We start from the raw sequence: 144,179 nt of genomic DNA on the forward strand, positions 1-144,179 counted from the left end.
TTGTTAGGAGACAATGCCCAAACCCCACTGTAAAACTGTATAAACTGTAAAATAGTTTTCATTCATTCCCAACACTCCCTGTGCAAGTGCCCAGAAGCCCCAAGGAAAGTTGTCTTTAAATGTCATTATGTTTCACCAGAGATTACTATTGCAGTGCGCTTTACACTGTTCGCATTGTCTCAGATTTCCTAAAGATTTCAAGGATAAAACATTTCTGTAACATTCTATCTAGTGCCAAGCAATGTTCCTGCTTTCTGTTCTTCGAAATGCACAATTTGTAGCCGATCTCACAAAATACTAATTGTAGTGTAGTGACACTTATAATAAACAAGCAATGGCAAAGCCAGTGTTTTTGGTGTTGCCTTTAATCCTTTTGGCTTTGCCAACACTTCTTTGTTTTGAAATGTTTATTGTGAAACATCATTACAAAATCCATTATTAAATGGCTGTCCATGTGCCCACAAGCAAGGGCACATAGAGGTATTTGAAATGTTTTTATTAATAAAGTTTTACAAAAGCCATTGAAGGATAACCACCATCAAGTGGACATGTGACAGGTCAGTAGCATTGCAGGAGACCATTTTCTGTATGTGTGGCTATATTTTGCTTTGGCAGAATGCTGTCACTCACAGAGAAGGAGACAAATTGCTGATGGAGCAGACCAATTGCATCTTGTTCAGTAGTGACCTGAAGAAAGGGTGAAAGGCAGTATAACAGTCCAATGAATCAATAGGACTGACTGAAAGATCCAGTAAGTAAGTATATATTGATAGATATGTTTTGATTAAAATGAAAAGGTTGGGACTTACACCAGATGTTAAAAGCAACACCAACATTATATCGCTGCTTTGAAATCTTGGAATATTCTGCTAATTTATACAGTTGCAATTGGCAGGGAACTGAATCTACACCCCCTTTTAATGTTGTTGATGCAATAGGTATATCTATAAAAAATACACTCCTACCTATGGTCCTGGTTCCGCACACAACTGAGAAAAGAGCACTCACAAATATATGGTTGCTGCAAACAGAGAAAAATAATTAGAGGGAACATTGGTTGTGAGTAGGTTTAAAGGGTTTTATTTTCTAATCAAAGTCTAGGAATTCTGAGTTTTTATTCATTAGTCAAATATCAATCAGGTTACATAATTGATAATAAAAATATGGTCAGAATAGATGATTTTAAAAATAATGCTTTAAGCTTGTTCCATAAAGGAATGAATATCTTGTTACTAGAAAAGGGAGCACAAATAGTGTCTGTCAGAACCCATGAAGGGTTAAAAAGTAAAGGCAAGAGTGTGATTAGCATGACGCCAAAATCGATCATTTATAATTGCAGAATTTTCCATAAAGAGAAATAAAGCACACAATAAATAAACATTGGCAAAAACCAATTAGGTAAAGCATAAAGCTTGGCTTTAATAAATGTCAACAGGACTCAGCCTGTCTCTATCTGCCTCCCATTTCCTCTGCTGTCCAGCTCTCATCTGCTCTGGGAACCAATCTGATCTTGTCTCAGCTGATCTCAACTCCTTTAAATCTCTTCTGCTGCACCTTCCCCTCACCTTCAGTCATCAGCTGCTTCTCCAAACCCATCTGAATCTCCACTACTGGACTGTGAAACACTGATATGAACTCCTAAACTAGGAACACACTTTTAAGGACAGTTTTTATGTTGCAAAAACCGGTTCTCATCTCCATCAAATAGAAATTCAACATTCTCTAAAAGGCACATTTCTCTTCCTAGGTTCCTATGATAGAGCGCGCAGGTCACCCGGGTCACTAGTTTACCAAATTTCCACGCACTGGACCCTGGCGTGCATACGAATGACAGTGTTTTGCGTGAAACGGGTGATTTTTCCACACGCTACTATGAGTAATTCGGGGGGTGACTCTCACACCACTTACTATTCATGTACCTGACTTACCACAGGCACATTACTCCTGATGGATCAGGAGCTAGCAGTGGACAGGCAACAAGATTCCTAAAAGGAGTAGAACTTTTATACACTCAGTACATTTATCCACACCTTATATTGAATAATGACCACAGACTAATTTGCATATAGCCAAGTTCTGAGCTGGGATGGTGCAGTGAGCTAAAAAAACGGTGATGGATCAAGCCCTGATCTTTGGACTGGGTAAGAGTGGTCTGCTTAATTCAGACACTCTGTTCATCACCACCCCCTTTTCTGAATCATTTTTGTCCACCATAAGCGTGGAAGGGTATACTCAGATGTGAGTCCCTAGCTCATTGCACCATCAGGATTCAAGCAAGCCGGGCCGAAGACGGCTGAAATGCCAGAAACCGGTCCCCGGTAGCTTGTTTCCTTCCCAGTATAAGAATTGGCTTGGTAGTTTGGTCTGCCCTGTTCCCATGATGCACTGGGCCAGGCTCAGACTAATTTGCATATAGCCAAGTTCTGAGCTGGGATGGTGCAGTGAGCTAAAAAACGGTGATGGATCAAGCCCTGATCTTTGGACTGGGTAAGAGTGGTCTGCTTAATTCAGACACTCTGTTCATCACCACCCCCTTTTCTGAATCATTTTTGTCCACCATAAGCGTGGAAGGGTATACTCAGATGTGAGTCCCTAGCTCATTGCACCATCAGGATTCAAGCAAGCCGGGCCGAAGACGGCTGAAATGCCAGAAACCGGTCCCCGGTAGCTTGTTTCCTTCCCAGTATAAGAATTGGCTTGGTAGTTTGGTCTGCCCTGTTCCCATGATGCACTGGGCCAGGGTCAGACTAATTTGCATATAGCCAAGTTCTGAGCTGGGATGGTGCAGTGAGCTAAAAAACGGTGATGGATCAAGCCCTGATCTTTGGACTGGGTAAGAGTGGTCTGCTTAATTCAGACACTCTGTTCATCACCACCCCCTTTTCTGAATCATTTTTGTCCACCATAAGCGTGGAAGGGTATACTCAGATGTGAGTCCCTAGCTCATTGCACCATCAGGATTCAAGCAAGCCGGGCCGAAGACGGCTGAAATGCCAGAAACTGGTCCCCGGTAGCTTGTTTCCTTCCCAGTATAAGAATTGGCTTGGTAGTTTGGTCTGCCCTGTTCCCATGATGCACTGGGCCAGGGTCAGACTAATTTGCATATAGCCAAGTTCTGAGCTGGGATGGTGCAGTGAGCTAAAAAACGGTGATGGATCAAGCCCTGATCTTTGGACTGGGTAAGAGTGGTCTGCTTAATTCAGACACTCTGTTCATCACCACCCCCTTTTCTGAATCATTTTTGTCCACCATAAGCGTGGAAGGGTATACTCAGATGTGAGTCCCTAGCTCATTGCACCATCAGGATTCAAGCAAGCCGGGCCGAAGACGGCTGAAATGCCAGAAACCGGTCCCCGGTAGCTTGTTTCCTTCACAGTATAAGAATTGGCTTGGTAGTTTGGTCTGCCCTGTTCCCATGATGCACTGGGCCAGGGTCAGACTAATTTGCATATAGCCAAGTTCTGAGCTGGGATGGTGCAGTGAGCTAAAAAACGGTGATGGATCAAGCCCTGATCTTTGGACTGGGTAAGAGTGGTCTGCTTAATTCAGACACTCTGTTCATCACCACCCCCTTTTCTGAATCATTTTTGTCCACCATAAGCGTGGAAGGGTATACTCAGATGTGAGTCCCTAGCTCATTGCACCATCAGGATTCAAGCAAGCCGGGCCGAAGACAGCTGAAATGCCAGAAACCGTTCCCGGGTAGCTTGTTTCCTTCCCAGTATAAGAATTGGCTTGGTAGTTTGGTCTGCCCTGTTCCCATGATGCACTGGGCCAGGGTCAGACTAATTTGCATATAGCCAAGTTCTGAGCTGGGATGGTGCAGTGAGCTAAAAAACGGTGATGGATCAAGCCCTGATCTTTGGACTGGGTAAGAGTGGTCTGCTTAATTCAGACACTCTGTTCATCACCACCCCCTTTTCTGAATCATTTTTGTCCACCATAAGTGTGGAAGGGTATACTCAGATGTGAGTCCCTAGCTCATTGCACCATCAGGATTCAAGCAAGCCGGGCCTAAGCATGGGCGAATTTTGCGAATCTCGCGTTCGCGAATTTTGCGGATTTGCGAACTCGCAATCCGCAAAATCCGCGAATTCTTGCGAATTTGCAGATTTTTTTTTTTTGTGTTCGCGCGGGTTTCTGCCAGTTCGCGAGGGTTTTGTACAATTTCCCAAATTGCGAACTTACCTGTCGGGTCGCAAGTTTCGCGAACTTGTTTCTACGTGTCCAGCCTGTTTGGGACACTCTTCTTCATCACTGCCACTCTCTGTCACCACTGCCACTCTCTGACTACTCATGCCACCCTCTGGCCCACCCATGCCACCCTCTGTTTCATCACAGCACCCTCTGGTTGTCCAGTCAGTGTACATTATTGTGGCAACGCAAGCACACCTTCCCTGCCTCAAGTGACCTTAATTAATTTGGGGCTGATTAATGTGTCACAGAATATTTTTGTAGCTGGCACCTGCTTCCTTAGTGCTTCCTGATTAGTGATCTTTTGCACTTGCTAAGTGCTTTCATTGTTGCAAAATTAGTTACAACACCTGCCCTGCCCCAACTGACAATAATGAATTAGGGGCTGATTAATGGATTTGAACTTCCAGCCTGGCTCCTGCTTGTCTCCCTTAGCTGTAATTCAGGACCTTTGTGGCATATGTGTAACTATTCTGAGGTTCAGAGCAGGGTCACATAATAGTTGCAACTGGCAACTGAACTCTGGAGGTGCCCCTCAGGAAGCACTACAGGAAATGGCTACTAATGATGAGCCTGAACTTTTGAACCTGGTAAGTAGTTTCAGTTTTGCTAAGATCGTATTTCTGCAATTTTGCACTTATTCGCGGGGCGCGAAGTTGTACTGGGAAGCCGCGAACTCACGCGAACAGTGCGAGCAGTGCGAGCAAAATCCGCTGCTCGCGGATTTGCGGATTTTGCGGGAGATTCGCGAATCTCGCGGATTGCGAATTTACCGAAAATCTGCAAAATCCGCGAGCGAAACGGATTTTCCGCCCATGCTTAGCCGGGCCGAAGACGGCTGAAATGCCAGAAACCGGTCCCCGGTAGCTTGTTTCCTTCCCAGTATAAGAATTGGCTTGGTAGTTTGGTCTGCCCTGTTCCCATGATGCACTGGGCCAGGGTCAGACTAATTTGCATATAGCCAAGTTCTGAGCTGGGATGGTGCAGTGAGCTAAAAACGGTGATGGATCAAGCCCTGATCTTTGGACTGGGTAAGAGTGGTCTGCTTAATTCAGATACTCTGTTCATCACCACCCCCTTTTCTGAATCATTTTTGTCCACCATAAGCGTGGAAGGGTATACTCAGATGTGAGTCCCTAGCTCATTGCACCATCAGGATTCAAGCAAGCCGGGCCGAAGACGGCTGAAATGCCAGAAACCGGTCCCCGGTAGCTTGTTTCCTTCCCAGTATAAGAATTGGCTTGGTAGTTTGGTCTGCCCTGTTCCCATGATGCACTGGGCCAGGGTCAGACTAATTTGCATATAGCCAAGTTCTGAGCTGGGATGGTGCAGTGAGCTAAAAAACGGTGATGGATCAAGCCCTGATCTTTGGACTGGGTAAGAGTGGTCTGCTTAATTCAGACACTCTGTTCATCACCACCCCCTTTTCTGAATCACAGACACCTGATGGGTTTTTAAAGTTTATATAAAGAATTTTAGAATGAATATGCCAGGATAATAAGGCAGATACAAATCAGTACATCAATAATTAGGATTAAAGCCACAATGTAACTATGGATTAGGGCAAGTACCATTAGAGTATTGGGAAACTCTACAGAGTATGAGTATTAGGGAACATGCTATTCAGCACAGGCTCAGACTAAGGCAAGGGATGTGAGAAGCACCTAACATGTGCACTAATATTCTTATTCTAAACTTTATGCTATTCTTACTAAGTTCACTGCAAACATACTAAAGGAAAGGGAAAAATGGAACACGCTAAAATAATATGACAATTTAATAATATCCTATAGGTAGGGAGAGACGTGGAACATCACTAATAAACAACTGCATATAAATCACTTTAAAGGTGGTAGGGCAATATCACAGGCAAGAGTGCTTTATTAAGAAGAGAAAAGGTAAGAGTATAGTCAGACGGACACCCACATAAAATATTTACCTAGGACGGGAATGAAGACTAACCCTGGCCACGGGTCAGTTGGGACAAGATCGGGGACAAGGACCCTCAAGGATTCAGGAATACCAGAAGGTGAGCAGGTACAGCTCACAGACAGTCAGGACAGGATACCCCTCAGGATTTGGGTCAGGACTGGGCTCACCAAAGGGCACGACCAACACCTGCAGCCTCGGATGCAACGCCTGCGTTACCCCCTCTCTGCACGGAATCCGCCAGTAACCCCGATTGGGTTTTCGAATCTCCCAGCAAAGTGCTTCGCCAGCACTTAGGACTATTTCCACCCCTTGGAGTTTGTGGAAAGTGTGGACAGAGTGCTCCGCAGCGCTCTGTATCAATCACCTATAGAGTTCGTAGGGTCAGTGACAGGTCTGCTACTCGGACAAGTCGGACAAATTTTCTAAGCTAAACTAGACTAGTTATACTCTTTTGGGACCCCTAGACCACCCACAAATGTTGCAAGTGACAAGTTCCCAACTTATGATTGGTCAGGAAAGGTGGTTATGTCATGGTTACCACCTATAATTCTTTGTTCCCACAATGAATATTTAATTTTTCATACCCGCCCCTTGCGTTCACGTTCCCAGGCATAGGAATATGGAAAACAATGAGAGTGTACAGCATATAGAAACATTGTAGCACAATTTAGGTAGATAGCAGCATCTTCTCCCATGACCTAGGTAGGTTCCCAGGCGCATCTTGCTTCAGGAGCCAGCTGGCTGAGGTTTGCTTTGCGCAGTTGGGTTTTTCCCTCATCACGTGTGCGGGGAGTTTACATGCTTCAAAATGGATTTAATCTCCCGACCCAGGCCCATGGATGTGTAATACATGAAAAGTAACAAATTTGAAACACAGAAAAAATGAATACACTGTATACCAGGTAATGCTTCACTGCACCCCTTATTTTATAATATCTATAACATTAAAGTTAGTGCGGAAAAGACAGATATGCAAAAAGCAGCAGGAGCTGGCAGAGAGCATGGTTAAATACAAGCGGCCATTTCCAGCGACAATGCGCATGAGCAACAATATCCCTCCAAAATGCGAGTGCGTCACATCACGTGGGTATGACCGACGCATGCGCAGACTGGATTTCTGCGAAGCGGCCATTCAGTAGTGCAAGCTTGTTATTATGGAAAAACACATAGGCAAGCCTCCTAGGGACACCCGCGTGTTGGGGAAAAAGGCGAAATAAATGACGGACAGGTTGAATTAATATTATTACAAGTTAGGCGAGGTTCTTGAGTAGGAGCAAGTCGCTTTACGTGCGAATCCTTGCTCCATCACCTATACCTCATCTATCATCAAAGCTGGCTATCTTCTTTGTTTGAGCGAAAATTCCCCATTTACTTAACTCAAGTCCTTATTATAAATGACTTCACTTCCATAACCTTCTAATGGTGCAAACATGTTTTTTAACTAAACAAATAATCTGTGTAAAATATTAAATTAGCTGCAAGAAAAGATTCTTAAGAAGGAAATTCATTCTTTATAAATAAAAATTGTTAAAAGATGCCTTTTGTTTAATACATTTGTTTTCTCAGAAAGTAGTCAATTGTGAATGGTGGTCTGTGTCAGCAAGCGAAAGGCAACAGTCGTATGTTACCTTGAAGGCTTAACTGAGGTCAGCTTTTCGAAACTTTCACATCCTTGCATTTTCTCTAGTCAAGCCATTATTTTAGTAAGCTGTCACTGTTTTTCTGCACTTTTTAAAATGTTGTATTGATTTTATGCAAATTATGGGGTCTATTAGGATGGCCACCCTAGCGGTTCAGGGACCGTCCGCCAGTGGTGCGGCGGTCCCGCTGTGCCTATTAGGATGCGACCGCCGCCATGGCGGTCGCATCTTGTATATTTAACATTGTGGCGGGCAGTGCTGTATTCAGCACCTGCCACAATGTTAAAAGAGCATGTTGTGCATTTGCATGCACAACGTGACAGACACCGAGTGGTGCCTGCCACCTTGTACATGCAAATGTCGGGGGGTACTATGGGTCCCCCATACTTGCAGTCACCCCCCCCCATCCAGCCTGGGGGCCCGCAACGGGCCCCAAAGGCATTCTCCGCATGCCTTTTCATGGCGGAGTCTCCGCCATGTAAAGGCATGAGACCGCCATCATCGTAACATGGATGGCGGTGCCTAGAAGGGGCGGATTGCCTACCGGCGGAAATCTGGCGGACAGTCTTTCCATCTACCTGGGTCCCAACCGCCATCGTAATAAGGTGAGGGGAAATGTTCGGCGGGTGGATCGCCACCGCGATACGGGCGGTGACGATCCTCCCGTCATCCTAATAGGCCCCTCGATGTTGATTCTGCATACATGTATTACTTTGTAAGTTTAATAAAAAGCACTTTCTTACAATTAGAACACAATCCTACGGCAGTACTATTTAATATATTTATGCATTGTTCAGTATTTCCTAAAGCATTTATTTATTAAAGGAAAAAAGTCTAGTTTAGGCCTGGCACTGAATCTGAAAGCCTTGTGTTTTTGGCACCAATTATCAGCGTGCCATTTTATAATGCATATTTCATGATTGAAGCCCAAGGCAGATTATCATTAGTAATGACTAATGTTTATAGGCAATTTTCAACTTGCTCAATAACATGATTTTTTTTTTGCTTTTGTTTCACTGACAAATGTCCACCGTCTAAACTAGGCCTTGTATATGACCAACATATCTCACTTGCTTTGCCAAACAGAGTGAATTACATTGTATGATCATGTAAATGTAGGTCACAAAACTCTTCTAAATATCTCGTTCATTCAACAACAGGAATCTAGATGTTATTCTATGTAAGTATATTTCAGTCTTAAAAATGTTCCAGTCCTAATATGCTTTCTGGAAACACTTGTCAAGATTATAGAGGCTTTTCCCATGCTTTCTCAGTTGTTCTTTATAGCTTATGTTTGAATGTCATGTGTTTACTGAACGCACATAACATTCTCAAATGGAAGGGGTTACGGTGTTAGGATTCCACCTATTTTGAATGACTAGTTTCCAGGATGGTAAAATGTTCTAAAATCTGCACCTCACCCTTTGAGAATCAGTATAAGGTCTCTCCTGTAGCTAAAACAATTTCCTATACTTTGAAAGATTGATTCAGCAAGTGTTACAAGTATTTTTCAAACTGGCTTGATTGAACACAGGAAGCTAATTGCGAACTTGAATGGCAACTAATTATAAAGTGTTGTTCTTTTGTGTAAATGTGTCACCAGGAGGAGATATTCCCCAGTGGTTAAATTGGATACCAGAGCTGGAAGCTTGGACTCAAATCCTGGTTTCCAAACAGTCCTGCAGGCAGGATTGTTTTTCCGCAGGAAGGCCCGCCTTGCTGCACAAAAGCAAGCCTTGTAGACAGGTTCATCTTTCCAAGTATGCTGCACAGTGCAGAACACCTAAAAAGGGAAGCAATGAGAAAAAATAAAGTTATTTCTCCTTGTTGTGCCTCTAGTAACCCTTTAAGTGCTGCCGTCGGCCAACGGTCATCGCGAGCACTACCTTGCCAGTGCTGCGCACGACCATTGCCGACGGGGCCGCACCCGTTATTCGAATGTTCAGTACTGAGCGCTGAACGTTCGACGCTGCTAAGGTGTTAAAAGAGCTTACATTTTTGATGCATTCCCAGGTTTACTAGTCTTGGTAAATCTGCGAATGCGCCAAAAAGCATGGATGGCTGCATGGGGACAACCCTGCTGCACCCATGCAACATCTTCCTGGAACAGAGTAACACAAGGCAAGAGTTGGAATGCCTTGCACGACTCTGGATTTACCCAGGCGCGACCAGCACAGCTAGCAGTGGTGCGGGGGCAGGGGCGGCGCGGGTGGCGGGGAAGTGGTAAGGTGACGAGATAGGGTAAGTAAAATAAAATAAAAATTAAACCACTTACCTTGTGCTCGCCACATAGGCCTGTCAGTGATGTGGCAAGCGCAAGGTAAGTGTTTTTTATTTTACTTTCCATATCCCGTAGTTTGTCCACTTCCCCCCTCCACCCGATCCACCCCACTGCTGTTACCTGTGCTGGCCGCGCCTGGATTCACCAAGCCACACTGGTCCATGCAAGTTGGTCTTAGTTGACTTGGCAAACCTGACTTAAGGGCTGTGTTCCCATTGCGTCACCCTGCATGATGCAAGGGCTATGCAAACCTTTGATAAATCCAGGCCTTTGTTTCCCTGTGCCTCACTCTTCCTGACTGGCAAATTTGGGAGCACTAACTAGTAAGTCTGTTCCGAGTGCAAACTAAACAAATGAAAATTGTCTCTTGTATGTAGTTAAGAGCACCATAACATTGCTCCACATAAAATAATAGCTTTAATTATTTGTATAGTGCAGATGACAAACATAGTCCAAATTTGCTGGGCATTTGTGTAGGTATTTGCATGATGCAAAGCAGTGCTACACAGTGCAAAGCTGAGCAACTGGCAACGTCATTAAGTTTCGAACCCCCCTCTCCGTGTGCTTCAGGATGAGGCCCTCTTGAATCACCACAAGGTGCATCTTCTACTTGGAGCCACCACACCTTCTATAGCAGATCCCTTTTCACTTGAGGCCATTGTTGCAAAGGAATGATTGACCAATAGAATCCGGCTGACACTCTCTGACCGACAGAGTTCACTGAAGTACCATAACAAAGTTAGAGTGGGTCACAGGCTCAAGGTGGGTCACATATAACTCTGGCTGTGTTCATTGGCGTGCTCTGTCTGGTATCATAGACAAGTCAAAGTGAGGTGACAAATGTCTACATAAAATCAGAAAGCTTTCAAACCAATGTTCTCAGATATCATACAAACTCATAATATTCCTAGTTGCTTTCTAATATTTCTAGTTGCTTTCTTTTCTAATAGGTTTTATTTGTTATTCGTTTCATAAAATGCTTCTCCAGCCTGGCCATCACCGGAGCAAATGGAGTTTTATTGCAAAAATGCCTGAAACTCTGCCCTTGTGACTGAACATTAGCTGCCTGCAGCTGTTGCTCATCCCAGGCGTACCATTAGAAAACAAAAAAAAACTCCTTTGAAACATCATTAATTTAACCTCATGTTGATAAAGATGTAGAATACAGAAACCCATTCTGCAAATGGTGTCAAACATGTTCTGTTTGTAAAGGATGGCGTGAATGCTGATTGTTTGATTTAATCCCAAAGTTATGAAATACAAATAGTCTTTCTAAAAAGGTCTTCCTAAAAAATAGTTTGATCCCGCCGCGGAGGCAAAGTACCAAGGCGTAAGCAACATTTGTGTCCTGAATGTTCGGCTAGATTAATTACCGACACTGTAGGAGCAGAACTTTTCTGAGTGCTTTTTTGTCCTCTGGATACATTTGTATTCCACTGCAAATGCAAATGGCAACATTATGTTTGTCGTCGAAATCACTTTCTAATGACATGGTTTTAAATCGTATTTGCTTTTATGATTGCATAAGAGATTAGCATTAATTTTAAATAGTGTATCATCATTTGCTCTCACAGTGGTTTGCCGAGTTTGAAAAAGTTATACACATATTTAATGTCTATGGTGATAATGTCTGATCATAATGCAATCATTTATTTTAGGCATTATATTCGAAAACGTTTCTTATTTTTGGAAGGAATACAAAACAAAAAAACAAAACAAGGATGCCTGTAGTTGTTACAGGGGTTTGGAAGTTTTTAGGGGGACCTGTACATTCCACACAAGTGGGCATTATTGAAGTGGGCCTGTCCTACCAGGGGCTTTATTACACAAAGTGCCCTGGAGGCACAACCACTGTTTGCGCCCACTTTACACCCTCCGTGATCCCCCCCCCCCCCCCCCCCCCCCCGGCACTTTGGTATTTCTGTAATACCAATAGTGTTTGCGCACATCGCTAGCTAATGGTATCTTCAAGGGGCGTTCACTTATTTGCATGGTGGCCTGCCCCATGCAAATGAGGGAATCCCTTTGTGTCTACGCCCGCACCGTATTAGCAAGGCACACCCAAGGAGCTGATGGACCGAGCCCTGAAACTTTACAGACACTCACCCCCAGTCACAGTTCTGGGTTGAATCCATCATCATTCTTTAGCTCACTTCGCCACCCCAGGTCAGACCCAGCTATATGCAAATCAGTCTTGACCCTGTGTTCATGAGATCAGTCCAGCCCAAACTGCCAAACCAGGCCTTTCCTGGAACGGAAACAAGCATCCCTGGATTAGTTTCTGGGTAACAACCCTCATCAGCCAGGCTAGCCTGAATCCTGTGACGAAGTGAGCAAGGGATCCACGTTTGGGCATACCCTGCCAACTTAGGGTGAACAAAACAAGCACAAGCAGATGATGGACGGAGCAATGAAACTTTTTAGACACTCACCCCAGTCACAGATCTGCTTTGAAACCATAATTACAAATGAGGGCACGTAGACAAAGAAGGTCTCGGGGCACACTGACAGTGTGCCACCTAAAAGTTGGTGCACTGTCAGTGCACCTCCTGAGATCAGCCCTCTAGAGGGGAGAAAAAGGGTCCTATGTACGCCCAAGACATCCCCTTGCACTGACTGCATCTGCCTGCAAGGGGATCTCCATTCCCCCTTAAAAGTGCAGGCGAGTGGCGGCTCGCACTGTGAAAGCACAGAGTGGCTTTAAAGCAGCGTCACCGTTTTTCACATGAATGCGTGCTCCCAAGGCAGTGCAAGTTCCCGGCTGCCCTTTTAGGATAGTGCATTCATCATAAAACGGCTCATTTTCCTTCATTGCGTTGGGCGCACTTTTTAAAAGGTGCGCCTAGCGCAGTGAAGAAAAATGTGCTGCTTGTATAATGCGGCCCCTGGTCCTCTCTTGAACTTCTTTTCTGCAATTGATTCAGGAAATGATTGAGGTGAAGTCAGTGGGATTTCTTCAGGGCCACCAAATGTTTGCAACATTTCTGGACGGCTGGCCTACAATCTTAGCTTGCCTCAAGACACTATTCAATGATTGCTTGGCGTCATGATAAATGCCCTATTTCTATTTGATATATATTGTAGCCAGATTCTACGTGGTTAAAGAGTTCTGACAGATAAGGAAAATAAAATCTAGGGTGATCCTTTTATTTGCCCACCATCGCAGAATCTGACCAAGTGGAGAAACTGGGACTTTAGGTTAAATGCTATAGATTAAGAACTAACAACTGAGGGGTGGATTCACAGAAACTAACCAGGACCATTCCTGAATCACCATACTCCTAGAATGTATGGTTTCTCTAATATTGTGATAGTTACAAAAGTAAAAGGCTCATGAGGGGTTATACCACGGTTTTCCAATGTTTCGCCTTGTGTGCTCTCTGTATCCCCAATTGATGACTGTGAATTGTCCTGCAGTTCGGTTAAAGGTAAAACATATGCTAAGCACAAAAGTGCAATTATTGTACAAAAGTTCTAGTTTTCGCTTTTGCTCTTTGCAGGTAATATTTTTGCTGCAGAAATAGGTTCTCTTTAACCCCTTAAAAAATGGCAGTGTGCTACACACTTAATTCCACTTCCACTTTGCAGTTTAAAAGCCTATGTGATGTTGATGAAAGCTTAGAAGGCCAACCTGGGTACAAAAACCAGCAAACACAACACTGGCTTTTTTTCTTGTCTTGGGATTTATTCAAAGTATTTCCATCATGTGCTATTGCAACCATCACACCTTAGGTCACATCAATCAATCAATCATGACATTTGTAAAGCGCGCTACTCACCCGGAGGGGTCTCAATGCGCTGGGGGAGAGGGGTACTTTACTGCTCGAAAAGCCAGGTCTTGAGTTGCTTCCTGAAGGAGAGATGGTCCTTGGTTAGCCGGAGGTGGATGGGGAGGGAGTTCCATGTCTTGGCTGCCAGGTAGGAGAAGGATCTTCCTCCGGTGGTGGCTCTGCGGATGCGTGGAACAGCGGCGAGGGCGAGGCTGGTTGATCGTAGCTGGCGGGTGGGAGTGTAGAAGGTCAGGCGGTTGTTAAGGTACTTGGGGCCCAGGTCGTGGAGGGCCTTGTGTGCGTGGGTGAGGAGTCTGATTGTGATCCTCTTGCTGACGGGGAGCCAGTGTAGGTCTCTCAGGTGGCCGGAGATGTGGCTGTGTCGGGGGATGTCCAGGATGATTTGTGCGGAGGCGTTCTGGATGCGTTGGAGTCTTTTCTGAAGTTTGGCTGTGGTTCTGGCGTAGAGGGTGTTTCCGTAGTCCAGTCGGCTGGTGACGAGTGCCTGGGTGACCGTCTTCCTGGTTTCGGTGGAGATCCACCGGAAGATCTTACGGAGCATGCGCAGGGTGTTGACGCACGATGATGAGACGGCGTTGACTTATCTGGTCATCGAGAGGGAGGAGTCCAGGATGAAGCCCAGGTTACGTGCGTGGTCCATTGGCTTGGGAGTGGTGCCCAGGGCAGGGGGCCACCAGGAGTCGTCCCAGGCGGTGGGCGATGATCCCAGGATGAGGACTTCCGTCTTGTCTGAGTTCAGTTTCAGGCGGCTGTTCTTCATCCACTCGGCGACATCTTTCATCCCTTCGTGTAGGCTGGTTCTGGTGGTGGTGGGTTGTTGGTGAGGGAGAGGATCAGCTGGGTGTCGTTGGCGTAGGAGATGATGTTGAGGTGGGTTGGCGTGCAATGGCTGCGAGGGGGCTCATGTAGACGTTGAAGAGGGTTGGGCTGAGTGATGATCCTTGTGGTATGCCGCAGATGACTTCGATGGCCTTGGATCTGAATGGGGGGAGGCGGACTCTCTGGGTTCTTCCGGTGAGGAATGAGATGATCCACTCCAGTGCCCTGTCTTGGATTCCGATGTTGCTGAGGCGCTGCACTAGGGTGCGGTGACAGACAGTGTTGAACGCTGCGGAGAGGTCCAGGAGGATGAGGGCCGCTGTTTCCCCGTTGTCGAGCAGGGATCTGATGTCGTCAGTGGCTGCGATGAGGGCGGTCTCGGTGCTGTGGTTGGCTCGGAAACCGGACTGTGAGTAGTTGAGGGATCCGTTCGTCTTGAGGAAGGCGGCAAGCTGTCTGTTGACGGTCTTCTTGATGACTTTGGCGGGAAAAGGGAGGAGCGAGATGGGGCGGAAGTTTTTGAGGTTGGTGGGGTCCGCTGTTGGTTTTTTCAGGAGGGCACTGAGCTCGGCGTGCTTCCAGCTCTCCGGGAAGGTGGCAGTGTTGAAGGAGGTGTTGATGATGTCCCGGATTTGGGGTGCGATGATAGAATCGGCCTTGTTGAAGATGTGGTGGGGGCAACAGTCGGTTGGTGATCCAGAGTGGATGGTGTTCATCATGCGGGTGGTGTCTTCGGTACTGACCGGGGTTGGGCGCGTGGTCTGTGTGCAGAAGCTGTTGTGTATGTTGGCAATCTTGCTGTGGAAGAACGAGGCGAGTGAGTCGCAGAGGTCTTGCGAGGGAGTGATGTGGTTGTTTCCGGCGCTGGGGTTGGAGAGCTCTTTGACGATGCTGAAGAGTTCCTTGCTGTTGTGGGCGTTGTTGTTCAGTCGTTCTTTGAGTGCTGTCTTCTTGGTGGTGCGGATCAGCTGGTGGTGTTTGCGGGTGGCATGCTTGAGGGCAGTCATGTTGTCTGTGGTCTGGTTGTTGCGCCAGGCTTTCTCGAGGGTGCGGTAGTTCTTCTTGGAGTTCTTTAGTTCGTCGGTGATCCAAGAGGCTTTCTTGCTGCCGGGTCTGCTGGGAGGGGTCTTCAGTGGTGCGAGGTCGTATGCGCAGTTGGTGATCCACTGTGTGAGGTTGCTGGCTGCTTTGTTGGGGCCCGTTGTGCTGGCAGGCGGGTTCTGGCTGAGGTAGGTAGTGAGCTGGTCGGCGGTGATCTTGTTCCAGCTCCTGCGAGGGGCCTGTTGCGGGTGGTGGTGGGTCTTGGTCCTTCTGAAGCTGAAGTGGACGCAGCTGTGGTCAGTCCAGTGAAGTCCGGTGGAGTGGCTGAAGGAGATGTATTTGCTGGAGGAGAAGACTGGGTCAAGCGTGTGGCCGGCGTAGTGAGTGGGGGAGTTCACCAGTTGCTTGAGTCTGAAGTTGGCGAGGTTGTCCAGCAGGGTAGTGGTGTTGCTGTCGTTGTTGTTCTCCAGGTGGAAGTTGAGGTGCCCTAGGAGGATGTAGTCAGGTGAGGCGAGGGCGTGCGGGCTGATGAAGTCTGCGATGTTTTCGCTGAATTGTGTGCGTGGTCCCGGGGGTCTGTAGATGAGGGTGCCTCTGAGGGTCGTCTTGGGGTCGGTGTGTATCTGGAAGTGGAGGTGTTCGGCTGCAGTGAGGGTGTCTTCGGAGTTGGTCGTGATGCGGATGGTGTTCTTGTGTACGATGGCGATGCCTCCTTCAGTCTGGTTGATGCGGTCCCTCCGGATGATCTTGTATCCGTCCGGGATGACGATGGCGATGTCGGGCGCTGAGGAGGCGTTCATCCAGGTTTCCGTGAGGAAGGCGATGTCTGGTGATGTTGTGTGGAGCAGGTTCCAGAGTTCCACGGCGTGTCTGTGGATGGAGCGGGTGTTGAGCATGATGCACTTGAGGTGGTTGCTGCTGGTGATCGGCTTGGCGAGTGTGGTGCAGGTCCGGAGGCGGTGAATTGTCAGGCTTGGCAGGCGAAGGGTCTGTGGGTGCATTTCGGACTGACTTGGTAGCAGGCGGGGTACCGGCCGTTGTTGAGTGCGTGGAGGTTGGCGGCATCGTAGCATCGTAGGTCCGCCGTGTTGTCTGGCGTCTGCGGGGGCCAGGGGTCCTGGCGCTGGGCGCGGTCCAGGCGCAGACGGGCTTGCTTTTGATGGACCTTCAGTGCACAATCGGCGCGCCCGCTGCGCGTGACCGCTGGGCGTCCGCCGGTCTCCATTTAAGGCGAAGTGGGAGGGAGGAGCAGCTGGGAGGCGGGAGCGGGGAGGACACAGAAAAAAAGGGGGTGGGCCGCGATATCACTGCGGCGGGAAGCGGGGAGCAAGCGAAAGCTACACCAGGGGAGGCAACAAACCTAGACACCGAGGTCACCTAGGTCACATGAGTATATCTAGAAGTCCACTGGGCTCCCAATAGCGTACATTGAATAACAGATGAAACATCATTTCAGTTAAGTGGAATATCATATGGTCCCACCAAAACCAATTCTTCACCAATCTCCAGTCTGTCTATATTCAATTGAGTGTTCATTGGAAAATATACTGCTCCCCATTAGGGATGTTCCATGATTTCCAGGAGTACAGAGCACACTGGGTTTTTAAAAGATACAAACATAGCTTCAAATATATTATCATGATTGGAGAAAGGAGTAGTTATTTTATTTTCTCGAAGAAATTATAGACAGAATTTTACCACAGGACCAGTGTAACTCTGACGAAAAAATAAAATCTAACAACAATAAGTTAAACGCTTTTAAGGGGTTCATCTTGTGAATTGAATGTTTTGCCATAATAGTAATAGTAGGCAATATAGTACTTTAATTCTAAATGTCCTACTTTAAATTGTTACTAGATGCAGGGGGAAAGACTTAATCTATGAATGCCAGTAGCTCTACTCTTAGTTTGTCAGTTGTTTCTCTTCTAAACCCACCTAATCCCCCTTTGCTTCGATCATTTGTGGGCTCTGACGCAATGAGATGTTCAGAGTGGCATTTCTGAAAGATGTGCACCACTGAAGGGTGCCCTTGATGACAGCTTGTGCTTACTAGTGTACTCTCACATGAGTCATTATAGGGAGACTAGCTGAGGTATTGCATACTACCTATAGGTTTTGGAGTTGTATTTTGGGGTAAAGCCTATTGTGCTGATCAGGAAAATGATTGAAGACCCTGTTTCCTACAGCATGGTGTGTGGATCCAGAAGCGGTGAGCTGGGTTTAGTTATTCAGCTCACCACTATAAAGAGGGCTCCTTTCACAGTGGATGGGGCCCAATGACCAGCTATTGTAGATTCCTGGGCAAGAAAAAACACAACCTGAGGCCTTGGTCCAGAAGGGGCATAGATCCATTTTCAGTCTCACATGCAAAAATATGTGGCTCATGGCAAGAAATCAAGAGAGAGCACTCAGCAATCATCGGTTCCTTGTGCCAGGTCATCGCCACATATAACCAGAATCCTCCAGAACATTTGACTGACGGGATAACTTCATGTAGTTGGCAAAGGCACCTTTGTTTGAAGACATCTACCTATCAATACTGGCAGTAGCTAAGGGTTGCTGGAACCCGTTAAGTTTTTCTCGGTGGAGTTATAGAAAAACTGCGGAAAATATGCAACTTGCGCTGCTCGCCCTACAATTTTGCACCTGTAGCGTGAGTACCACTGAAAATCAGCGTAAATGGCTCCTTGCGTTGCACAAGAGAGCGTGGTCATTCGAGAAACCAATCTACTCAAACTGCAGCAAATCTACTCAAACGGCGGCTGTGTTAGAAAATTACACTAGGGGATGCCAAATCTTTCCCGTGCTCGCATACTCCGGAGCCTCGCAGGATACAAATTTAGCCATGCGGCGAATGTTGGAATTTGTTTAGAACTCTGCGTTAAAGAGTAATGTGGAACGGCCAAAATTCCGCCAATTCCACAGACGGCACAGAACATTACGCCCACCCCTAGCAGTAACACAGTGGAAAAGGAAGGTGTTAAGAGGAGAGCCGTTGTACACGCTTTCTATTAGTGTGCATCAAAGGAAGAAGTGAATCTAAGTTGCTGAGATGTTCTCCTGTAGGCTTGGATGTCTACTTTGTGCTACCAATATAAAAGACAGAAAATTGCCATTGTAGGGCTGGATCTCTTTGAGACTGCTGAGGCATAACTTCCATTACAGCTGCTCCAGGTTGAGACACTATTTCCCCTTTTATATATTTAAAGTTTCCAAGAGAGAAAGTGAATTTTACTTCATTAAAAGGAGATGGATGCAATCTGAATATTATTATTCATAAGGACTTGATAATAGGGGTGGGCTAAACTGGTGCTATTCTCTCTAGAGTAATTACTCATACTTACCAAAAAATCACTTGTAGTTACATGCAAAATTTGTGAGGCACATAATCCAGGTTTTGTACTATTTTCTTCGTGAAAAAAATGCATCCTCACATATATATGGGCCAGAAGATGCATTCTGTGCTAAGAACAAGTCAGTAAATGATACAGGACGCCAACAGCGGTAGCCAGTATCCTCTCACTCTCTCTTAAGGGCATATTTACAAGGGAATGGCGGAGCGCTGTGCTGGGGCAAACTTCAAAGTGCCGGACTCTGCGTGTCAAGGGTGTGACTTCCTGATAGTAAGTCGAACTGGTATGTAAGAATGTTTTGCAACCGGTAGTAGGCACACCCGGTAGTAGGCACACACATGTACTGGTGGCAATCTGTATTTTGGATACATAAAGGTACATGCATGATGTGGCCATGCTGAGTGAACATAATTTTAGGGATCTAGCATCTGGTGAACAGAAGGTGGATTCTTCTACTTACCAAAATGCCTGCTTCTGTTTATTTTTATTAGTGATACTAGTTTCCGACAAAACTTGGGAAGGAGAATCATATTTTTAATTTCAGTTAGGGTTTCTCTCAATGCTGAGAGTTAATTAACCCACTTCAGTGCCGATGGGAGATGGGTCCCAGCGACCAAGAAAAGTCGCTGGTCATCAAGGGTTGATGCATAGCGCCACAGCACATTTCAGAGTATTGCTGTTCATTTTATAACATAAAACTCCATCCATTCTGATGCAGCTTTTCAGTTCCATTATTATCGCAAGAAAACAAGAAACTCTCAGAGCAGATTTACAATTTTTTCACGTAGCGCACTGCATCAGCCGCACATGCTGCGTTGCGCTACGTGACAAGGAAAGAGGAGGAGAGCGCCCTACTCACTAAATTAAGGCACTCTCCTTCCCTCTCATTAGTGCTGCCGCTGAAATCTGCTGCTGTGCACCACGGAGACACCTTTGTGCCATGGTGCAAGGGTATCTGTTTTGTACTGGAAGGAACCCTCACAGTGCAAAATACTATGCACAGACTCGCTTTAACCATTTTCCCCCTTTGCATGTGTGCTGTAGAGTGCAGCACACATGCAAAGTCAGAAAAGAAAGGAGAAATTAAAGCATTTCTCCTTCCTTGTGCATACTTGAAAAGGGTGCACTTTTCTCATGCTAAACCCAATCTACTTGATTTGTAAATTAGGTTTAGCGTGTGAAACCTTGGGCGGTTGCATGGGAACGCCTATGCACCACCCTTGGTATTCCCCCATGGTGCAAAGTACTGCAAAGCAGCGCCTATTGTTGCTTAACAGTACTTTTCCACTATTTCCTGTGCTAAACAAATTTAGCGCTGGAAAGTAAATTGGTAAAAAAAAGATTTTGTGCAGATTTGCGTCACTTTTGTGATGCAAACATGGCGCAAACTCCTAGTAAATTTCACCCTCAGTCTATACATCTCTAGCACACTTTCCAACTGTTCATTTATGACAAAATGGTTCAAGACTTGTTATCATGAAAGTGCGAGTAAGCACGTCTTCCCATAATGCTTCATATGTTTCATAGCATCTCTTTTATGGTGTAAATACCAGGGGGCCTTATTTATGAAGGACTTGCGCCGCCGGTGCGTCACTTTTAACATGGGAAAAAGTGAAGCATCGGCGGCGCAAGTCCTTCATAAATAAGGCCCCGGGTATTTCAATTTGTATACACCTTTTCAATGCATTTACCACAAGTGCTGCGTCATGCAGTGCTCCCCAGAAGCAAGAGGCACCCCTACATGCGACACTTGCAGCAGATTTATATCGCGTATGTGCCTTGGAGGAGCGAATGACGCTGTATTTTCAGTATGTGTTAGCTGACCTCAGATGGGTCATTTATCTTTCCTAAATACCCTGCTTCGATGCCATATTAATGGGTTTGTCGACTAAAAATCAATTCAAATGTAATTACAAATATTTTATTGGTGATATATATTTGAATTCTAAGTGGTGTGACATCTAAATATCTTGTTTCTCGGGAGAAGTCGGTCTTCCAAAAAACAGATTTGACATACGTTTAGCTAAAACATTTAGCTGTATCCTGTTGAACATTTTCAGTCAGCTGGGAACAGGAGCGCGAGCTGCTTAATCGCTCTGAAACCCAATGGAGTTCCAGGAAGAGGCACTAGACTAGACCTTTGCAATCTGGTGCTTTCCATTGCTTCAAATGTCGCTTTCACAGCTTACCAAATGTCAGACAAAGCTCTGAAGAATCCCTTTTTACCAGCGCGCTCGCTGAGAACTTCAGAGACACCATCAAATAATGTCACTAGTTTCTCTCTGGCACAATTCAACAAGCATAGGCAAAACCAATAGGTCTTGCATACGTGAGAGGTATTGGCTTTCTAAATGTATTTTAGCCATGTTGTACAGCAGCACAACTGAAAGTAAAGAAAAAATCTCTCTTATGCTCTCTCGTCCTCGTTTCCTCATATTCCTCCAGGCAGACTTTGGTCTCCCAAAATGGAGCACAGAGTCTTCCATTTATTGTGCCCTTCCCAGGCACACATACACCCAGCACATGCATATAGCATATGCACACTGCACAACACTACATTGCTTGTATTGTACCACACACAGGTACTCATGCACCCAGCACATGTGTACCACACACAAACACACACACTGCACAGCACTCCACCCCAAACTGATGCAGGTCACAGGGGAGTTAAGCACACAGCAGCAGAAGTTTAACTTAGTGAGCCTTTAAGCCTCACTCCAGTGACACAGGTAAAAAGGACCTGTTCATTCCTACAAATCCCTACACGATATGCCGTGTCCACTGCTCTCATTCAGTTTAACTCCTTGTAAAGGTAGTACCCTTCCACCACTATGAGGGTAGTGCTTTCGGCCCCCTTCTGGTCCAAAAAGACCACAATCCATGAGACAGGCCTATGTCATGGTGCACGCGCCTGATCCGTTTTCATCCATGACAACAAAAATCAGCATTAGGAATGCGGACATCATTACAGTTAAGGCACTCAGGGTAGCGGTGCGAGGGACTTTTCCGTCCCAACAGATGCTGTCCGCTCCGACTGCATCATAGCTATTCTTTTTCTTTACTTTCATCCATGTGGCACAGAAGCTGTACTAACTACATGGCTAAGCAAAACACTGACAAAGCCAATGGCTCTTTTGCATAAGTGAGACCTATTGGATTTGCCAATTATTGTTTTCCTCAAGAAGGGCAACTTGGTGAGGGCACGAATTTAATGGCCAGATCAGGACATTTATGAAAAAGTGACTTTCTTAAAGATACACTTAAGCAATGTAAACACAATCAGCATGGAACATTCACATACTGGTGTCTTGGAGTGCCTTGGTTGTTTTCATACAAGCATTGACAGGACACCTTGATCTGGCTTTTTGGGGCGTGCACCAGCACACTCAAAATTGCATACCATACAAACTTACTGGCACACATGCACATTGACATGTACATATTAGGTCAGACACACATATATATGCACACAAATGCATGAACAAGCACATGCACACACTGAAACATGTCCACAGACACACTTGCAATCACACGAAGACAGCAAAGTGAAACATATAGACACACACAAACATTGTTCGTGTTTGGACATATAGAAGATGACTTAGGTTATCATTCGGTTACATGTTGTTGCTGGGACGCCGTAGGCCCACACTGCAAGCCCATCTGCCATTCCTTCACTAAACTTAGAGTTCCCCTCTGTTCAGGTGGGACATTTTCTATAAAAGTCCTGACCATTAAAAACAGGATGACTTCTGTAGAAAATGCAATCCTGGCAGGGATACCTTTTTTCTTTTACAAAACAAACAAACCCTTAAAGCAGGGATTTGTTTTTGCAAAACATAAAAGCATTGGCCTTGCAACAGCTATTGGCTTTGGCAATGTGCTATAGCCATATTGTACCGCAGGGCAGCTGCTACGTAATATGGCTAAAACTTTTTTTTAAAGTGCTATGATGTAACCAGTGCTGGGCACATCATAGCACTTTTTTTGTGGTGGGAGAGGGACCGGGGACCGGAGGAGGGAGCAATGGGGAGCAAGCAACGACTGTGGGATGGTAAAGGAAGGGGTAAGCAAAAACAACGGGAGTTGGGCGGGTGCAAGCAACAATGCAGAAGGTGCAAGCAACAATGGGCAAGAAACAATGACAGGACAAACAACAACAGGGGAGGCAACAACAGTGAGAGTTGCAGCAACGAGGCAACAACAATGAAACAATAGTAATGGAGCAACAATGACAGAGCAACAACGGGGCAATAATGATTTGGAAAAAAAATTACATGAGCAGGTATGAGGGCCAGGGAAATTTCCTGCGAACACATGCACTCTTATAGAGTGCTGCAATTTAAAAAACAATTAAAGCACCTGAATGAAAGTGCAATCAGCAGGAGGACACCGGGCACTACCAGAAAGCAGAGCTTGGGCCTTGCTACAGGGAAGGGAAACACATGAAGAGGATGTGAAGCCAGCACATGTGGACCAAACAGGAGCCTGAATATACGGGTGACAATGAAGCCAACTAAAGGCAAGCAATGGATGAGTTACTTTTAAGCTAACAAAATGTCTTGCAAGGGACAGCACATGCATTGTCTCAGAGGAGACCTAAAAAGGGATGACTATTCCTCAAATGTTGACCTTTTTTCTGTGTGAATTTGGTTGGTTGGTTGATAGCTTTATTTCGATATGCAAATATCATAAAAGCATTACAAGAAGGTATATAAAATAGCACATTGTAAAAAACTGTACAAGTTAAAAACCAAGTCGAATAAAAGATTTCTAATTGTACAACAAATAAATTATTTAAAAAAGAATTAAATTGATGTAGACAGTCTTTTTAAGCGGACCAACCATGCCCGTTTTAAAAATTTAGACACGCCACAAACTATGGGGGAGGATGTGTCAGTTAATAAAATCCGTAAAGCCACCATGTACTGGCGAGTTCCCAATTGTCTACAGAGAGGTTTGAGCCAATTACTTCTTGGGCGGGTGTAATCAGGACACTCAAAAAAGAAATGAGCCACAGTTTCAGGCCTAGTAGTGCATAGTGCGCAGTGTGGTGATGCCTGCGCGGGCATATTCCATCTTGAGAGCAGGTCTCCTAGAGGTAAGGTGCCTACTCTAAATTTAATGTAGAGTGCCCGGTCAGCAGAAATTGTAATTAGGTCCAAGTAAGGCTCAAAGGCAACAATGTCTTTCATTTTCAGGTAGGCTGCGGTGGAGTTGCAGTGACGAAGGTTGCTGATGAGCTGGGCAGAGACCCACTCCCAATATAGTTTTTTCAGGGTCGCCTTCAGCGGGGCAGATTGTGTAGTCCAACAAGACCCCAGACCTAGGTCTCCCAGGAGATTTTTGATGTCCCTGAGCCAATTGATCTTATGCCAGCCACCCATTCCCATCACCTCTGACAGCCCGTCCGCATATGTTTTCAATTCGGGGACCCTCCACAGACGAGCCTATAAAAGAAGGGGCCGGAGGTGAGCCTGGTCCTTAATTGATATACAACCCGCATCCAAAAGCACCAGAACTGTTGGAGTGCTCAGCGGGATGGCCAGAAGGTCCTTCAGAAATTTATTCTCAGCCTAGATAGAGCCTCCGAATTGCCAAGGCCCCATAACTCAGCCCCGTAAAGAGATGCCGTGACAGCTCTGGCTTTGTAAATGTCAATTACGGGAGCTACACATTGCTTCGATGAGTTACGGTACTCACTCAACAATGCTCCCCCACCCTTTTGTGGCTAAGGGTCATTTTGTTGATGTGGGGTGACCAGCTCATGACATCACTCATGCGAATCCCTAAGTAATCATATTCTGAGACTCTCTCAAGTGGAACAGAATTCAGTACTGGAGGACGACCAAGCTTGCGTGGAGGGTGCATGATCAAGTATTTAGTTTTGTCCACGTTAATGACCAGCCCTCTTTTTGAACAAAAGTCTTGAAAGCGGTTCAGAAGCTACTGAAGGCCCTGGGGAGTCTTTGAGATGAGGAGGGTGTCGTCCACAAACAATAGGGTTGGGATCCTCACGCCCCCCCAAGGAGGGGGCGTCTGCTGGTTCTTCAAGCAGGTGCTCTCCCACACCATTCACGTACAGGGAAAATAGTGTGGGAGCTAATACGCAACCCTGTCGGACACCCCTGTTCACCGGGATCCTATCGGTCTTTTCCCCGTTCTGTCCCCATCGCACCTGGGCATAGTTGTCATTATGTAGTTTGATGAGAAGCAGTAGAATATAAGGGGGCAGCCCGAGACCCTGCAAGACCCTCCAGAGTTCCTCCCTAGGAACCAGGCCAAAGGCAGTCTTTAGGTCTATGAAGGCCAGGTATAGACTGCCTTTGCCCAGTTCCACCACCTTCCAGTGTAGATGCAATAGTCTGAACACTTGCTCAATAGTTCCTGTACCGGAACGAAAACCTGCCTGCAAGTCGGACAATATGTGGTTTTCGTCCACCCAGTGGAGAATCCTCCCCAAAAGCGCTTTTCCCACCACCTTCTGGGTTGAGTCAATGAGGTCTATTGGCCTGTAGTTCCCCGGTTGGTCCCGACAGCCCTTTTTAAAAATTGGAACTACCTCTGCCCCTTTCCAAGACTCAGGGACAGGACCTCCCTCTAGGATGGCATTCAAAAAAGCAGAAATCAGTGTGCCCCATTCGCCTGGATAGGCTCGGAGAAGATCCCCTGGCAACCCATCAGGGCCAGCTGCTTTCAGGAGTATCAGGGATTTGATCAGGTTCGTAACCTCCCGTGCAGTAAAGGGGTCAGTGGCTCTGCCCAGTGAAAATGGGGGAAGGGAAAATGGGTCATCAAGTGGCCCTTCTACAGCTGAATATAGGGCTTTAAAGTGGTTGAACCACGTCTGGGCTGGGATCGTACAAGTCCTCAAGGTGTTATCAGGACGATTCCTACTGCCCACCAGGTCCCAAAAGCCTTTAGCGTCTCTCCCTCGACTTGCAGTCAGGAGATCCTGCCAAAGGTTATCTTCCCATTCCTTTTTGGCAAGTTTCAAGCATTGTGAATATAGCCTTCTGGTCTCCCTGGTCCTTGTTTGGGACTTAGATTTCACTGCTTCAACGAGCAGTGTCTTAGTTACCCTACACTTGTGATTAAACCAACCCTGTCTTTTCCGGGGGCGTATCTTCTTCCCATTGTGGCTGGATGGGACAATAAACAAGTTACTTATAGCCTGAGTTAGATTACAGAACCGGCCGAACAGCTCCACCGGCCCTCCCTCAAGAATCCAAATTGTCTGAGGCTGTGGCTAGGAGCTGCGTTATGATGGACATCTTCTCAACCAAGAGCGTGAGCTTAGCCCACTTCAGCCGTCTGCCACAGTTCAAGACAACTGATTCACCGGGAACAGTAGCACGTACAGGCAAACCCCCTATGCCCTCAAACCACCCAGGAGACAAGGCAAAAGAGAGCAAGTTGTGATCGCTCTCAACGGACGATATAATCTCCATATCTTCCACCGAGCTCCATAGGTAGACGTCAAGCAGAATGTAGTCAATTCTTGATGTGTGGTTAGGCCTATTATACGTATGGGCTCCCGCTTTGTCGGATCTAGTCCTTCCATTAAGGGCCCTCAGGTTGAACTCCATCGTGAGAGAATTGATCTGGAGTGCCACTTCCGTCCATCTCTTGATTGGGCTAAGCTCAAGGGCCAGTATCCCCCTCCTATAATCTTCCTCCTCCTGGTCTTGAGTGACATCTGAGCCAAGAGGCTCAAACTTGCAGTTAAAGTCACCCGCGACCAGGGTACATAACTTGTAGGGGGAAGATCTAAGCAGACCCTCTAAAAGAGCTATACTGGGTAATTGTCTGCCTCCCTTTGTGCCCCGCGCATAGATATTGAAGATGTTAAGGATGACTCGACCCCTAGAATTTTTTAAGGTGATATTAAGGAGATCCGGACAGTTTGTTTGGTGCTCCTCTACCCTGCAATTAAGGGAGGAAGATACCCAAATAAGGAGGCCTCCCGAGGGACGTCCCCTGCCTGATTCCGGGTAGACAGCAGGTATATAGTGGGGTGAATAACCCGCCTTGTGTAGGGGCTCCCTACTCCATGTCTCCTGGAACGCACAGATGGAGTACTCCTCCACAAGAGCATTCCAGTCAGGCAAGGTCAGCTTCCTTTCTAGTCCAACCACGTTCCAGATGAAAACCCTAATAAGTGGGTCCGTCACAGCTGCAGCACTACTGGACGCGACAGTACCGACCAAACCTGCCTCTGTCAAAATGGGGTGGTCAATAACAACTTCATTTGGGTCCCGCCCCACACCTGATTCCCGGCTAGCCATTAGGGCTACCTGCTTCCCTATTACGGTAGGTGAACCCCTCAGCTTTGGGGATGGGTGGAAAGCTCCAACAGTTTTTGAATCCCCCCGAGCCTCCCCAAGAGAATCAACAAGTCAGTACCCCCTGGGACCCCAGCTCGGCCTCGGCCATACCGCATGCGGCTGGAACAGAGGTATTGCAGGATGCCATTGGCTGCCAGAGATGTTTTGGTAGGTAGCCACAGGGAGTTGAACAGGACATTTCACGGCCGTGGGTAAAAGTATGTTAGGTCAACCGCATCAATACATGGTCCACCCGTAACCTGCTCAGAATTGCATATTGCGTGAGCAACTCTCATATCTTGAAAGTTGACTACCACACAATCACCCTCAAACGGTTTCTTTCCCTGTCCAATCCATTCTACCTTACGCACTCCAAGAATCAACCCATCCACGCCCCCGGTAAGGGGTCTATTGGTTTTTAGCCAGTGGATGGTTTTATTCTTCAGTGCCTGGTGGTTTTCTAGCTGGGCATCCTTCAAGACGGGAACATTAATGAGGACGGCAACGTATGGATGGCACTCTGGGGGGAGATTTACTGGGGGACATTTTTGAGCCACCTTCTGCGGTATGGTCGCAGGAGGAGGGGCTCCAGGATGGCTCGTTGTTGCTTTTGCCTTTAAGACCGGGGCAGCTACCCTGGCGTCAACAGTTTGGTGAGCCAGTCGTTTTGGCTTAGTAAGGGCCCCTCCCACTTGCAAATTCTTTTGGTCAGGTTTGGGCTTTGCATTCCTCGCTGTCAGGGGGGTACTAGCATGGACCTGGACAGTATGAATTATAGTTCCCGATTTTACAGTAGCACGGGTTTCGGAAACAATTGCCGAGTCCTTCCCTGCTGCTATGTCAGATACAGACGTGGACGGTAGTGTTGCCGGGATTGAGCCACCTAAATCCCCCTTCCCGACATTCCCACCCGCATTGTCCTCCCTAGATTTAGATTGTAGTTTAATAAGAGTTTTCAGGGAAAAGAAGTTATCCCGGGTGGTTTGTTCGAACCTATCAAGCCTATCCCCCAGACTCTTGACTTGGTCGATGAGCGGGACCAATAAGGACTTAACCAGATTCTCAATGAGCTTAGGGGAAGGCGCTTCATGGGGAGCTATTGGTGGTGCAGGGACGATGAAGTTTGCCTGTGTGGTTTCAGCCACAGTTACCAGGGGATCGGTCCCTCCGGTTGAAACGGTGGTCGGTGTGGCAGATCCACGGCTGTTTAGTAGGGCAGGGCCTCTTGAGACATACTTCCTCGGGCGCTTATGAAGTGAAGTAAAGCTACCCTTCTGTGTACTAGTAACCCTTTTTCTCTTAGTGCGAACCAGGGAGACACGTGCCAAACACGCCGGGTAGGAGCCAGGGAAAGGTCCTGAGGGGGCGGTTGACACACCTGGCTGATGGAAGTGCTTGAGGGTGTAGTAGATCCGGGTCCTATAACCACTGGACTAGAGCTAATGGGCAGGGATTGTGCTACCATGCTTTCCAGCCTATCAATGCTTGCCCCCATTGCAGCAATCCGTGGCTGCTCGGAGAAAATCCCAGGAAGAGGGGAGGCAGGATGGGTAAAAGTTGGAGACAGGGCATGTGCCACTGCTCCTAACGAGGAGCGTCTGGCCGGGAAAGAATCTTGTGAGAGGCGGCGTTCCGTCATCACAATCTCCTTTTCAATGACAGCAGCTACTCTTGTGATGAATTTATCCATCGTGCCTATCATGGAACTCCCTGCAGCACCCTCTCCCCCACCCCTCAGAGCTTTCCCAGAGCGGGTAAACATGTGGGCCTCTAAACCCCCAAGGAAACTACTAACTCTGGGACAAAAGATGGTAGATGAAGGGGGGCCGTCCCACCTTTGACCTTTTTTCTGTGTGAAGTGAAACCCGGCACCCACAAAGTCAGGACCTATGTCTCTGAGAAGACGTGCAAACTTTCTCGATTTCACTCAGGGCAAAGTTTCGATTTACCCAATCCCTTTCCTGCAGCCTAGCGCTTCACCCGAGATAGAAGAGCCTTCAGCCTGCAGGAGGCTCCCCACTGACACTCAGTGCCTGAGTGTCAGTGAAGAAACTCAATACCACCCTCTTGACAGCGATGTACATAATTCCAAGCTGCCAAAAGCCCTGCTTTGGAACATTTGGCACCAGTCAATGAGATCTACACATCACCACCAGCAGGAAGAAAGATAATACGTTGCTGCTGAGAAAGGGCACTCAGGACTTCGATAGCAATGGAAATGGTTCCACAGTGGCCTTTTTTCATTTCTTTTTTTCAAAAACTTCTCAAGTTTCTGCTTTGAAATCTAGGCTTGTTTCACAAAAATGCACACTTTTTATTTTTTTTTATTTTTTTATGTCACCACTTTACAAAACCCTGCTTGTAGTATTGGTCCAGACACAGGTTAAAGGCCAGTGAAGAGCACAAAGGGCAAAATAATTCATAATCATTTAGTACACTGATATTTAACAGGAAGATCTCATTTTATGTAGGAAAGCTCTGGAATATGAATCGCCTTTGGCGAATCCATGAACTATTAAAATTATATTTCTGTTTACCTCGCGTCAGGAATCAGTCTATCAATAAGCTACTAACATCTCTAGACAAACAACATTCTCTGGCTGATCAGATAAAGAGCTACCAGTCGGCCCTAAGAAGGGCATTGCCCATCCCAACAATGACGTGTCAACAGGGCCGGACTGGGAACAGAAATTGGCCCTGTCAAACTGCTCAGCTGACCCCCCTGGGGTGAGGGGGAGTGCAGCTGAGCAGTTTGCGTGGGCCGATTTCGGCCGATTTTGTTCCAGGGGTCGATATTGCCGTCCCCGGTAACAAAAAAAAAGGCCCCCCCAGGGGCCCAAAACCGGCCCCAACCCTAGCGACCTACCGGGGAAACGCCCGGTGCCCGCTATGGCCAGTCCGGCCCTGGGTGTCAATGATCATAATCAAGTCTTAGGCTTTGACGAAGTCTGGTAAATGAACAGAATTATGTTATGTGGTCTCGACTCGGACTACTAGGTCATTATAAAAAAAGGGATACATTTTAGTTCACTCTGGTTAATATTAATATTATGAATCAAATTTGTGCTCCACATATGGCTGATTCAAAGGCCCTGATTATGAGTTAACGGTGGTGGTAATTACTGCATGCAGGGGTAAATAGCACATGTTTTCAAGGAAGTGTCTGATCATAAGTTAAATACCATGGGACAGATTTACAAGCCCCTTGTGACACTTTTGAGCCACTGTTGCGTCCCAGGTGATACAGCAGCAGCGTGAACAATGCGCCATGTTGCGGCCCATTTACAACGTGATGCATTTAGAGAGATGCAGCACCTTGTAAAGCCCTGTGTCACACTATACCTGCATCAGTTATAATGTATGCAGGGTGGCCGTTCCCATGCGAGAAAGCCTTGTAGAAGTGATGCAGTAAAATCTACAAGATTTAACTGCGCCACTTGTAGGTAGCCACTGCATCAAAACCCTATGCCTGCTTGGAACAGGTGTAAGGAGTGATGCAGTATATTAGGAATAGGCCTCCCCATGCATCGCTGGGGTTGTGCTGTGCTGATACGACTCCAGCAATGCGTGACTTTTGCGGAGACAGATACGTCAAAATATCTTACGCATCTGTCAATCCTTGCGCCATGGTGCACCGTATTGTAAATACGGCACATCCATGGTGGCGGAAGGGTTTTGCACGCAGGCGCAGGGAAACTGAAGCATCTATACAGATGCATTAGTTTCCTGTAAATACACCCCCATGTTTTATTCAGCACATGTGCTAAATACTGCATGTCTGTAGTCTATTAATTAAATGCACAAGCTATTTCCTGATGTAGTATTTACCACATGTGGAAAATAACACTTGTGGTAAAAAAAACACCCAATTACAAGTATGAGAGGTGTAGGAAGCTGGCTCTATATACTATACCAAAGTATGGTATAGTGGGCACAGAGTCCAGTGGAACCCCAAAGGTAGGCAGAGGTAAAAGTAGATAATGCCTTACTCTCTATTTGTGGTAGTGTGGGCGAGCAGTAAGGCTTTATCAGAGGGTAGTGCTAAGCCTTTATTGTACACACTTGGGCAAGAAATGATGTCACACACTCAAAGACTAAACTCAGACCAATTTGTTTACATAAAAATATTATTTAGTTATATTTTATTCTCTAGAACCAAACCAGGGCTGGTACAGGTATGAGAATAATACTTAGCAAAAATAATGCAGTTGAAATGCTTTAAAATGCAATAATTTGGTTACTGAATAATTACTTTGCTCTTGTAAATAGATTGAATTACTTTTCCGTTACTCTTCTTACCAAGCCAGGACCTCTAGATACTAGGCTGGTACATTTCTTGGAGAAAGAAAGAGGAGATAATGCATTTTGCCATATCAGTACAAGTTTGCAATATTACTCATGATACACACTAGTCCTAGGAAAACAGAACTGGGTTTACGGGTTCATGGGTAGGATCCAGTCAGATGGGCACTTGAGTTTTAAAAAAAAAAATTATTTTATAAGTTTTCTATAGCACTGGTCAGACCCGTGGGTATTGGAGCGCTTTACAGCAGGATGGAGAGAAGTCAAACACAGGGCATATAGCAAATAGAATCAACACTGAAACAATGTAAATTTTAAAAAGTGATATTTATGTTCTCTCTGTTGTAGAGCATAAAACTAGCAGAGTATGCCGTGCTGCAACATAGCATTAATATATATTTCATTTATCACTAGCACCGTACTTGGCCAAGTACACTGGGCAGCATGGGCTACAGATGGCTGGCTATCGTTGTGCTGGACCGAGAAGTATTATTGGCTACAAAGTGCAGTATACGTAGTACACCAGAGTATGGGCAGCAGAGTGCAGTAAAGCCTTGTTAATTATAAAGTGATTCCCTGGTACTCTACTTTGAACTAATGTTCTCGCGTCCTCGCCACTGCATAGTTCAATGCGGTCCATACAAGCAGTACTGTGCAACTAAGCAGCTCTCTGCAAATATTCAGCTCTGCTGAAGGCACAGTCCAGGTACTCATTCATGGCTGCTTCCATTCCAGCTCCTTGCCCACCCGCTTAAGTCCCAGGTTGCACAGCCAGCAGCCCAGAGGCGTACGAGTGCAGAGTTCAGGGACCACACGTTAGCCAACGGGCTAATCAAGGTCGTAGGCTTGAGGACTACAGCGAGCAGGCCACCATGTTGGGAAAACAAGAGCTCCTGGGGTTGAGGTCAGCAGTGTAGGGCCCAATGGCCAACCCAAGAACTCCACCACCAGCAGCACAGACTCGGTCGATGTAGGATGCAGTCTTGGCTGATTCTGCAGATTCGGTCAAGGATGGGGTCAGAATCGGTGGGGCCAGCTGCTGGGAGCAGCAAATGGTTGGGGTAGTTCACAAAGGCGGTAAGCCTTTGAAGCTTCTCGTTCGTGGACCCTGTCCATCTTGGGGAAGAAGGCTTGGCACTTTGTCCCAGGATGTGGTTTGTTTCAGGACGCCGACAGAGGCAGGCTCTCAACTCAGGGATCCAGAAACATGTCTGGTGGTGGCAGCTGGTGAGCAGCCACTTAGTCAGGACACTACGGTTAGGTCGTTTTTCAGAGGGCATGTCTAAGATGCCCTCTGGGTGCATTTTTCATTATATTCCACACTGGCATCAGTGTGGGTTTAATGTGTTGATAAGTTTGATGCCAAACTTCCAGCCACAGCCCATCCAGGTAAGAGCAGTGGGGCGGTGTGGTCGGGTGCGGGATGTTTCGATGGACGATGACAAGGGAAAGTTAAATAAATAATTAATTTTCCCTCCTCATCATCCATCAAACGAAAACACGGACCCACCGCTATTAACTGCACGGGCAGCGGCTGCAAACTTCCCAGTTTTCAGTAAAGCCATTATGGAGCTGTGGAGTGCTTAATGACAAACTCCCAGACAATGACTCTTTATGGCATTTCTGAACTTACAAGGTCTAAGAATGGACTTAGGCCCTGTAGGCTTACAAGGCACATGCACATGTACCCTTAGCACTGGTATAGTGCACCCAGCTAGAGGGGTGGCTTACCTATGCTGGGGCAGTGGTTGGCAGGCATGGCACACACAGATGTGTGTCATGTTCCTCTTCACTTTGTTCTGCACAAAAACATGCAGCCTTTAAGGGTGACACAATAAGTGCTGCAGCGACTAGGGTCCTTCCCTGGCAACAGGGTCATTGGTACAAATGGTACCTATTATAAGTGACTTACATGTAGCCAGAGAGTTGCTAATTGGATTTTGCAATAGCACAATTTAGGGAATAAACATAGTCCCTGGGTGCCTGATTGACAGGAATCCAAGCAGGTCCAGACAGGGAACTAAAACCAGAACTGGCAATGTGCTCGGCCGCCCTCCCCCCCCCCCCCCCCCCTCCCACCGGGGGTTGTGGGTGCGGCTGAGCTCTTTGCAAGGGCCGGTTTTCGGCCCCGATTTTGTTACTAGGCCGATTTTGCAGCAAAAATGACCCTCTAACAAAAACGGCCCCCAGGAGCCCAAAACCGGCCCCCCACCTGTGCGGCACACTGGAAGATTACCCAGTGCTCGCTACGGCCAGTCCAGCCCTGAACCCAAGGCAGATTCAGTCAAAGTACATGAACATTGGGCAAAACGTGGGGGGCAACCATGCAAAAAGGGGCACTTATATACAAGAAGTCATTAAAAACAAGTGGAAATACCACTTTAAAATACCTCTAGTCAAAGCATAATTTGTTTACAGGAAACCTGGATGCGTGAATCAGCTCATATAAATGGTTTTTACTCTGTTCACACATCGGCTAGACCATCTGTAGGTGGACATGATAAAGGTGGCCTACTAACTCTGATTTCCACAACATTAAATGGCAGGAAACTACAGCTGGATTACCCACATTTCCAGATTATAAACATTATATTGAAGAGAAACCTAACCTTTGTGGTTATTAACTTTTATCATTACAATTTTAACAGCACAAATATTACTATTGCCCAGGAATTCGAAATTGTACTTACGAAACACATTGAGGAGTTAAAAACAGACTATGTAATACTTTGGGGGGGTGATTTTAATTGTAAATTGTGCTCAATGTCTACACGTGAGGCTTGCCATTATCTAATGGGGTATAGGGTGGGCGGTTATCACTTTGAGCACACTCCTTGTGGGAAAATTTTTAATTTTATATTGTCAATCTTTTCACTTTCCTTAACCATAGATCTTAATGAGCTTTTAAACTCCAATGTGGTAACCTATTTTGGAAGAGGTCAGGAAATGTTGATTTATTTCATTATTTTGTCCAATCATTTTAAGTCTGAAACTGGGGTTTTTAACATATCTAAAAATCATTTCAGTGACCACTACCCTTTAACACTACAATTGATGACCCCACTAGATCCTCCTACGACACTAGTCAAGGCAGTCCCCTTATTCTATACTAAACATAAGGGGCTAACTTGGACGTGGTCCACTGTCAAACCTGATATTGTTTTGGAAGAGATTATAAAAAGTAATCTTGCGCAAGTATTGGACTGTCTGGATGAAAACTTAAGTGTCACATCCACGATCAGATCGTATAATGCAATAATTGAGACGACAAAGGCACTCTTAACTAAAAATCAGTCAAATAGCTTACAGAAAAACAAAAGGTGGTTTGACAGGGAATGCTCCCAACTAGATAGTAAACTAATCAAGATCTTAAAAATCAAACCATGAGACAGGGTGGGGGTGAGACAGGCCTGCACGGATTATAAATGAGCACTGGAGAAACGTAAGAAGGAAATCAGGCAAGAGGCATGGGGCAAAATATATGTGGCATCCCAGAGCAAAGATTCCAAACTTTTTTGGAAAACTGTTAATGATGAGTAGTTTGGTGACTCAAAAAATGACCATATTGATGCAACAATCATTCCAGAATTGTGGGTAAAACACTTTTCAGGCCTCAATAGCAACAGCATTGAGAAATATTGTGCCAACCGCTTCCAACATGTGGCATGCCCCTTGGAACCCCCAAATCTAGATGAGGTAAACAGGGCGCTTTCCCAGACAGTAAAGAATAAGGCTCCTGGGTCAGACGGCATGCCCACCTATCTATTTTTAGCAAATACCCCCCTGTGGCTCCTGTTACTAATGAATATATTACGATGTTATGCCGCTCAGGGCCCACCAGAGTCATGGAGATCAGTTACAATAGTTCCCATATTCAAGAAGGGTGATATATCTGATCCAAAATGCTATCGACCTATTTCTTTAATCAAGAGCACCTGCAAGATTATGGGACGAGTACTACTGGAGAGATTGGAGACTTGAGTTACAGAAAATAAATGGGAAGTTATCCGCTGTTCAGTATGGATTCAGGAAAGACCTGGGCACTGTAGAACAGTGCCTTAACCTGCACCTCGTCATCGGTAAATACACCATGGCTAAGTCAGGGCCCTATTCTTGGGATTTATGGACCTGAAATTTGCCTTTGACTGGGTGCAGAGGGGGAAAATGTGGGAAAAATTGCTCCTCATGGGCATTAACCCTTCAATAGTCCATTTTTTAGCTGCAATGCATCAGGGTGTCACAGGGAGAGTACGCTATGGAGCAACTGGCGAGCTTACTGGACCCATAAAGATGGATTGTAGGGTCCGACGGGGATGCGTACTCCCCCCCTTCCTATTTTGCTTATATATAAATTACCTAGAAAGCCATATCAGAATTGGAAATGTTGATGCCCCCACAATAGGCCACAGGACTTTACCAGCCTTGTTATATGCAGATGATTGTGTCCTAATGTCGAGAACTGGGGTGGGTTTACAAAGGCTTTTAACCAGTTTCAATGAATTTATGAGCGATCTTGGGCTAAAAACAAATGTTGCCAAGTCACATGTCTTGGTAGCAGGAAAGGTTCCCTTTAGGATGAAAACCTTTTACATAAAGAATGAAATATTAAGTCAGGTGCCAACCTTTTCTTACCTGGGTATACTTTCTAATGAAGAAAATTCATGGTCTCACCTAGTCAATACCAGGATTGGGGGCTTTAATAGAAATATGGAGGCCATTTTTAGGTTTACAAAGAAAATAGGCTCTAGCCCCATAAAAGTAATTGTTGATATGTATAAGGCACAAACATGCGCAGTCACATTAAATGGCCCTGGAGTTTGGGGCTGCTCAAACACATCGGGCCTCCAAAGAGCAGAGAACCTAACACTAAAACGTGTGTTGACATTACCCAAAGGCACCCCTGCTACTATGTGTCATAATGAACTAGGCATCACTCCACTATACTTTCGTATAGAATTAGCCCCATTAATGCTTTGGCACAGTATTTGGGTAAAAGAAGAACCAGCCCTGAATCATGACATAATTGTAGATTGCTTGAAATTGGACCATGCTAAAAAATCCCATGGCTCTCTAACCTGCAAGATCAATTGGAGAAGCTGTTATTGCAGGGTTGTTTTAAACATCCGGGAAATATATCGGCAATTCCTAAGGCCAAGCTCAAAGTGATTTTCTTTTACTTTTAAAGCACGAAAGAGATAGCCTAGAGTTGGTTAAAAAAAAGGATTGTAGAGCATGCATTGTTAATTAGCTCCCCACGAACTGAATCCTATCTTTCTTTCCATTTTAACCAAGCAAAGATGTTTTATCTGATCAGGTTCAGGATGGGTATTGTTCACTTATTGGTCTCATACCTACGCGATGTATATTGTGACGCCAAATTAGACCAGTGCCCATGTAACTCAACTTCTGCACAAAGCACTTTTCACTTTATGTTTTTTTGTAAATTGTATCTTAATCCTAGACATATCTTTTTAAAACCATTATTAAGATTTTTAAATATTAGAAAGTGTCAACCTGCACTATGTCATTTACTTCTTTTAATCAATAAATTCACTTGTCTCATGGTTTATAAGTATATCTCTGCTGCAGTTCGACTTCGTAATATTGTTGGAAAATAAATTGCTGGGTAACATTTTAGTCAGTTGTAATTTTATTATGTGTATTATTGTTAAAATTGTATCTGTTCTTTTATGGCTTTCATTCAGCCAAAAAAATATTTTTGACTGACTGAATGACTGACCTCTAGTCAAAAGCATGTGAAAAAAAATCCTGAAAGTGTAGAGAATGAAAGAGAAGGTGTAAAACAATACAAAAAAGACAAGACCAACAAATAATGGGAAAAAACACAGTACATACACTGAGCTGAAAAAATAACATTTCACACACACCTGCACACAGGCCCAGACCTATTTAACCACTTGGATGCTAGGCGTTTTCCCCCTCCTGTGCTGGAAAATGCCATTTTAGTGGCACCATGACGAGCTCAGCTCGTCATCAGCACACGACACCCGTGGGTGATGACGAGCTGAGCTCGTCATCAGCATCGAAGGGGTTAAGCAGCCATGGACAGGTAACGTTCCTTTCTACTGTACACCATCAAGCTACAGCACAGCTAGGCCACTATATCAACATACCATGCAGCATGAGGATAGAAACCAGCCCACCAATCATTGACCTCAAGTGGTACAGCACGCATGATAAGCACCAGGATTGACTCAGTAAGGCAACTCAGCCCTTCACCATCATGATTACAAAGCATTATGATTGTTGTGGTCAAACCTCAACATAAGTCAGCAATGCCATTAGACAGTTGTTAGCCCCCTTTTACATTACATACATGGATGAATGTGAATATGTTTAACAAATCACATCTGTAAGTCTTCACAATCATGATGATTCTCAAGCACAACTTTTTAACAACCACATGTACTTCCATTACAACTCTCATGTCTCTTTCCTTCGATTCCTCTGCCCTCAAGACCATATTTATGTCTTCCACTTCATATATATTAAAGGATGGTCATAATGTTTTCTTCCCTCAGCTTAATGTAGAACTGAGATGGAGAACTAAAATCAGTTGCCATGCCTTGGTGCTTGTGCTTGGCATCTCACTTAAGTACCTAGTATTTCAAGATTTGGAACTTGTTGTTAATGTTAGCAACATCATGTGGATATGTTGATTCAGCATTGATTTCCATTATCTTCTTTCCCAGCCATGTGTTTGTTTGTTTTTTGGTGGCATCTTCAGCATGAGATGGCATATTTGATGGTTGTGGAGTCTGACCAACTCCTTAGCCAGGACCTCCAGCGCAGTATCAGTAAACTTGTAATTCATTTCCCTGCCTGGGTCCATGATTGGAGGAGTCTTCCAGGTTTCTGCTTGTGATGACTGAGTGACATCAGAGAATGGCAGTGAATTCTGTGTATCTTGTTTCAAGGTGCTTTGTCCACACAAAGTGAATGCCTGCACACTCCCCCTTAGTGAGAAGTTGTTTATGTACTTTTGTGTTGACCTAAGGTCCCTTGGTGTGTTGATCTGAATGTTTCTGTTCTCTAGGGATTGATTCCCTCACCCCAAAAACCCCCAGTGCCTGAAAATCGGCACTACTGATGATTTGTGCATAAATAACACATATTCTGTATTTAACAGGTGCTAAATAGTGACTCAACTGCACGCAGTAAAAACTCATATTCAGTGGTATTTAACACATGTTATTTATGGAACTCTGTTGAATCGTTATTTACCCTAACTGCAAGTTTGGTGGTGATTGTAAATTTGCAGTTAGATAGAGTATCTACCAGAAATAATTAAAATGAAGGAAGTAAATTGTTCTTATGATAGGTACTTCTAACTGCAGATTCCTTGCTTTTTAAATAGAAATCAAGAAACCAAAGTAATACCTCTCAGTTGGTGAATTTGCGAACTAGTTCAAATAAAGTTGTCCAGCAGGGCCAAGCAAGCAAAATTCCCATCTCGATGGGCCGGGCTGGCAGGGTCTGGTGGAATGAGCCCGGAAACATGCTAGGGTCTACTTCTTGGCTAATGTGCTGCAGAGCAGATTTTGATGTGGACAATGATCCACCAACAAACTGTCCTCTTCTCCACTGCCTTGCCCTTCTTCACTCCAGTAAATATCAGAAAGAGCTGATCATACACACAATATTCCCTGGTACGATCATTATAAGAGTGTAGAGTCCTTTTGGATCAAGCCAATGGAGTTTCTCCTCCTTAGAAGAGAGAGGTGGAGGTGTGAGGTGGAGTGAAGAACGTTGGTACTGTGATGCATTGGTTGAATGGAAAAGGAGTTACCACTTTCAAAAGAATCAGCTTGTCTAGAAAGTAAGTAGTGTAGTGTTGACAGAAAGGGTTTAGAGCTAATTCTCTGGCCACACCGATGTTGTGATGATGAGGAACACTGTCCTGAGGGTAAAAGGCCATAGTGGACAGCTGTGCAGCGGTTCAAAGAGAGTACACATCAGGAAGGGAGAGGGTGGAAACAAATGTTGCAAACCCATCAAATATCATCACAATGGCTATCCTAAATAAAGAATGCTGATCCACAAACTGCAAAGAGGGTGAAAGAGCCAACCGATACTCTTCTGAGGTACCCAAAACAATACAATACTTTGGATAACCTGGCTTGAAATGGGTCAATCCGCTGAAGTAAATACCAACCAAACCACAAACTTGTCTCACTGAGAGCCATGTACTGAGTTTGTCAAGGGATCCCATATGACGTCCACAACTTTGGGGGGGAGGTCAAAGGCAGTCAGCTATCACCGCTCACTCTCCAAGCTTTGAGGTGAAAAATGTGCAGGCCCAAGTGTAGGACCCTGCCTTGCTGCTGAAACAGAGGATCCTCCCAAAACAGCATCCTGATCTGAGTACAGATGCTCATGCCAAGAAGTTCTAGATATCATACTCTTTGTGCCCTATATGGTGTCAATAGGATAATTGAGCCCTGCCAGTCCTGATTTTCTTCAGAAACAGAACAGGACAGAAAATGAATTAGCAGAAAGACATAGAGGAGTCCTATAATGGGTAACTGCGGGTCAGGAACCTCAATGACAGTTCGCATGACCATGGTGAAGGAGGCCCTTTCTTCTGTGGCAGGGCCCGGAGGCGAAACTAGCCCAATATTTGGCAAAATGTCCAGGCCAAAGGTCTCCTGAAAGTTCTCATACCAATTGTGTTCATTGGATGATTTGGCAAATTCATCCCCAGCATTATATGCATTATTGTCAAAATCCATTCCACATAAAGCATGGGGGATTTGGGCTCGCCATTGCACCACCACCACAGAGAACAACACACCGATCATGTAACACCTTAACTGCCAACTCCAAACCAATGGCAAAACCACCATCATAGGCACCCACCCTCACCCACACACCTCTAGGACCAGATCCTAGCTTCTGAGATGCCATCCCTGAATTCATCGCCCCGCTCACTATTGACTCCAAACACTGCATCAATTGCAATTTCACGTTGCCAACCTTAACAACACCAATGCAATCAACCTCATTGAAATCATGAACAACATGAGCCTCACCCAACTAGTCACCAACCCCACTCACATAGAAGGGCAAACACTCAACCCAATCTTCACAGCCAGCGACTGAGTCAAGTACAGCTGTATCACCCTAGTTCACCTGGGCATACCATGCCATCATCTACATCAACATCAGAGGATCCCCTGGCACTGCCATCAAGCAGGCCAACATCTTACACCACAGCTGGAACAAAGTGTCAGAGAGCCAGTGAATCAAAGCCCTCATCATTTCCCACCCTGCAATCATCCTAGAACAGGCTGTCAAGAGCTTCACCACCTGGATCACTGATTGCACTAGCAGAGTCATCCCCATCAAGCCCACTAAACTCAAGAGGTCTGCCAAACAGACCAGTTGGTACACCATGGAACTGGGAACCACAAAACGTAACTGCTAGTGACTTGGAAGGAAATGGTACATCAACTAGGAGCCCAAAGACCTAGCCGCATTCAAAACATCCCTCAACCAATATCACCAACTCCCTGAATGAGACGAAAAGAAGTGTACCACAGCCAGTTCTAACCACAGCAAAGAACTCATCAACATTGTCCAGGAGTTCTCCAACCCCTAGGTGACTGAAAACATCATCACCCATTTCAATGACAGTATCTTCATCATCTACAAAGACTTAAAACCCCAACCCACCGCCGCCATCATCTTGAGCCTCCTGGCTCCCACAGATGCAAACTCTGACCGCCTGCTCACCACCTGGGACCAGCTCACCACACACCACAGGATCATGAACTCTGTCCACTCAGGAGCACCCATGGATCTCTATCCCCATCACATTTTTAACCGCGGGACCAACTGGGTGATAGACAACTGCCTAAAACTCAACACAGACAAAAAGGACTTGCTGATCTTCAGGAAAAACACCTCAATGTGCAATAACTCCTGGTGGCCTTCCAAACGAAGCCCCTCACCTACTCCGACAGACCATGCCCCCAACCTTGGAATCATTCTGGAGAGCAAGCTCACCATTAAAGGCCAGATCAATGCAGTCTCCTCCACCTGCTACCTCACTCTTCGCATTCTCCTTAAGACAAGATATTCAAATGGCTCCCTGTCAACACCAGACAAACCGTCACTTAAGCCCTAGTCACCAGCTGTCTGGACTATGGCAACTCACTCTACATAGGAAACACTTCACACATCCTGAAGAGACTGCAGAACATAGAAAATTTAGCAGCCACACTCATCCTCAACCTCCCAAAGCAGACTCACATCACCCCCACCTCAAGAATGTCCACTGACTCCGCATTCAGAAGGGATGTCGATTCAAGATGCTGAACCACACCTACAAAGACAAAGGCAACCAAGAATCAGCATATAACAACCACGGCCTGAACTTCCTCCAACCCTCCAGACACCTGCGCTCCGCCTCCCTCTCCCTTGCTCACACCCCACACATCCTCTGAAGCAACAGTGGAGCACGCTTCATCTCCCTCCTCACTGTGAAGTCCTGGAACTACCTCCTCCTTGACCTCCGGACCTCATTCTCTCTGCTGCAATTCAGGAGAGGACTCAAGACCTGGCTGTTGAACTGAACCCTCCCTAAGCAGCAAGATTCTCAGCGCCTGGATACCCTCACAGGTGGCTAGCCGCTCTCTAAAAGCCTGTTTGTTATAAGTATTGAAGTTTGATGGACTGCCCAAAGTTTGCGGCCCACGTGGATTAGGCTGTGACCTTAGTCAAAGTCAAAGAGGCACCTTATTGGAGTTGGACAGCACAATAGGATGTGCTTTACTGTCCAACTTTGGATGGATCGGGGAAAGGTCATGGTACCAGGATCAGAGTTGACAGTGATGCCAGTGTGGGGCCTACTGCAGGTCCAGAGCGTTCAGCTGCTACTGAATGTGGACCCACCAGTGCAGACCCATGTTGGGACCTTTGCAGTTCCTTGGGGCCCAGAGGCAAGCCTGAGGGATGCCCTGGGATTATTTAAAAGGTGAGGAATCTAAATCTAAAAGGAAAGTTCTTATGCAATATCCCTAGGTACACTCTTGCCAATCCACCAGTATGGATTCCACAATGATATAAAGTGACAGTGTGGAAAATACACTTCGTCTGACCCCATACTTAAAGAAAATAATCCACTAGGAAAGAGGGTGTGTTGGAAGCCGGAGTCTCAGTCCCAGTCCCGCACCACTGTCGCCAAATGCGAGACCCGGGACTCCTCACTCAAAGTTAAGCCAAGTAAGGACACTGTTTGAGATATCCCTGATCACCCCCTTAGTAGCTTGGCATGAGCAGCCAGGCCTATCTCCAAGTCACAAGTGTACAGTATGCACAACCACACCCACAGCAACCCTCTGGTGACACCACAAATGGACTCCACACGAGTTTCATAAAAATTAGTATAAACTTTATAGAAAAAGATATAAGACGATACAAAAGCCAACATATAATAAAGGGTAATATTTGTTCCGATTGGCTGATAGGTTCAAATCCCAACCACCGCTTTCAAAATGCTATGCTGGTCGCAATGCTAGAATCACACACGTTGCAATGGACAAACAATAGTGCACTGTGTAACGAGTAATGATACAATCCTGTGCTAGGCAAAGGAGAAATAATACAATGCGTAACTATACACTCTGGTACCTTGCAATGGGAGAAATAATGCAATGCGTTACGCTGCAATCATGTACTGTGCAATGAAGGAATAATGCAATGCGTCACCCCCCAATCACATGCTTTGCAATGAAGAAATAATGCGATGCGCACTGCTACAATCATGTACTTTACAACAAGGAATAATGCAAATGAGTAACTACAATCATGTACTTTGCAATGAAGAAATAATGCAATGCGGGCCGCTACAATCCTGTACTTTGCAATGGAGAAATAAGGCAATGCGTAGCACTACAATTGTGTACTTTGGTATGCAGAAATAATGGAGGGGTTTTCACTGCCAGGACATAGCCCACACCTCAGTATATGTCCTGCCTTTTACTTACACTGAACCCTGCCCAGGGGTTACCTGGGACCTACTACAGCCGTGCCCACTGTGTACGCAAAAGGGAAGGTAAGGCCTGACAAGTTGTCAGGACAACATGCTAACTAAGCAATCTGCGCGCAGGCCCTACACTACAGGCCTGAGTTCCCTTCTCCGTGCACCTTTGCATTACTACCCAGGCACACACTGTGCACATCACTGGGACTTTACTAGTAAGGCAAACATACGAATCATGGCCAACCAATTACCATTACACTTTACACAGGGAACACTTGTACTTTGACACTGATCAGCAGTGGCAAAGTACCCAAAGCATCTAAATTGGCAACTCTATGTCAGGAAAACGGTCAAGGGGGAAAGCAAAAAGTTTTGGGAACTTGAGCCAAAAAGGCCAAGTCCTACAGGGTGGTTTACCAGTACAATGACCAGGAGCTGTATGGAACCATGGAGTACTGATCGTATTCTCAAAGCAAACAGTAGATGTAATTTGTTTTCCGTAGGGCTGACTTTAGACAGCACATCAAAGTGTGCACATAAGTGGCCTGAATTTACTTTTGTTTTACAGTAATATTGTTTAAGGGCAACCAAATGTATTTCCTTCATTTAAATAATGAACTGTAAATGGATGTCTGTGCTTCTCGATGGGCCTATTGTAGGATTTGTTCACTTTCTGTAATCTGTTATTAAAGGAAGAAAAGTCCTTCTAGATTCTTCTGCGGTTGCTTGTTTAATGACAGAACAGGGTATGTTGGACGAAGAATGATTTCTGGGTATGGCATGCAAGCAAACTCCTCGCCCTCATAAAAGTCAATGAGCTCGTCCTAATATTAGACGTGCATCATAAAAGAGTGATTGTGTTTCTTTTCTGTTGACAACTGAATGCTAGGTGCACAGTAATGCTCAGGTTCCTACACAGAGTGTCCATAGTCATGAAGTGAACTGGGAAACCACATATAATCTAATGGTTGTGAGAATGACGTTCCAGAATGCCCTATGCTCTTGGGTAATTGTTTAGCTGAGAGTCTTCCTTTTAGTGGCAGAACATGTGCCCTCTTTGAATGGAGTGTCCACTACTCTTAAATGCAGTGAATCCTTGGGCAACTCAGTGTTACAATCTGGTGACCTGACTGTGGAGATGATGGTGGGGTTAAAGGCCTAAATATACCTTGAGATTTGCATGATTTTACTGAAATGGGTGCATGTCTCACAAGGGTCATCATATTCCTTTATATATTTAGACATTTAATGCACTGGAATTGCTGTGGATTGTCAGAAAGGGTTTAGCCTTTTCCAAAATGCACTGCTAGTCAGAGAATCAAGTTAAATTGGTAGGGTGGTTAAGAATGGTCCCTAGTAGAAAGGTGACCCAGCATGAATTTTCACGTGAACATCATGTGAACCTCTTCTTGTCACTTATTAGACAGCCATAGTGTATTTGATATTTTTCTCCAGTTCACCAATGTCCGAGCCCCCCTATTCAAGACATGGGAATGATTGCCTTTGCCTTCTGGGTGTATCTCACTCTTATTTATGCAGTTGGATAAGGGTGTAAGCTTTTCTTTTCATACATCATGGATATTATTTTATTACACAGTTTACAAGGATTGTCACTGAATATAGAAATAGCAGATCATTACTAACTGTTAGGCACCCATGAGATCAACAGCCATATTCATCAACATGAATTGCGCTCGCAAATGGCCAGATTCTGAGAATCTGGCTGTTTGCGAGTGCGATTTTTGCATTTGGGATTCATCATCCCAAATGCAAAAATCGCTATTACCGAAATCGCATATTTGCGAGGAATTGGATTTAAGGAATTTCTAATAGAGATTCCTTAAATCCAATTCATCACCCAATTTGAAATTGCGAATTCGCAATATTTGGTCGCAATTTACCACGAATTCTGACTTCGTGGTAAATTGCGAAAAAAGAGTAAAAAGCACTTTATTGCATTTTTTTCTTTTGCATGTTACACACACACATGTCCTCTGGACATGTGTGTGCGCAACACCTATTCAAATGTGCATTTGAGGGGTGCTACAGGGTACCTTTGGACACCCCTGGCACCCTTCAAATCGCAATCTTATTTGCGATTAGCAAATTGCTAATCGCAAATAAGGAATCAGTAGGAATCGCAATAAATTTTGCTAATCCTACATGAATCCCGTTTTGCGAGTCCTTAATAGCGAATCGCTATAATTCGCTATTAGGGCCTCGCAAAACGGGAGATTGATGAATATGGCTGAATGTCTCTAATTCTTGAATACTTATTTTTACCACAGCTAGTTCCTCAACAGCAAATATATCTTTATTGTATGCTTGAGAACGTTCATGAATGGAAAAGCCACTGGGCGTCCAGGTTGCTTTGGAGATAAAATGCCCGCCAGGCACAATCAGATGGATTACCTCTATGATAAAAGGGAGATCAGCACGTGGCTTATGCAAAATCAGAGTGGTGACACACAGGGTTCGAAAGGCTCCATCTGCCCAGTCATCCATAAGAAAAGGGACCCGCTCCCAGATAATTTGCACGTGGGGAGACACAGTCCCTTACTACTTGCAAAAAACCCTCCTGTATACATTTACACACACTAGAAATGAATGAATTGCTTTACCTGAGCAATGGGTGGCCTCTCAGTTCTTACCCTGTCTTATGCATTTGGAGGTCGGACAAATCTCAATAAATCTACCATTGTGGCATTGAACTTGCACTTCTGCACTACATTTCTGTAAATCCAGTTTCAGACCCAGGGACTCTACATAGTCGATTCTGTGAGATGTCTCAGAGACTATTAGGATGACGCTGGATTCTGTCTTGATCCTATTGGCCGGACTGGGAACCAGAACCGGCCCTGGCAAAGTGCTCGGCCGGCCCCCCTCCCCCCTCCGGGAGGAGAGGGGAGGGGGGAGAGGTGCGACCGCGCTCCGTGACAGGGCCGGTTTTCGGCCGTTTTTGTTACAGGGCCGTTTTTGCAGCATAACGGCCCTGTAACAAAAACGGCCCCAGGGGCCCAAAACCGGCCCCCAACCATGCAGCCCACCGGGGAATTGCCCGGTGCCCTCAACGGCCAGTCCGGGCCTGCCATTCAGCAGCGTTTGATACAATTTCTTATGGTATATTTCTCCAGCGTCGTCTAGATATCGGCATTTCCGACATGGCCTGGAATTGGTTCAAATATTTCTGGATGACAGGAAAGAAAGATTACGAGTTTTTGGTGTCCGACAAGGCTCATCACTTATTCCTTCATTATTCAACATTTACACGGCCACTCAGATTTCCTGGAGCCCGTCTTATGGAATTTCAACTGCTTCTTATGCAGAAGAAACTCAATTGATCCTGTCTCTGGACAAGAGCTCTATTGGGCCAGACCAAAATTGTAAAAAAAATAACTAAACATTACACATTGGATGAAAAAAAACATCTAAAATGCAACACTGAATAAAGAGAAATTCTGTTGTTGGAGAAGTCAAGTGTATTTTTCTCCCATGACGTGATGGTCGGGCTCTGTGCCTCCTCCCCCACCCACAGTAGAAGTTTAAAAAAATGTAGGATTTAAATTTGAAAACACCCTCTCTTTTCTGCACAAGCACTATCAGTAGCTGGTATGTGCTCGTCATTGATACAATCTGTAAAAACATTTTTTAACTTCCCCCCCATAACTGCAAGGAAAACTGTGACATTTGCCCTGATTACATCGAGGCCGGGTTATTGTAACAGTCTGTATGCAGGGAGTTCCAAACAACTGCTTCAAAAACTTCAGAGAGTCCAACACTTAACTGCCAGACAGGTGCTTAAACTCCTTAAATATAGTTATGCTTCTGCAGCACACATAAAAAGAGGAAAATGCCTCTCATGATTGTTTTTGTGCAGGAATGTGTCCCTCCTTCACAAACACAATACTTACAATGCAGGTACTCTTAAAACAAAGTGCAAAGGTGCCTGCATTGGAGCTAGGCAGCATATTTTAATATATGCCCCTAAATTGAACGTTTTTTCCATGGCAGCACACAGTTTGGGAACATGTAAATGGTGTGAGTGGAAGAAGGTCCAGAAATGAAATCTGACTTAGAAATGGCTCATACCTTTTAGAATGTTATGTATGATAGAATTGGAATCACTAAACTCCTGAATTAATAAAAGGTTTTCCTATTACTCCCGAGTGCCACATATTAGATGATGTTTAAGATTAGTTTAGGAGGAAGATGTATTGTGTGGTGGCAGTCATCAAATGCACAACTGTTGTTTATACAGTAGTGTCCAAGACCTTTGCTAGAGAATTTGCTTTTCTAGAGTGGAATCTAAACCTTTGCCTAACCAAGTGCCCAGCAATTGTCAGGCAGCAGCATTTCCTGGGCTAACTCATTTAGTTTTGTTGGCACTCTCAGACATTGGCCTCATATACAGTCTAACAGGTGGGTGGCCAGACACCTTGGGAAATGGAGGTCCCACTTCCACCGGACTCTTACTTATTTTAGAGGTTTTATATAGCGCTGGCTGGACCCAGAGGTATCAGATCGCTTTACAGGGTAGAGCTAGGTACAGTGAGACAAAACAAGTTACAGCATCAATGAATAACAAAATGACAGAGCGCTTAACCAGGATGATATACATACATGGTAAAACAGTAGTAACAAGATTAGCAACATTTACAGCATCAAAATTGGAAAAACGGCAGGCAAGGCTAGTCATAACAAGAGGTTTGAGGTAGTACATATCATGTAATGCAAGTACTAGGTGATATGCGTTAAAATACCTAAAGATGTGGAGGGGTAGGTTTAAGAAGCAGGAAGAGACCCCCAATATTTATTGAGGAAGTGAGTTTTGAGAGCTCTTTTAAACCTGGTGTAGGAAGGGTTGCATCTTAGGTCTTTGGGGAGGGCATTCCAGATGCGATGGCCATTTCCAGGGAAGGAACGGGATTGAGTGGATTACTTTTTTAGTAGGGGTGGGATAAGGAGGAGGGCGTGGTGCTTCTTAGGGGTCAAGTGCTTCCCGCTTTGCAGAGTTTATTGGTGAGGTAAGGTGGTGCATTTTGATGGAGGACTTTTTGTGTGATTCATGTGGTTTTGTAGGCAGATCTACATCCATTTTAGGGTTTTGAGAGCTGGGGAAATGTGGTTGAACCGTTTGCAGTTGGTGATGAGCCGGGCTGCAAGGCTGAGTACAGATCTGAGTGAGGCTAGATGGATCTTGGTGATTCCAGTGAGGATGCATTGCCGTAATCAATTCGTGAAAGGACCAGGGATTTAACCACTAATTTAAAATCTTCAGTAGGGAGAAAGGACTTTATTTTCTTGAGATGACGAAGAGTGAAGAGGGCTCCTTTAGCTGAATTTTTTATGTGGACGTTGAGGTTAAGGCTGTTATCGATGGAGATACCAAGAGATTTAACTGAATTGGACAAGAAGAGAGAGAAGTTGAGGGCAATGAGGTCGAGGATCCAAGTTTGAATGAGGAGAGAGTTATTTTTGGGGAGAAGAGGATGATTTCAGTTTTTGGGGGGATGAGTTTGAGATGATTAAGGTGGAACCAGGATTGAATTTTAGTGAGGGTGTTATTAAGCTGTATGATGTCCCTGTGGGTTTTGATCTTGTAATAGAGTTGGGTGTCATCAGCATATAGATGGTAGTTGACACCAGCTTGCTTAAGAATGAGGGTGAGGGGTTCCATAAAGAGGTTAAAGATTAAAGAGTGAGGGTGAGAGAATAGATCCTTGGGGCACTCCTAGGTTGACAGGGGTGGGTTTGGAGAGACTGTCATGGATTTTAATTTGTTGAGTTCAATGTAGAAGATAGGAGACAAACCATTTGTGGGTAATACCATTGAGGCCAAAGCGATCTATGAGCTCATTAAGGAGGGCAGAGTGGTTAACAGTGTCGAAAGCTGCGGAGAGATCAAGGAGAATAAGAAGAGATGTTCCACCGTTATCAAGGGAGTGGTGGATGTCATGAACAATGTTTAGTATGGCAGTTTCAGTGCTGCAGCCTTTTCTAAAGCCTGATTTTAAGGGGTCAAGAATTTTGAATTTTACGATGTGTTTGTCTAATTGGAATAAGACACATTTTTCGAGAGCTTTACAGAGAAGGGGGAGGTTGGTGATAGGGTGGAGGTTGTTTAAGTCATTAGGATCAGCATTAGCGTTTTTGAAAATGGAGAGGTTGACCAAGTTGGAGAGAGCTAGGGACATTTCCTGTAGCACTGGAGGTGTTGATGATTGTGGTCCAGGAAGGGACAATAAGGTCTTGGACAAGGTTAAAAGGGAGGGGGTCTTTTGTGTGGGAGGATGGTTTTAGTTTAGTAATAATGTTGTGGACTTTGTGCTCAGTTACAGGGAAGAAATTATGCCAGGTGCCGTGAGTTTGGGAGGTTGGGTGTGAGAGGAGTATGGGTGGGAGAGTGAGAGGGGTAGTTTACAGAGGGAATAGGAGCAGGAATGTGTGAGGAGGGGTTAGGGAGAGTTACAGTAACAGTGGGTGTAAAGGGGGAGCTAGGGGTAGCAGGAGGGAGGAGAGTGAATTAGAGGTGATATCATGGGAAAATAGGGGGTTAGTTGGTATCTGCGTTGAGAGGAAGGATTTGATCTAGTTTGGCAATTTTTTCAGAGAAGAAGTGGGCAATTTCTTCACATCTAGCGGTTGAGGCCAACGGGTTAGGGGGAGCAGAGGAGGTTTGGTGTCGGATAATTTTAAAAAGTTCTCTAGGACTGTTTTTGGCCCTATCGAGTTGTGTACGGAAGAAGAAAGCCTTTTTGTTAAAAAATGTGTTTTTTAATGTAGATCTAGCTGATCTGAGGAGTGTCAGGTTTGAGTGGGAGGAATGTTGTCTCCAGGTTCAATTAGTGGTAGGGAGAGGGAATGTACAGTAGGGATGTCAGGAAAAGCTGGAATCATAGGTGGGAGAGATAAAATGGGTGATAGTGGTTGGGAGATGTCATTGGGTGTAGAGATCATAGAGGAGGACGGGTGGGGACTATGTGATTGGAGTATGGTGTTGGAAGAAAGGCAAGCAGGGGAAGGGAGAGAGGGGTGAGGGGAGGAAGAGAGTGGGGGTGTTGAGTGATTGGGTATTTCGGGAGGTTAGGGTAGAACTTGCCTAGGTGGAGAGACAATGTGTAAAAGTAGTGCTCAAAGATGGTGAGGTGTGATTCGGCAGCTTGTATGAGGATGTTACCCGTTTTGAAGTTGGAGATGTTGAGTTCACCAGGAAAGATTGGGGAGGGAGTAGTGGATAATTTAAATCCATAGAGAATTTTAATTGAGTGAGTGACTGGGATCTGACGTAGGAAAGTGCTTTTCCATTTGGAGGGGCGTTTGGAATAGAAGATGTAATTGTTTTTTATGGGGGGAGAGAGGCTGAGGTATTTATCAACAATAAGTGTTTCAGGGTTACGAATGAATAGTTTATGTTTGAAATTTTTCTCCGCGTTTTAGACAGATTAGGGGGGTAAAGAATGGACTAGGAGTTGGGGCATTTTGGGACGGGGCTGAGGAGTGGAGAGATTATAGGAAGGTTATGAGGGTAAAAATTAGGGTAAGGAAAAGAGGATGAAACGGGGAGGAGTGGGAGGGGAGCTTAAACGGTGATCAACAGCCCATGTTTTTCTGCCAAGAGATTCATAATCGGTAACAAGTTTAAGTGCACACAGGAGAGAGTGAGGGTGGTGCTGGAGTAGAATGTGGAGAGAGAGAGTCCAAGTGAGAAATACGCAGCGCACAACAAATACAAGTGCAGCAGGAGGCCTGCTGAGGTAGGGAAGAGTGACCAAGTGAGAAATACGCAGCGTACAAGAAATGCAAGAGCTGTTCTGAGATCTACCGCCATGAAACCTATGTGTTAGGAAGGGAAACAAAAAGCAGCCGGGACATCTGAGGCAGATCGGGACCTATTCAATAAGTCTAGGGTTGAGGCAAGAGGCTGATGCAGTTTATATAGGGCTGCAAATATATTTAGATAAACATCCACAGCTCCTGGGTATGATGAAGAACAAAGGTGCAGTCAAGGAAGGCAGTATTGGAGGTGGGTTCCCCTTCCAGCGACGCACCAAGACGGGCCAGGCAGCACTGGCGCGGTACGAGAATACACCAGGTCGGTCCAGGATCAAGACTCAAAGATCAGAGGCGCAACAGGGTATCAGCAGGGCTGGCGGCGTATGTAACTTCAGATGGGCCAGTTGGCACCAGAGCGGTACATTAAAGACACTAAGTGTATGCATTTGTTGTATCTGAGTGGTAATTACTGTACCGTACTCCATGTTTAAGTAACACATCCTGATATAAAAACATTATTTACAAGTTTGGTGGTAACGCGTACGGGAGTTTTAGTCGATTATGGTTCGGTGAATTATTTCTAGGAAAGATCACGCAGAAATCTTGGCGTTCTGGCCCTTCTCGGGCTTAACTTTAGATGGGGGAGGCGGCACCGGAGAGGCACGAGAACCACCAGTCCTTTCCAGGATGGGGACTTGTGGCAACATGAAGATCAGGGGCACAACAGGGTATAGGCAGGGCTGGTGACGTACCAAACATCAGGGGGGGTGACGAGGGCCTTATGTTCAGACCCCCGTCATCAACGGCGCAGGCCATTTAAGATTAAGGCCACATCTTTGGTGTTCAAGTCAGCTAACTTGGGCGGTCCCGCTCGAGTTAGCTGAGCTGCCGAACCGGCGGGATGGTGCGCAGGGTCGGGCAGGCAAGGAGGCAACCAAAGAGGGCGAACCTGCTCTCCCACGATCAAAAACGTCAAACAGCATGTGACCTTCACTGTGTGGGGCCTCCCTTCGTCGCTCTGGAGGGCAGAGTGAGCCAGGCACACCATGACAGATTGGCAGCCCTAGGGGATCGGAGAGGAGGGTCAGGCAGGCAAGGCTGTGGCACAGGAGGGAGAACCCACTCAGAGCTGTTCGGCCTCATGATCTCTGTGGGGCCCTCCACGTGAAGTGTCGCCCATCGTCAGTCCAGAGGTCAGATTGTGTTGGGAGCACCAGGGCAGGTCGGTACCCCTGGAGGACAAGCCCGCCGAGCACTCGCTGTGCTGGACTCAGTCGTGGCGCCCCCAACAGCAATGGGTCTGGGATCAATGATCCTGGGCGAGTTGTCAAATGCTCAAAGGACCACAGAGAGCAATCCACTCTAAAATGGCGTCCTGAAAGAGGGCCAAATGTGGATGTGGAGGAGGATGGAAGACTCACCAAAGATGGGTTGATGAAGGAGGAGTGGCAGGGACAATCTCACGTGCTTCTCCGGCTGGTAGGCGATCGGCGAGGAGGAGGGCTGGTGACCATCTCCAAGGCCAAGCTCCGGGCTGCTTTGCCGGTATCTTCAGGGATGTAGTGAGTTCTTTGCTGTGTGGAAGCCACCCGGTGAGGCAAAGGCTCATCTAAAATCATCGAAAATCGGGGTGAATCATCTGACCAAGTACCTGGTAGTGAAGAAAGCGGTTCGGTTTCGTGATCCAGGCGGATGGCAGGGTTAGTAGGGAATATTACCCGAAAACAGTAATCCTACTTGGCGGCCATCTTGCATCTAATCTCATTGCTCTTCTCACAAGGCTGAGAGTTCCCTGTCCCGTTTACAAGAGCATTGGCTTTGTTTCACAGAAACAATCTCCCACAGCAGTTGTTTTGTTTCTGTGACACAAAATAGCAAAGGTTCTGATGTGCTGATGGTCGTCTTCCACCACTTGTGAGTCATTGTTGATTTTTGTTTTATGCTGAAGATCCCCTGACCAGGCAGGTAAAATCAAATTTAGAAATCCCTCCTAATTAGGGCATGCTTTCAAAGTTCATAGGATGGTAGATGGGGTGATGGTGTGTCGTATCCCACTGGTGAGCCTGCTGAAGCTCTGCTTTCAGAAAAATATGGTTGTACATTGTACATGATTCTGGGGAACTACGAATATGCCGGGTGCTGCACATCTTTTTCAGCTGATATGTTGCATGGCGCGCACCACACTCTTAACGATCCCCAAAGTATTTTGCTTTTTTTGCAAAAACAAAGCAACTTTTGTAAATCTTCCAGCTTCACAATCTTCTTTACTCGGTGGCTTTCTTGCTTGTCCAGTTTTCATGAGCTATACACCTGATTCTGGAACTTTTGTTTGGTTGCCTTTTTGTGCCTGTCTGCTGTGAGAAAAAGAGGCTGTGAATCGCCTTTTTGGCGTTCAGGGCTGCCACAAGCGAAGGCATCCGGGACACTTTGCCCCACACCTCACACCTAATGGGCCCCTCGCCCCAATGTTAGGACATGCATTTTGTAATAAAAGCTAGCCTCACCTCTATGATAGTATGTAGTCAATGTTGCAACATCACTAGGTGGCAGTCAATACTGTGTTTTCCCTTTACCCAGCATGCCTCCCCAAAAACGTATTGCTGCCAACGCCACAAAAGCTCCTGACACACCTACTTTAATATTTGATTTCATTCTGTCACATTCTTTTCCAGATGCAACATTATTACTGCTCAAGTTGTCACATGACTCAGGCTGTGTCTTTGTTTGCACCTGAGGGTTTTTAGGGTCTCAAGTAGTCCATGATAGAATGTACAAACTTTCCTGGCTTCTATATCACTATTTAACTGAACTGTTCTAAGTAGGGTATGATCAGTGAAAACTGTTTTTAGTGTTTATTTTTGTAAATTCCTGTGCTGTTTTTACTAGGGTTTTTTCAATGTTTACCAATAATTATTTAACATTCTTCCACTAAAACATAGGCACACATTTTGATATATGGCCCAATTTATAACTAGCTGTAATGATACTCTGTCGCAATGGAGTATCCTTACCACCAAGATGATGGTCCGCCAATGTGGGTGGACCATAGTTTGCTGTGGATGAGACCACTCCATCTCTGCTGTGGCCAAACTTCTCAAGGGGCTAATGGAGCAATAGATGTCAGAGAATTGCTTAAATGTCCACCCACGTAATTTAGATGAGTTGACATATAGCAGTTTTTTACTGTCCATCATCACCAGGCAATCCCTGGAAGTAAGAACAGTAAAAATCTAAAAATGTACCCCTAACGCCCTCCAAATGAGATAGCTCCCATGGTGAGAGAGGCTTTTTTTTATTTTCAAAAAGAAAAATCTGCACCATGATTTTCTTTCTAAAAAAAAAGAACTATGCATCAAACTTTAAAAAAACATTGACAGTAACACAATGATGGAGGTTTCTGTCAATTCTTTAGTAATGACCACCAGCTTGGTGAGCATTTCTAAATTTGGCGAGCAGGGACTCCATCAGAGCTACAGAGTGATATTCTCTTTTGCCCTGATGGAGTTCACCCTATCCGTGAAGGTTTAAATCATGGCAATAGTGTTCACATTTGAGTGCCTGTTGTTGATTTTGCTTACATGATTGACTTATCTTTCCCACTGTCACCACAAGCAATGGTATGGAGTATTTATTTATGCATGGTTTTATATAGCACAAACAGGACCCATGTGTGTATTAGCGGACTTTACAATCAAAAGAAGAAGAACAGGAGTCAATGTGACGGATGTTGATTGAGGCTTCGAATTGTCGGTATGCATGCAGGAGGCTATGGTCATTTTGCTGTGCGGCTAGGATAGTCCCGGTGTTGATATGCAGTCCTGAGGATAGACGAGGTTTTGCTATTCAAGTTTGCAGCAACTGATTGGTGAGGTAAATTCTGAGATATTTCTTTAAAATTGTTAGGGATGGGCTTGTTCTTATGGCCAGACAAATGGAGTTCTGGATCTTGGGGGCACTGCCTGAGAAGCATTGTTTCATAGTGTTGGATGTTTTGAAAAGTGGAGTTTCAAGACATAGGCATTTAGTACTTTTGAGTAGACGAGATCTATCGAAGATATTTACTTTGCCAGCTAGGTAGGTTGTAGTTCCCTAGTGAATGCTTTATGGGTGGTACAGAATAATTGTAATAGGTCTCTGGCTCCGATTGGGAGCCAGACGAGGTTGGCCAGAATGGGAGTGATGTGCTCTCGTCTATTGGCAAAAGAGATCAGGCACTGCAGAGTTTACTGTTGTTTTTAGAGGTGCCAGGGGATTTTGGGGCATACAGGCTAGAAGTGAATTTCTGTAGTATGTTCTAGGTATCTGTTCAGGAAGCCGTACAGACTGCTCCTTAGTCAACACCTTTGGTGAAGGCTATCACAAGTCTAGTCTCGGCATGCTAGACACAGTCTCGGTATACTAGACAGGTGAAAGCTCGAGACATTGAAAGAGACTACGATTTTCAGAACATATTAGCACTGTTTCAAACCTCAGATTTCAGCATCTGGTGCAAACCTTCTTCTCCAACTGAGTTTCTCAGATCACTCCACTTCACCAGGAAAACCCAGTTCTATACCCGAACTGCCCTTTTCCAAATCTTAGTTTTCAGGTGTGATAGACAAATTGGATGTGTTAAAGAGAAATTCAATCACATCTGGGTGATTAATTAAAGTCAAGGAGTAAATACAGGCTGTCCTATCAACAATGAGTGATATTGCTTCCTTCTTGCGAGAACATTGAACATACTGTACTTTTGAGCACATAGTACAAGCTGTGCTTTTGAAAGTATTAAACCAAGTGTACACTCAAAAACGTGTGCAGAGTGTGGCTTCACTCCAGGGCTTCGGTGCACAGAAGACTGACTGCTACAGCTCACTCGAGACAATACCCAGGAGAATATGGTGCACAGGCTCTATATTCCAGCGCATGGTATAAATTGATCCCTTTATCACTACTCCATGTATCTGAAATAAATGAAGCATTCTGTGCCTTTGAGGACACACCATAGACTGTGTCTTCAAGTACACTGACTAATGACTCCATCACAGAATCCAAATTGTGCCTTTGAGGACATCTATAGAGTGTGTCACCCAGTTCACGGCAGGGCCAAATCCCTCTAGAACATGCAACGGACTTGAGGATGTGTAACACATTGTTCCGTCAAATACATACTACAGACTGACAACCGTACCACATGAAGTGAACTTTGGGAGCACAAAGCAAAGGTCTGCCAACATTTTGGGCTGACTACTGTCATAAATAGTCGAAGAGTTGGTGCACTGCTATTTTGCCACCTTGTGGAGTAGTAAATGTTTGCCTATCTCAGGAACGTTAATGTAATGCGCTGCTTTTTTAAATTATCTTTTTATTGGTTTGATAAACACATACAAAAATCAGCGTTGACATTTTCTTCACAGACATTTTCATACAAACATGATTGAATATGGCAATTTCATTGAATATACAGCAAGGAAAAGCGAATCCAGACTACTACATACTATATACTCATTGGTGATGCTGGGTCATCATCTGCAGGGACAGTTGAAGCAATACAAATATCTCCCCGGTATGAATTCCATCTCGCCCACACTCGCCACCATTTCTGAGTGCACCCCCGTGCTACATATACCGTCTTCTCTCGGAATATGCACCAGTCCATATTACGTTTCCAGCTCATGACATTAGGGGCTACAGTCCCTCCCCACAACTGCGCTATGTCTCTTTTGGCGACCCTGTTACCAAGTGTGACTCATAGTTTCTCTGCCCCTACCATGTTTGTGGGTTCCCACACATTTAGTAGGCATCTTTTGGCCTCTGGGTGTAAAGTTTTGTGCAGAACTTCGCTCATTACCCTGTGAATTCCTCCCCAATATCTCACATGAATATGCATAAAAGTGGCTACCTGCCCACTTTTACGTCTACAGACAATATGGTCTCCCCGGCCCATGCGGGCCAGCTGCAGACCCGTAATGTAGATTCTGTGGAGAATTTTTAGTTGCACCAGACGGAGGCGCGCAGAAATTGCCACCTCTCGGGGAGAGGCTACTGCTTCATTCCATTCTTCGTCGTCCACCAGGATGCCATCACCATACCATGCCTCAAGTAGTTTGGTTAGGGGTCTGGTGCATTGTTGACTAGTTTCTTGTAGGTCAGGGAGATGGCCTTCTGAGGGAGGAGCCCATCCAGCAATCTATCTTCCAGTGGGGAAGAGTCAGGGAGAGGGGGCCCTCAACTGATGGCAGTTTTCAAGGCATGACAGATTTGAAGATAGCGGAAGAACTCTGTGTCTTCGAGTTCATATTGCTGTTTTAGTTGGGCAAAACTGAGCATCTGCCCCTTCACCCATAGGTCACCCACTCTGGATATGCCAATAAGGTCCCACTTGTCAAAACCTACTCCGATATCCTCCTGGTGGTCCTATAATGGTGGAGTGGATTTCAGTCATAGCTCTTTGATAAAGGGAATAGTGACCATGGCAAAAATCGCTGATATTATTAAGATTCCCAAAGATGAAAAGAGAGCATACAATGGATGGAACGTGACTCGGTATGTCACTAGTCTCACTGACAAGATTAAACAGAAGAAATTTGCACCAATTTGGGTTTTACCCCAGAGAGGTAATCTGTGTTTACAAATAAATGGCCAGAATACCAAAATTAAGCAAGAAAGGAGTAATTGTTCTCACATATATGTCTATACACCTTTGACTCCTTCACCGTTAGTTCCATCTCAAGGTACATACTTTATCTGTCATGATAGAGATTACACATGGCTTCCCACACATTTCTCGGGGACATGTTATATAGCTTTTCTTCTTCCTCCGACATATACTGCTCCTGCAGATCGCCATAGAAAGAGATTTGGTAGAGGGGTTATTGATGCGGAAGACACAGCCGGACAAGAGGGAGGAGATTTCCTGAAAGGATTTCTTCCTTTTTGGGGTCCAATGGCAAATAGTAGAAACATCAGACGCCTAGTTCGTGTGGTCGATGCTACCATAAATATAATTTCTGGAGCATTGAATAATCTGACAGCTGAACTTCAGGTGGATCGCCTTATGACTTTGCAGAACCGAATGGTTCTAGACATTGTTCTTGCAGATAGAGGCGGCGTCTGTAAACTGATTGGATCCAGTTGCTGCGTTTACGTTCCAGCTAATGCCCCTACAGTATACCAAGCCATCTCTAAGCTACATGTCATATCCGAGTCCATTCATCAGGACACTGGAGACTGGTCAGTGATGGGATAGTTTTGGGGACTACTGTCCACATGGGGATGGAAAGTGTTAACTTTCCTAGGAGCGATTCTAGCAATCATCTTTTCTTGTTGTCTTTGTTTACAGTGCGGTCCAGCTATTTGTGGAATTTGTACCACTGTGTGTGTTTCTAAGCCAGTAACACAGGAAACAGAGAACATCAGAATGATGTTTCAGCAACACCTCAATGACCTCATGACCATCGATATCGATTCAGACTAACATGAGTCTTTTGTGCTTTGCCTGAGTATGGCAAAAGGAGGGTCTGAGGTTACGTGGTTTTCGACTGCGCTTCGTATCTAGCCGCCATTTTGTATTTAACCGCCATTTTGTGTTGCCTCACTCAGGCAGCACGGTGGACGTGGTGAACGCGATGTTTTTTCTTTTTCAGCTGCTACGTGTCCTTCCCGTTAAAGAGTAACTTCTGCCTATGTTTATGAAACCAATGTCAGGGTCTCCCGAGTTTTGTAAATCCATGCCTAGACTGATTAATCCATGTCTTACTCCACTGTTTGGGTCCCACCATTCTTCTTGACTTTATCTTGTTTAACTGACCTATGTTATTCTCTTCATGTGTTCTCCTGTTACATAATCTGTCCTTTGAAGCATTCAACATGTTCTACCACCTGCAAATTGAATTACGGGCACTAGTGTTGATTAACCTGAAGGGAGGAGAGCACACAGGGTCTGAAAGGAGGGTGTGTTTTAGACATTCGATAGCTTGTTTTCAAACTATTCCTATTTGTCAGTTTTGTATGTTTTGGGAGTTGGCATTGTAAACCTGTGTACTATAATAGTCTGTGCGCCACGGAATGAAGTGGCAGTCTCCTGATAACCTACCCGCTGGTGTACTTACAGGACCACTGTGCTTAGCTACAGCTAATAAATCTGCTTTTCTACACCTAACAGAGTGTCACATGTCTCTGTCTGCCAAAGCAGGTGAACCCGGAGATCTTAGGCGTGCCCTGCGCCGCCTGGCCTGTAAGGTCAGGTTCTCCAGAAGAGCACAAAAACGAGTGAGGCAGAGGGCAGAAACCAGTGGGGCAGAGGGCAGAAGACCACAAAAATGAGTTGGGCAGAGGGCAGAAGAGCACAAAAACGAGTGGGACAGAGGGCAAAAGGGCATAAACACGAGTGGGGCAGAGGGCAGAAAGGCACAAAAACGAGTGGTACAGAGGGCAGAAGGGCATAAAAAACGAGAGGGTGGCAGTGATGAACCAGAGGGCCCATCACGGTCTCGCCCAAAAAAAATAAAAATTTTAAATCCGCAAATTCGCACAAATTTTGCGGATCACGAATTTGCAAATTCGCGAATCGCAAAATTCTCAAAATTCGCCCATGCTTAGTTACTACCCCCCACTTTGTGAGTAGGCAGGAACCAGTGGCACCTGGGTGGCCTAGGGCCTGGTCCTGGCCGAGGACAGCTGGAGAGTACCAGTGGGGTGGCCCAGTTAGTCCCTACAGTAGCTTTAGAAGGAACCCCAGGGGTTCACGGTGGCGTAGAACAGAAGGGTGTCCCTGCAGTTGCGGGCTGGAAGGGGGTTGTGTTGGACTTGGCCCTTATGGCAGGTTCATCCCTAATCTTTTTGCTTTTAATATGTGATCTGTGTTGATGAGTTTTGGGTCCCTACGCACTTTTTCCCTGTGTCCCAGAGTAAAGTGCGTGCGTGTAGTAAGGCTGGCCTGCCCTCCCATAGGAATACATGGGGAATGTGTGTGTCCCAGGTAGTTCCTGATGCGTGGGGAGTGCAGGCTCGAGTTTGGTATGTGCAAACTTGTGAGAGTGAATGCTTCGCAATGATGTATGTGGCATGATTGTGTCTTGTGTGGAAATGCCACTTCTAGGAGTTGGCATTTTAGTGTAAAATGTGCCTGGCATGTGATTGGCTGGAGCTGGCTGGCAAGCCTGGCTCGAGGAAGTCTGGATGGGTCTGCCCAGTGGTGAGTGTGGAGATTAGCATGCTGATGGCTGGGGAGGACTGCACCTGGTTCCTGAATAGGGCTGGGCTTTCCCCACACAATGCTGGCTCCACCCCCTGTGGTGCGACTGATGACCCTAGCCCTGCTAGTGAATAGAGTGAGGGGCTGAGCACATCAAGGGTGTTCCAAAACCAGCTGTGACTGGTTTCTCCCCTCACCCTGTGACAAAGACAAAGGATTTACAGTATAAGAAGGGGCTGTGTCCCCTTACATTTGGTTCTGTTCTGTTCCAGAATCCTGCCAGAGGGGGCTGCTGCTGTTGCTGGGACCAGGAGGACCGCCACTTGGATTGTCTCCCTACCTGGAGACCCAGTGAGCTGGCCCTGGGCCCAGCCTTGCCCCCTCCTGCCTGCCTCCAGACCTTGCTGGAGCTTTACTTTTGGCCTTTAGCGCTGGAAAGCGCTTTATTTAACTTTTGGTTCCCTTTAGCGCTGGGAGCGCTTTATTTTCACTGATAAGCGCTGGGAGTGCTTTTATTTTCATCTAGCTTGGGGGAGCGCTTTATGGTCCAGGCAGGTGCCCACCCTGCATTTTGTGCTGCCACGGACCTTGCTGCTTATTTGCCCCGTTTTATTTAATTATTTAAAGCCGGTGCCCACCCGGCATTGCCCCGTGTTCTCACCGCCGCAGCCCAGGAGTGTGCAAGGAGCCGTCGGGCCGCCGCGCGGCCAACGACGACCCGAAAGCCGAAGGTGTCAGCCGGAAGTCCCGCCCCGCAGCACGAGAGGAAGAGCAGGGCGGCGGAAGGTGCAGGCGGGGCTCCGTGGCCAGAAGGAGAGCCCTGCCGCCCAGGATAGAGAGCCGCCGCAGAACCGAGCCCCGAGGGAGCCCAGCTGAGACTGCCGCCGGGTCTAAGAGAAGCCGGTGAGTGGGGCAGCTGTTTCCCGTGTGGTAGAGGGGGCGTTGGGACACAATGTTGGTGCCCGCCCCTCCCCTCCAGAACCCAGGCCGGTTGCATTCGTACCTAAGAGAGGCTCAGGGGGCATATCTGTGTGTTCAAGCCCCCGAGCGGGGCTCCTATGTTGCACGGGGCATTCCTTTCTCGAGCCCAGGAGGCTCCCACGTCAATTCTCGCCCCATTGCTTGTGTCGAGTCCCAAAAGGGGGGACTCCACAGAAGGTGCCATTTTGTTGGCACCTTCTGTGCCAACAAGGCTCTTGGGGCATTGTATTCAGTATAAGAGCCCTAAGAGAGGCTCCGAGTGCCATTTTGTTTATTTAGAGCCCAGCGAGGCTCTTGAGGGACACAGTCAGTTGGTCAGAGCCCCGAGGTTCCCACGCAGTGTTTCGCCTCATTGTGTTTTTGAGCCCACGAGGCTCGAACGTTGGCATCATCAGCCTTTACAGCTGCCCAGCACTTAGTGGGCAGTTGCCACGTTTAGGTTTGTGTTCTTGGTTGCCTGCGCAGCCTGCCCTGACATTTTGGACTAAGGGCATTTCATTTTCAGCCCTTGCGAGGCCAGTTGGCCTGAGGGACAGTTCTAGTGTTGTGCCATGTGAACCTTGCGCAATTTATGATTTACTTGCTAATGTGAATCTTGCGCAATTGTCTTCACCTTTGCTAAATGTGACCTGCTTAGGTGATTGTTTTATGTTTCTTTACCTTTGCTAAATGTGACCTGCTTAGGTGATTGTTTTCTGTTTCCTATAGGTCCTGATAATAAGGTCCTAGTTCCCTGCGTGATTTTCCTAAGGTGGTTAGGGTTGCGTAGGAGGTATTTACCCTTTACCAGTGATTGCTGATTGTGTGCTACATTTACTATTTTGGTGTTACAGTCATTATATGTCTATGTGCTAAGTGTTATACCTACAAAGTGCTAATTACAAGAAGTGCTAGTTCTAAAAGTGCCTACCCCTGACAGTGGTCCATGTGGCCCTGTCCTGTACATAATCCCCTGTAAATTCTGCCCGTGCCTGTTGGCACATTGTAAAGTGTGTGTTTTATCTAATGTGTTTTGTTATAATACAAAGGCTATTTTTTTATATAACCTTGTGTGGAGTTTCCTTTGTGATGGGCCTTGGGTGTTGTTGCTGGGTGCGCGCGCAAACGCTTTACACATCGCCTCCGAGATTAGCCTTGCTGCTCGCGTCACGTTACCTAGAGGGTGAGCAGGGGTTATCTTGGTGTGTAACTCCCTTGCCCTGACTTGGGAATGGTGATCTCTGACTGACTTTGGCGCGAGCCTTGGTCAGCCAGGGATCCGGTTTCTAACACTCCGCCCCCGCCGACTGCCTGCTGGGCTCACCTTGCACCCCAACCGGTTGGTTTGAATTCGGGCAGGGGGGCCTCTTGGGTCAGTACCACACACTGTGCTGCTTTGCTCCGGGTGCGCCGCTCCCAACAAGCGCCCCGGGGAGGGGCCCGTTGCAGTTCCGTGACTCGCAGACCAGGCCGCAAGCCGCGACTTCAGTTTTGTGTGCGCCCACCTCTCTGCACCCTCAGAGCGGCCCGGCAATCACCTCAGGCCGTGGTTCTGGCAACGCGTCGGCCAGAAATCAACACGGGACGCACTTCGTCTTCTTTCCTCCCCCAACTATGGCAGGGCCGTCGGATGATGTTGCAGCACCTGAGGTGAGGTATCCCACAACCAGGACACAGATAATTACGGCAGATGGAGGGGTTTAGGGGCTAAGCGATGCAGAGCTCCCCTAGAGCGCGGCCATCACGGAGACTTGCGTAGCCACGCCCCTTGTAATGTGCTGCTTTTGACTGAAAACGTAACAGCATTTGTTGACATATTTAAAGTAAACAACAGAATATAACAGTACAATGACATACAATAAAAACATACAGCACAAACCACACCAGGGCACATCACAACAAATACAGTACAACACAAGTCACATGCAATAAAATAGCACAAATACGCAGCAGCCAAAAAAACACTCATAAAGAATACATTACCACTTAAACATAATGTCACATAACAAGTATGCACTACCCTTCTTAACACATATGACAGCCTCGAATCCTGTTTCCATGATAAGGTGTTAAAAGAGGTTTGGAGCAAGCACTGTCTTAACTTACCCCCAAGGACATGAAATAATAGTACCAGTCAAAATGTTTTGTGATCTGGCCAAGAGTGTTTCAGTGCACAGTAGAATGATCGTGCAAGTGTAGAGTACAGACAAAGCGCATGTGGTTTTGATGCAGAAGACATTGTGCATTCCTCTGGGTGGTACAAAGAGATGCCATCATCACATGATACGTTCAACATCTTAAGTACATGAAGCAAGATGTGCCTTCAATTACGCATTGAAATCATGCATCCCAGTGCAAGGTAGACTGATCTCATCAGCACTTCACAGCACAGACTGAACACTGTATCACAGAAAGTAGATGGTGCCTTCTAACGCAAATGTAGCAAAAGCATTACTGCCTGTCAGTATAGGCCTGCCATTAGAGATGTGTTAGCTCGTGTCCACATACACCCCTCCTCTTGTCCAACCTGACATGATAAAATGGTATACTTTACACCTCTGGTGCTTCCTAATGTATTAGCCTTAAAGCAGTAAGCTATCTGAGAAATTGTTGTCTGGTGTGAAAAACGTCCCTTAGCTGCACTTAGAAGCAGCAGGATTAGTAAATAGTGTAATAACCTGATAACGTATAGTTTAATCTAATGTTTAAGATACATTTCCTGTGCATGTGTATTGATTCCTTTGGTTCAGTTCTAGGATGTTATTCACTGAAGCTCTTTCAGAATCCTGAGTTGTCAGTTGTGCTTAGATGCTATGTGGATATGACGTTTCTTATATGGATGTTGCTCTTCAATAAATAGTAGATCCTTTGAACCTTGCTGCGTGGTGTGATCAGCTTTATTACACTGGCGACAATCTGCCTGAAAGAAAAGGCCCAATCTACTTCATAAGATTTTCTACATCAACTACTGAAGATCTTATTCAAAAGGAAACGTCCTAACACAGTTGATTTGTGGTAAAGCCTGCCTTCCCCTAAACCCCAAATGTAAGGTACTGTAAATGTTATTTTTCTACTTTGCGCTGACACCGCGCTAACTTTGATACTTTAAATCGTGCATTTAAACTGGAGGCCTACCGTTGCTCTGCCTGCCTCGCGCACTCCTCACGTACATATTCCACAGTGCGCACTTCCACCTCTACGTCTCTGCGTGCAGTCTGTGCGTCAGGACGTCATTAGTGATTGAGCCTCAGTGATGAGCACACTGTTTGTTTAAGAGCTCGTTATAGTCTATTTGGGCAAAACTAGTTTTAAAGGAGACTCGGTTTAAAACTGGATTGAGGACAAACTGAAGATAAACTTCAGTGACGAGCACACTCTTTATTTTGAACTTGTTACAGTTTATTTATATAGATAACAAAGCACACTCTTTATTTTTGAGCTCGTTACAATTTATTATATAAATAATATCATACTACGGTGACAAACACACCAGTTACTAAGTGTTTGTCAACTATCTTGTTCGGTGATAAACACACCTCTGGGCACGTTCTTTAATTTTGAGCTTGTTACAGTTTATTTATATAATTAATAACATTCTACGGTGACAAACACACCTGTTACTAAGTGGTTGTCAGCAATCTGCTTCAGTGATAAACACACCTCTCGCCAAATGTTTGTCATTTATTCTCTACAGTGATAAAGACACCAGTGAATCTGTACTTTTTATTAATTCACCTAATTATCATTTTTTCTCTTCCTTCTTCTCTATCTTTTTCTTATTCACGTCATGCAAAACACCACCTCTCCTCCTTTCTTCCTGTCTAACCCAGGTGAGCCTTCCGTTCATTGGTCGAAATGGAAAAAGGTTTTTCTTAATTACGCCAGAGTATGTGGAGACTCTTTAAGCGCTGAAAGAAAGTCTGCTTTACTACTACATTGTTTGGGATTAGAGGGTCAGGATGTTTTTGAACATCTACCTGATCTGAATGATGAAGAATCCACTGGCCTCAATGAATTTGAGATTTGTCTAAAAAAGTTAGACAAACACTATCGTATGAAAGTTAGTACTGTCTTAGATGGGTACTATTTTGGAAGACGTATGCAACTTCCATAAGAATCAGTTGAAGTTACACAATAGCGGAAATTAGATTTGACATGTAAATTTGATAATGCACTTGAGGAATGCATTCGCTACCAATTTATGTTAGGTTGTACCATAGAAAAGGTCAAAGATGAATTGTGGCAGAAGGATGATCCGAAATTGGAGGAGATTATCTCCATTGCCAATCTTCTTGAACATTCTCTTGCCTGTGTTGAAGTAATAAAAAAGGAGTCTTGTACCAATGCTAATTGTGAGAACGTACAAAGTGTGACCAAGTCAAATGTTTCAAAATCTACTAAATTGACGAATGTAAAACCTAAGATGAGCGTTACAGTGAAGTTTTACCGCTGTGACAATGTTGGTCACCTAGCCAATGATAAATCTTGTCCTGCTTTGTCTGCTAAGAGTAAACATTGTGGTAAAGTAGGCCACGTAGAAAAAGTGTGTGGGACAAAAGTATACAAAAAGAAGAAACGTGTGAAGGAAGTTTTCATACAGAATGGATCAGTCAGAAGAACTCCATTGTGGTGAGGTTCTAGTCCATGTAGTCAAAGATTCTAGTAAAGCCTCCAAGAGACCAGTTGATGGTGTTCAAGTAAATGGTCATATCGTTAAAATGCTCTTTGACTCTGGTGCAAAGATTACCTTGATCCCAAAAAGTTTTTATGACTCCGCTTTGTTTAACAAAGATAAAGTTTTTAAACCAGATAGTAGACTTCTTGCTTATGGAGGTCAACCTATAACATTATTTGGTTATTTTTTGGATGATATTGAATATAAAGGTAAATTTACTGCCTGGAAAATCTATATATCCTATAGGGGAGACTGTATCATGAGCTGGATCCATCAAGCTGATCTTGGGGTAATATTTTGTATTGTATTGAAAGAGACTTTTACTTCGCCAACTTGAAAGGTTAAGAGTACCCCTACTTGCAAGGTTGAGAGTATTCCTGAGTCTATTAAAGCTACTCAAGTAAATGACTTACGTAGTGAGTTTGAACAAGTTTTCAGAGATAAATTGGGGTGTCTTTCAGATTATACTCACAGAATCATACTTAGAGCTGATGATGTTCTTATCTCTTGCAAAGTGCGCAGTGTGCCTTTGATGTTGAGAAACGCCATGTGCAGTGAGCTAGAGAAGTTAAAAAAGGAAGGCATCATAGTGGAGACTGATTGGTTGGCCCCTGTTGTTCTTGCACGTAAGGCTTCAGGTGAGTTAAAGCTTTGTGTTGATCTTCGCAGCCTTAATCGTGCAGTTATTTCAGACAAGTATCCACTCCCGAATATCACAGAGCTGTGCCTTAATCGTGCAGTTATTTCAGACAAGTATCCACTCCCGAATATTCACTGTAGCTCTTTCAGAATCCTGAGTTGTCTGTTGCTGCTTAGATGCTGTGTGGATAGGATGTTTCTTATATAGATATTACTCTTCACTAAATACTACATCCTTTCAGCCTTGCTGCATGGTGTGATCAGCTTTATTACAAGTTGTATATAGCTTCCCTAGAAAACCTTTACCATGAACAACCTAATCGAAATCATGTTTATCAAAATGGTTAACCAAGTTTGTGATGTCATTAGGGGAAGAGTTGACTTTCTCTATGTTTCACTACCACTCCAAGGCCATCACAAACTCAGGGTGGTAGGCAGAATGGTGGTTGGCCATCTCACTAACCTCCACATATCCAAGAGAGGGGGGAAGCACAGGCAGCATTGTGGCTGCCATAACTGCCTTTACTGCTGTCAGTGCTGGTCTCTATAGACCCTTGCTGGCAGGGGAAATCAATCCACACTGACAGCAGGCTCTCAAAGAGCCACTGTCAGTATGGTGACTGCTCCCTGTTCTCAAAGTGAAACCAAAGAGCATGGTTTGGTTTGGAAGGGGGTGAAATGGCTCAGAGGATGGTGGAGTGGGGGACAGTGTTGCGGGGATTCTGCTCAGGGACAGAACTATGCTTGGGACCATAGAACAGCGGCATGTAGGGACTGTGTAACCATGCCACCTAAATATCTATGAGCCTGAGTCCAACTAGCTATAGTGCCTCACTTGCCCTCCTAACCTTACCTGAGAAACAAGTGAATTGCCACCCAGAACATAACACTCTCGACCCACTCAGGGATCACCATAACAGGACACACCCTTTGGTCTTCCACTTGTACTTGTCCACAATAAGAAAACCAAGAGACACAAAGGAAGTTTAGAACATTTATTTGAACTGTTGTGCTCTAAAATGCAGTATTCGTGCCACAATTAAAAAACAAATACAGATCAAAAATACTGTTAGCATGGTCAATAAACCATACATCATAAAAAGCCCTGTCATGTTATAAGATAAAGTAGCCTAAACCCCTCTCCCCTCTACAGAAACTAAATGATTATTTATCAAAGATTTCTGGGATTAGTGGCAGACCCCGTACCTTAGTATACACAGATGGATATTCTACTTCTCAGCTGATTTAGTAATCTTGTCTCAGAACCCTCACTCAGTGTGTGCACACAACAGTTGCATTCTCATGTTATTTCTAGGTGCTTGTGCATGACCAGAGAGAATAACAAGGGGCATTGTTGTTTGACCTTATATGTGGTGTTCAGACTTAATCACAGGAATAGAATAGAGCATCAAAACATATGCAGATTCCGTTTGAAAGTAATGTGGCAAAAAGCAAGTGTGTTATATAGTAACTTGTGTAAAAGAAAATGTGTCCTATGACATGCACAATCAGGCTCACATAGAGAAAGCTACAGTAGGTAATGCAGGAAACAAATGACAACAGAAGCCTAGGTACTTATTCACCAGCATGGGCAGGGGAAGGATTTTGTAGAGAGTGACAGAGGAGAGTAACATGAGACCAGGTAGTCCTTTGTAGTTTGGACAGGGAAGTATGCAGGAACATATGTAGAGGGTGATGCTGATAGGGGAGGGTTTTTACAGAGGAGGTGGGTGGCTGGCAGGAGCACAGAAGTGTAATTTTAAATTTGGGAGAGGAGAACATTATGAATCAATGGTGGTGTGGGTGAGTGGTAGGAGATTAAGTTATTTTTTTAACTTTCTTTGCATAATATATATGGGTCCTCCATTGCTCCTCTGGCCATGCGTACATGTTGGTAGCAGGGATGGATGGTTTAAATGCAATATGCAACAAAACGTTAGAGATCGGTGTTAGAAATGGGGTCTGTAGTTGGGTGTGGGTTGCAATCGGTCCAAGAAGGGACACTCACTGTAGTCAGGGTACGTAACTTACACCCTCAAAATAGCCCATGCTCGCCACCTCTGTAGCTTGGCAAGAGCTGTTAGGCTTCTCCCCAGAGGAAATGTGTAAAGTATTTGTAATCCAGAGAAAATACCACAAAAGGACTCCACACCAGTTTATAAAAATAGCCAATAGTTCTCTTATTAAAACAAGACCAAAACAGCAAACTCCAACATACACAACTCAAGACATGAATTGTAAAAGTTAAATAAATGTATAATTCCTAGAAATCAATGGTTGCGCTTGACCAGAACAAAAGGACCTTAGGTGCATCAAAAATCAGAGATGCTGTGTGGAACACAGGAGGTGAAGCGTTGAAAAAGCAGGTGATGTGGCAGTTTCTTACTGCTATGCAGATCGTTGGCACATTGTTGCTCGGGGACAGTGCATTGCGCAGAGGAGGTGATGCGTTGTTGTAGACAGGGATGTTGTCGGATCCTTAAGGCGGTACAAAGTTGTTGAGCCACTAACTCCTGGTGACGATGAGTGGCGCAGGGGAGGTGATGCGTTATTTGTGGGCACGATATCTTGGTTCCTTACTGCGGTGTGGTGTCGATGATGAAATCGGTGCCCAGAGACAATGTGTCGATGGTGCATCAAAAGTCAAGTTGCGCTGCATCGATTCCACAGCTTCACAGCCAGCGCTGGTTCAAAGTCAGTGCAGTACATTCACAGACTTCAGTGAAGAGGTGCTCGAGACTCGAGCAGCGTTGGTTCTGTGGAGGTGCTGCGTCAAAGGTCGGGCTTGCATTGAAAGCCGCACTCATTGCATCAAGCAGGGACCATGCTTCGGTGCAGGCAGTGGCGATGCGATGAGTTTTGCGATGATACACTGATTTTGAATGGCGCTTGGAGGTGATGCGTTGATTTTTCTTCTTGTTGCACCATAATTCCCTTCCATAGACCCAGAAATGGAATTTGCAACACTTGGCAGAGCAGGGTTTGCAGAAGAGGCACCCATGTTCTGGCAGAGGAAGACTTTGATGGTGCTGAAACTTCCAACAAAGGGCCACCTTCAACTCTAGCCCTTGGAGAAACTTGGAAAGCATGATGTAGATACCTAAGTCTAGTCCTTTCACTACCAGGACAGAAACAGCCAGAAGCATGCTAGCAAAGCAAACAGCAAAGTGGCAGTCGCTACTGACAGCAACACAGCTCTCCTTCCTGGCAGAATGTCCTCAGTCCAGAAGTGTTCTGAGTATTTGTTGTCAAAGGTCCAGTACTTATACCCAATTCAGCCTTTGAAGTAGACATACATCAAAGAAAGTTCTTTGTAGTGCACAAATCCCTGTCATTCCTTGTCCCTGCCCATGACACACAACAGGGGGTGGAGTCTTCTTTGTGTGAGGACTGGCCCAGCACAATTCATGAGTCTGTGTCAACTCTACCCACCACTCTAGCTCAGAAAGACCATCAGCCAGGTGAAGGGCTATCAGGATATGCAGGGCACACCTCAGCTCCCTATATGTGACTGTCTAGAGTGAATACACAAACACCCCAACTGTCATCCTGACCCAGACGTGTAATCAGAGTCAAGCAGAGGCACTGAATGGTTAAAGTAAGAAAACATCAACTTTATAAAAGCACCCTTTTCAGCCCTGCATATTTAAAAAACAACTTTACTAAAAGATGTATTTTTAAATTGTGAGTCCAGGACACCAAACTCTAATCTTCTATCAGCTCCCAATTGGAAGATACACATGTAAGATGTTACAAGCAAACGGGAATGCTAAACTCTGGGAGAGATAGGCCTTGTTGTAGTGAAAAATGAAATTAGCAGTATTTTTGCTACCAGGACATCTAAAATACAACAGGACATGGCCTACCTTTTAGATACACTGCACCTTGCCCAAGGGGCTACCCATGTAAGGCACTTAGTGGTGCATTACAAGTATTAAAAGGGAAGGTTTGGCCCTTTCAAATGGGTTCACTTGCCAGGTCGAAATGGCAGTTTACAACTAAACACACAGATACTGCAGTGGCAGGCTTGAGGCATGTTTGCAGGGTTCTGACGTGGGTGGCACAATCAGTGCTGCAGGCACACTAGCAGCTTTTGACTTACAGACCTTGGGCACACCTGGTGCACTGTACTAGGGACTTACTAGTAAATCAAATAGACTAATCATGGAAAAAACAAATACCATTACATTTTAGACAAAGAGCACTTGCACTTTAGCACCGGTCAGCAGTGGCCAATAGATGCCTGTGTCCCTGGTCTATGATGTTTGGGCACAGAACTTAAAGAATGGCCATGTCCATAAGGCACTACATGCAGAACATTAACTTTCGCCATGCCCTGTACAATGTAGTCGTGCATGCAGTTCCCTCAGGGTGTGGTCTTCAGTTAGAAGTTTTGGGCTTCTGAGATGACTTTCAAACATGCCCTCTCCCTACGCCCACTAGTACGCACAAAACAAGGCTTTTTGCTAAGATATTTTGTGTGCTGCATGCAGGGTGTGACCTGGAGAGAGAGAAAGAGACCTAGAGAGAGAGAGACCTAGAGACAGAGAGACCTTAGAGAGAGAGAGAGAGAATGCATGCATGTATGTATGTATGTATGTATGTATGTATATATAAATATTTACCTACTTTTGCATAATTTCGCCAGTCTGGCACCAGTGCAATCTTTGTGAGTCAAGCACCTTGGGGTAAAATGACACCTGCACAATCTCTGCAATCACTTCTTGGCTCATAATGTTAAGCAATTCGATGAGCTTTAGGGCGATACAGTGCCTACAGGACATACTTAACCCAATGACTTATTTATAAAATGTGTTCATCGCCGCCTAACGGTCAACAGGCGCATTGCAGGAGCTCAGAAGGCTCGAGGAACACGGGGCTCCCACTTAAGGCTTCGATAGATCTCACTGCCTATTTTGATTGAAGGCATGCTGTCGCAAAGAGCATTAAGTCCGTGTACTATCAAGCAGGTGTAGCGTTACTAATTGTTTTGCTGGGATCTTTAACGTGGGTATTGATGTTTCAAAAGCATCATTACGCTCCCCTAGAGTGCTTCTGGCGTTTGTCCTCAATCATTCGCTTCCACCTGCAGAATGCTGGGGTGGGAACAGGCAGTTGTGGAAAAGGACTGACGAGTAAAAAAAAGGGTGCAAATGGGCCCCGGCCTAGCTGCCAAGTAGTCCCATGTGATGTGCTGCCCTTGAACATAATTTGTATTTGCACAATTACAAGCAATTGAGTGAAATGCAAAACCAGCATTTGGTGCTATATTTTAGCACATAATTGCGTCTTCACCGTTCATTTTCACCGCCAGGACGCAAAGAGATGCCTGTTGTTCCTGTGATCTCATCTCATGCTAAATTTCCGCATGGGCGTCATGCCATTATGTGGGGTGGCATAACAGTGTTCTTGCAGGAATTTCGCGTAATATGCATAATGAGAAATGGATCAAGATTACGCTGGGCCGAAGGTACATTTCACTCAGGCCTAGTAAATAGACAGTGTCACACACGAACAGCGGTTTTACAGAGCAGTTTTGGGATATAAACACCACAGAATCGAAGATCTCACTTCTGATCCAGTTTTGGACGCACTTTTGAAGTTACCTCCAAAATAGGATTACAAATTGGGCTCAAATTTTTCTCAACAAAGGGTGTTTGCGTTGCCGATTAACAAAAGGAAGTTACCTGCTGCAAATTGGAGTGTCAATAGGGCTGTTTCTTCATGTTGAACAAGGGAATAAATGCATCATTTATGCATTATCCTTCATTCCGAGGTTGCAAATTGGGCACCTGTTATTTACTGCAGCCCACCTAAATGTAATTAGTTGTTGCACAATTTGCATCTGCGATTGCTCGGCCCATATAATTAGGACCGCAGTTGGCTATCATTGTGCTTACAACAGCACATCCCACTGTGATAACATCCACCAGAACACATTAGGTAGATCTCCTTCCATACATTTAACACAGCTCAGATCTGGCAGATAGCTGGCTGTCATGGTAACAAGCAGCACTTCCTACAAATTAATGGCACACACACACACACATACACCTGTGAGGCAACGGGTATGTCTAATGACCTAGAAGATGCATAAGCAATTTGTGAAGCCCTTTGTCCTCAGACACTAAAAATAACAGACGCAAAGCTCAATGAATAACAACCACCTAACCGATTACTGAAGCAGAATGCAGCGCTAACAGCATGCCAACACAAGCTGAAGCAACCTCCGGTCTCTGATGGAAACATCTGAGTCATGAGCTGAAACAGCCCCCTGGCCCCAATAGCGCTACCAGTTTACTGGCAGAGTTGTTCTGTAAAATAACACCTCTTTAGGGGCAGTAAGCGCTATCGAAATGCAATTTGAATTTCAATATACCACTAATGTACTCTAGCACGCATGGGGCTCTCTGCCTTCGTTAAATTAGTATGTTGTTATCTATGATTCTTTTTGGCTGGGGGCGAGGGGGCTGCCAGACCCTGAAGAGAAGCATCTGCTTTTGCCACGAAGACCTTGACAAAGCCGACTGTGTGTGGGTGTGGTAAGGTCTGCCACCCAGAGCTGACATCTGCAAGACCTGACAAGCTATATCCCAGGTAGGAAGGTTACTTATTGTTGCTTGCAAGTTTACCACCGAAACAAGATATTGGTGCTGGTGCAATGTTGACCCAATGGGAAATATTATACGTGGCAGGCGTGCCGTGCAGTAGGCAACCTGGATTCATATCACAGATGAATTTAGACAGGCACTTTAAAGTTGGTTTCATGGAATATCGATGGCCTCCAACAATGTACTAAGTGGTATAGAGTTCTATTGTATTTGATATGGCAAAATGTGGATGTGGTTCTATAGCAGGAAACACATCTAAATGCTACAGAGCATAACTGCCTGGTCACAAACTGGAGAGGCCAGTTGTATTTATCATCCTGCTCGACCATCTTTAGAGGAGCGGTCATTCATTTCGAGGCTATGGAATTGTTCAAAGCCACGACAGTAGAGCTCGACTGAGAAGGGAGGTACTGGGAGGTACATACTAGCATTTGGGGAACTCGATGGATAGGAAATCTGTTTTATCAATCTACATGCTCTGAATTCAAAAGTTATTATGTATTTTAGTAAGTTGCTGGACCTGTAATATTATACCTAGAAACTCAATGATTTTTGAAGACAACTATAATTGTGCAATATCTGCAGCCGAGGCTGGATCCCAGCCTGACGTTGGGCTTGAATATTGCTTGAATATTGCAGCTATGGGACATAGTAGGACTATTACATTTAATTGAAGTATGGCAAGCATGCCACCACATAGACCATGCATTTTCCGTCCTGAGGCTCACATAGCAGATTAGACTATTGCTTTCTCAGTAGTGAAGACACTGATGATGTGTAGAGGTGGATTTAATGGGTAGAATACTTTCGGACCTCTTCCCATTAATTCTGACGTATAGTAGACGTAAGCATAACCCCAGAGTTCCTAATTGGTGCCTTCAAACTGAGGTGCTGCAAGATGAAATGTTTGTACACAACAATTAAAGATGCTATCTCAGACTTATCTGATACAAATTGAGGATCAACCTCTACCAGTGTAAATGAATAGGAGACCTTGAGAGTGTTAGGGAGAAATGTGGCTATTGGTAGGGTGTATAGAGTGGTCCACCCATTACTGAGGGATATTGCAGATACAAACGGTAAACAAACCTAGATTGTAAAAGTAATCAGACGTGTATCACTATCAAATAATGTAGAAACAGTGCTGAACCTGAAATGCACCTTGGAGGTCCGCCGATAGGGAGAGAAATGTGGGTAGGATGCTGGTAGGGTTACTAAAGACAAACACCAAAGGGAAAATATGTTGTGTATAATTGATGTGAAAGGAGTGATCTAGAATTCTCAGGAAGCTATTAGTGGAGTCTTTTAAAGGTATATTAAGGAACTTTACTCACAATCAGTGTCTTCACATCCCGAACATCTTAAGGAATACTTCAGAAGGGCAAATGTTACTAAAATACTCCCTGAGATAACAGAACAATTACAGGCACTGTTATCTACAGAAGATGCTGAAAAGGCCTTGGCAGCCAAGCAGGGTGGTAAACCATGAGGCACATATGGGCGCCCATCTGATTTTTATTAGGTGACAGCAATGTAACTGTTGAAAAACTATTGTAGGTGGCTGCTGAAGCCTTACTAATGAGGCACTTACCTGATTGGTGACACCCAAATCCGATAAAGTTCCTTTGGATTTTAAATCAAATAGGCCCCTGTTCAAGATCAATACTGAAGTGAAATTTATTAGTAAGACTTTGGTTGCGTAGTTGGCTGGAGTGGTTTATCGGGACTAATCTTGTTTCATCCAACATTGAATTTCAATACGATTTTTGGGCCTGTTCAGCACTCTACAAAACCAGTGAGGTGGACTACGCCGTAGCATCCCTAGATTTCGGAGAGGCCTTACAGTTTGTTGTGAATTTATGTATCAGAAACTTGGAGCCTATGACTTTTGTGCTTTAGTTATGGATTTGATCTGGCTCCTGTGTGCTCTCAAAGAGCAAGAGTTAAAAATGGAGAGTTAGTTTCTGATAGCTGGACCCTGAGCTGTGGGATAAGATAGGATCGTCTATTATCACTACTGTTGTTCACTTTCATAATGGAACAACTTGCCAATATGATGAGAAACAAGATGGCTGACTGAAATTTTTGAATTAGGGCTCAGAAAGCATATAGTGTTAATTTATGCTGATGATACGCTGTTTTTTTAAGGGATCCAACAAGGTTGTTCCTCATGTGCTCAGGTTACTGTACACATTTGATGAGTTCTCTGGGCTGCAGACAAATTATTCTAAATTACGTTTATTCCTGCTGGAGCCTTTCCAAACACATATGACTGTTACTGCTCCTATGATCAGATTGGTAGCCAAGAGTACTGAAATATGCGGGAATCAGATTAACTCACAGTAAGGAGTAAATATAGCCCTGAACACAGGAAGAGTAATGGATACTGTGAATTGGTCGATCCACTTTTTGGAAGAAACTCCTCCTCAATGATGGTCTGTATTGCCCTAGTAAAGATGCTGGTACTCCCTAGATATGTGTACATCATTCAGGAGGTAATGCAAATGTTGCTTAAATCAATATTTTAAATACTTGATAAGATGTTGACTGACATCATGTGGGTGGGGAACTGACTCAGAATTAGTGTCGTATTAAACCCTGTCGAGGCCCCAAGGCAGTCGAAATTTTGGGGCCCCGCCCACTCACAAATTATCTCCAAATACGTTTTTAATTTTAGCAGCCAACAATTTTAATAAACCAATTTTTTAATAAAAAACGAAACATTAACAATTATTAGTGTTCTTAAACAAAAAAAATATATTTTTTAATTTGAATAAGCCAACAAAAATTGTAATATTCACTTTCCTCAATTTGTTTGTGGTGAAATCATTCAGAATGTCTTGGAAGTCTACCTTTTGCAAGACGTTGTATTCAGTGGCCATAATGGCAAGTGATTTCAGTAGTTCTTGTGCCATAGCAGATCAATGCCAATTTTTCAGTGTTAGAACATCGAAAAGGTTCGTTCACCAGCAGCATTCGTGATCATGAGACACCTATCAATTCTTCAATTCAATTTTATTTATTATGTTTTGGCTCTCAAAAGAGGGCCACATAAAATTTACAAAATAAAAGCAGGAGACAAGTACATATCAAAATTATAACGTTTAAGAAAACATATTTAAGTACAAAACTAACATACAATGACAAATCTACAGCGGGTCGCAATGTCAGACATCTCCAGAGGCATATTAATAAATAGCTAAAAAACCTTTAAAAAAGTTAAAAATATGGAAAATATGGAAAATTCTTAATGCTGTTGTAACATTTGGAACCGTTGATTGCACCATATTTTCAAAAATTAGTTTGTAGAATCAGGATGCTGACACTGTTTCATCAGAATCTTCTATCTAGTTTGCACCAGATTTTTTTGTAAACTCACAGCTGCCACAAGATGAGCTTTTAAGAGACAAACTGTTATATAAAACACTGAGCCTGTGGAAGATTCAGAAGGACTGCCTGCTGCCAGAAGGACTGCACTTCTGAATGAGCCCTGCAAAGTCACGCAGCTCTGAACCGAAGGTTTCACTGCAATAGATGCAGAGCGATGCAAAGCCTAGCAGGGCTACGCTGTGCAAATCTGATCTGAAAGCAGCACTGGTCCCAATGCAGAGCAATGCAAAGCCCTGCGAAAACCTCACCTTACAGCTGACTGCTACATTGGAACTGCCACAAGTGATGAGAAGCCCCACAAACCCTCGCCGCACGCCTGAAAAATTCACTGTAACCAACGCCTAATGATGTGAAGCCCTACAAAGCCACACAGACTTCCTAACAATGACAAAGGGTGCAACTCCCAGCAGGCCAAACTAAGTCCTGTGCCCAGTCTGCATGCCATCAAGTTCTGGGTGCACTTGTGACTTTGTCCTGGTCCAGCGTGTCTAAGCGTTGGCACTTTCTGCTTCTTGGAGTTATTTTTACTAAACTCTTTAAAATGTAATATCTGTGGCTCTTTTGATTGGATTTTCTTATTCTGGTATCATTTTATTTATTAAAATGAACTCTATTTTTATATATTGGTTTGGGAATTTTTCTTTTGTTATATTTTCACTTTAATTACTGTTTGTATGATGCAGAAATACTTCACAGACTGCCTCTAAGTTAAGTCTGATTGCTTTGTGCCAAGCTATCAGAGGTTTAAGCACAGGTTAATTCAGTGACTTTTGAGGTTCAGCCTGACAAGGATTGTGGTTGTTGCCTGAGTCGAGCTCCCACCTCTGTCAACCAATAACCCAATTTCTTACACCAATCTTAAGAGAACTGTGTCCAAAATCCAATGAAAGGGTTGCTACTCATCAGGAAAGTAAAATGGACTAAATCTCTACTTACTCAGACTTCCAGTTTACTGGAGCTTTCAGTCTCTGTTGTTTGTAGCAGACACAGTTGAGAAAAAGGTAGTGGCTCCTTATTGGTCATACAAAAGTTAAGTATTGTAAAGTATTGTAAACAATGGTTAACCCAAACCGCCGACAAACTGGCACCCTTAAAAAAACATCAAATCAAGCAAGGAAGCAAGAACGCCCCCTGGTTCAACGATGACCTTAAGAAATCCAAGAAGCTCTGTTGTTCCGTTGAGAAAACTTGGAAAAAAGACCCAAACACTATCACCCAAGCCTCCTTCAAAAACGCCACCCGCAAACACCACCAACTAATCCGGACAGCCAAGAAATCAGCACTCAAAGACCGACTAGACAACAATGCCCACAACAGCAAGGAGCTTTTCAACATCATCAAAGAATTCACCAACCCCACCGCCAGCTCAAACGGCATCACCCCCTCTCAAGTCCTCTGCGACTCCCTCGTCTCATTCTTCCATGACAAAATCGCCGACATTCATAACAGCTTTGACAACCAACCCGTAAACCAGTCCACCCCACTCACCTCCGAACCTGTACCTCCTCCGAATAACCTTTTCGACTGGAACCCAATCACCACAGAAGACACCATTCGCCTGATGAACTCCATCCACTCAGGATCCCCTACAGACCCATGCCCCATCACATCTTCAACAAAGCAGACTCCATTATCGCACCCCATCTCCGAGACGTCATCAACTGCTCCCTCAACTCCGCCACATTCCCAGAAAGCTGGAAACACGCCGAACTCAGCGCCCTTCTGAAGAAACCCACAGCTGACCCCACCGAACTCAAAAACTACCACCCCATCTCCCTCCTCCCATTCCCTGCCAAAGTCATTGAGAAAGCCATCAACAATCAGCTTGCCGCCTTCCTCGAAACCAACAAATCACTCGACTCCTCACAGTCTGGCTTCCGAGCCAAACACAGCACCGAGACCGCCCTCATCGCAGCAACAGACGACATTCGAACACTACTGGACAATGGAGACACAGTCGCCCTCATCCTCCTTGACCTCTCTGCAGCCTTCGACACAGTATGCCATAGCACCCTGATACAACGCCTCAGAAACATCGGAATTCAAGGAAAAGCATTGGACTGGATCATCTCGTTCCTCGCTGGAAAAACTCAGAGAGTCCGCCTCTCCCCTTTTAAGTCAGAGGCCACCGAAGTCATCTGCGGCGTCCCGCAAGGATCATCACTCAGCCCCACCCTCTTCAACGTCTACATGAGCCCCCTCGCTACCATCGCACGTCAACACAACCTCAACATCATCTCCTTCGCTGATGACACTCAGCTGTTCCTCTCACTCACCAAAGACCCAATCACCGCCAAAACCAACCTACATGAAGGGATGAAAGAAGTAGCCGAGTGGATGAAGCACAGCCGTCTGAAACTGCACTCGGACAAAACGGAAGTCCTCATCTTAGGTGCATCCCCTTCCGCCTGGGACGACTCCTGGTGGCCAACGGCCCTAGGAAAAGCCCCCATACCGACGGACCACGCACGGAACCTGGGCATCATCCTGGACTCTTCACTCTCGATGACCAGACAAGTCAACGCCGTCTCATCATCATGCTTCAACATCCTACGCATGCTCAAAAAAACATTTCGCTGGATCCCCACCGAAACAAGAGAAACGGTCACCCACGCACTGGTTACAAGCCGTCTGGACTACGGTAACACCCTTTACGCCGGTACCACCGCAAAACTGCAGAAAAAACTCCAACGCATCCAAAATGCTTCAGCCAGACTCATACTAGACATCCCCCGCACAGACCACATTTCCGTTCACCTGAAAGACCTTCACTGGCTCCCCGTCAACAAGAGGATAACGTTCCGTCTCCTCACCCACACACACAAAGCCCTATACGAACTCGGACCTGATTGTCTCAACACGCGCCTTTCCTTTTACACCCCCACCCGCCAGCTGCGTTTGTCCAACCAAGCCCTCGCCGCTGTTCCGCGCATCCACAAAGCCACCATGGGGGGAAGATCCTTCTCCTACTTAGCAGCCAAAACCTGGAATTCCCTTCCCATCCACCTCCGCCTTACTCAAAACCACCTAGCCTTCAGAAAACAACTTAAAACCTGGATATTCGATAAGTAAACCTCCCCCCACCCCCTTCCTCAAGCGCCTTGAGACCCTCTGGGTATGTAGTGCGCTATATAAATATTGACTTGACTTGACTTGACTTGAAAGGAAACAGGCTACCTATCACCTTGCTGTTGACAATTAAGAGTGTCAAAACCTTTAGAGATCTACATCTCGTTAGTCGCAGGGGCACAAACTGTTCATAGGACCCCTACTGGAAAGCTTTGACCACAATAGAGAGTGTTAACTGTGATAAATAAGGCATCAACAATAAGTGAGCTCCAGTAGCTCTGCATTCAGTGCGACCAGACCCAATTGAATATGCCAGAAAGGGGCTAGATGAAGTAGAGAAACCATAAAGTTCAACTTAGGCTTAGGAAGTAGCTAAGGAAGTGTGATACGTGTACATAGATCAAAGTCAGTTTCTAAGCTTTATTCAGGTTGTACTCAAGGTCAGTACTGGGTCACATGCCTAGGTGATCATAATGGCTTATATTGAGAGCAAATATAGGCGCAATGTACACACATCAGCAGTTGCAGTCTCCTGTAAATATTCTTCCATGTTGTGATACACTGCTGGCTCGTGCATCCCAGGTTCAGACATCTTTAACACCTTAAGTGCTGCCGTCGGCCAACGGTCGTCGCGAGCACTACCTCCCCAGTGCTGCGCACGACCGTTGGCCGACGGGCCAGCATTCGTTCGTCGAACGTTCAGCACTGGGCGCTGAACGTTCGACGCTCTTAAAGTGTTAAGGTCCCAGGCTAGCTTTGTCTGAAAATCATCTTACATGCAGGGCATAGAAAGGCTTTGAGTTTGCTGCAGATTAGGATAGCTTCTATCCTCATTTAGCCACGTGCATCCAAACAGGGCATAGAAGTAGGGTCCTGGGTAGACACAGCCGGAGGGTCACAAGTAGGACTGAGCTAAATTTCAATTACTCCGGAGTAATCAGATTAATCAAATATAGGGGCACCTTCCTGCACAGAAATAATCCTAAGAGGCATTTTCCACTTCCTGTATGTGTTGCAGAATGCAGCACACATAGAAAAAGAACAGGATGAGGAGAAATTAAGATATTTCTCCCCGCTACGCCTCACCTTGGGAGGCGTAAGGATTTAGCACTTCCCCAGGTTTACATGATTTTGTAAATCTGGGGCAGCTTCAAAATCCATTGGTGATGCATGGAAACACCCGCCGCAACGCCTCCTGAGCACAGACTAAGGCAACTCAGCGATTTGCTCTGTGTAACCTTTCTCAAGATTTATGAGGCAACTCAAAGTCACGCAGCGTGGCGTTGGGTAGCTTCATAAATCCGATTCAGAGCTCTGCGTCATGCATGTTCCACTATGCATGCTGCAAACGTGATACAAGACTCTCGTAAATAATCCCCTGAATGTTGATTGCATCTCAGAAACCTAGCAATGGTGAAACGCCTTTAGGGACGAGGATGTGAATTCCCCAAGGGTTACTCTTTAGAAAGTGAAGCCAAAGTGGCCCACCCTAAGGCAAAAAACCACCAGCTTTTGGGACAAGCAAGGTGTCTTCACAAACGACACCATGGGCATCCAATCGATTCTCATTTTTGGACTGTGAACCAGCAGCGAGACTTGTGAAAGGAGCAGTCCGTTTATTGGTTGTCTAAAAGAAAGAGGAAATAAAATAGTCCTTCTGTCCACCTCTTCCCAAACGGACTGGGTCAAACTGGATGCAATTTTTAGTTGTCTCCTCAAATTAATAGTGCATCTTTGCTCTTCGAGGAGTATTACACCCTGTTTATTATCAATAGTGCAGTAAATGTCTTGTTCAATACTGTTTTGTTCTCTGCCTGGAACGCAATATATATGACGTGTGAATTCCTGCATCAAGTTTTTCAAATATGGAAAAAATGCCTTCACAATTCTTCACCACAAAAAGAAATGGATTCCCGTTGCCCTGCCAAGCTGACTTTGCAGAAAAGCCTCAAGAACTGTGCAATAACTTCATTTCCTCTCCTAGTATTGATGTATGATCAATTGACTAGCTAATCAATGTTCCAACGTGTGAGTTGCCTGGGACATAAACATATACTATTTTCCCTCCCCTTTAACCCAGGCAATCGGAGGTCGATGAGCTCTAGCAGGCAATGGTCCACCAAGAAGCTGATGGTGCTTGGCGCACACACACACACCAGCTCACACGGATTGGTGTCAGTACAACGCGATGTATTACAACGCGTTCCGTTACAACGCGTTTTTTACATCGCAAATACCATTACAATGCATGGCATTACAACGCATGGCATTACATAGCAGATACTTTTACAACGCATGGCATTACATCGTAAGTATAGGTAAGTATATCTTTTTTTAAAAAAATGTAATAAAGTTAATTAAATTAATTTAAAATAATAAAAATAATATAACATTTTTAAAACAGTAATTAATTTAATTATAGTAATTTAATTAATATTAAAATTGATATTAATGTAATATATTTAAAATAATATAATTAATGATATATAAAAAATTTATAAATAGAAAATAATATAATGTAATTAATAACAATAAATATAATTATAATTTAATTAAGTTATAAATAATACATAATATAATTATATTTAATAAAATTAAAAGAATTTAAATAATTAAACATTTTTAAATAATATAATTTAATTATAATCGTTTATTAATACAATTAAATTAATAATTGTAAATATAGTTATTATTTTAATTAAATTAAATAAAATTAATTTAATTAATTTAATTTATATAAAGTCGTAATACCCCTGTACCCCAAAAAACAAACACTGCCCTAAAACCTAAAAACACCCCTGTACCCCAAAACCCAAACCCTGCCCTAAAACCTAAAAACACCCCTGTACCCCAAAACCCAAACCCTGCCCTAAAACCTAAAAACACCCCTGTACCCCAAAACCCAAACCCTGCCCTAAAACCTAAAAACACCCCTGTACCCTAAAACCCAAACCCTGCCCTAAAACCTAAAAACACCCCTGTACCCCCAAACCCAAACCCTGCCCTTAAACCTAAAAACACCCCTGTACCCCAAAACCCAAACCCTGCCCTAAAACCTAAAAACACCCCTGTACCCCAAAACCCAAACCCTGCCCTAAAACCTAAAAACACCCCTGTACCCCAAAACCCAAACCCTGCCCTAAAACCTAAAAACACCCCTGTACCCCAAAACCCAAACCCTGCCCTAAAACCTAAAAACACCCCTGTACCCCAAAACCCAAACCCTGCCCTAAAACCTAAAAACACCCCTGTACCCCAAAACCCAAACCCTGCCCTAAAACCTAAAAACACCCCTGTACCCCAAAACCCAAACCCTGCCCTAAAACCTAAAAACACCCCTGTACCCCAAAACCCAAACACTGCCCTAAAACCTAAAAATACCCAAACACCCCAAAACATATACATCAGTACCCCAAAACATATACTCCTATACTCATACTTATTTTAAAAAATACTTAAATTAATATATTTAATTTATAATATTTAAAAACGAAATAAATATTTTTAAATAATTAATAATAATTAAATCAATTATAAAATATTAAATAAAATAAAAATAAAAAATTAAATACTTACCAATACTTACGATGTAATGCCATGCGTTGTAATAGCATCTGCTATGTAATGCCATGCGTTGTAATGGCATGCATTGTAATGGTATTTGCGATGTAAAAATCGCGTTGTAACGGAACGCGTTGTAAAAGATGCGTTGTAGCGGTAACACACCGCTCACACACCCAGAAGGGACACACAGGATACCACACCGCAGCATAATGTTTTGTGAAATATGATACATGTTAATTCAGAGATTGTTTTATGCTCCGTGACACTAAGTCGACTTGAAACCCATGAGTGCGAATTGATTCGTTTTTTTCCATGCAACTATGGCATTAGCTCTTTACAGAGAGCTGCAGAACATGTTTATTGGTGCTAGTTTGATAACAGTTTGTAACAACAACAAAAAAATAGAAGACACCATCCATCCCTGGGCAAAGTTTTTTTAAAAACCTATTGACTCTCTTCCAAATCTCCCTTTTCCATCAAAGCCCTAAATAGCACAATAACCAAGCAAATAGTGTTTGCTGGAGATCAAAGGCAAGAATCAAACTTCTTGCATGGGATTTGATTATTGATGGATATTATGCATTGCAGCCATCCATCCATATTTCATTGGCCAGATCCAAATTTAAAGAAGGAAGTGCTATTCTATAGTTATTGTAATATGTTGTGACATGCGGGCACCATTCTATTTGATTCTTTATTTTATGTATCAATTACACCTTTCTATTGCCCCCTCTTCATTTTCATGTTCCTTTCATTTCTGCTCTCTGAGCTATTACTGAGACTTTACGTTACAGATAGAAGCTGTTACTATGTACTCATCTTCACACCCACTTTGGAACCCAGCTGAACTATATGTTTCCAGAATAAACAAAAATGCAAATGTCTTGCTGTACCTTTCAGTATTTGACATTGTTGCAGCTGTGATGTCTCTACTTTCATCATGCAGAGAGGCTATGCAAATAATCTTCACTTTGGAATTCAAGGTTCTCATCCAAAGAGGATATATAGAGTAAGGAAAGCTAAAGCAAGAGCACATATGCAGAGGAAATTATCCAAATGGAAACATGGATTTCCTGTCCTGGCTGGTTGCCAGCACACGTGTTTTGAGACCCCGTGGATTGTTCAGCGCTCACGTGTTTCCTACCTCCTCTTGTCTCACTCAGGAGCACGGGTGGGAAGTCCCATTCACTTGTAGAGACAGAAGATGCTTCAAATGAGCTGGCAGGTGCAGGGGTTTCCTGTACTCTTTCTGGGTTTCTGTAAGCATGGAGGACAGAGAAAAGCACAAGGTGTATGTTCTAGTACATGGCCTACTACCTGCTTAGTAATTTCCTCAAATACTTTAAAATATGTTTGTACGATTTCTGTTTCGAAACATTACTTTTATAAAGATATGTAAATGGAAGTGTCACTATCGCTGATCTGATACCTGTCCGCAGTCCTCTGAGTTTTTCTGGATCTGAACTTCCAGGTCTTCACAATCAATGTCTGCCAGAGATAAGGGCGAGCCCTTCCAGTAGCCACGTTGCTGGTGACACTGCATAGTATCAACGCGGAAAGTGCCTTCCAGAAAAGGCCCCAAGAACAGGGGGAGGCCTTAGGCATGTGCAAGCTGTGCACCTGCACAAGGCAACCAAACCCCAGGGGCCGCCATGCCAATATATATCCTTAATATAATAATCCTCTGAGGATGGATACATATTTGGGTGGCGGCCCCTGCAGGGATTTGGAGGCCTCCGGCTCTGTTCCACTTCCAAACACCCAGACCCCACCCTCTTCACTGGCCTCCGCGCTCCCCCCCGCCCAGACCCCCTCTTCCGGGGCCCCCTACCTATGCTCCCTGCTCAGGGCCGCCATGAGCCTAGAGCCGCCCCTGCCAAGAAGTAGGAGGAAAAAGACCTAGGGCAAAAAACCTCCTTAAAGACAAGGTCTCTGCGCAAGATGAAGAGAGAGGCCCAAACTGCTGGAGAAAGAGGCTGCAGGAAGCATTGAGTAGAAAACAAGAGACCCAGGATACAAACAAGAAACGGGGAAACATCTGGACAGAAATTCACCAAAACTGGAGAAGTGCAGGAACGAGAAACACTATAAATGGAGTACTCAAAGCATTGTGATGCAATGAGTAACCAGCAACCTGCCTGTTGAATAGGCATAGGACTGGAAGTGCCTAGAGACCCATCTTGGATAGGGCTGCTCTCCTAAGGTCCTTATGTGACCATTCCTGGTTGGGGAGGTTTAAACCTTCGCAGAGGCTTGAGTGAAGCACTCTGGGAAGAAGAACTGTACTGGGAGCACTGTACCTGGTCCCAAGGAGGCTGATGCAAGACTGGGAGGCAGCACCGGAGGCCAGTCACCATGAGGTGGATTTTTGGGAGGATGGCAGGGGCCCACTAGATTGAGTGCTTTCCCTCCTGCCTGCATGGAGTTGTGTGGTCTATGCCCACCATCCGTGGAAGGCTATCCCGCTGATGGCAGTGGACGGGGTGCGGTGCCCCGCTGCAAGGTATACCGACCGCAGCCAGTGATTCCTGCTGGTGCCGGTGGGCAGGCATCTTCTCGCCTCAGTGGCGCAACAGAAACATTTATTTAACTCAATATAAAGCAGTATTTTCTCAAAGGCTATTCTTGAAGTGTTCATGGTATTACTTCATTGTAAAATGATCGGACCAGCAACAGTGTGGGTGTATGTTCTAATACATCTCATTAGTTGTTAGGCAGTTAGCAATATACCTACCATAACAACTGGCTAGATAAAATAACGAAATAAGAGCTAGTGTGACTGCAGTACTGTTGTAGTAGAACAATGCAGTTCGGGCAGTCTCAGTTGGTCCTTGAGAAAAGTGATGCACTTTTGTGAAATGAACTACTTCAATGTCCTCAGTTGACCTTAACAATAGCTCTTTATGCAACAGCGGAATGGATTGTGCCTTCAATTAAAGAGAATTGCTACCATAGGCCGCTCTCTTGGAAACAATTGCTCTTTGGACATATGTGACTAAATGATATTGCTGGTGGCTGAAAGGAACTAATTCAAAGTTTATATATTTCGGGGCAATGGATGGTTTAAATTACTTCATTATCAGAGCTTCAAAAACAGGTAGAATCTGTCTTACTGTTATGCACTTTCCTTTTTCTCTGGGCTCCGCTTGAGCTTCGATATTGATTTCCCTAAGCTGGATGCTGTTGATTTAAAAAGAAGCGATCCCTGATAGCAAGTGATGAATAATAGCAGATTTGCTGGCTTTAAAAAAGTCACTGAGTGAGGATAGGGTGGGACTTCGATGGGGCCAGGTTTCATGCCGAGAACTGACTAAGAGGCACTTCTTCTCAACTCCAAAAAAGACAACTGCTTGCTGAGGCTGCTGAAATGTCCTGTGGTGTTTTCAAAACCATTATTAGACATTGGCTGTTCAGAGCCTCGAAAGACAAGCTGCAAACCCACTCAGTGCAGGAGTTTCCAGCTCACCTTCACTTCCATATGTTATATTGGCTGTTCACTGGGTGACTGTGCGAAGGAAGCTCGTGCTTGTGTGATGCATGGCAGCAATGTGTGAGTTGACAGGTTTGTAATAGCTGTCTTTAATTATACCCTTGAGCTCTTTCTATCAAGAGTAGCTCTCTGTGTCCATCCTTCTACCATAAATGTGTAACTCACAGCTACCTGTCTGTGGTGCAGAAAACCTGCTCTCCGCCAGCCCGAGATCCTGAATTTGGAGTCTTCTTGCATCTTCAGCTCAGTTGTTATGTTTTGTGAACCAAGTGATTAGGTGTCATTTCGCACAAACTGGGCTGCAAAGGGGGGCAGACTGCATACTGTTAATGCTGTTTGAAGACTGTTGGACCCGGCCCTTTTGGCAGGTTCACCCCAAGACTTTTTGCTTTTTCCTAGCCTGTTTCTGTGACCTAGTGTTGGTGATTTTAGGTCTCTGCGCACTTTTTCACTGTGTTACAGTGTAAAGTGTGTGAGCTCTCTGTGTATGTGTGGTGAGTGACCTGCCCTCCCATAGGAATGAATGGGGAATATGTATGCCCACGGTAGTTCCTGATGTGTGGGGAGTGCAGGGTCGAGTTTGGTATGTGCAAACTCGTGAGATTGAATGCTGCGCAATGATATATGCAGCATGATTGTGTCTAGTGTAGAAGTGACACTTTTAGAAGTTGGCATATTTTTGTAATTTGTGCCTGGCGTGTGATTGGCTGCAGCCTGGCTCCAGGAGTGAGCCTGGGCCTGCTTGTTGATTGACTGTCTGGTTTGAGGGTCCTGAATGGGGCTGGGTTTTCCCCACACAATGCTGGCTCCACCCCGTGGGGTGCGTCTGATGTCCCTAGCCTGGCCAGTGAAAGGAATTCCCTATAACCAGTTCTAGCTGGTTCTCACACTGCCTGCACCCTGTTAGACAAAGGAATTTACTGAATAAAAAGGGGCTGTGTCCCCTTCCAAAATGTTCTTGTTTCTGACTTGAATCCTGCCAGGGGCGTGCTGCTGCTTGGGCCCAGGGGAAGGCTTGCCTCCCTGGGCCCTGCCCAGCCCCTGGACACCTGATGGACTTTCCTGGGGAGCTGGAGGACTTTTCTTTGTTGGGAGCTGCTGTGCTCCACCTCTCTTGTCCCTGAACTGGATTTAGAGCGCTGGGAGCGCTATATTTTCCCCCAGCACGTGAGAGTGCTTTATTTTTTACTTATATCGCTGTGAGCGCTTTACTTTGTCCGCTTTTCTTGCCCCGTTTATGGTTTCACTCGAGGGAGCCTACCCCTCCGTGAATTTAGCCCCCGCCTACAGTGCCTGGCCGGGCCGCCGCGCTGCCCGCGATGACCCGGAAGTGGTTGGCTGGCCAATTGAGAGCGCGGCCTGGCCGGAAGTCCCGCCCGCCGCCGCCGAGAAAGGGAAGCTGCCCGGGTGAGCAGGTGCGGCGTTAGCGTGGGGCTTCCAGGAGCCAGGGGAAGCCCCGTGCCGTGCCGGAGATTATGCTCTCCCCCAGCGAGGCTCTTGTGAGTGAGAGAGCCCCACCCGCGCCGAAGAGAGGAGCAGCCCCGCCAACGAGCAGCCGGTGAGTTTCGAGGGGCTCCGGGCGGGTGTTAGGGCCAGCGCGAGGCCCCGTATGCTGTTGGCATGTAGGGCGGCCCCGGATGGCAGTGGGCCGCCCCACCGTAGGGGGCATTGTTGTATTCGGCAGCACCTAGGCTTCCAGGGGCATTGTTGTGTCCTGAGCCCCCGGAGGCTCCGACGAGGGGCATATTTTGCTTAAGAGCCCACAAGAGGCTCCACCAGTGCGGGGGCATGTTCGTTTTAAGGAGCTGAGTTTTCTCCGCCGCACCCCTTATTTTGAGAGGAGCCAGGGTGCTCCAAAGCCACAGTGATTTTAGCGTCCCCTCGAGGGACTTGGGGGACATCTTTATTTACAGAGCCCCGTGTGGCTACAGCCTGCGCATATCTTCAGAGCAAGCTGGCTCCAACAGTTGGCGCAGTTCTGTTCTAGGGTCAGTGAGGGCCCTGTCACAGTTATGTTGTCTCCCAGCTGCCCAGCAATTAGTGGGCACCTGCACCGTTTAGGTGCAATGGAGAGAGTCCATGTGTGGGACAGAGATGGCACAGTGGTGCCAGGCCTTCCACAGCTGCGCAGCACTTAGTGCCAGCTGCAACGTTTAGGCCCTGTTGGTGTTCCCAGCTGCCCAGCAATTAGTGGGCAGCTGCAACGTTTAGGTTTTGCACCGGTGGCGCACCCCTGACTGGCGCTGCATTGGCAGCGCGCCCTGACATTCTGGACACAGGGCTTTGTGAGTCCCCTTGTTGGATGGCCAGTTGGCCAGGGGGCTGGTATGTGATTTCTGTGCAATGTGATTTTACTATGTTTTGATAGTAATTGCCTGAGGTGATGTTTGCGCAATGTGATTATGAGGTTATTTGACCTATGGAGGTTTATGCTAGTGAGAGTTTATTTCACTATGTGTGTTACGCCCCTAAATGTGAGTTATGCTTAGGGAGAGAGTCTAATGTGTTTAGACTAGTGAGAGATTGCCTACTATAGTTTTTACTTATTAGGCCCAAATGTGAGTTATGCGTAATGTGCTATGCCATTATGCCTGTGACACCTCTGAATGTGATTTATGCATTATGTGTGTTACCTACACCTCTGAATGTTTTTATGCATCATGTGTTTTCCTGTGACACCTCTGAATGTGTTTTATGCATTATGTGTCTTACCTACGCCTCTGAATGTTTTTATGCATCATGTGTTTTCCTTCCCTTACACCTCTGAATGTTTTAGGCATCATGTGTTTCTCCGATACCTCTGAATGTGTTTTGATGCGTCATGTGCCTTGTTCTTACACCGCTGAATGTATGTTTATACATCATGTGTCTTTCCTACTCCTCTGAATGTTCTATGCATCATGTGTGAAACTTCTTATTGTTATATGTTCTAGAAGTGCTATTTTCTACTAAGTGCTGATTCTGACAGTGGCCCATGTGGCCCTGTCCTGTAAATAATCTCTCGTGAATATTGCCCGTGCCAGTTGGCACAATGTATATTGTGTGATTACTATCTGATGTGTTTTGACAATACAAAAGTTATTTTTTTATAACCTTGTGTGGAGTTCCTTTTTGTGGTGTGCCTAGGATGTTGTTGCTGTTGTGTGCTTGCGCAAAAGCTTTACACATTGCCTCCGGGATAGGCCTGTCTGCTCGTGCCAAGCTACCAAGGGGGTGAGCAGGGCTTATCTTGAAGTGTGACTCCCTTGCCCTGGCTAGAATGGTGGTTTCTGCCTGGCTTTGGCGTCAGCCTTAGCCAACCAGAAATAGCCAGTTCTAACATTGTTGGACAGCGGTGAGGATTAGGACTTGTGTTTGCGCAGTGCCACATCGACAGCTGGCTACATTACAAAGCTCTGCATTTTTTAGATAGTCACATGTTTGGGATTATTGTTTGTGATTTAGTTTTTTCTCAAGAGTGTCATCTTCAAATGGTGTTTCTTGCGCTTTATGTTTAGTGGCAGTAGAGAGAAAATGACAGGGCGGGACGCCAGTAGAGGGGGAGGTTCCCATAGATATGGAATTCCTTGCTGGGTCCAGTGCCCAATCCCTGTTCCTGTCCATGTGTGGGTAGATGGAAGAGAGGGAGTGTGGAGGAGGAATGGCTTGCTCGGGAGGGTGGTTATCCCCTGAGTGTAGTGTGTGTGTCTGGATTCCCCAGTATGGTAGGATCCAGTGGTGGCAGCTAAAATGTGTCCAGTGCGTGAAGTCCCATTCCCAGTTCCCAGAGTATGGTGCCTGGTGCTCAGTAAGAGGGGTACAGGTTGAGAGTCAGGGGCAGTGAGGAACTGTCTCACCTGTCTGGAGGGGGAGTGAGTGGATGAGTGGTGAGTTGAACTGGAGGAGTTGGTGTGAGTTTTTTTTTGGTGATAAAAGGAGCTTGCACAGGAGGTGTACCTCTGGTGGTGTGCAGGAGGTCCTGCAGAAGCACTGGATGAGAAGGTGGACGTCTGGCGGTGTGCTAGATGTCTTGCAGAGGCATTAGGGAGTGATTCTAGGAGTAGTGGCTTGTGTATCTGATGATCCCATGTAGGGGAAGAGTTCATGTGTAGCCCAGCTAGGTCCCAGTAGGATGGTAGGGGTGTAGGGGCTCATGTCCTGTCTCAGTGGAGGCGGTGTTAGTGTGGGACGGTGTGTCCCACGTTGTCCCAAAACTCTATCTCAGGGCCTAGAGGGTTCCCTAAGGGAGCGCCAGGTCAGGGGCCTAGGCTGTACATACAGGTCATTTGAGGAGGATCTTCCTGTTTCTAGAGAACGGGGAGTGTCTGTAACCAGAACTCCGGCGGTCCTGGTGTTGGGTAGTACCACTCCTAGTGGAGGGTGCAGAAGTCCTGGTTCACTGGGCATTTGACCGTCTAGAGTGCTTGACCATTTGTGGGGCCTCTGGAGGTTGTTCCCCGAGGAGGGGGGCGGCCAGGTTCAGGTTCAGCCTGATCTGGAGGGAAGGGCATCTGTAATCAGTGTCCTGACCGGTTTTGGCTTCCAGGGGTACCGCTCCAAGGTGGGAGGGTGCTGAACTCTGGAAGGGGGTGCAGAGGGACGGTGTTCTTCTGACCCCGGTGCAACCTGAGGGTTTAGATCCTAGGTTGGGAGATTAGGAAGCTTCCAGGTCAAGAGGAATCTCTACCAAAGTGGATCAGCTGAAGAGACTGAGGGGGCTGCCCTTGCTGTGTGATCTGGGGCTCACCTGCCGTTTGTTGTTTCCACTAAGGTAGAAGAAAGGGGAGTTTGCTGTGTGCTGTGTCCCCCCACCTGCTTGAAAGGGGACTTTGCTGTGTGCTGTGTCCCCCCACCTGCTTGAAGAGGAACTGTGCTGGGTGCTTTGTACCTCAGAAGTGAAATAGTTTCCAGGTGGTAGACCAGTGATGGAGTGAGGTCCTTGATCTGGTAGGAGATGTGTTCTGGTGGGTGCTTCCCTGTGAGGGTGCGGAAACCCAGAAGTAGAGGTAGGGTGGGGCATTCTTGCCCGTGACCTCTGGTTAGCCTGAGGGTGTGGTCCCTAGGTTGTAGGATCAGTGGTAGATGTAGCTACACTGATAGGGAGAGTGGAGAATGGCTATTGTGTGCCAGGGGTTACTGTCCCCACTCTGTGGACTGGTCAGGACCCGTGATATGTGGATGGCCTAGGGCCTGGTCCTGGCCTTGGACCGCTAGAGAGTACCAGTGGGGTATCCTAGTTGGGTCAGAGAGTTCTTGCTTGGAGGAAACCATGTGGGTTCAGAGTGGCGAAAAACCGGAGGGTGTCCCTGCCGTGCGGGTCCGTGTCCGTGTTTTGTCGCCCAAAGCAGGGAAGCTCATCAGTGGAGGGATTGGTCTACCCTGCGTTTTGGCTGGAAGGGGGTTGTGTTGGACCCGGCCCTTTTGGCCGGTTCACCATAAGACTTTTTGCTTTTTCCTAGCCTGTTTCTGTGACATGGTGTTGGTGATTTTAGGCCTCTGCGCACTTTTTCACTGTAGTACAGTGTAAAGTGTGTGAGCTCTCTGTGTATGTGTGGTGAGTGACCTGCCCTCCCATAGGAATGAATGAGGGAATATGTATGCCCATGGTAGTTCCTGATGTGTGGGGAGTGCAGGGTCTAGTTTGGTATGTGCAAACTCGTGAGATTGAATGCTGCGCAATGATATATGTGGCATGATTGTGTCTAGTGTAGAAGTGCCACTTTTAGAAGTTAGCATATTTGTGTAATTTGTGCCTGGCATGTGATTGGCTGCAGCCTGGCTCCAGGAGTGAGCCTGGGCCTGCTTGTGGATTGACTGTCTGGTTTGAGGGTCCTGAATGGGGCTGGGGTTTCCCCACACAATGCTGGCTCCACCCCGTGTGGTGCGTCTGATGTCCCTAGCCTGGCCAGTGAAAGGAATTCCCTATAACCAGTTCTAGCTGGTTCTCACATGCCTGCACCCTGTTAGACAAAGGAATTTACTGTATAAAAAGGGGCTGTGTCCCCTTCCAAAATATTCTTGTTTCTGACTTGAATCCTGCCAGAGGCATGCTGCTGCTTGGGCCCAGGGCAAGGCTTGCCTCCCTGGGCCCTGCCCAGCCCCTGGACACCTGATGGACTTTCCTGGGGGAGCTGGAGGACTTTTATTTGTTGGGAGCTGCTGTGCTCCACCTCTCTTGTCCCTGAACTGGATTTATAGCGCTGGGAGCGCTTTATTCTCCCCCAGCGCTTGAGAGCGCTTTATTTTTTACTTATATCGCTGTGAGCGCTTTACTTTGCCCGCTTTTCTTGCCCCGTTTATGGTTTCACTCGAGGGAGCCTACCCCTCCGTGATTTTAGCCGCCGCCTACAGTGCCTGGCCGGGCCGCCGCGCTGCCCGCGATGACCCGGAAGTGGTTGACCGGCCGATTGCGAGCGCAGCCTGGCCGGAAGTCCCGCCTGCCGCCGCTGAGAAGGGGAAGCTGCCCGGGTGAGGAGCTGCGGCGTTAGCGTGGGGCTTCCAGGAGCCAGGGGAAGCCCCGCGCCGTGTCGGAGATTATGCTCTCCCCCAGCGAGTCTCTCGTGAGTGAGAGAGCCCCGCCCGTGCCGAAGAGAGGAGCAGCCCCGCCAACGAGCAGCCGTTGCGTGTCAAGGGGCTCCGGGCGGGTGTTAGGGCCAGCGTGAGGCCCCATATGCTGTCGGCATGTAGGGCGGCCCCGGATGGCAGTGGGCCACCCCACCGTAGGGGGCATTGTTGTATTCGGCGGCACCTAGGCTTCCAGTGGCATTGCTGTGTCCTGAGCCCCTGGAGGCTCCGACAAGGGGCATGTTTTGCTTTAGAGCCCACGAGAGGCTCCACTGGTGCGGGGGCATGTTTGTTTTAAGGAGCTGAGTTGGCTCACCCGCCCCCCTTATTTTGAGAGGAGCCAGGGTGCTCCAAGGCCACAGTGATTTTAGCGTCCCCACGAGGGACTTGGGGGACATCTTTATTTACAGAGCCCGGTGTGGCTACAGCCTGCGTATATGTGTCTTCAGAGCCAGTTGGCTCCAACAGTTGTCGCAGTTCTGTTCTAGGGTCAGTGAGGGCCCTGTCGCAGTTATGTTGTCTCCCAGCTGCCCAGCAATTAGTGGGCAGCTGCACCGTTTAGGTGCAATGGAGAGAGTCCCTGTGTGGGACAGAGATGGCACAGTGGTGCCAGGCCTTCCACAGCTGCGCATCACTTAGTGCCACCTGCAACGTTTAGGCCCTGTTGGTGTTCCCAGCTGCCCAGCAATTAGTGGGCAGCTGCAACGTTTAGGTTTTTCACCGGTGGCGCACCCCTGACTGGCGCTGCATTGGCAGCGCGCCCTGACATTCTGGACACAGGGCTTTGTGAGTCCCCTTGTTGGATGGCCAGTTGGCCAGGGGGCTGGTATGTGATTTCTGCGCAATGTGATTTTACTATGTTTTGATAGCAATTGCCTGAGGTGATGTTTGCGCAATGTGATTATGAGGTTATTTGACCTATGTAGGTTTATGCTAGTGAGAGTTTATTTCACTATGTGTGTTACGCCCCTAAATGTGAGTTATGCTTAGGGGCAGAGTCTAATGTGTTTAGACTAGTGAGAGATTGCCTACTGTAGTTTTTACTGGTTAGGCCCAAATGTGAGTTATGCGTAATGTGCTATGTAAGCATGGGCGGAAAATCCGTTTCGCTCGCGGATTTTGCGGATTTTCGGTAAATTCGCAATCCGCGAGATTCGCGAATCTCCCGCAAAATCCGCAAATCCGCGAGCAGCGGATTTTGCTCGCACTGTTCGCGTGAGTTCGCGGCTTCCCAGTACAACTTCGCGCCCTGCGAATAAGTGCAAAATTGCAGAAATACGATCTTAGCAAAACTGAAACTACTTACCAGGTTCAAAAGTTCAGGCTCATCATTAGTAGCCATTTCCTGTAGTGCTTCCTGAGGGGCCCCTCCAGAGTTCAGTTGTCAGTTGCAACTATTATGTGACCCTGCTCTGAACCTCAGAATAGTTACACATATGCCACAAAGGTCCTGAATTACAGCTAAGGGAGACAAGCAGGAGCCAGGCTGGAAGTTCAAATCCATTAATCAGCCCCTAATTCATTATTGTCAGTTGGGGCAGGGCAGGTGTTGTAACTAATTTTGCAACAATGAAAGCACTTAGCAAGTGCAAAAGATCACTAATCAGGAAGCACTAAGGAAGCAGGTGCCAGCTAAAAAAATATTCTGTGACACATTAATCAGCCCCAAATTAATTCAGGTCACTTGAGGCAGGGAAGGTGTGCTTGCATTGCCACAATAATGTACACTGACTGGACAACCAGAGGGTTCTGTGATGAAACAGAGGGTGGCATGGGTGGGCCAGAGGGTGGCATGAGTAGTCAGAGAGTGGCAGTGGTGACAGAGAGTGGCAGTGATGAAGAAGAGTGTCCCAAACAGGCTGGAGACGTAAAAACAACAAGTTCGCGAAACTTGCGACCCGACAGGTAAGTTCGCAATTTGCGAAATTGTACAAAACCCTCACGAACTGGCAGAAACCCGCGCAAACACAAAAAAAATCTGCAAATTCGCGAGAATTCGCGGATTTTGCGGATTGCGAGTTCGCAAATCCGCAAAATTCGCGAACGCGAGATTCGCAAAATTCGCCCATGCTTAGTGCTATGCCATTATGCCTGTGACACCTCTGAATGTGATTTATGCATTATGTGTGTTACCTACACCTCTGAATGTTTTTATGCATCATGTGTTTTCCTGTGACACCTCTGAATGTGTTTTATGCATTATGTGTCTTACCTACACCTCTGAATGTTTTTATGCATCATGTGTTTTCCTTCCCTTACACCTCTGAATGTTTTAGGCATCATGTGTTTCTCCGGTACCTCTGAATGTGTTTTGATGCGTCATGTGCCTTGTTCTTACACCGCTGAATGTATGTTTATACATCATGTGTCTTTCCTACACCTCTGAATGTTCTATGCATCATGTGTGAAACTTCTTATTGTTATATGTTCTAGAGTGGTGTTGGAGAAGTGTGGCTCAAGTGGTTGGAGCGGCGGACCCTGATGCAGAGGTCTGGCCCGGACCAGGGTTCAATTCCCTGCCTCGGCGGGTCTTGGGCTCATAATTTCCCCGGACCTGACAATTCTCGCCTCGGTGCCTATTCCAATCATGGAGTCCCACTCTGTAACTCTGGGCAATAGCTTGCTTAATCTCCACAACGGCCCCTCGCAGCGGGATGCCTGGCTTTCACCCTAGGGATGCCCAGTAATGGGTTATCTCACAGGGGAATACCAGGACGGGTTCCCTAAGCAAGCGCTGGGACGCTTTCGGGCAGCCATGCGCTCTACAAATCAAATTTCATTTCATTTCATTTCAAGTGCTATTTTCTACTAAGTGCTGATTCTGACAGTGGCCCATGTGGCCCTGTCCTGTAAATAATCCCTCGTGAATATTGCCCGTGCCAGTTGGCACAATGTATATTGTGTGATTACTATCTGATGTGTTTTGACAATACAAAAGTTATTTTTATATAACCTTGTGTGGATTTCCTTTTGTGGTGTGTCTAGGATGTTGTTGCTGTTGTGTGCGTGCGCAAATGCTTTACACATTGCCTCCGGGATAGGCCTGTCTGCTCGTGCCAAGCTACCAAGGGGGTGAGCAGGGTTTATCTTGGCGTGTGACTCCCTTGCCCTGACTAGAATGGTGGTTTCTGCCTGGCTTTGGCGTCAGCCTTAGCCAACCAGAAATAGCCAGTTCTAACAAAGACCAATGGTCTAAATAAACGTTGCTGTTTGACTTGACTTGTCAGACTGTAATCCTCTCGGTATATAGGACTTTATGGGTTTCATGGACCTCAAAATTTGAGTGCCTTGCCTGTTTTTGAGGGGCCTGGCAACTCAGAATACCCTGGAAACATTCTATGCCTGTGTTTTATAGAGGAAAATATCAGATAAACACTCTGATGCCAAGCCATACTCAACAGATTAATAAGCACATGTTGGTTAAAAAATCAGATACCAGAAGACTAGTGTTAAGGCCTTGTGAGCAGGTATGTGTTCCACATAATTTTGTCAGAATCAGTCTCTTTGTGGAACATGGGGTTGAGGTAGTTTTTGTGGGTCCCGTGCTCTCCATGCCACTTTAGTCAAGCTAGCCTGGCTGATATGGGGTGATACCCTGAAACTGGTCCCGGTCTAGGGATGCTTGATTCCGGTCCATGGAGGACCTGTCCTAGCAGATTAAGCCGGACTGTTCCCATGGGGAGCAGGGCCAAAACTGATATGCATATGGCTGGATTTAAACTGAAATGGCGTAGGGAGCAAAAAACAATGTATTTAGGCCCAGATTTCTGTCCTGGGGTGAATGTTTGACGTTGGTAAGCAATCTATCCATCAATTTTTCTTTTTGTAATTTACAATGGCACATAATAAATGGGCGGTAATTGGTGACATATATAGCCTTTACGATTTTACCCAAGTATAAGATTATTATGGAACTCTAATAAACATTTGGATGGACAAAATATAGAAAAGTAAGAGTGCATACAGGAAAGTATAGATTTACCATTCTTAACTGCACAACGAGTTTCCTTGAAGATATATATATCGTTGAAGTACAAGTGTGTGGAGTTAGGTATAGAAACCCTATACATACTTAATTATAATATTTTGTCCCTCGATATTTAGTTAACGATTCCGTTCCCACGACATCCTGAACTCTACTTTCAGTAGTCACACATGATTCTTTACAAAACCTGCTCACTGTGCTGTCTCTGTCACTGCTGACCCCAATACCTAATCACCAGCTCTTCCGGTGTAATCACCCCGTGAGCACCGGAATGTCCACAGCGGGCTCCTGCGCTTTACCCAACCTAAATGGCTTTGAGAACAGCAAAGGAAAGAACGTTTCACATGTTAAACATATTATCATTGTTATAAATCACTGTCATAAATAGGTTATGGTCAACATTACATTTCTATTAGTGTGACATGTCCCACTGTACATTTAAGCAAGCTGACTATAGGTGCAGCACATCGATTATAATGGAGCAGTGCCTCTCAAGGGTGGTCTATTTGCAACAAAGCACTCTTGAAATGATTAGTTTCTGTAACTGCATTTGGCTGCATTGCCACGGGTATTCGAGGATACAAAATGTAAAAACTCAACCCCTTGCAATTTATTTTTAACTTTGCCAAGTGCGTAAAGCTGTTGAAGTTTAAGAATGGGCCCAAAAGAGCACGTCAGTGGAAGAAAATGTGGTCCCGTTGCCACGAGCTGCGATTCAACTAGGCAACCACTCACCATTCACGCTGACGAAGCTGCGTCAATCCCATTTAGGGATGACGAAAGGCCAAGGCTGAACGTCATGTAGCAGGAAAGGGGATGCCATGGTGGCAGAGCTACTGTGTTTTCAATGTAGCATTCAGGGCTATAATGGCCTAGAGTGACTGAGAAAGATACAAACCCATACATCTTGAAATCCCCTGCATCTTGCGTGGGACACGTGGATTCCTGGAATGGGCTGTACGAAGTCACCAAAGAGCAACACCCAAGAGGGAGGCAGTAGGTACTCTTTGCAGTGAGTTATCGACTCACCCATAGCAAAGGCTGTGAACCCCAGCAAAAATGGTGGGGGCCTACAGGTGGATTTTGGGTATGGAACAAGAGTGGACCTGTGGCTTTGTTGGTGTGGTTGGCACCGGATACGAACATTGCAGTTACCGTGAACAAATAAAGAACTGCATGCACACTTGGTAACTGTGGTAACTATCAGCAATGGCCATAAGCAGCCACTCGCTCATTTAATTATAACCTCGGGCCGTGCCCGGCCCGAGGTGTGAAAGACTGTCATATTATTGTGGAGGCTGGTGGCACTCTAAATCCATTCCAACTTTTATTGAACCACAATAGGGCCAGACATGATCTCTTAGTCTCTGGCTAAGAGCCGGTTTCGGGAGTTGATCATACCTCTGACTCTGGTTTTCTTTTTTCATTTCCGCTTCCTTGAGCCAGCGCATCTCGAACTTGCCCAGAAAGGGAACCAGTCAGGCCATGATTTTTTAGAGGTTCCAAACAGAGATTTCCAGGCTGAGTCATTTTACCTGGACTACCCACTGGGGTACTTGCCCTTGGCGAGTCTGGCATGGGTGGTCCCTCTCAGCTCATGTAGCTGTCTTACCCAGGCATCTCTGCATGCTCTCCCGCGGGGCAATAGACCTTCTTGAACCAGGATACATTTCTGACAGTGGTGTGGTGTCCCTTCTCCACAGTGACCATTGTGCCATTGATTTTCACGACCTCCCAGGTTTCTGGCTCAAATGGGGGAAAGACTTCGAACAAGAGTGACAGTCTTGCATGATGAAGCTATATCCTATCTGGCTAGTTGGGATCACGGCCCTCCATTCCTACTCTAGCCTTGACGTTGGTGGACCTCCTCTTCTCTTGCATGGCTTGCATTTCCAGAATGGTGGGCTACCACTTCGGACCTGCCGGGATGCTGTCTCTAGTGTGCCTTCTAAACATTTGGTCCACTGGGGCGCTATTTATGGTGCTGTGCGGGGTCTGGTGATACGCTCTTCAACACCGCTGCAGACAGCTTTCAGCATCTACTCCATGGCAAACTCTGATTCTTAATGCTTAGCTTAGCGTTCTCATGAATCTTTCAACCTCTCCATTTGCTTGAGGCCACTGTGGGGTTACCTTTCAGTGGTGAATAGCTAGGGATGACAAGTATTTCTAGAACTCCTGTCCTTGAAATGGAGGTCCGTTATCTGATTTTATTTCCTCATCCAGGTCTATCAGAGCGAATACATTCTCCAACAACGGCTTCCGCTTTGAAAATGCTGTCAACTGAATTACTCTACAACTGGTAATTATGAGTGGGAACAACGTGAACCACAGTAAGACTTCCATCCGAGAAGCACCTGAAGTCCTTGCTTACCGTCAACCATGGCTTTAGGCTCGGTTCCTCTGTTAGGACTGGGGCTGGTGGAGATTCCCCACTGATGATGGCACATGAGTGGCAGCTTTGCACCTTTTCATCAACCTGAGTGTCCATTCCCAAGGACTACACTTTCTCCTGGAGCCTGGTCTTCATCTTGATGAGGCCCTGGTGGTCTTGGTTTGCTAGGTCGAACACTCTGGCCCACAAACTCTGCGGTTTCAAGATCTGCTGAACAGAAGCCCTTCCTCTCTTGTCCCTGTCGTTTGTCTAGAGTGCGTAGGCAACCGGGTTACATCGAGGAAGTTTTTCCGCTGTCTCCGTGCGAGGGCCTGTCATCTTTCTCTGTTGCTTCTTTTATCTCTTGGATGGTGAGCACCTTGGGGCTGGCCTCATGCACGACCATTCGCACAAGCTCCTCTGCTCCTTCATCTTCCTTTGACAGGTGCTTTCCTTCAGGAGGTGGTGGATGTGTTGATAGGTAATCTGCTGGATTGTTGACCCCTGGATGATAGATTATTTCAAATGAGTACAGTTGTGGCTGTACGGCCCACCTTTATATCCCCGGGCGCCAGCCGGGCTACCCAGTGAATAGCGGGACCAACAGCTTGTGATCGGTGACCACCTGGAATGCCGACCACAGAGGTACGGATGGACGTGATGGCATGCCCACCAGATGTATATAATCAACAAGAGAGAGAGGGAGAAATATAAGGAGTCACTCTTAATCCCCCTAATGGTAATATTAAACAAACAACAAAAGAGTGCGGCCATAAAGAAAGAAACAAGAAAATGGCACAAGAAGTCACTCTTGTCTATCAAAAGAACCCTTACTCACCAACCTAGTTAGTGACAGGCTTCATCATTGGATTTCCACCAGAGAGGCCGAGTGCCTCCCTGGTCTGCTACAAAGCCTGATTACAGAGGAGCGGGTTTTTATTTGGTGATGCAAGTGTGAATAGGTGAAAAGTGATTTAAAAAGTGATGAGTTCATCCGTAAACAAACTTTATTCATGGAGAACCAAGCACTACTTAAAAGCAGTGTGATGGATGTTACCAATACTGGCTAAATTGACCAAATACATCCATAGTACAGAAAAGAAAAAGGTGTGGTCAACATGTTTCTGCCTCCATTCGCTTGTTGCGAGGCTTTCTTCAGGACCAAGACACCAATGCGGTATGCACAGGCTAAGGTGCACCCTAAACTGTGGTGTAAAAAGAACTAGTATGACTTAAGGTTTAAGTAGAGCCTTCAGCATTTGTGAAAGTCATACGTATCTGTAAAGAAAAGCAAACATGCACAGAGACAACACAAGTCACAAAACCATACATATAATGGGGTTAGCGTACTTGGATAGTCCCAAAAGTGACCATGCTCATGCCGTTTGTCTAGTGCTCTTCATAGTACCACTATAAGCTATACCATGGTGGAATGGAATGTCTAGCTTTGCTCGTGTTGTATATATATGTATATATGTATATGTAACGTATACACACACACTCGTGACCAAAGGAGCAATCCCGAAACACGTAGAGTGTTCCTGACACCCTGCCTTTCTTTTTGTTAATAAATCTTCCCTGCCTGAAAAGTCCTTTATGGTGTCCTTGGTTGCTGTGCTTGAATAGCTGCGGCGTTTTGCTGGATTTAATGGGAGTGGCTGCACCGCCATGGACCTCATCGTGAGAGGCAAGGAAGAAGCTTTGTTAGTGCGGCTGCACTAAGGTGGAACTTGTACGAGGTATGTCCTTGCCCGCTGAGCCAGTGATTAAAAGAGGTGGATACCGTTCCTGACGGGTGAGATGTAATGAATAGAACGCCTGAAGCCTGCACAAAGCGGTAACTAAAAACCTCTATATTGGAAAGCCTGTTGTTTATTATTGCTCCAGGAAGAGTGGTCCCAGTTGCAACTTATTTATAGAAACAAACAACCATTTTTACTTAATTGAAAATGAAAAACTATAATACAGTAGTTTTAAGAGGAATGTTATTTAATCACACCCTCTTCAAGGTAGTCTTTTTATAAATCATCTTTCAATATATACAATGTGCCCAGAAGAAAGGGAGAGGGGGTGGGTAAAGTGATTGTGAGGGTTGGGGGTTTATTCCAAAGGAATTTCAAAGATCCAGTGAGGTCATAGAGGTATATCATTTGACATCACATACGCATTTCATTAGCTGTACCACATTGGTAAACAATACAAATCCTAGGCCATATATCAGAACACAGTGTTAGTAGGCTGTTGTTCATGGACAGGTGTAGGTGATATAGTCAACGTTTCGACCCTTCAAAGATGTAGGTTTAGTTGCCACCTTACTAGAGGGTCTTCATCAGGACTGGGGTAGGTGATGTGAGTTTAAAATGGGGCACCTAGGGTCAATGAAACAAAAATTAAACTAAGAGAAAAATCACCTATTGTCGCATAGGCGTAAAAAATGTGCTAATATTTACCAATTAACACCCAAATTCAAAGGTGTAGAGTCAATGAGGACTGGTGAGCTGGTGGGCTCCTAGTACATACGGAGAGCAAGGTCGCACCTGGGAAAAAAACGTGCGTTCGTGAGTGGTATATCATTGATTGTCAACTGTATGAAAAAGTGACACAAAACCAATGATTGTAACTTAATTAGAACTTAGGTACGGAAAAATCACATATTATTTCTAACTGATGGTAAAAAATTGCCTCATGAATTTGGAAAAATCGGCCGTGGTTTGAACAAATCCAATCTGAAGCATCAATGCACAAACAACAGTCGTCAGAAAAACGCTGTATACAGTAAAGATCCTAGCTACTGACACACCACAAGGCCAGAACAACACAACACCGTAAATTACCTCCGTTGGCCAGTAGTGTGTCTTCACTATTGGTTGGGGAAATCTATGGAGGAATAAAATGACACATTGAAGCTACCGGGGCATGCGGGCCACAATATAGAAAGGTAATTGACAAACGATGGTGGTACAACTCACCAATCCACTGTGTTTGTGAAATCATTTGCGCAGCCCGTGCCTTTGTCTACAAAAGAATAAAAGACTCGGTCAGAACGAGCATTCTCCAATAACATACATGGGTAACAGTCTATTTCATTTCCCCATCGGTTGCAGCTTGAAACGCTTACCGCGGGTGCCGTGGCTCTCGCTGGAATGACTCGTAAAGCAGAGAGCTGACGGATACGTGACGTTCTTAAAAAGGAGCATACACGTGTCTCGGCAGCGGCCACAACCGCTAGATGCTGACATGAAACCAGAGCGGTTTCGTGAATACAGTAAAAACAGTAAAACGACTTCAAGATAATGTATGGCGGGGCATCAACTCCTACCATGGGACAATACATTTATAACAAGTCATAGCTACAGTCTTACAGTATCATACAGGTGGGGTATGGTTACAAATTAATAATTCGATAATAGGGGTGTCTCAGATTCCTGATCGATTGTACAGTCTGCCCTTGAGTACAATGGAACTGGTGGCTAGTATTCAATGTTAGTACATGAATATTAAACAGTCAATAACCCAAGTAATACCCGTTAATAGGTAACAAACGGCAGCAAGGTAACATGAGGACATGATTGCATTACACATACAGATTATATCTCACTCGGGAGAGAAAGTCAAATCAACTATTATGAATGCAGATGGTGATGTTGACACTTTTCATCTGCAGTGGAGAAAAAACATTACGAAAACAGTAGCATATGAATGCAGGATAACATGAAGCATCTCCAGGCATGCAAGCTGGGCATAGCTGGCATCATGTTCGTTTAGCCCATTTATGATCGAATCCAAATTATTCATCCCTTTACTTTCCGTGATGTTGAGAATGGACCCAATGTTTCCACCCTGTGGGCCTACAGCCACCTTCTCCAGTACATCCCACTTGAAATCACATGGTTTGTGGTTAGCTTCCTTGAAATGGTCCACTAAAGGTGCCCCCTGTACCTCACATCTCAGTCTACTGCAGTGTTGTAGAATCCTAGCTTTCACTTTCTGTTGGGTTTGTCCCACATTAATGAGCCCACAGGGACATGTGATGCAGTAAATCACATTGCCTGTGTTACAATTACAATTACTGAATGATTTAAACTCAACCGTATATTGTTTGTGAGTGAATTGTTTCGTTTGGATGGTTAATTCACAGGCTTTACAGTTTCCACACCTGAAATGTCCCACTGTCACAGGTAAGTTCCACGAGGACTGTAAGTTGGGTTGTGCAGGCGTCTCCAGGTAGGATGCAACTACATGGTCCCTGATGTTTTTGGCCTTCTTGAAGGAGTACATCAGGCGGGAATGCTGTCCAATTTCCTCAGCTACTAGGCCCCAATGTTTGTTCACAATTTTGTGAATGGCGTTGCTCTGTGTACAAAAGGTAGTGACTCAGATCATTCGTTGAGTACTTTCATTGTTTCTGTCTTGTGTGGTGAGTACAGTTTCACGGGGGCTAAACCATGCCCTCTTCTGGGCTTTTTTGAGAAGTCGTCTTGGGTATCCTCTTTCAAGAAGTCTTCTGTGTAGATCCTCAGATTCCTTGAAATAGTCCTCTTTTTTGGTGCAGTTTCTGTGTATTCGCAGGAATTGTCCCACCGGCAGGTTATCCCCTAAGCCCCGGGGATGGTAGCTTTTGTAGAGGAGTAGGGAATTTCTTTCAGCAGGTTTCCGGTATAGCATGCTAGATAGTTGGTTGTTGTCTTAATAGATGGAGATGTCTAGAAAGTCCACTTGGTGGTTGCTTGATTGTAGTGTAAATTGAATGTCTTTACTCTGTGCATGAAGCCAGACATGGAAAAGATCTAATTCTGTTTTTGTGCCCATCCTCAGCATAAGCACATCATCAATATAGCGTTGCCACCAGGTGACATGGTCACAGTAGGGATTGTGCGTATTTTTGACGTACTTCTGTTCATAGTCATCCATATAGATGATGGCTAGATCAGGTGCGAAGGCTGCCCCCATCGCCACTCCTTTCGCCTGCAGGTAAAAACATCCTTGGAAGAAAAATAAATTTTTCATCATGGCAATTGTCAATAGTGAAATGATGAAGTCTGGGGGTACCGCCATAGGAGCAGGATGGAGGTCCAGGACACGTCGAATGACATCAAGTGCTTCCTTCTGTGGGATGTTCGTATAGAACGACACAATGTCGCATGTGACAAGTAGTTGGTTCGTATTATCGAATGGGTGAGTGTCTACCAAATTGATAGTCTGAAGTGTGTCACGTAGGTACGTTGCAGTAGATTCAGCAATGGGTTTTAAGAAGACATCCACGTACTTACACAATGGTTCCAAAACCGAGCCTCAACTCGATACAATCGGTCTACCTGTGGTTGATGCATGCTCTTGTGTACTTTGGGTAGAGTATAGATTGTCGGTAACCGAGGATCACGCTGGTTTAGGAAGAGAAACAGAAACATGAACGAAACTTTTCTTATTGCTCAGCAGACTATTATGCGCACCTAAATCTTTATTTTAAGTGGTACGCTATAGGCATTCAGCAGCAACACGCCTTGAGCACGTTCTTGTTGTTTAAAAAGACATGGTAACGTCAAGACATGATAAATGCTCAGAAGCAGCTGTAAAGTTGTTTGATGTATGCCGAATAGAGGAAGTAATGGAGAAACGAGTGCGAACACAAATCCTACTAAAAGAACCTTATGGAACAGTTTATTTAAAGCTTTGAAAAAAGAACAGAACAAATGGTGGGAAGCCACCACATTACAAAAATACACGAAAGTGAACAGAATACCTAGAGGACTGCGAATGTTCATTACCCCGACATTTGAGGATCCTGACCCAGAATTTGTTAATGAATGGATAGAAAGCAATCATCACTGTTCAATGAATATGTTAAAAATGCTGGTTAAATACGCCAGCAAGGATTGCGAAAAATTAAGTGAGGTGATTGATGACTTAACTACGTAACTGAAAGCACTTTGTGGGGAAGAAGAATATAAGAAAGAGATGGGTAAAATGGACAAAAGTTTAGACAAAATTGAAAGTGATATTAAAATAAAGAAACAACGCAAATTTCAGAGACATCTTTTTGATTATCAAAAAGGACAGATCCTGACCTTTTCGAAAAAATACAACCATCTCAGAAGTGCTCCAGTGAATGCTACAATTTCATCTGGTAACATCAATGTACCTACACAAAGCTCTAATGATCAAATGGTGTTGGAAAATCCGACAGAAAGCAGTGTAACTGTTACAAGTGGAAGTGACTTTTCCATTACTAGTGACTTTTCTGGAGTAAAAGCCAGTATTTTATCCAAATTTCATCTTGTCGCAAGAGGGAGACAAATATCCAACAGACAAGAGGGATTTCCAAAGCGTGGAAAAGGAAACAGAGAAGGAAGAAGAGGAAACAACGCGACGATGGGAGATCTTGGAAGCCCGGTGGGAAGTCGTACAAGGGGCCAAACCAAAATGAAATGATGAACAAAAAAACAGTAATAAATTTATCAGAAAGGAACCTGAATGAAACAGAGATTGAACTCCTATCCATGGGTCTTTCCTTCTGCCCTTCTAATGAGTTTAGCTATACCCAAAGTAGGTTGGATTTATTTTTCTTTACACGTAAGTTATGTACAAAAAAATGGCATTCCTCTAAAGTGAAGAATAGAAAAATCTTACTGCGAGTAAGAAAAAACTAGTAGTACTCTTAAGCATAGAATGTGCACAATGTATTCCCAATGTGTTTCGAAAGGAAGGTAAATCTTTACTCCAAGATGTTTGTCGTTTTCAACGATTAATTTATTTGGATATCATATTGACTTCATATGATTGCACAGTCACGACGTAATTTTTTTGGGCATCAATCATACATATATATCATGTATACGGTCCACATAGGTTTTAAATTCCCCAATGCATTTCGCACAACAGTGCGCTTCCTCAGGGGGTCTGTGAAATGAAAAGAAATAGGACTACTAAGTACAGGTGGAACACGAGGGGCACGGAATACAAGATGAGGAGAAATGGAGCTTATAAAGAACATGCTCATCACCCTAATGTGACTCAGAATATTAGAGGTGAAAAAACCTTAGAGGTGAAAAAAACAAGGTAACAAAAGCGATAAATAAAGTGAATACTCGAACAATTGAAAGTGTCCTAACAGAACGGTGTCTTTTAAAAAAGGCCAGAAGTGTGAGTCCAAAAAGTGAAAGAAAGAAATCACATAACGTGCCCAGTAAATATTCAAGAAAATGAGTGTAAACGAGCAAACACTATAGAACCCAACCTCACGTTAAAATGCAGGAAATTCACCGTGCCAAAACGGGTGAAAAAACGGGTCTTACCGCGTTGTAAAAGCAATAGGAAAGTAAACCGGCGATGCGCCGTATGTAGGCGAAAACCAGGCTCTGCTCACAGGAGGAACCCGGAAGACGCCACGCATGCGCGTGCGGGTGTTTAAAAAAGTTTAGAAATAGTCAACATAAAGAGCGGACTAAGAAAACAAGTGAAACAGGAGGACGGAAAGACATGTAGGAGAACTACATGAATATCGAGGCATACAAATAGAATAGTGAAAAAAGAAAAAATAAACGAAGTAATTTAGATGAATATTGAAAAAGGCTACAGTGTGCTAAAGTGAACCACAAAATGTGTGGTAGTTACAGAAGATACAGAAAAACATCCCAAAGGGGTGAAATAGAGAATGTTACAGGAAAAAGAAAGCAAATAGTAAGAGAGGTGTATACAGAGATCTGTGTATACTAGAATAGTGGTATACATAAATATTAACTATATCGCAGCTTACTGAAGAGACCAATCAGTATCAGATCATAAATACAAACGGTTAGACAACTCAATAGTAGATAATACATGATCATAAATGACAGCTGAATTCCAGGCGATCATTAAGTCCTTTCGGTTGGACCGCCCTAAGGCGGTAAATCCAGTATAATTCGCGTTGCAATAGGTTTTTGTTATTGTCTTGATGTGGTAATTTGTCGACAGTTTCCAGAATTAAGAATCTGATTTGGCTGGGGTTGTGTGAATGTTGGTTGAAATGAGCAGCGATACAGGATTTAAGATTTTTGGTACGGATGTTACTGCGGTGTTCATTTAACCTGATTTTGATTTTGCGTTCTGTTTTGCCAACGTATGGGAGGCCACACGGGCATTTGATCATGTAAATCACGTTGGTAGTGTCGCATGTTGCATTCACACGGAGGTTGATAATGGTACCTTGAGTGGGGTGAGTCATGGTCGATCCAGGGATTATACTGTTGCAGTGACTGCAATTGTGACATGGAATGGTGCCTTTGTAGATGGTCTGACTGGTAATTGTCGGTTGTTTGATGAGTTGTTGTATGGTTTTTGTACGTTTGTATGCAAAAATTGGTGGTTGTCCAAATATTTGATTGAAATCGGTTTCTGATTGTAAAAGTGGCCAGTGTTTGCGAATAACCTCTTTGATTTGGCGAGCATGAGTGGAGTATTTGGATGTGAACACAGACCGTGTATCTTGTTGTTGAACCTTGGCTTTGGGTTTGAGTAATTCTTCACGAGTCTTGAGCTTGACCCTCTCTTTGGCACACTCTGTGGTGTTTTTAGGATATCCACGCTGGTGGAATTTTTCCAGTATTTTGGAGCTGTTGGTACTAAATGCTTCCTCTGTAGATGCAATACGTTTGGCTCTCAATAGCTGAGAGTACGGTAAATGCCGTTTTAGGCTAGGTTGATGAAAGCTCTTGTGGTGAAGATAATTGTTGCGATCCGTGGCTTTGGTGTAAACAGAGGTTCTGAATTTAGTATCATGGAATTGAACTAGTACATCTAGAAATGGGATTTCAGTCTTGTTGAGAGTATGAGTAAATTGGATCCGTTCATTCACAGTGTTGAGGTGGTTGATTGCAATAGAAAATTGAGATTCCGTACCTTTCCACACAAGGAAGATGTCATCAATGTATCTATAGTATGCACATATGAATGGTTGCCATAGTGCGTTCTGGAGTATATGCTGAAGTTCAAAGGTGTACATAAACAGATTAGCATATGCCGGGGCAGCACAGTTGCCCATTGCTACTCCAGACAGTTGTAGGTAGTAATGATGATCAGGAGTCTTGAAATAACTGTGTTGTAAGATGAATTGCATAAGTTCCAGTATGAACACCTGTAGTTCCAGTGGTTTGTCGGTTTGTACTAAAGCTCTCTCCAGTGCTTCTAATCCCAGATTGTGTGGAATTGAGGTGTACAAAGCGTTAACATCTATAGTACATAAGATAATGGGTTGGTCATTGGGAATCACAATTTGCTCCAATTTGTTGAGAAAGTCTGTCGTGTCTTGAATATATGTTGTCATGCCTTTGACACTCACTTGTAGATGTTTATCAATGTAAGCCCCAGTGGGAGCGTGTATTGAGTTGGTAGTGCTAACAATTGGTCTAAAAGGCGGTTGTCTTAAATTCTTGTGAATTTTAGGTGCAAGGTAGATGTATGGTACCTGCGGATAGTCCTTAATGAGGTATCTTTTGTCTCTGTCAGAAATTGTGTTAGCAGATACTGCTTTGTTGATTATTTTGAGAAGTGTCTCTTTGAATGCCAAGGTAGGATCAGAATTCAATAACATGTATAGATCAGTGTTGTTTAGATGACTTTTGAGGCTTTCTGAATAGAACGTTGACTCCATGACGACAATGGCGCCGCCCTTGTCCGCTTTACATATGGTCAAAGTTTGGTTGTTAGCAAGTTGTTGTATAGCTTGTTTTTCAGAAATCTTAAGATTACTCCGATAACTCTTTTGAGTGTCAAACATTGAATGTAGGTCTTGTTGAACTGCTTTTTCAAAAACATCCAGGACCTTGTGGCTGGTAGGGGCCATGAAATTACTATGGGGACGTAGTCCCATGAGAGTGTCTTTGTCTCGGGTATTTGATGGTACACAAATGTTCTCAAAGAAATGTCTTAGTCGAAGTGTTCTCATGAATTTGTAGAATGAGATGGAAATTTCAAGTTCATTGGTTTGATACGTAAGAACAAAATTCAACCCTTTTTGTAAAACTTGTTGTTACATTTGACTAAGTGGACTGTGTGAGATGTTGACTACTAGATTCTGTGACTTCTGGTCGATTTCGCCGGTGGTAGTAAGTTGTCTGTGGTTTTTGAACCTCCTCGATCGTCGATTGGTTCGGGGCCTACATCTAAAAATGGATCCGCACTTGTGGTGGCAGTTGAATCTGTGGCATTTGTAGAGGTGGTTGGTTGTTCAGTTCTTGTGTTCTCTGTTGTTGTTTGTTGTCTAGGTTTGCCTCGTGGGGGAATCCTGCGTGTAGAATCGTCCGAAGATGATGTTTCTCCATCTGTAGATCTGTTAGTAGGATTACGGTTTTGTCTCCTGGCCGCGTAAATCTCGGCCCAATTGTACACCTCTCCCAATTTATAATCGACCGTATCGCGTTTGAACTTTCAAAGTTTTCTTTCATTGATTTCTTTGATATAGGTATCGAGTTTGCTATTAATATCCTCCAAGATAGTGGAAAATTCTTCTGATGTAATTTTTTGGCTGAGTTCTTGTTTTAGTTGCTTGACCTCATTTTCAAGTTCCTCTAGTAGTTTTGAAAGTTCTTCTACAATCAAAAGAATCAGGTCGAGTGAACATTTATTAAGTATGCCGAACCACTTTTCTGTGAAACGTGGATTATTTTTACACAATGTTGACTTGAGAGGTATTCGCAGACCTCTGGGGATGCGTTGGACGCGGTGGTATCTAATGAGTGTTGAGGCATGGAGCCTTTGATTGATCTCTCGTTTGGCTGTGAATAATAGTTGGCGTACATTTGCTTGGACTGACCCTGTACTTGATGCAATGTATTCCGGCTCCTGAATTAGTGAGTAGATCCTATCCGTATCATTGGTATTGAATTCGAATGTGCCAGCTTTATTGCTGGTAAGACCAGCTATATCTGCATACGACATGATTTTTTGGGTGCAATAGCGGATTGAGCCAGTGGGAAAATAGTGAAAATATAAAGAAAACCGCTGCACTCCTTTGTAAAAAATTCCAAAAGTTGTAATCACTTTATAATATTTGTAGGTACTACAAGTGTTCACCTCCTGGGTCCCGAGGTGCTAACAATTGAAGAATAGAAAAATCTTACTGCGAGTAAGAAAAAACTAGTAGTACTCTTAAGCATAGAATGTGCACAATGTATTCCCAATGTGTTTCGAAAGGAAGGTAAATCTTTACTCCAAGATGTTTGTCGTTTTCAACGATTAATTTATTTGGATATCATATTGACTTCATATGATTGCACAGTCACGACGTAATTTTTTTGGGCATCAATCATACATATATATCATGTATACGGTCCACATAGGTTTTAAATTCCCCAATGCATTTCGCACAACAGTGCGCTTCCTCAGGGGGTCTGTGAAATGAAAAGAAATAGGACTACTAAGTACAGGTGGAACACGAGGGGCACGGAATACAAGATGAGGAGAAATGGAGCTTATAAAGAACATGCTCATCACCCTAATGTGACTCAGAATATTAGAGGTGAAAAAACCTTAGAGATGAAAAAAACAAGGTAACAAAAGCGATAAATAAAGTGAATACTCGAACAATTGAAAGTGTCCTAACAGAACGGTGTCTTTTAAAAAAGGCCAGAAGGTTTTTTCACCTCTAATATTCTGAGTCACATTAGGGTGATGAGCATGTTCTTTATAAGCTCCATTTCTCCTCATCTTGTATTCCGTGCCCCTCGTGTTCCACCTGTACTTAGTAGTCCTATTTCTTTTCATTTCACAGACCCCCTGAGGAAGCGCACTGTTGTGCGAAATGCATTGGGGAATTTAAAACCTATGTGGACCGTATACATGATATATATGTATGATTGATGCCCCAAAAAATTACGTCGTGACTGTGCAATCATATGAAGTCAATATGATATCCAAATAAATTAATCGTTGAAAACGACAAACATCTTGGAGTAAAGATTTACCTTCCTTTCGAAACACATTGGGAATACATTGTGCACATTCTATGCTTAAGAGTACTACTAGTTTTTTCTTACTCGCAGTAAGATTTTTCTATTCTTCAATTGTTAGCACCTCGGGACCCAGGAGGTGAACACTTGTAGTACCTACAAATATTATAAAGTGATTACAACTTTTGGAATTTTTTACAAAGGAGTGCAGCGGTTTTCTTTATATTTTCACTATTTTCCCACTGGCTCAATCCGCTATTGCACCCAAAAAATCATGTCGTATGCAGATATAGCTGGTCTTACAAGCAATAAAGCTGACACATTCGAATTCAATACCAATGATACGGATAGGATCTACTCACTAATTCAGGAGCCGGAATACATTGCATCAAGTACAGGGTCAGTCCAAGCAAATGTACGCCAACTATTATTCACAGCCAAACGAGAGATCAATCAAAGGCTCCATGCCTCAACACTCATTAGATACCACCGCGTCCAACGCATCCCCAGAGGTCTGCGAATACCTCTCAAGTCAACATTGTGTAAAAATAATCCACGTTTCACAGAAAAGTGGTTCGGCATACTTAATAAATGTTCACTCGACCTGATTCTTTTGATTGTAGAAGAACTTTCAAAACTACTAGAGGAACTTGAAAATGAGGTCAAGCAACTAAAACAAGAACTCAGCCAAAAAATTACATCAGAAGAATTTTCCACTATCTTGGAGGATATTAATAGCAAACTCGATACCTATATCAAAGAAATCAATGAAAGAAAACTTCGAAAGTTCAAACGCGATACGGTCGATTATAAATTGGGAGAGGTGTACAATTGGGCCGAGATTTACGCGGCCAGGAGACAAAACCGTAATCCTACTAACAGATCTACAGATGGAGAAACATCATCTTCGGACGATTCTACACGCAGGATTCCCCCACGAGGCAAACCTAGACAACAAACAACAACAGAGAACACAAGAACTGAACAACCAACCACCTCTACAAATGCCACAGATTCAACTGCCACCACAAGTGCGGATCCTTTTTTAGATGTAGGCCCCGAACCAATCGACGATCGAGGAGGTTCAAAAACCACAGACAACTTACTACCACCGGCGAAATCGACCAGAAGTCACAGAATCTAGTAGTCAACATCTCTCACAGTCCACTTAGTCAAATGTAACAACAAGTTTTACAAAAAGGGTTGAATTTTGTTCTTACGTATCAAACCAATGAACTTGAAATTTCCATCTCATTCTACAAATTCATGAGAACACTTCGACTAAGACATTTCTTTGAGAACATTTGTGTACCATCAAATACCCGAGACAAAGACACTCTCATGGGACTACGTCCCCATAGTAATTTTATGGCCCCTACCAGCCACAAGGTCCTGGATGTTTTTGAAAAAGCAGTTCAACAAGACCTACATTCAATGTTTGACACTCAAAAGAGTTATCGGAGTAATCTTAAGATTTCTGAAAAACAAGCTATACAACAACTTGCTAACAACCAAACTTTGACCATATGTAAAGCGGACAAGGGCGGCGCCATTGTCGTCATGGAGTCAACGTTCTATTCAGAAAGCCTCAAAAGTCATCTAAACAACACTGATCTATACATGTTATTGAATTCTGATCCTACCTTGGCATTCAAAGAGACACTTCTCAAAATAATCAACAAAGCAGTATCTGCTAACACAATTTCTGACAGAGACAAATGATACCTCATTAAGGACTATCCGCAGGTACCATACATCTACCTTGCACCTAAAATTCACAAGAATTTAAGACAACCGCCTTTTAGACCAATTGTTAGCACTACCAACTCAATACACGCTCCCACTGGGGCTTACATTGATAAACATCTACAAGTGAGTGTCAAAGGCATGACAACATATATTCAAGACACGACAGACTTTCTCAACAAATTGGAGCAAATTGTGATTCCCAATGACCAACCCATTATCTTATGTACTATAGATGTTAACGCTTTGTACACCTCAATTCCACACAATCTGGGATTAGAAGCACTGGAGAGAGCTTTAGTACAAACCGACAAACCACTGGAACTACAGGTGTTCATACTGGAACTTATGCAATTCATCTTACAACACAGTTATTTCAAGACTCCTGATCATCATTACTACCTACAACTGTCTGGAGTAGCAATGGGCAACTGTGCTGCCCCGGCATATGCTAATCTGTTTATGTACACCTTTGAACTTCAGCATATACTCCAGAACGCACTATGGCAACCATTCATATGTGCATACTATAGATACATTGATGACATCTTCCTTGTGTGGAAAGGTACGGAATCTCAATTTTCTATTGCAATCAACCACCTCAACACTGTGAATGAACGGATCCAATTTACTCATACTCTCAACAAGACTGAAATCCCATTTCTAGATGTACTAGTTCAATTCCATGATACTAAATTCAGAACCTCTGTTTACACCAAAGCCACGGATCGCAACAATTATCTTCACCACAAGAGCTTTCATCAACCTAGTTTAAAACGGCATTTACCGTACTCTCAGCTATTGAGAGCCAAACGTATTGCATCTACAGAGGAAGCATTTAGTACCAACAGCTCCAAAATACTGGAAAAATTCCACCAGCGTGGATATCCTAAAAACACCACAGAGTGTGCCAAAGAGAGGGTCAAGCTCAAGACTCGTGAAGAATTACTCAAACCCAAAGCCAAGGTTCAACAACAAGATACACAGTCTGTGTTCACATCCAAATACTCCACTCATGCTCGCCAAATCAAAGAGGTTAGTCGCAAACACTGGCCACTTTTACAATCAGAAACCGATTTCAATCAAATATTTGGACAACCACCAATTTTTGCATACAAACGTACAAAAACCATACAACAACTCATCAAACAACCGACAATTACCAGTCAGACCATCTACAAAGGCACCATTCCATGTCACAATTGCAGTCACTGCAACAGTATAATCCCTGGATCGACCATGACTCACCCCACTCAAGGTACCATTATCAACCTCCGTGTGAATGCAACATGCGACACTACCAACGTGATTTACATGATCAAATGCCCGTGTGGCCTCCCATACGTTGGCAAAACAGAACGCAAAATCAAAATCAGGTTAAATGAACACCGCAGTAACATCCGTACCAAAAATCTTAAATCCTGTATCGCTGCTCATTTCAACCAACATTCACACAACCCCAGCCAAATCAGATTCTTAATTCTGGAAACTGTCGACAAATTACCACATCAAGACAATAACAAAAACCTATTGCAACGCGAATTATACTGGATTTACCGCCTTAGGGCGGTCCAACCGAAAGGACTTAATGATCGCCTGGAATTCAGCTGTCATTTATGATCATGTATTATCTACTATTGAGTTGTCTAACCGTTTGTATTTATGATCTGATACTGATTGGTCTCTTCAGTAAGCTGCGATATAGTTAATATTTATGTATACCACTATTCTAGTATACACAGATCTCTGTATACACCTCTCTTACTATTTGCTTTCTTTTTCCTGTAACATTCTCTATTTCACCCCTTTGGGATGTTTTTCTGTATCTTCTGTAACTACCACACATTTTGTGGTTCACTTTAGCACACTGTAGCCTTTTTCAATATTCATCTAAATTACTTCGTTTATTTTTTCTTTTTTCACTATTCTATTTGTATGCCTCGATATTCATGTAGTTCTCCTACATGTCTTTCCGTCCTCCTGTTTCACTTGTTTTCTTAGTCCGCTCTTTATGTTGACTATTTCTAAACTTTTTTAAACACCCGCACGCGCATGCGTGGCGTCTTCCGGGTTCCTCCTGTGAGCGGAGCCTGGTTTTCGCCTACATACGGCGCATCGCCGGTTTACTTTCCTATTGCTTTTACAACGCGGTAAGACCCGTTTTTTCACCCGTTTTGGCACGGTGAATTTCCTGCATTTTAACGTGAGGTTGGGTTCTATAGTGTTTGCTCGTTTACACTCATTTTCTTGAATATTTACTGGGCACGTTATGTGATTTCTTTCTTTCACTTTTTGGACTCACACTTCTGGCCTTTTTTAAAAGACACCGTTCTGTTAGGACACTTTCAATTGTTCGAGTATTCACTTTATTTATCGCTTTTGTTACCTTGTTTTTTTCACCTCTAAGGTTTTTTCACCTCTAATATTCTGAGTCACATTAGGCTGATGAGCATGTTCTTTATAAGCTCCATTTCTCCTCATCTTGTATTCCGTGCCCCTCGTGTTCCACCTGTACTTAGTAGTCCTATTTCTTTTCATTTCACAGACCCCCTGAGGAAGCGCACTGTTGTGCGAAATGCATTGGGGAATTTAAAACCTATGTGGACCGTATACATGATATATATGTATGATTGATGCCCAAAAAAATTACGTCGTGACTGTGCAATCATATGAAGTCAATATGATATCCAAATAAATTAATCGTTGAAAACGACAAACATCTTGGAGTAAAGATTTACCTTCCTTTCGAAACACATTGGGAATACATTGTGCACATTCTATGCTTAAGAGTACTACTAGTTTTTTCTTACTCGCAGTAAGATTTTTCTATTCTTCAATTGTTAGCACCTCGGGACCCAGGAGGTGAACACTTGTAGTACCTACAAATATTATAAAGTGATTACAACTTTTGGAATTTTTTACAAAGGAGTGCAGCGGTTTTCTTTATATTCCTCTAAAGTGTCCAGTCAAGATAATTCACAATTAGACCAGTCTAGTTCCACCAGAATAGCAGATGTTGAATTGCTTCATACTTTGAATGTTTTAGCAGGTGATGTTGCTGAAACTGACCCTTTTGGTAATCTTGTTGATGAAGATATTTCATTAGATTTAAATGCTAAAAGTACATTTCGGCCTAAATCCATTGTTTACCACAAATTAAAAAATGAAGCTATTGAGATATTTGAAAGAGGTGTAAAGAATGAACTTTGGAAAATTGCAAAACATAAAAGTTACAATAAATGGAGCAATGTGACAGTTGCCCAGAAACAAGCTTTAGAGAATCTTCGCAATGATGACTCGATCGTCATCAAAAAGTCAGATAAAGGCGGCAGCGCCGCTGTTTTATCAAAAGCTAAATATATTGCAGAAGGTATTAAGCAATTATCCGAAGCTGACAAATATGAGCGCAGTAACAGAATGGAGTACGAGAATGCTATAAAAAGTACCAAGGACGGTTAGAAGTATGGAAAGACAAGGGACTCTTAGAACCTGAGGAGTTTAAATTCCGTGAATGCAAATTCCCTAAGCTGCCGGCTTTATACTTATTGCCAAGGATACACAAAAACATAAAAAATACACGGGAAGACCGATTGTCTCTTCCAATGGCAGCTTTTTAGAAAACACCTCTAGACCTGTAGTTCTTTTCTTGCAAAATCTGGTTATGAAGCTGCCATCATATGTGAGAGACACAGGGGATTTCTTGAGGAAGCTATCTGACTTCCAGTGTAAGGAGAAATACTTACTCCTCTCATTGGATCTCACAAGCCTTTTTACATGTATCCCACACAATCTAGGCATTGCTGCGTGTAGGCATTTCTTGAGTGATAGATCTATCTCATACTTATTCCACACTGAAATGCTCATTCAAATGATGACCACTTGTTTACAACAAAACTTTTTTCTCTTTGATAGTAAAATCTATCGCCAGACCCTTGGAACATCTATGGGGACCTGCTTTGCTCCATCGTTCACAAGTCTCTACATGGGGTTCTGGGAAAAAGAGGTGGTATGTAGGTCCAGTATGTATAAGACAAATGTCGCTATGTGGGTTCGCTACATAGACAACATTTTTGTCATTTGGGATGGAACTGAAAATGAGCCTGTCGAATATGTGAGACTACTTGACATCAATACTTTTAACTTACAGTTTACTGCACAATGGTCAAAAGATACACTTCAATTTTTGGATCTAAAATTAACTGTTTGTGACAATAGACTGGAAAGCTCGCTGTTCAGAAAAAGCACATCGGGAAACTGTCTTTTGCACACTAGGAGCTGTCATGCTAATGCTCTGATTCAAAGCATTCTGTTAGGTGAGCTCCTTCGAGCAAAAAGGAATTGTAGTACAGGTGATAATTATCAAAAATAAGTTACCATCATGACTAAAAGATTCTTAGAAAGAGGCTACTCACAATCCACCATCAATAAAACACTAACTGAAGTATCTGAAAGAACGAGAGTCACGTCTTAATAAAAATGATACACAGCAAAAACAAGATGAAACACAGATCATTCGTTTCATAACAACATATAACACACAGGCTCACGAAGTACGTACAAGTCTCAACAAATTTTGGCCAGTATTATGTACTGATAAAGATCTGGCAAAGAGCGTAGGAACATATCCACAGATCACGTACAAAAGGGCAAAGTCTTTGAAAGATACATTGTGCAATGCAGTAGAACCTATGGTTTCTAAAATATCAGGAATACAAGGTTTTTATACCTGCCGTAACTGAAAGCCTGTAAAAACAGTAGAAATGTAAAAGAATGTAAACTTTCAACAGAATGTAAACCGTATGTGATCACCAAACATAAATCCTTCAACACAGAATACGCTGTATACGCCCTTTTTTGCCCATGTAAAAAAGCCTACATTGGCAGTAAAATTAAGAAAGCCAAAATGTTTATACTCGAACATCTACGTGCAATAAAGAATGGGGATAGACAATACCGGATGCACGCCATTTCCAGAGCTGCCATGATCAAAACACTAATCTGTTGAGTTTTGTTGTGCTTGATACCATTAACCTGAATGTAAAAGGAGGTAACAGAATGAAAGAGCTGCGAAGACTTGAGTCCAGATTAATTATTCGATATAGGACTCTAATGCCGACTGGTCATAATTGTGATGAAGAACTAGCAGTCCATCTAGGTTAGACACATTGACTAATTCACTGCCACCCATGAATATGTCCTTGAATGAATTGGTTTAGTATTATATTCTCACTAATCTTCTATTAAATAACTGGTTTTAAGATATTTTGTACAAGACTGAATTGCTTCTGAGCAGTATATAAACTGTAAATTTTTTAGAGATATTATGTGTATGTTCCTAAATGTATCCTCTTGTTTTATTTTGTTTTTTCTACAGATGTCTATTAATGAAGATTCGTTAACCCCTTCCATGCTCATGACGAGCTCAGCTCGTCATGCAGTACACTGCTTGTGTGCTCATGACGAGCTGAGCTCGTCATGAACCATGGGAATCAATGACTCTCAGCACAGTGGGAGAATTGCTGTGGCATTGATGTGGTTAAAGAGCAAAAGTATTTTCTTATTACTAGCCCACATGGGCACAATATCGGTGAAATTATATTGAAATTCCAATGTTTGCCCTTATTGTTATTTTGTTTACTGTCATGCAGACTTTGTTATGATCTTTTATGCTGGTGTTTATCTTAAGATTCTAATGATCTCATGGTTATACTCAACATCAGTCGTTTACCTTTAAGCCCACTTGGGCGTTATGACTATAATCTTTGTCAGTAGATTGTATATGAGCTTGGATTAGTTATTTTGGATAAATACACTGTGTATTAGCAGATGGTAAGAGATTTTCGACCATAAATGTCAAGATTATGTTCCAATCTCCTCTTTATGTTAAGGAATGGGAGTGATAAAGTTTTATTTTTTGAATGACTTTGTGAGTAAATAAGAAACGCTACGATGTACTGCTGACAGCTTGTACATTGAGCACTGATTTGGTCTTAGATTAGGTTTGTTTTTCCGATTCATATTTAATTAATTATGAGCAGGAATCTTAAGTAACACGTGTTTGGAATGCATTTTAACTTTAGTTTTCTTTCTGCATGTTTAAATACCAATATTATATGAGCACTTGATTTATTTTACACATTGTCCGGTATGTTACGATGAATTCACAGCTAGAATGACAGTCTGTTTTCACTTTTTTCCTTTAAGGAATCACGTGTGTCTTTAAATAAATTGTAACATATACACACGCACTCGTGACCAAGGGAGCAATCCCGAAACGCATAGAGTGTTGCTGACACCCTGCCTGTCTTTTTGTTACTAAATCTTCGCTTATATATATATATATATATATTTATTTATATATATATATATATATAAAAATTTAATTCCTCGTATTCACTTTTTGCACTTTATATACTTATTTGCACTTTTTTGATCTATTGCTGCTATTTCAATTTTGCTATTTTGCACATGCTAACTTAAATCCTTCTATTGTAATATGATGGTCTTTTGATCTTAATCACTCCAACCTTCAGGCATTTTGCAATTTTGCACTACTAGGATTTATTGACCTAATTTTACTTCTGGATTTTAACCTAGTTGTATTGTAGTGTGGTAAGAGTGTTTTTAGCCATTATTCCCATCATTGTTGGATTTTAACCAAAAACTTTATTCTTCATGTGCATTATGCTTATTTTCTTATGAGTCAGCAATAGTCTTTCCTCACTTTTTATTCTTGACACAATACTGGAGGTTACCACCAGGGGGTGGTAACAGAGGAGTAGTAATGTATAAAAAAAGACAGTGAATGTTTAGTTAGTTGCAGCGTGATCAAGGGTACTTGTACTCGAAACGCGTCGCTGATGGTTCCGTGAGAGACTAAATAAAACTACATCTTGCTGATTTCCTGTGGTCCGTTCCTTTTCTTTGTTGGCGTGGAGGCGTGGGTCCCGAGCGCAGAGCAAGCGAAGAAGGATACCAAGTGTTTTGTATATATATATATATATATATATATATATATATATATATATATATATATATATATATATATATATATATATATATATGCAGAAACCTTCCTCTCGAAAAAGAAAGCAGAGGCCACAGCAGGGGTTAACCAGGGAAGCCATTTATTCGCATATTATGACAGGCGAATGCATTTCGGCATTAGTGAGCCTTCCTCAGCGCCCAAATAGTCATAATTCTGTCCTTTGCTCTCCAGAATCCTGCCACCTATTTAAAAGTTTAAACAGGCTCCGCCCCCAACGAAGTCTGCACACCTGTTGCTTGTCCTCTGATCTCGTCTGGACTGCAAGACCCAGAATACACTGTAGATGTCCCGGGTAAGTTATGCAAGGGGTTAATTACACCAAGTGATGTTTGCTCGATGCAGGACACTGCGCAAAGTGAAAGCAGGTTTACTTGCTTGTTTTTATGTGGATAAAGCCTCCTCGGGTCCCCAACTGCTCCAGCCTTAATGCCAGGGAAACATATCAGCGGGGGCAGAGAGACCGTGCTCGCCGCCCTGTGTGAAGTGGAACACCTCACAACCGCCTGCTTCTCCCCCATCACCAAGGCGGGCCCAGGCTGTCCGATCCCTCGGAAATGCAAAACCTGTCAAGGTAAGAAGCCAGTGAAGTCTGGGCCACTTTGTAGAGCAGGGGCCTCCGTGGCACGTCTCTGGCCGACGTGAAAATTGATGCAGAAACCTTCCTCTCGAAAAAGAAAGCAGAGGCCACAGCAGGGGTTAACCAGGGAAGCCATTTATTCGCATATTATGACAGGCGAATGCATTTCGGCATTAGTGAGCCTTCCTCAGCGCCCAAATAGTCATAATTCTGTCCTTTGCTCTCCAGAATCCTGCCACCTATTTAAAAGTTTAAACAGGCTCCGCCCCCAACGAAGTCTGCACACCTGTTGCTTGTCCTCTGATCTCGTCTGGACTGCAAGACCCAGAATACACTGTAGATGTCCCGGGTAAGTTATGCAAGGGGTTAATTACACCAAGTGATGTTTGCTCGATGCAGGACACTGCGCAAAGTGAAAGCAGGTTTACTTGCTTGTTTTTATGTGGATAAAGCCTCCTCGGGTCCCCAACTGCTCCAGCCTTAATGCCAGGGAAACATATCAGCGGGGGCAGAGAGACCGTGCTCGCCGCCCTGTGTGAAGTGGAACACCTCACAACCGCCTGCTTCTCCCCCATCACCAAGGCGGGCCCAGGCTGTCCGATCCCTCGGAAATGCAAAACCTGTCAAGGTAAGAAGCCAGTGAAGTCTGGGCCACTTTGTAGAGCAGGGGCCTCCGTGGCACGTCTCTGGCCGACGTGAAAATTGATGCAGAAACCTTCCTCTCGAAAAAGAAAGCAGAGGCCACAGCAGGGGTTAACCAGGGAAGCCATTTATTCGCATATTATGACAGGCGAATGCATTTCGGCATTAGTGAGCCTTCCTCAGCGCCCAAATAGTCATAATTCTGTCCTTTGCTCTCCAGAATCCTGCCACCTATTTAAAAGTTTAAACAGGCTCCGCCCCCAACGAAGTCTGCACACCTGTTGCTTGTCCTCTGATCTCGTCTGGACTGCAAGACCCAGAATACACTGTAGATGTCCCGGGTAAGTTATGCAAGGGGTTAATTACACCAAGTGATGTTTGCTCGATGCAGGACACTGCGCAAAGTGAAAGCAGGTTTACTTGCTTGTTTTTATGTGGATAAAGCCTCCTCGGGTCCCCAACTGCTCCAGCCTTAATGCCAGGGAAACATATCAGCGGGGGCAGAGAGACCGTAGGGTTATATAACATATGAGAAATTAATCGCCAAACTAGATTGACAAAGGCCTTTTCAAGGCTGAAACGCGTCTCTCCTTACGCTTGGGATTGAGGGTGATCTGCACGCACCAATAAAGAAATGCCGAATCCAGAACTACTTCGTGTCCGTGCCTGCTTTCCATGGAGTTTCTGTGGGAGTTGGTTGTTTGGTATATGTATGTATGTATATGTATGTATATATATATATATATATATATATATATATATATATATATATATATATATATATATATATATATATATATATATATACAAATAGAATGTTGCGGAATCCCTATGGAAACTAGGTCCTAAATATAACTACCTACTGCAGTAGGAGATATATATATATATATATATATATATATATATATATATATATATATATATATATATATATATATATATATATATATATATATTTATTTATATATATATATATATATATATATATATATATATATATATATATATGTATATATATGTATATATATATATATATATATATATGTATATATATATATATATATATATATATATATATATATATATATATATATATATATATATATATATATATATATATATATATATATCCTACTGCAGTAGGTAGTTATATTTAGGACCTAGTTTCCATAGGGATTCCGCAACATTCTATTTGGAATAACTTTGGCGCCGGTTGCCGAATATTCGTGAAATCCTCCAAGAAGATGGCCTGCTCCGATTCGCTCCTCCCCTGAATGTTTGGGGGTGATTCGAGAAGCAGGGGCCGAGAAAAAAGGGGGGACCCAAAACGTGTTTTCCCCATGCAATTTTCCATAGGAACACTTAGACACAGCTACAGCCCGAACTGCAGAACGGAATTACACCAAATTTGCCAAAAAGGTAGAGTTTGGTTCGTAGATTGTGCTTTTGTTAAATGGTGCAAATCCGTTCAGTAGTTTGAGAAAATCAAAAGTAAAATCATAGATATATATCCGAAGTTGTACCGTACGCGCACTGTCCGAGGCCTTTAGGTGTACCATTACGAGCATGAGCTGCATGCTAATTGGCTGTTAACTGTCTGTCAACACTTCAACCAACAATATACAGAGTATTTGGAGGGTCCTAGGGGAAATAGTTTATAGACAGAGAAGGTACCTTGTCCCCCAACTTGTACAGCGAAAAAACACAAGAGGTACTCAAAGTCTGGGTGAGGAAAAACGGGTGGACCCAAATGGTGTCCAATGATGCATTCAGATCACTCAGTTGATCTTAAACAGAAGACACTATTATGTCAGAAAGGTAGGCATTTTTAACCACTAGGATTATTTTTCTTTCCTTGTCTTTATTTTCTGCACTGCAACCCTTCTTTTGCCCTGTCTGCTCACACACTGCTCACACACTGTCTTCTGTGGATTGGATGCTCGACCTAAGGGTCCATGATTAGGCAACCTTAGACTTTTGCTGAGGATAAGCCTAGAGGACACCTTTTCTCCAACTACCCAGATGACGAGACTCCGCTTTTGAGTGGGCCGATGGGTACTGTTTTCTAGTCTCACAGACTTTGTATCTTCTCTATTTTACCTTTCTGACATAATAGTGTCTTCTGTTTAAGATCAACTGAGTGATCTGAATGCATCATTGGACACCATTTGGGTCCACCCGTTTTTCCTCACCCAGACTTTGAGTACCTCTTGTGTTTTGTCAACACTTCAAACCAAGAAGTTTTGGCAGCCATCTTGTGCCGCGGTAGAAGGCGCAAAGGGGGCAGGGTAGAAACACCCTGACCACCTAGCCTGCTTAAGGGGTCCCACAAGGACCCCTAACGCCCCCCCAATTTTTTTTTTTAATCACAGGAAGAGCTTAGGGTAAGCGTACCCTGCCAATCCCAAAAAAACACCACTCTGCAAATGCACCCCCTGGCGCGTTTGCAGCGGGGGAAGTAATTCCCCATGAATACTGGGGGTCCCTTGGGGCCAAGTAGCCCACCGGGAACCTCCAGTATGCGCCAGGAGGCTGCGTTGCAGAGAGGTGTAATGAGGCCATGTCACTTTTTACTCCTCTCTGCAATGCAGCCCCCTGGTGCATACTGGAGGTTCCTTTTGGGCTAGTTGGCGCCCAGGGATCCGCAGTATTCAAGGAGATTTAGTTCCCCCACTGGAAATGCGTCAGGGGGCTGTGTTGCAGAGAGGTGTAATGAGGCCACGCCCTTTTTACACCTTTCTGCAACGCAGCCCCCTGGCACATACTGGAGGTTCCTGGTAGGCTAGTTGGCCCCCTAGGAGTCCCCAGTATTCAAGGGGATTTAGTTCCCCCTCTGGAAACACGCCAGGGGGGCTGCGTTGCAGAGAGGTGTAATGAAGCCACGCCCCTTTTCACACCTCTCTGCAACGCAGCCCCCGGGTACATACTGGAGGTTCCTGGTGGGCTAGTTGTCCCCCAGGGACCCCCAGTATTCAAGGGGATTTAGTTCCCACTCTGGAAACGCGCCAGGGGGCGACGTTGCAGAGAGGTGTAATGAGGCCACGCCCCTTTTCACACCTCTCTGCATACAGCCCCTTGACGCGTATTGGAGGTTCCTGGTGGGCTAGTTGGCTCCCAGGGACCCCCAGTATTCAAGGGGATTCAGTTCCCCCTCTGGAAACGCGCCAGGTGGCTGCGATGCATAGAGGTGTAATGAGGCCACATCCCTTTTTACACCTCTCTGCAATACAGGCCCTTGACGTGTATTGGAGGCTCCTGGTGGGTTAGGTACCCCCATGGACCCCCAGCATGCAAGGGGACTCAATCCTCCAACTTAGAACGCACTACCTGGCGCGTTTGCACAGTGGTGAAGGTAGGGGGCGGGGCTTGAGGTGATATGTGTGCAAACATGCCCTGTGGTGCATTTTAAGTTGGGGAATTAATTCCTCTTCAATCCAGAGGTCCCCTAGGGGCCAACTAGCCCAACGGGTACCTCCAGAGCGTTGCAGAGTGTTGTAAAAAGGGGGCGAGCCCTCTGAACACCTCTCTGCAACGCAGCTCCCTGGCGCATACTGGAGGTACCTGGTTGGCTAGTTGGCGCACAGGGGACCTCAGGATTGAAGAGGAATTAATTCCCCAACTTAAAACGCACCACAGGGCGTGTTTGCACACAAGTCACCTCTGTCCCCGCCCCCTTCCTTCACTATTGAGCAAAATATTCCTCTAAAAACAGCCGAACTACGAATTCCGATTAACTCACCTGTTATCACGAGAAACGTCAGTGCTGCAACTTTGAGCCCAGTACAGACCCTGAAAAGTAAATCTAAGCGTACTTACCAGTAACTTGTATTTCCTTCCATAGGAATCTATTGTGTGGTTTTCACCAGAAAAGTCTCTAAGTGTCTATTTTTGAAACGTGCAAATATTCCTCTCAAAGCAGCCGAACTACGAATTCCGATTTACTTACCTGTTATCAGGAGATACCTCAATGCTGCATCTTTCAGCCCACTACTGATCCTGAAAAGTAATTCTAACCATACGTACAGTAACTTGAATTTCCTTCCATAGGCTAACATTGACTGGTTTCACTTGGAAATTCTTCTGTATGTGGAGTTTTGGAACTTTAAAAAATTCCTCTAAAATCAGCCGAACTACGAATTCCGATTTACACACCTGTTATCAGGAGAGACCTCAGTGCTGCATCTTTCAGCCCACTACTGATCCTGAAAAGTAATTCGAACCATACTTACAGTAACTTGAATTTCCTTCCATAGGATATCATTGCCAGCTAACTATAACTCGTGCACCCGCAATACACTGCTGATGACGTCACATATTACATCACTCATGACATGGTCAGTGACATCACTGATGACATCTCAAATGACATCACTGATGACATCATCCTTGTGAAAGAGTGGCAGACCTCCTCTCAACCTAATATAACCTTTGATACACACATTCAAAAATAGAAACTAACATTTTCAAAAGAAAGGAGATACCAATACCAATTACAACAACCTATTAGGTAATTCCAACATCTACATACATATCTATTCATTCACCAACAGTTCTATATAGTTACTCATACATGTACTCACTCGTCATATGTACTCATACACCTATACATCCTGTTACACATGATACTCATCCATAGAGTTACTCACACACATACTCCCACATGCAAATAAACTATCAAACATCCATTTACTTGCATATACAGCTATACACACACCACTACACTTACTTCTACAGAAACGTACACATACTTACTCTCTTAAACAATCACTTATAGAAACACATACTTATTTATACAGGAACTCTTCCAATCTCTCACTCTCACATATACTCACTTATATACATCAATACTCACATATACTAGTTTAAAACATAAGTAGTTACTCATAAAGATACTATTGAGACAGTCATTCACTCACTAACACACTCATACACACACTCATCCACCCATACACTCCTGCACACATGCTGCCTTCAAAACACATACAAACAGTGGGTCAGTCATTCATGCATCTGTGGGCTAAGTAATACCCCCCAACAAACCATACAGACACTCATTCTAATACTCAAAAAACCAACTAATAACCCATATAGACACTCATGTAGCTACTCATCAACCCATGCAGCCACTTATACACAAAGTGAGACACTGATACAGATATTTACGTATTTAAACATTACTCGCTAATACATGTATTCACTAAGATGTACTTAATAAGTCAATTATACAATCAATTTTACAAAAATAACATTCATTTAGACACTTATTTACCCATTTATTCTACCATCGACCTTTAGATATTCATATATAAAAAGTATTTATTTTTCAAAAAGACACACATTCACTGGATGATGTCATCAGTGATGTCATCACTGATGTCATTTGAGATGTCATCAGTGATGTCATGAGTGATGTCACTGACCATGTCATGAGTGATGTAATATGTGACATCATCAGCAGTGCATTGCAGGTGCGCAAGTTATAGTTAGCTGAACTAACTATAACGGGGGAATTTCAATGGTTTTGCATGAGTGAAATGTCCAGCTAACTATAACATGTGTGAAACCTATGGTTTTTCAGTGAATTTCTAAGGTTTTTTAAATGCTAATTCCTAACTATAACGTGGCTGAAACCTATGTTTTTTTCAGTGAATATATATATATATATGTATATATATTATTAGTGCTCATGTTTTGTCAGCGACTTAATAGCGGCAGTATGTCTTCACTTTTTAATTGTCACATGACACACTACGTCACTGTGAGGGGGTGTTCCCTTCTAACTTTGCATTTAAAAAAGCATTATGTCTTCATTACATGTTGCAGCGTGATCAAGGGCATAATTTGCCAGAAACGCGTAGCTGCTTTCTGTGTACCGAAATAAAATCTTTCTGATGCTGAATCACTGTGGTCCGTCTTCCTTCTGTTTGCTGGCGTGCTAGCTTGAGACGCCGAGTGATTCGGAGGAGTCACGTGGTGTATGTTCAACGGAGGTTGATTTGTCTCCGTAACGGACCCCTTCCCCGCGCAGTGGAAGCTGCCTTCAAATCGATTTTGTGGAAAACGTCCTTTTGGGAACCTTGGCAGCTACCCCCTGGATTGCGACAAACAACGAGAAAACCGAAGCACTTCGGCAGTCGAACTGCGGTGTGGGTTTGTGTCGGCGGGCGCGGCACACCAAGTGGATCCTGCCGTCTGTGGTGTCGGTGAGTGACGAAGCTTTGATCCAGGTGGGGAAGTTTAAAAGCAGCAACACAATTGTATTGCGAGGCACGTAACCGGAATAAAAACCGGCGGATAACATTTGCGCAATACTTTTTCGGATTGCATTGCACAGAAAGTAATAAAACATGTCTGACGAGCTAGACAGACAGCGAGAGGAAGCTGCAGTTAATTAGTTTAACGGCTTAACTGGCGAGAGCAGCAATACCAAAACGCCTATTGAAACAACTCAGACTGATCAAACAAGGAGTTTGAAAACGATATTCAAGGAATTGGAGAAGCTTAAAAAATTAGAATGTACCAAATGGTGGGAGCACAAGTCACTGAGCAAGTATGAGGAGGTGGGACGCGTCCCACGCGGGATACGTATCCTTTTGGCCCCAAGTTTTGAAAAGCCAGGAATGGCTACAGGAATGGGGGGAGAGAATGGGGGGAGAGTAACTTGGCGGCATCAATGAACTTAGTTTGTATTTTGATCAAGTATGCCGCAAAAGATAGGATCAGACTGCTTGATGAAATCAAACTTATTGAAACCGAATTATCGACATATACTGAAGTGGAAGAAATAAAGAAATTATCGGACATAATGAATGAGAGGCTGGAAAAACATGAAGAGAAAATTAAAATTCGTAAGGCAACCAAATTTACCCGTGATGCTAATGACTATCGTGATGGCAAAATCTTTACATTTTCAAGGAAGTATGACTCAGCTAAAAGGCAGGCTTTCAGCAAAAAGAAAAGTCACATTGAGGCCACTGCCATACCTAGCACTAGCGCAAACACCAGCACACATAGATATAACGCACAATCCGGGAATGTGCCTGAGTACTCAGAGAGCAACGGAACAGTGGAAACAATCAGCCTTGACTCAGATGCAAGCTCCATCAGAAGCGAGTCCAGTGACAATCTAACCTCTTCATCTTCAGCAAATTCGGAGTTAAACTTAGTTGGACAAACAAAGAAGGAACAAGCGGAGAAAAGAAAGGCGTAAGCGGCAACAACAGCGCCCAGACACAAAACAGAAAGAAGAAAACATGGGTGAAGCGCCGCTAAACGATAACACTATAATAAACCTTTCTAGTATCACACTCACCAAGGCGGAAAAACAGTTACTATCTCTGGGCCTGAATTTTTGTCCAGTCCAAAGTTTTAACTATGCCATGACCAGGGTTGATTTGTTCTTCTATATAAGAAAACTGAAGTTAAAAAAGCATTTTGCGCTTAAAGCCATCAAAGAACCAACAAGTACAAATGAAACATCTGATGAATCAAACAATGATAACATTAATGCATTAGCAGCTTCAGATGTACACGTTTTTCTGGATGCAAATGATTTAAACACTTCCACCTATGACTCTGAGGCAGACCCGGACGCTTCTACACAAACACGTTTGAGCAAGATTTCTGTCTTGCAAAAAGGAGCTGGTCTAAGCCCATTCAAAAGCAAATCCAAATATGTACCTATGATGCCCAAAGACGCCATTGACGTCTTCCATGACTGTGAGGTTAATGACATCAAAAAATTATACAAACAGACTAACATCAAAGCGAAAAAGAAGGTCACACACATGAAAAGAGAATATGGAAAATTGATCAAAAAACTTGGAGAAAATCACGAAATAGTGGTAAAGAAATCCGATAAAGGGGGCAATTTGGTGATTTGGCCAAAGCAGGATTATATACTAGAAGCCAAACGACAACTTAATGACCCCCTTTGCTATAAAATTTCCACCCAGAAGGAATATCTAAATGCCAAAGGTGAGTTACAACAGATGCTGTCTCAATGGAAAAGAGAAGGACTTATTTCTTCCGAGGAATATAAGTTTATGTATACAGAATTCCCCATCATGCCATCACTTTATTCGATTCCAAAGGTGCACAAGGGTGTAGTACCTGTGCCCGGGAGGCCTATTGTCTCTGCCATTAAAAGCATGGGCGAGAAGGTTGGCCAATATATAGACTTCTTTCTCCAAGACATTGTTAAAAATCTTTCCAGCTATGTTCGGGACACTAGTGACTTTTTGCTCAAAATCGCTAACATCGAATGGGAAGACAGTATGTGGTTAATCTCGTTAGACGTTGAAGCGTTATATACAAGTATTGATCATGTACAAGGTCTTAATGCTATCCAGTACTATTTGGCTAAAAAACCTATAGCTTTTTATGAGCATAACAAAGTCATTTTAGGACTCATCAAATGGTGTCTGTACAACAATTTCTTCACCTTTGGCAAAGACATTTACAGACAACTAAGAGGAGTGGCGATGGGGGCCTGTTTCTCCCCCAGCTATGCGTGCTTGCACGTTGGCTGGTGAGAGGAGCAGGTCCTCGCCGCATTGTACTCCACCGTGATGACCAATCAGGTTGTCTGTTATCTGAGGTATATAGATGACATATTCATGGTGTGGAAAGGTTCTAAAGATGAGGCACTACTGTTTATTGAAAGTATGAATAATAACTCCATGAATTTAAAGTTCACTGCACATATTGACCAGCATAGGATGCAGTTCTTGGATGTAGAGATTTATGTGGCAAACTCTAAACTTAACACCACACTTCATAGAAAATCTACCGCCGGTAATATGACTTTGCATGCGGCTAGCATGCTCCCTAAACATACCATCATGGGAATACCGTATGGCAAGCTTCTCAGGCTCAAAAGAATCTGTAGTTCCCCCTCTGATTATGAACATTGCCTAAAAGAGTTGTTAGTGCGTTTAAAAGATAGGGGTTACTCAGACACCATTCTGAAAAAAGCAGTTGAAAAATCTAAACTCAGATCCAGAGAGAGCCTGTTTCCAATATCACAGTTAGAATCAGAACAAGAAAATATCTCTGTCATCCAAGAAGACGGTCCGCGCATGATCACTGCTTTTAGTAGTGAGGACAGAAAACTAAAAGCCATTCTAAAAAAGAATTGGCCCATTGTCCTTAGTGATCACATTCTGAACACTAAGTTGTCGGCCAACCCTATCATCACCTTTAGACGGGCAAGAAGCATGGGTTCTGCTTTGGACAAAGCAGTCCCTGAATTGAAGTCTAAAACTCCCTGGTTGAAACCCTGTAGGGGTTTTTTCAAATGTTCCAGCTGCCGGCGTGTGGGTTCGGTATTAACACTCTACATTATTCAACTCCATTTGATGTAGAACCCAAAATGATTACCGGCAATTTCAATTGCAAGACTGACTTTGCCGTGTATGTCCTGACGTGTACCTGTGGGTTAAGATATGTTGGAAGCACCAAACTGCAGGTACTCGTCAGGATTTTACAGCATTTATGCGCCATACTACACTGTGACCCGGCTTACCCTGTAGCTCGTCACTTTAAAAGAATGCATAACAATGACTTATCCTGTTTAAGATATTTTGTGATTGGAGCCATACCCCCCCTCAGGAGAGGTGGGGACAGGGAGTCATTATTAAGGCAGCTGGAAACCAAGATGATTTTAGAACTAGATACCCGTTGGCCGAATGGATTGAATAATATTGATGAAATGCATCACTTTCTGTGATGCGTCTTTCTGATTTAGCAATCCCTTATGCATTAACATCTTTGGACCCGGTATATTACTTTTTTCTCCCTCTTAGTTAGGTTCCCTATTTCGAGGTTGAGACCGGGCCCTATATCTGTCTCACACTTACAAATCTCACTCAAGAGGTTTGAGATGACCATGGAATATGTGTTGATTGAAATATAAACGCTCTGACCTATGTGTGTTTAACTTACCTATTTTAGCTCATATGAGGTCACTCTGCTTGTGTACTAGTCCTTGATATAGATATTTGTATATAGACATTTATATTTTATATGCTTATCTATATACATCTCTATTTGTACTTTGACTGAGTCTAAAATTGAATACATGAATTATCATATTGATCATAGTTTGTACTCTTTGTATATATATGCATGTATATATTATATTGTATATATGTATATATATTGTTGAATGAGAATTTAGGTGTATTTATTGGGTTTTTATCACATCCTTTTGATACTATTTTTATACTATTTATTATTGAGTGATAAATCATGTTCATGAACTAGGCATATTTGAATGTTTCAAGGGACCTGTGAAACTGTTTTATGTCATGATATTTCCTGTCCCTTGATTAATGAATGGTATTGCACTGAACTTTTTTGCTCCCTTTCCAGTCCTTTCTTCTTTTTTGCACTTTATTTCACCCTCACACAGCACTTTATTGTCTGCCTCTGTTTTTATGATTATATAGGCACTTTATGTATCATATTGTATGTGGTAACAGTGGTACGTCCTATGAGAACTCTGTATTTATACAGTTAGACTTTGTTCCATTGTTTGACGTTATCATGTGGTAAGTTTATTTAACTCCCACAATATACATACAAGAATCCTGGATTTATCCGGTGAATATTATTAGTGCTCATGTTTTGTCAGAGACTTAATAGCGGCAGTATGTCTTCACTTTTTAATTGTCACATGACACACTACATCACTGTGAGGGGGTGTTCCCTTCTAACTTTGCATTTAAAAAAGCATTATGTCTTCATTACATGTTGCAGCGTGATCAAGGGCATAATTTGTCAGAAGCGCGTAGCTGCTTTCTGTGTACCGAAATAAAATCTTTCTGATGCTGAATCACCGTGGTCCATCTTCCTTCTGTTTGCTGGCGTGCTAGCCGAGAGATTCGGAGGAGTCACGTGGTATATATATATATATATATATATATATATATATATATATATATATATATATATATATATACAAGCTCCAAAGTGCCCCCAGGCAATGGCGCACACGGACGACAACTGGCGTAGAAGCCCTTTATTGCGGTAAACTGAGTCCAGCAATCCGATTTTAATCACAGCCTGCATGCCGATATCAGCCTGACGCGTTTCAGAGCTCCTGCTCTTTCTTCAGAGGCTCGACATATTCGGTTTCCTGCTGTCTGACACACCCACTTTATAATTAGTTAATGAGACGCCCTCCGATGGGCTGAATAATACGCTAGGCCTTCTGGGCCTTGTAGTGTGTGTCAGAAAAGTACACTCATTGGATGGAAGCATATTATTATTACTGTTATCACCATTTACAAAGCCCTCCGATGGGCCTCAGAATGCAGGAGTCAGTTTTCAATCCAGTGGGTTGTCGTCCCACTTTGCAGGTTAAGGCAAGATTCCTAGCCCTGTGGCCCCCGACGTTAGCGGGATGGTGCAATCCTTCACGGCGGGACTGCCGTGTTTAAGATACAAGCTCCAAAGTGCACCCAGGCAAGGACGCACATGGGCGACAACTGGCGTAGAAGCCCTTTATTGCGGTAATCTGAGTCCAGCAATCCGATTTTAATCACAGCCTGCATGCCGATATCAGCCTGACCCGTTTCAGAGCTCCTGCTCTTTCTTCAGAGGCTCGACATATTCAGTTCGTGCTGTCTGACACACCCGCCAAGAACACCATGTCCCTGCCTCAATCGATGACGGCTCGTGGCAAAGGGGGCGAGCCTCAAAATTTTCCAACAACACTGCCCCAGTTTAACAGGGATTACCACCTGAAAGACACAGCCACCACAAACTCGTATTCAGTAAAGCAGTATTTATTTTTAGCAAAACGGCAATTCATTCAACGCGTTTCGAGACCACGTCTCTTGGTCACAAGTGCTATGAGCGGTATGACATTGGTCTAAATAAACAAGTGACGTGCAATAAACAATAAACACTATAAACAGACTTCCGTTTTATATACCATCAACACCGTGAAAACTTCAAAGTAATATAATACATTGCTGGTGCATTAGTCATTCAAAAAATTGATTCTGCACAAACTGAAAAAAATGTAATCCATATTGCAACTGTTCGTGTCTCCCTCGTATTTAACGAGCGGTGGGAACAGATGTTTGCGCTTCTTGGTAATTGAACAATAAAAACAAATCCCGCTCTTTAGAGGGCATACGAACGTGGTTAACAATCCCGCCCAAGTGGGCTTTATCTCTTTTATTCCGACTACAACAAGCAGTATGCTCACGTGTCCCTTTTAATTTTTAAATAGTTCAGTCATGTCCATTTTTTAATTTATTTTCTTTTACTTTTAATGAGCGGCATTGCCAATGTTGGCGCACTAGACTAATACGCGCCTATCTTTGACCATTCAAACCACGTAGGAACTATTGCAAGAACTAGAACTAGAACCTGGCTCCTTATAATGGCATATAAACACCACTATATTTGTATATATATATATATATATATATTTTTTTATATATATATATATATATATATATATATATATATATATATATATATATATATATATATATATATATATATATATATATATATATATATATCCGAATTGGTCCCACTCCGCGAAGAACAGGAGAAAGGCCACTCAGGGGGTAACTTTGGAAGAAATTTATTCAGTTACAGCTGCGCATAATGCATTTCGGCTCCATTGCCTTCGTCAGATGCTGCTGCCTGCGCAAAGAGTGACTCCACCCTCATCCTTTCAATAGTTCATGAACACTGCCATAGGCGGAAATCCGCTGACCCAAGGTCACATGGTGTAACTCGGCTGCTGTTCTCTCACAACTACAGCTCCCAGAGTACTGTTCAACTGGGTAAGTGTTGTAGGCAGTTCATTAATCAAACAATCCTCATATTGATTTGGAGGCTTTGAATTCCGGAAAGGTGCAGAGTGTAATGAGGAGTTTTTGCGTCAGATGAATGGTCATCTTCCTCCGGTCCCCTTCGACGTTGCAACCTCGGGTGTGTGTGCGCCTGCTGAAACTCGAGGCAGTGACATAGTGAGTCCGTCTCCTTGCTGGTTGCAAGCTGCTTCACGCAGTCATTTCAGATATCTGGCGTGCACCTCGGGGTGAGCTGGAAATAATTCAATCCCTTGAACACGTGTGGCGCTGCAAGCAGCGAAAGTCAGTAAAATTTCCAGCCTCTTGTAGCAACGGGACCTCTCACGAGCCTCTGACTGGCCCGTACAATATCCGAATTGGTCCCACTCCGCGAAGAACAGGAGAAAGGCCACTCAGAGGGTAACTTTGGAAGAAATTTATTCAGTTACAGCTGCGCATAATGCATTTCGGCTCCATTGCCTTCGTCAGATGCTGCTGCCTGCGCAAAGAGTGACTCCACCCTCACCTTTCAATAGTTCATGAACACTGCCATAGGCGGAAATCCGCTGACCCAAGGTCACATGGTGTAACTCGGCTGCTGTTCTCTCACAACTACAGCTCCCAGAGTACTGTTCAACTGGGTAAGTGTTGTAGGCAGTTCATTAATCAAACAATCCTCATATTGATTTGGAGGCTTTGAATTCCGGAAAGGTGCAGAGTGTAATGAGGAGTTTTTGCGTCAGATGAATGGTCATCTTCCTCCGGTCCCCTTCGACGTTGCAACCTCGGGTGTGTGTGCGCCTGCTGTATATATATATAAAATAAAAACAGGGTGTCCCCAAGGAAACATCACTCATGGAATGGTTACCGCACACCACCTTCGGCAGTAGCATACACAGCACTCACTTGTGACCTCCAGAATGCATATGCCAAACGCGTTTCAAGTGGTAATGTCGTAATTTGACAATGGCCGGGTTAGCGCTTAGCTTTGCTACACGTTATTTCCCTTAACTTGGCCTTATTTGAAAACGCCATTTTGTATGCTACGGCGGCCATTTTAGGGAATGAGCGGCCTTGTGGTCAGCATGCCCTTTAGTCCTTTGTCCGTGCCGCTGACCACTCGAGTTTGCCCAGCAACAGGCTATTTTTAGTAACGGTCAAGCCTGTACATGTGCAGTTCCTGCTGACCAGTCACCCCTCAGGAATGTTCCGCCAAAACTGACCAGTGGAGTTGTAACCCCTCCCATGAGTTGGTTGTGTTCCAAAAATGACCATATATGTACCTAAACTCTGTAACTTTGTACCGCCTACCTTTTTATTACCTGTAAATTGTATAAAAGAAGGACTCGCACCAACGTTCGGTGTGATACTTCTTGCATTGCCGAAGGGTGCTGTAGGAATGTACCACCACCCCATGGGGTCTTAATAAACTTGTCTTTTGTACTTTTCAGTTTCCGTGCCAACAGTTCTTTTGGTGTAAGTGGGTATTTCTGCGGAGCATGTAGGCCTTGGGAACCCAATACCACAAATTGGCGACCACGAAGGGACTCATCGGCGACTCGGATGCCCGAAGGAGAGGTCGTGACAAAGGATTGGAAACTCGCCATGGACGCGTACGCTGCCACTGAGTGACCCGAGTCTTGGCACCCACGGTGTTTTCTTCCTTCCCTTCTGATCTGACCTTCCAGGTGGCGCCGGTCCCCGACTGAGATCCTGATCGTCTGCGTTGCTGTACAGTGCCCGTTTGGCTGATTCGGTTAAAGACCTTGGCAGTTGGAATCTGGATATTTGAGATTGGGTAAGATTTGTGATCGGTAAGGTAGTCTACGGACGCTTACTGAAGTTCTATGATTGTGACTATGATTTGAGTTAGCTAACATTTTGACTTTGTGAACTTTGAATATATATGTGCAGTGCACTTCACATAGGCAGGCATGTAAAGATGTTTCTCTAATTTTGTTTGTACTCTGAGCGGCACATTTGTGTGAAGTACTGTAAGTGCCATTTTTATGGTATAACTCTTTCGTGGTACTTTTTGAACATGCCTGTTTTAAGCACACTCCGAGGGATTTGCTGTCTTGGAAATGGTACCACAATTAGGTTAACGGAATCTCAGCCGGCTCCTCCAGAGGGGACTCCCAATCGTGAGATGTATGTGAAATTTGGCCTTCCCCCTATACTGTACAGTAAATTGTGGCATAAATACACTAGAACCGATCCTGAGTTGCAATGGCCACTACATGGGTCGTTTGATTTGCGAAAGGTTAAGTTTGTGGAGCAATGTTTGTTTCAGCGCAGGTCTAGACAGGATATGTTTGATTGTGTGCGAATGTGGGAGAAAGCGGTGCGTGAACGTATGAAGTGTGAAGTTGCCTTGGCGGACAAAGAGCAGCGCAAGGCTGCTCGAGATAAAGCTTTACAGCTTGAGGAAAAGGAGGCGCAGGAAAAGAAAGAGAGGGAGGCACGGGAACGTAATTTGCAAACGACCGGTCAATTTCCTATTCGACGACCGCTTTATCCTGTCCTTAATAATGAAATTGATGATTTTTCATTATTAGATCGATTTCCGCCTCCGTATGTTCAGCCTACGGCTCCGACTGAAGATTCTGGTGATGAAGAACGGGATAAGTCGGATGGGGAGGATAAATCGAGTGTCAGGTTATCTGCGGAGAGATCCGCGGAGTTGCGTAGTTATGCTAGAAAATTAAATTTGAATCACGTAACTGTGGCAGACGTTGTAGCTGAGAGGAGTAAATGGACAGAACGAGAATTGATGTGTTTTTTGAATACTTTTGCAGATGAAGTTGTTACTCGATTTCGTAAACATTCAGAGACCTTAGAACCTAAGGTTGTGTTGGTCCATCGTGAGAATTTGGATAAAGGTTTATTTGTTCTTGCAGATGTCGATGACCTTTTCAAACAACTGCTCCAGCTACGGGATGAGGCGTCCAGATTGCGGGAAAAAAGCTAAGGAGTCCGTGCCGGGGTCGACGGAGCCGTCCAAAGAGTGTTCTCTCCGGGGCTCAGATAAGAATTCTAAAGTGCATGTTATGCCTATGCGTGAAGCTGCACCTTTGTATGTTCCCCCTAAAGGGGACGGTATAGATGATGATAAAACGTCGGCAAATTCAAAGGGGTATTTTGTATACAATTGGGTGTATACGCCTTGGAATAGAGCAGATTTTATGGCATTGAAAAACGCTTTACCTGATCTCCGTAAGAATCCGGCCGCATTCTATGAAGGGCTGGAGGGGGCCATTTCCTCATGTGTTATGACTCTTGTTGATATAGATCTCTTCTTTGGATTAATTCTTCCGCCTGATACGTGGAGGTCGATTCGTAAGACTAATGATCAAACGATGTTTGGGGCAACTTGGAAAGAAATAAGCCAGGCTGACTTAGAGAGGGAACCTGCATGCAAACCATGTGATTTAATTTTAGAACTCCCAACGGCTATTTTGAAAAAACTAAAAACGCTTGTTCCTCCTAAAAAGATCGATTGGACTATGTTAGCTTCGTGCAAACAGAAGCCAGACGAATCAGTATCTGACTTCTTTACACGCTTCGAAGAAGCGTTTCATGATTATAGTGGTCAATCGTTAACAGATGATACGGGTAGGCCTTTGTTTGTTGATAAGTATGTGGCTAATCTCCTACCGGAGATTGCAAAGCGATTAAAAACGAGAGAAAGTTCCTGGACCACGGCGACCCCTGCGTCTTTGTTAACTATGGCTCAGTATTATGAGCGGCAGGAATTAGAGGCTAAAGAAAGTGTAGAAAAGAAAACGAAGGAATTGAAAACGAAGGTGATGTTGGCGCAGGTTCGCAGGGCACAACCTAGAGGGAATGATAGAGGCAGGCGAGGAGGGGGTAATGCGTCGTACGGTCGTACTGACATTGCGGAGGACCAATGTGCATATTGTAAAGAGTTTGGGTATTGGGCTGAAGATTGTCCGGTGCTTCGTGAGCAACGTAGTCAGCGTGGTCGTGGAGGTGGAAGGTCGAGGAATAATTATTCAGGAGCGAGAGGTGGCGGAAGTGATCGTGGTAGGTTTGAAGAGAGGGGCCGTGGTCAGGATGAACGAAATACTTTTGATAGACGAAATCAATATCAGATATCGGAGGGTGAGAATGTGGAGCATCAGGATTATGTGCATGCATAGGACTGCGTAGGATGGGGTACGGAATCAGTTGAAGTGCCAGTAGATCAAAGAGGTCCATATGTATCAGCGGGCATTTTGGGTTCTACTGATCAGTTTTTAGTTGACACAGGAGCTACTCGTAGTGCTTTGTCCAAAAACTTGGTTCCAAGGGCTCCCCTGTCTGGCGAAACGATAACATGTATAGGGTTTGATGGCACACCCTCTCCTAGCCCATTATCACAACCTCTTGCACTTTGTATTGACAAGTTTTTCAGTTTTTGTCCATTTTTGTTGTCACCACACACTCCAGATAACATTATGGGCATTGATTTGCTCAAATACTTTCGAGCAACGATACGCTGCGCTCCTGAAGGAGTGCGAGTTATTCTGAACGATAATTACCCAGATTCAGGCAGATTTTGTACAATGAAGGAAATTGAAGCATTAGCCTCTCTCCTGCACACATTATGGGCGACGTCCGATACGGATGTGGGACAGATGCTTATTCCACCTATTCGAATTACTGTCAAGGAGGGAGTACTTTTGCCACGTGTACCACAGTATAAGATCTCTAGGGAAGGTGAAATTGCTCTGACGCATATCGTTCAGGATTTGATCATTGCAGGAGTGGTGGAGGAAGTTCCTTACAATGTCTGTAACAGCCCTATTCTTCCGATCCTTAAGAAAGACACTGACGACAAAGTCTATCGATTTATTATTGACTTTAAGAGAAATAACAAAATTGTCATTCCCCAATATCCAGTGGTATCCGATATCACAACATTGCTTACATTGGTCCCTCCAACAGCAACGACCTTTTCTGTCATTGACCTTAAAAACGCATTCTTTTCTATTCCCATTCATCCCGACAGCAGATACCTATTTGGCTTCACGTTAAATAATAAATCATATAGATTTTGTTGTGTTCCTCAAGGTTACACAGAGAGTCCTAGCATCTATAGCCAGGCTTTGAAAAGACAGCTCGATTCTTTTGAATTGCAATCTGGAGTAGCACTTATACAGTATGTCGACGACCTCCTGTTGGCAGCAGACACTTATGCACAATGTGAGGAGAGTACGCTTGCTTTGCTTTCCTTTTTGGCTCAGAACAATCATAAAGTCTCTAAGAAAAAGCTACAATACTGTAGACCCAAGGTGACCTACCTCGGTCATCTTTTGTCTAAGGAGGGGCGTGCATTAACATCAGATCGAATTCAGGCGATTTTAGACACACCAGTCCCCCGCACTCAGAGAGATGTACGCGCTTTCATAGGACTAACGTCCTTTTGTAGACAATGGATTATGGGGTTTTCGCACATTATAAAACCTTTGTTAGCGTTACTGTCCAAAACTACACCAATGCCCCTTGAATGGACAGATGAATGTCAAAATGCTTTTGAACAACTGAGACAGGCCCTTTGCTCTGCACCCGTGTTAGATACACCAGATTACACAAAGATTTTTACATTGTACGTGCACGAGAAAGATGGGTGCGCGTTATCAGTGTTAGTGCAAGCACACGGGGACAAGCAGAGGCCATGCGCGTACTTCTCAGCCATTCTTGATCCTGTAGCACGAGGGTTACCAGGGTGCTTTCGAGCAGTTGCAGCAACAGCGGTAGCTATACGACAGAGTGAGGGAATAGTTTTGTCGCATAAATTGTTGGTACTAGTTCCCCATGCGGTAGATGCTCTGTTAAATCAAACAAAGACTCAATATCTTACGAGTGCACGCTTAACAGGATATGAGCTCACACTCATGGCGCCACACATTACACTGAAAAGATGTGCTACCCTGAACCCTACCACTTTATTGCCTTATCCGGTTGAAGAGGGCCAGGAGGAAAAACATCATGATTGTGTTTTTCTGACCGAGGAACAAACAAAGGGTCGTGTCGACTTACAGGATATGCCACTTCCAGATGTGGATGGGGAACTGTGGGTTGATGGATCGTGTTTGAGGCTGCCAGATGGCACGACTTCTGCAGCATATGCGATCACGACGCTTAAGACAGTGGTAGAAACAGCACGAATACCCCAGAAATCAGCCCAAGCAGCGGAGCTGATAGCCTTGACAAGAGCCTGCGAACTGAGTGCTGGCCTATGTGTGAATATCTACACAGACAGCCGGTACGCCTTCGGAGTAGCGCATGACTTCGGCTTACTCTGGAGAGAGCGTGGGTTTTTGACCTCTCATGTAGTACACATTATGCACGGAGAACTAGTGCGTGATCTCCTAAACGCGTTGCTTTGTCCAAAGAAAGTAGTTATAATTAAATGCAGTGCACATAAAAAGGTCACTGACAAAGTGGGACAAGGCAATGCCTTTGCAGACAGTATAGCAAGACAAACAGCTATGTCTCGAAATGACTCCCCCATGTATGTAGCGAAGTCGCAGGCCGAGCGAATGGCATGATGCTAGAGCGGAGATACTAGATATTCAAAAATCAGCGACGGAAGCAGAACTGGTGGCATGGGCAGCAGAAGGGGTACTGGATGACGAGGGTTGTTGGAGGAGTAAGGACATGGAGAGATGGAAATTGCCTGCAGCTTACTTGCAGGCGATGGTCCAGATGACACATGGGTTGGCACATGTGGGGGCTCTTGCAATCACTCGATTGTTAACACGAGTTTGGGAGCATCCTGAGATTGCCAATACTGCGAAGAGAGTAGTCCAGACCTGTTTAATATGTTTACAACACAATCCTGCAAAAGGGACGCATACTCCGAAAGGAGGGTTCGTTCCACCTTCCGCACCATTCGAGGTACTTCAAATGGATTACATCCAGCTTGAGCGTTGCAATAACCTTAAGTATGTCTTAGTGGTGGTGTGTGCTTTTAGCAAATGGGTTGAGGCCTTCCCCACGAAAGATAATACAGCTTTGACAACAGCAAAGGTTCTGCTCAAAGAGTACTTCCCTCGATTTGGAGTTTGCAAATTTTTGTGGAGCGATAATGGTCCTCATTTTGTTGGGAAAATTGTGGAGTATGTGCTAAAGGGACTGGGGATTCAGCAGAAGTTTCATGCTGTGTTCCACCCTCAGTCAGCAGGTCTTGTTGAGCGGTACAATGCTACGTTGAAATTGAAACTGGCTAAGATTGTGGCGTCCACGTCATTGAAGTGGCCGGATGCCTTGCCGCTAGCATTACTCTCTCTTAGATCAGTGCCCCATTCTCGAACTGGCCTCACACCGTATGAAGTGGTGTTTAGAAGGCCTATGAATATATGGGGAGTTCCTAAGCTGCGATTGTTACATGATGTGCCTTGTATAATGATGAACGATTATTTGGCACGATTAACAAATGATTTGCTTTCTATTCACCAACAGGTTCGAGAAGCGCTCCCTGACAATTCCATTGGAGAGGCTCATAATCTCCGTCCTGGAGATTATGTCATGATTAAGTCGTTTGAGAGAGCGAACAGCTTGGAACCGAGGTGGCGTGGCCCCGAGCAAGTTCTCCTGGCGACTCGAACGGCTGTGCGAGTGACCAACAGAAAGCGGTGGGTGCATTCAACTCACTGCCGTCGCGTCTCTCCGGACCTGGTGAATCCTACTGTGTTGTCCGACTACAAAGAGATCTTGGATGAAGAAAAGAGCCCAGCTGTGACATCGGCCGAATCTGAGGGAGCCTTCCCGGACCACACTGTTTCTGGACGACAGCGCTACGATCTGCGGCCAAGATAGGAAGAAGATTTTTTTTTGTGTGCGAGACTGGTTGGTTACCGCTCTGGGGTTTGTGAAACGGAAACCGGGAATCTCAAGGGGGGGGATCAGTTCTGCCAAGAGTAGCGACACCCGTCTTGACACCGGAGAAGAAAACAACGGCTACCTCGGAGCTCAGCACTAATTTTTATTTTTGTAGTTGTATACTTGAGACATTGTGAACTCTTTGAACTATGGCGTCTTCTGCATCACGAGACAAGAGAATTCTTGGTGCTATCTTGTTCGTACTGACAATTGTGGTGATAGCAGTGATAGCCTGGGTAGTAGAACTTGTGGTGCCTGTACGAGAACATTTGCTGCCGACTACCCCGGCTCCATCTGAACATTTTCATTTCACCTTACCCTATCATGAAGAACGGCACCGACAGACTTACTTGAACAATAGCTTCATTCAAATCTTGCATCATACTCACAATATGACGAACACTTCTAATTGTTGGGTGTGTGGGATGTTGCCTGGGCATCAGAAGAAAGGGGGCACACCGCTCATCCCACTCCCGTTTTCCCATAACGGTTCTTGCAATGCTTGGTATACTCTTCTATTCACTTTGCGCTGGCCAACAAAAGGGGGGGGGTGCTGTTCCGTTTAAATAAAATATGCTACCATGACCGGGATGGTTATCCACAGGCTGAAGGTACTCGGTTTGAATGGGAGGAGTACCGCCCCGATAATGTATCTGCACCACGGGTTTACAGTAACCAAAGGAACATTAATATGTCCAGTTCTCACGTCATAAATGTCATTGATACTAAGGCGGATTTGTGTATACGAAATAAAGGTACTATCCCGGTTGGAAAAAGTGAATGTAACACCACACTTACATTTGATAGTCCGAATGCTATATCATTTGTGGCAACCCGAAATACATATTTCATTTGTGGTAATAAAGGCTATCATCAGCTCCCGTTAGGATGGTTAGGTACATGTTATATCTCCTTTGTATTGCCCCCTGTATTCATTGCCCCACCAATGTACCATAATGATTATATCCTGTACCACGACTTTGTGTTAAATAGAGTTAGACGTGCTGTGGTCTTGGATGATATTGACCAGACCGATACTGCCTTACAACAATATGTAGATTTCAATTTGGGATTGTTTTCCTTTGTGGGGGCTGCTTTGAATAGTCGGAAAATACGACGACTGACTCGTGCTGTTGAGGCTGTAGCTAACGATACCGCTTTCGCATTGGGAAATATATCAGAAGAACTTCAAATATCCAGAATTGTTACGCTTCAGAACCGAATGGTTCTTGATGTGGTTCTAGCTGATCGGGGGGGGACATGTAGAATTATCGGAAGTAGCTGTTGTGTTTACGTGCCTGATAACTCACCATCTGTATATGATGCTATTTCCAAACTCCACAAAATTGCTGCTGAAATACACCCGGACAATGGTACATGGACCCTTTCGGGGTGGTTCTGGTCAATGCTTAGTACGTGGGGCTGGAAGCTACTGGCGATTTTATGTATTATAGTTGAGATACTATTCTTTGTGTGTTTATGTATACAATGTGGCCCTGCATTATGTTCTATGTGTTTATCAGCCTGTATTCCATCTAGACGAGCTCTTGCCCAACAGGAATTGATGCTTCATAAAGAAGTAGCTCAAATAAT

This window comes from Lissotriton vulgaris, chromosome 1_1 (genome assembly GCF_964263255.1).
Source record: "Lissotriton vulgaris chromosome 1_1, aLisVul1.2, whole genome shotgun sequence".
NCBI lineage: Eukaryota > Metazoa > Chordata > Amphibia > Caudata > Salamandridae > Lissotriton > Lissotriton vulgaris.